General features: G+C 60.6%; 6 protein-coding genes across 12 annotated transcripts in view; 4 read left to right on the top strand and 2 right to left on the bottom strand.

Moving 5' to 3' along the window:
* Window positions 1-2,095: 2,095 nt before the first annotated feature.
* Window positions 2,096-94,671, top strand: LOC117645943 (lachesin-like). Its single transcript, XM_034386516.1, has 16 exons — window positions 2,096-2,400; window positions 2,691-2,796; window positions 7,836-8,138; window positions 18,984-19,090; window positions 61,063-61,125; window positions 78,705-78,808; window positions 82,312-82,519; window positions 83,874-84,029; window positions 87,532-87,660; window positions 87,749-87,886; window positions 88,401-88,430; window positions 89,686-89,835; window positions 92,238-92,291; window positions 92,907-92,996; window positions 93,583-93,660; window positions 94,664-94,671. Exons 4-16 carry the CDS (start codon window positions 18,997-18,999, stop codon window positions 94,669-94,671), a joined length of 1,302 nt encoding a protein of 433 aa, XP_034242407.1. The 5' UTR covers window positions 2,096-2,400; window positions 2,691-2,796; window positions 7,836-8,138; window positions 18,984-18,996.
* A 29,364-nt stretch (window positions 94,672-124,035) lies between these two features.
* On the top strand, window positions 124,036-127,812 carry LOC117654127 (serine/arginine repetitive matrix protein 2-like). The gene is made up of 10 exons (XM_034400323.1): window positions 124,036-124,163; window positions 124,641-124,868; window positions 125,106-125,285; window positions 125,363-126,068; window positions 126,147-126,254; window positions 126,334-126,486; window positions 126,566-126,718; window positions 126,798-126,965; window positions 127,038-127,145; window positions 127,218-127,812. The coding sequence occupies exons 2-10, from the start codon at window positions 124,641-124,643 to the stop codon at window positions 127,493-127,495; spliced, it is 2,082 nt and encodes a 693-aa protein (XP_034256214.1). The 5' UTR covers window positions 124,036-124,163; the 3' UTR covers window positions 127,496-127,812.
* A 1,001-nt stretch (window positions 127,813-128,813) lies between these two features.
* Window positions 128,814-131,056, top strand: LOC117654083 (putative nuclease HARBI1). Its single transcript, XM_034400252.1, has 6 exons — window positions 128,814-129,144; window positions 129,217-129,413; window positions 129,506-129,647; window positions 129,725-129,863; window positions 129,950-130,097; window positions 130,223-131,056. The coding sequence occupies exons 1-6, from the start codon at window positions 128,929-128,931 to the stop codon at window positions 130,530-130,532; spliced, it is 1,152 nt and encodes a 383-aa protein (XP_034256143.1). The 5' UTR covers window positions 128,814-128,928; the 3' UTR covers window positions 130,533-131,056.
* Window positions 131,057-131,106: 50 nt separating this feature from the next.
* On the bottom strand, window positions 131,107-134,243 carry LOC117654081 (serine/arginine repetitive matrix protein 2-like). 4 transcript variants are annotated; one of them, XM_034400251.1, is made up of 5 exons: window positions 133,654-133,835; window positions 133,350-133,541; window positions 133,081-133,263; window positions 132,785-133,002; window positions 131,175-132,658 (listed from the first exon to the last, which is right to left on the bottom strand). In XM_034400251.1, exons 1-5 carry the CDS (start codon window positions 133,744-133,746, stop codon window positions 132,283-132,285), a joined length of 1,062 nt encoding a protein of 353 aa, XP_034256142.1. In that variant the 5' UTR covers window positions 133,747-133,835; the 3' UTR covers window positions 131,175-132,282. The 4 variants fall into 4 exon arrangements, with proteins under 4 accessions (XP_034256141.1, XP_034256139.1, XP_034256140.1 ...); XM_034400250.1 differs by lacking the exon at window positions 133,654-133,835 and adding an exon at window positions 134,019-134,243 and having other exon boundaries at window positions 131,107-133,002; XM_034400248.1 differs by having other exon boundaries at window positions 131,107-133,002.
* A 629-nt stretch (window positions 134,244-134,872) lies between these two features.
* On the top strand, window positions 134,873-135,824 carry LOC117654420 (protein-lysine methyltransferase METTL21D-like). Its single transcript, XM_034401040.1, has 3 exons — window positions 134,873-135,229; window positions 135,308-135,497; window positions 135,575-135,824. Exons 1-3 carry the CDS (start codon window positions 134,976-134,978, stop codon window positions 135,800-135,802), a joined length of 672 nt encoding a protein of 223 aa, XP_034256931.1. The 5' UTR covers window positions 134,873-134,975; the 3' UTR covers window positions 135,803-135,824.
* Window positions 135,825-135,938: 114 nt separating this feature from the next.
* Window positions 135,939-136,137, bottom strand: part of LOC117654419 (ADAM 17-like protease) — a 5,888-nt gene continuing 5,689 nt past the window's right edge. For all 4 annotated transcript variants that reach the window (XM_034401039.1, XM_034401037.1, XM_034401035.1 and 1 more), the window contains one exon: window positions 135,939-136,137. This exon is cut by the window's right edge and continues 706 nt beyond it. The gene's annotated coding sequence lies outside the window, so the exon portion shown is untranslated.

Raw genomic sequence — 136,137 nt, forward strand, 5'->3', positions numbered from 1 at the left:
GCCAGCACTCTACAAACTCAAGTGTGTACATAGTACACTCCACCTGGAGTGTACATGCATGTACACTCCACCTGGAGTGTACATGCATGTACACTTCAACCTGGAGTGTACTTGGCATGTACACTTCAGGTTGGCGTGTACCTTCAGGTACACTGTTGATGGCTCCCTGCTGCTGGTATGAGCCACCTGGCACGCCAACCTGGAGTGTACATGCCAAGTACACTCCAGGGTGAAGTGTACATGCATGTACACTCCAGGTTGAAGTGTACATGCGTGTACACTCCAGGTGGAGTGTACAATGTACACACTTGAGTTTGTAGAGCAGGCTCGAAGCCGAAGGCCCGAAGGCCCGAAGGGCCCGAAGGCCCGAAGGGCCCGAAGGCCCGAAGGCCCCGAAGGCCCGAAGGCCCCGAAGGCCCGAAGGCCCCGAAGGCCCGAAGGCCCCGAAGGCCCGAAGGCCCCGAAGGCCCGAAGGCCCCGAAGGCCCGAAGGCCCCGAAGGCCCGAAGGCCCGAAGGCCCCGAAGGCCCGAAGGCCCCGAAGGCCCGAAGGCCCCGAAGGCCCGAAGGCCCCGAAGGCCCCGAAGGCCCGAAGGCCCCGAAGGCCCGAAGGCCCGAAGGCCCCGAAGGCCCGAAGGCCCCGAAGGCCCCGAAGGCCCGAAGGCCCCGAAGGCCCGAAGGCCCCGAAGGCCCGAAGGCCCCGAAGGCCCGAAGGCCCCGAAGGTCCGAAGGCCCGAAGGCCCCGAAGGCCCGAAGGCCCAGAAGGCCCCGAAGGCCCGAAGGCCCCGAAGGCCCGAAGGCCCCGAAGGCCCGAAGGCCCCGAAGGCCCGAAGGCCCCGAAGGCCCGAAGGCCCCGAAGGCCCGAAGGCCCCGAAGGCCCGAAGGCCCCGAAGGCCCGAAGGCCCCGAAGGCCCGAAGGCCCCGAAGGCCCGAAGGCCCCGAAGGCCCGAAGGCCCCGAAGGCCCGAAGGCCCCGAAGGCCCGAAGGCCCGAAGGCCCCAAAGGCCTGCAGCGCAGCGCGGCGGCGCGGCGCGACTCGGCACGGCGACGGAATGTCTCAGATAACGCCGAAGTGGCCACGCCGATTAGCACCGCTTAACAACAACAAACAACAAAACCAAAAACAACATCGCCGTGTTTTTCCAGGTCGTTCCCCCTCGCGACTGTTTCCGCGACAGTGTCTCGGCATGTGGAGCTGGAGGGCGGCCTCGCAGACCCCGCAGCCACGCGTGTCGACGTGCCCTCATTTGTCCGACTCAACAACAACAAGAGCATGCGGGGCAAGTTTGGCGGGGTGTTGTTGTTGACGCGAGACAAACGAGGCGCAGGCGTGGCGTGCAGTGGCGTGGCGTGCAGTGGCGTGGGGGTGAGCAAGGCCGAGGCCGCGAGGCGAGGTCGACGCGGAGCGCAGCAGCGCGGCTCGAGTTAGTTCATACTTCCGCCACTTGGCGCGACCTCCATACTGACAGCGCTAGTCGCGCGAGCAGCAGCAGAGCCTTGGTGTTCTCCGTCCCGAACTCGAAAATGCACGACATAATCCCGTGTCCTCACACGGTAAAACAATGCTTGTTGATTAATAAACGTTTCTTCTTGCTTATTGTAAACCTTAAGATGTGGCAAAATGATTTTCTTTTGCTTTTACAGTGCGCGTCGCGATTCCTATTTTGGTCTCCCAGCTGGCGACGCGCCGGCAGGGCTGGCAGCTGCGTTCGACACTCCGTGGAGCTGTCACGCTGCTTCGCGCTGCTTCGCGCCTCGCGAGCGGCAGCCTTTGCAGCAGCTGTTCTGCAGACTGATTCCGCACGCCGGGTCGTCGGCCCGCCTCTCTCTCGCGCAGTGCGCGGGGCGCCCCGTGAGTGCGAGCGAGACGGAGCGACGAGAGGTCCGTTCGGAATGAGCCTGCTGCTGTCTCGGCGCCGTCGTCCACGTGCCTGCAAAGTGCGCCACCTTCTGCCACACGTATCGACACGGCGACAGGCGGCCAGGCAGCCAGGCAGCCAGCGGCACAGCCTGCGCAGCCTGCGCGCCGATATCAGAGTCCGGCTCTCGCCGCTCGCCTGGCCTCGCCTGCCGTGCCTCCGCGGAGATCGGAATATTGAAATCACGTCCGGGGCATGAAACAAGGCCGCTCCGCATCGTCAACAAGGACAAGGAGGGAGAGTGTTCACTCTATTCGCAGAGGGGAGAGAGAAGACGGCGGCTCCAAGACGATGTCTCGAACATCGCCATCGCCTCAACCTGGCGTCAGCCACTTCAAACTTTTATTCAAGTTTCACCGCCGTCCGCGGGGTGCTTTACATTTCGCGCGGGGATGACAAATTATCGGCCGTTTGCGCACTCAGTCAGCCTGCTTCATAAGTTGGCACGGTCACGATGATATTTTATGTTTTGCAGTTGGCACTTGTGAGTATTGACAAGGTTGGCTTTACTGTAGCGCGATTGTTCTTTGTTTTGTTGGTTAGTTTTGGCGCGCGTTGCCCGTTCGCGCTAGCACTTTTCTTTCAAAGAACTTTTGTACTAGAGTCTTCCTCACTCGCATTTGAATCATGGATCAAACAGGAAAAGGAACAGGCAAGATGCCTCTGGACTGTTAATTTGTGTATACGTCAAGTATTTAGGCTTCTACGTAGCCGCTGGGATCCTCACCGCGGACCGGCGATTGGATGATGATAAGTGATCTTTTGTTTGCCCAGGCCCAACAGCGATGCTGATGTTCTGCTGCTGCTACGGCTGCTGCTGGTGATGATGATGATGATCTTCAGTCTCTGGGTGTTCTCAACTCATCTACTTATGAGACAGGTATGTGACGGTTGTATTGGTCGAAGGCATTCTAACCTAGAATTCCGCGAGCCATTCGGAAGAGGCGTTTCGTCGCTCTATCTCTGTCGCACTCATGGGGCTCTTCGCAAAAGTGCGAGAGAAACAGCAGACTGATTCCGAGAGTCGTTTTCTTTGCTCTGTCCCTCTCGCACTCATGGGGCGTCCTGTGTGGGTGCGAGAGAGACAGCAACCAGAACGACTCTCGGAATCAGTCTGCAGAGCGACACCGGCAGGGATTTCAGTGCCGCTTGCTTTCCACTCTCATGGGCAAATCGTAGGGCCGAACCGAAAATGAAGTCGAAGGCTGAAGCGGCCTAGTGGTGCTTGTTGCGTTGGAGTTCCTTATATTCCCATAAAGAAAGCCATTTTCAAATAACGGGTAACATATTGTTGGATAGTAGGAACGAGTGATGCTAAAAAACGACGACAGTCAAAGGGCGAGAGGCTTGAGGGGTCTCACCAAAGGGCAGAGGGGAAGAAAGGGCTGAGGGTAATCAGCCCTTGGCAGGGCCACGGCCACCACGGCCACCAAGGCACGGCCGAGGCAGAGGACGCGAAGGGCGGCTGAATTTAAGACCTCCGCGGTGCATGGCCCTTGCCGCCCCTCCGGCTTGGCGCCCTTGGCCAGTGGGGGCGCCGCGCCACGCCGCGCCGCGTGTGTCCGGCCAGATTGAGGGTTCAAATGACAGATAACCTCATTCGAGGCCGTGCTAGGCGGCGCTAGGCCCCTCCCCTCTTATATGAAAGGAGGCTCGGGGCAAGTGCCGGGCAAGTGCCTGGCTAGTGCCGGGTGCCGGCGACAGCCTCGTAATCCACCCTGCCGCCAGCACCCACCGTGCCTGGCCACGCCACGCCACGCCGTCATAATCCAGTCGGTCATCCACCTCGCGGCGAGGCGGCAAGCCCAGCAGACTGTGAGTCGTTTCCGCCGCTGTCTCTCTCGCACTCATGGGGCGTCCCGTACAGGTGCGAGAGAGACAGTGACGAAAGTGACTCTCAGAGTCAGCCTGCAGGCATGCTGCAGGGCCTCGAGGAGCTCGCCGAGCAGACCGCCGCCTCATTCAATTGCGCGCCGGGCCGCCACCGCCGGCGGACGTCCCGGGGCCGTCACGGTGACGTCACAAAGACGTCGTGGGGCCCTTTGGCAATTGGGTGGCGTTGTCCATCGGATGTCGCGTAAAAACGTCGATACCGGCCTGTAAGGCCTGGCGGAGGGCGGCGAGGGCTTGCGGACTGTCGCTGTCCCTCTCGCACTCATGGGGCGTCCCGTGTAGGCGCGAGAGAGACGGAGCGACGAACACGACTCTCGGAATGAGCCTGCTGGCAGAGGCCTGGCCGAGGTGGCCACTAGCAGAGGGCATCTCCTTGATTGCCTGTCCTGTCCGGGGACTGCCGGCGCGGCCCGCCTAAGGCCCGCCCGGTGCAGCAGGGCGGCCAGGCCAATACCAGCCAATACTCGGCAGGTCCATGGCGGCCATGGCCTGGGCATGGCCTGGGCTGCTGTCAAGGGAGCCGTCCGGGCCACCTTAAACCTTTCTCGGGATGAGAAAAAGAGATTTCATTTTGCGGACTTCGAAGTGTCTCTCCGATATTTTCCTCTTTTTCGGCCGCTGTTCTTCGACACGCGGCCATCAGAGTGCCTCGCTTAGTTTTCTCTGCGGCGGGATGTGCGAATCAAGGATTTTCGGTCCAAATCGAGTCGAATCGTTAAAATCTTGCACAACTGAATCAAATCAGGCAAAAAATGTTCGCCTTCAAGTAGACTTTCTTATCTTTCAATAAACACGGTATCAAACTTGGCTGTTTCGAAATTCTCGAACATTTCGGTGTCCAAAACGGATGTCCCGATTTGGGACCACTCGCACGTCTCTATCCGGGGCACAAGGCGGAGGCGCGCTTTGACAAATGTGCACGGCAAACCGCCCGCGCAGCGCCGCGCACTCTGGGAGGCTCCGGGCGTGCTCGGGGCGGACTTGGTGTGCGCCTTGGCGTGCGACTTGGTGTGCCATCCGGCGCCCGGCCGGCCGATTCCGAACCGCGGCTGCGTCGCCGTCTCTCTCGCACTCGCGGGGCGTCGCGTGGTGGTGCGACAGGGACGGTGGAGTCGCCGGGCCTGCCCGAGGGCCTGCCGGTGCAGAACGAAGCGAAACGCCAATACGCCGGGACGTGTCCGCACGCGCCGCCTCGGCCGCGCTGCGCAGGTTGCGCTAGTGCGCGGCAGGCAAGGCAGGGCAGGCCGGCCGGTTCATCAGTCAGCAACAGATGCCTCCGACGCCCCGCGGATGGCGCGCCGCGCGCCGCGCTGCATCTCAAGCCGCGACGTGGCCCCCGCCACGCAGCTCGACGCGCACAGCCTGCGCCTCGCTGCCTTGCGGCCTCGCCCGCCTCGCCCGCCTCGCCACCGAGAGCGTCCTCGTCGCCCAGTGGCCGGTGCCAGGATATTAGTGCCCCCCGCCGGGCCTGCCGGGCCCCGCCAAGACGGCGTCCCCGAGACGAGCACCACCAGGACCACGAGGACCTGCTGGGGGCGGCCATAACTCAACGACCTCCTCCAGAGTGGAAGAAAAGTATCTTTATGACGGGCGGGGCGTGGCGTGGCATGGCGTGGCAGGGTGTGGTGGTGTGGTGCGGCGTGGTGTGGCGGGGCGGGGCGGGGCGCACGCTGGCCTGCGGAACCTCTAAAGGCAGCGCCGCGCCTCGCCGCACGGATTCGCTGCCAAGACCCCCCAGCCCCAGCCGAGCCGCCTCGACACCTTGCTCGGGGCCGCCAGCCCCGCCTGCCCAGTGTGCCTGCCCCGCCGCGCCGTCCATCTTGCCGCTGATGGGCCAATAACTGGACCCGACTGCCAGCCCTGCCAGCCCCGACTGGTCGGCCAGACGGCCGTACGGCGCGCACGGGCTGTGGACAGACAGGCAGGGGCGCGTCCAGGCGCGTCCTTGATGACGGTCTCGTTTTAATCCACTGCACGGTAACATCATCACGACGCGGCAAGGTTTCGTGTGGCCCTAGGCCTGAGGCGTGGGGCCCTAGGAGAGGGCAGCCCTGGGGCAGCCTGCGACGTGTCACTCACAGAGCGGCACCCGGCGGCGGCGGCAGCGGAGAAAAATGGCACAATCTTCGTTAAAGTCCAGAGGTCGGGTCGGAACAACTCCTTCACTTCTCAGTCCCCTGCTCTGGCCGATTCCCCGCTTCCCTCCCCGCCATGGTCCCTGGGTCCCTTGTCCCGCGGGAACGCGCGCCGAAGAGGTCAAGCCAGTGCGCCGCGCTCCCCCCGCCCCCACCCCTTCGCCGGCCCGGCAGCGCGCCGCTCCGCCGCTCGGACTGATCTGGAGCGACGTTGTCATCTGAGTCGTCGGATGATGCGCGACATGTGTCACAGTGTCACGCCCCCGGGCCTGGGCCCCGCGGCCCCGCGCCCCCGGCCCCGCGCGTCCACCGGGGGCCACCGGGGACCCCGCGCCGTTCGAGGGGCCCAATAAATCCCAGTTAAACGCGCCCTCGCTGCTCCTTGCCCTGTTTGCCCTGCGTGCCCTGCTTGCCACCCCCGCGGGGCCCGCTGCCCGCACTGACCCTCCCCCTCCCCTCCCCTCCCCTCCGCCGGCCGGCCCCGGGCACTTGTCCTGCGCTTATTTACGGCTTTCCAGCACAAGTCAAACACTTGCAGTCGTCTATTGTAGTAGTTTGTTGGGTGGGACCGTGGGCCGGCCGGGCGCTGCCGCCGCCGCTCCCCCAGGACGTCACGCCACGCCACGTAACGCCGCGCCACGCCGGGCCAGGGAGGCCAGGACGCCGCCAATGGAGAGAGATGCCCGTCTGGCCGTTCGGCGCCGTTCGGCCGGCGGCCCTGCGCCGTCCTCATTGTTAATTTACGCCAAGGTGTCGGGACGAGTGGGGCGGCTCATTGGCCAACCGGCGGGCCGATGCCGAATGACATCGCTCGGTCTCTCTCGCACCCCCGCCACACGCCCCACGAGTGCGAGGGAGACAGCGCCGACGAACGCACTGGAGGAATCAGCCTGCAGCCGGGGACTCGCGGGCGCGCGGCCTCGCGGTCGCGGGATAGAGCGGTACCATTACGGAGGGCGATTGATTTTCCCTGCCGGCCGGAAGGCGCGGGGCGCTGCGTGGCGGGGCGGGGCGGGGCGGGGTGAGGCGGGGCGGGGCGGGGCGGGCACGCATCGCCGAGAGGAATGCAAGGGACGCGGCTGCAATCGCAATAAAAAAGAAAGAAAGGAGAATCGGCGCGCAGACTCGCGGAGGGAGCGGCCAGGCCAGGCGGCGCGGCGTTGAGTCGCACGTGCGTTCAACGTGTGAATCTCACTTAGCGAAATATACGCGTTTGCAGGCCAGGAGGGACCGGCCGGGACCGGCGGGGAGTTGCACTCGAGGAAATATAGATATTGGAGCGCGCGAGTTATGCCCGTTCCACCGCCCGCCCCGCCCCGCCTCATTCCATATGGACGCGATTTGCGCACGTGCCGCAAAGAGCTTTCTGAGACTGTTCCCTTCGGTTTCGGCCCCTCGGCGGGCCTTGGCCGGGCCTCCTCGGCCCTCCACTGTGTAAAGCCCCAGCTGTGGAAAAACTCCGCCGGGATTTGAACCGCCGGGCGCGCGGCCGAGCGGCGACTGCTTGTTAAGGGGGCCACCCTGCCGGGCCCGACCGGCCCTGCCCCTGCAGAGGACCTGCTCCCGGATCAGGTGGGGCTGGCGCCGCCATGGCGGGGCGCGCTGCAAGACAGGCGCAATCCGTGCAGCGAAAAGGATGAAATATATTCGCCGTTAGTCCGCTTCAGAAACTTGAGGTGCTGCTGCGAAGAAACGCGGAATCTGTTTTTCTTTCTCTTCCTGGAGCGGCGCCGCTTCGACACCCGATACAAGGCCAAATGGAATAGCAGCCAATAGTGAGAGGCTGTGGGAGGGGGAGGGGGAGGGGGAGGGGGGCGAGGTCCTCGGCAGGCAGCACGCGCGCTTTATCGCATTTCAAACGCTTGCCAAAAGCACGTGAAATATGTTCCAGGCCGGCCACCCGGCCATCCGGCCGCGGGGAGTGAGGAGGTCCTGCAACTCCGGAAGCGCCTGGAAGCTGCTCCAGGACTCCAGGAGGGCCGCTGCCCGCCGCCCGGGGGTCGAGGGGAGCCGAGCTGCCATCACCTCGAGGCCGGAGGGCGCCTCAAGCCCTGCACCGCGGCCCGGCCCTACGCCCTGCTGCCTCGACTTTGCACAGCTTTAGCGCGGCTCATACGCGGCTTTGCCCGGAAGGCCGCGGCGGCGCGGCAGCGCCAATGGATTTGAATGCGGTTCACCTGTAAGGGGAAGAAAGGTAGGTACTTCAAAGTCGGAAGAGTCCGCCGACGGTTGGCGCGCTCTCCCCGCGCACAGGCAAGCGCGCGGAATAAATAAATAAATCAGCGTGACGAAACTCGTCATCGGAAATGGCCCGGCCGGCCGGTTGGCCGGTTGGCCGGTCGCTGGGAATTGATTGGTGGCCGACAGACTGGGGCCCGAGGCGTGCTCGAGGCAGCCCGAGGCTACCCGCCGGGACAGACCGACAGGACACATGACTATTCATCTGATCGATTCCTCGGAATCACGGCGGGGCACGCGACGCGACGACTAAGTAAGTGGCGGGGCAGCCGGCGGCGCCGCGGGGCGGAGGAACGCGGATCCAGTTGGGAGTTGGGGTTGAAAGCGCGTGTTGGGGTTCGTGGTTCGCAAGTTGGCGGCAGTGGCCTGGCAGCCGTGTCCCTTCGGGCCCCAAGGGCGACATGCCCGGTCCAATATGCGAGGAATCGGCGGGCGACGCGCCGCTGCAGGTGCCTGGCGGTGCCTGGACCGAGGGCGGCGAGGGCAGGTCAGTGACGGCGAGGGCCGCGGCCGGCCGCCCTGCCAAGTGTGGCGACTGACAGTGGCGGTACCCTACCCGGTCCGCGCCGGCCCCGCCATCCCGCGCCCGCACGGACCCCCCACGGTGGGGGCGGGGTTGAAGACTCCGCCGCCGTTTGGGGAGCCGAGTGGGGCAGCTTGTAAGATGTTGTGGGGGGCCGGGGCCTGGCCGGGCCTGGCCGACGCTTGGCCGGGGCCGCAAGGGGGCAGGCAAGGCGGGGGCCCGGGGGCAGGGGCCGCGGTGCGGGTGGGGGGCGCTGGGCGCCTGCGCAGGGGCACCGGGGGGCGTGGTGATCCCCGTCCGCCCGCCAACCCACGGGCCTCACGGCTGGCAGGGCCAGGGCAGGGCCTGCCACGGAGCGGGGCGGGCCACCCGCAGCGCAGCACAGCGCCCAGGGTACCGCGGCACTGTGCACGGCGCGCCCAAGCGACAGTGTGGCCAACAGTGTGCGGAACCGTTTCAAATTCCGCATTTGCCGGCATGGGCCGATTCGTAGTCGGCCGTCGTGCCGCGCCTGGCCGCGCCTGGCCGTGCCAGTGCACCTGCGGGCCTCAAGATGCAAGGCAACGCCCTGGCGGCGGCGGGGCTGCCGCATGCTGCCGCGCTGCGGGGCTCGGCGATGTGGGTCACTGGCATCGAATGCGGACGGCGGAGGCATCGCACAGCAACAGGACGACTGTCCACTTCCACCACACTAGAGGCGCATTCCAAAGCCGCGAACGGCGGGCCGGCCGTGGAGCCGCGACAACACGCCAGTCATCCTCACCGGAAAGACAGCGACGTCGGAGTGCATTTGCTTCAACTGCATTAGCTCCGAACACGCAATTCCCCACTACTAATGCATCGTTACAACATGCGGCCATCACTAATGAATGCGTCACGTCAAGCGCACGCCATTTTGAGTTTCTGCACATTTCATCTCGTCCTCTCGTTCTCCTCTCTCTGCAGACTGATTCCGAGAGTCGTGTCCGTCGCTCTGTTTCTCTCGCACCCATACGGGACGCCCTACCAGTGCGAGAGAGACGGAGCCGCGAAAACGACTCTCGGAATCAGTCTGCTGTTCCCGCTCCGAATCTCCGGCGTCCCTCGCGGCCGCCCCGTCCGGCGTTCCGTCCCGCCCCGCTCCGTTCCGGGAAGCACGACTGGAGACGTGGCCATGCCGCCGGCATGCCGTCGTGTGGCGTAGTGGTGCGGCTCCCTTGTTGACGGAGCGCCTCGACGGACACCCACCAAATTAATTGCCTGCGAGACACATGACGTTTGCAGCGCGTCCCCTCCTTCCCCCTCCCTTCCCCTCTCTCACCCTCCCTCTCCTCCTCCTTCCCCGCCTCTTTCCCCTCCCTGCCCCTCCGTTCCACGCCGCGGCCTTCGCGTCCTGGCCGCCTCCTGGAGTCCTGGAGCGGCCGCTCGGCCCGTCCCCCTCCAGCCTCCAGCGGCGCGGGACAGGTTTGTGAGTCGGCCGAACATCTGTCTCGATTTAATTGCCATTAGTCTGGGATATAAAAGAGCGCGGTGCGGCGCGGCGTGCCAGACTTGTGGGGCGTGCCGTGGCGTTCCGTGGCGTTCCGTGGCGTTCCGGCGAGTTCCGCGGGGCGTGCTTGGCACGGGCGTGCTTGGCACGGGCGTGCCGTGGGTTCAGGATGACGCGTCCTGGTCCTCTGCCAGGCGCGTCCACCGCGTCCACGCCCCCGCGGCCCCGCGGCCCCACTGGGTGGCGCTGGCTGCGCCCCGCGGCCGCCGCTGGGTTCTGCAGCCCCACGGCCCACGGTGCTGGTGGCCCTGCTGGCTCGCCGCGCCGCCGCGCCAGCGCCCTCCCGCAGTCGCTCGCGAGCGCTGGTCCGGTGCACACCCCCCGAGTGCCCCTCGCCGCGCCAGCGCGCCCGCGTGCTGCACATCGCGCAGGCCGAGCCGAGCCGAGCCGAGTCGAGCCGAGGCGTGCGGCGAGCCGAGCCGAGGCGGACGAGTGCGAGCGTGTCCTCGACGCAGAAGGGAGGACGTCGCGGACCCAGCCGTTGCCATCCCCGCCGCCCAGCCAGGTGCTCGTCGTGCTCGTCGTGCACGTGCTCTGCACGTGGCGCCACTGGTGCCGCCTGCCGCCGCGGGCCGAGCTCCCCGACGACGTCCACCGCCGCCGGACGCTGGTTGTCATCCAGGTACATGGCCGTCGCCGACGCGGACACGACGTCAACACGACGACAACACCGTCGCAGCGCCGCGCAGTGGGCCAGAAGACGGGTGGAGGCGGCCAAAACGCTAGTCCCGTTTTGAGTTCCAGAATCGCTAAATGGGACTCGAACCGAACGCGTGACCCCACCAATGGATTGCTCTCGGAATGATGAATCCATTGACGGGGTCACAGTTCGATGCGAGTCCTGTTTAGTGACTGTGGAGCTCAAAACGCGTCTAGCGTTTTGGCCGCCTCCACCCGTCTTCTAGGCCACCGGTCGAGGGCTCCGCCATACTTGCTGCCAAGCTGCGCAGCGACTAAATCAGTGCAGTGTGCACCCGGAAAAAAATAAGTTCTTATTCCGGGATTTTGCAATTGATGGAATGCTGTCAACTCTTCCGAGAGCCCCGATCCTCACTGCTCTCGGATAGAGATCTCCATTCTTTTCAGTGCAGTGCAGGCCTCTGCGTGAACACGCCCAGTGTTCGTTCCCGATGCGGGAACACGTTTCTAGGCTTCGGCGGTCCTATTCAGTCGGAATCTGGGCGGGAAAAGGCGAGTTAAAAGCTTTAAGGGTGCAAGCGCCGTGCAGCGATGCTGTCCCGCAGACACGCGTGCATCCGGGATGCCTACCCGCCAGGCGCCCGCTGGCTTGACTCAAGAGACTGCGGCGGCGGCATGGCGGCTGCAGTCCAACCTTCTCGGCCTGGCCGCGGCCCCGGCTGCGCGCTGCACTCGGCAGTGCATCCGGACGCCAGGCGCCGCGAGGCCAATGCCCGCCTTCCGGCCGTCCGGGACGGTCCGGGAGGGGAAGTGTCAGGCGAGTCCCGAGTGGCGCGGCACGCCCCGCCAGGGCATCGCCGTGGCGGTGGCAGGGTTTGCAGTGGCGGAGCATGGTCTGCATCGGCCAAGGCTTCGGCCTTCCCGATTACCGCTGATGCTCTGTCGGGCTCACCGCACGCCGCGCGGGAGCCCCGGGTCCGGTCCCGGGTCCGGGCTGCGGGTCGCCGTCGTGACAAGCCGAGTAACTCGGGCGATAAATCGTGCGGGCCTCGGTGTGCCTTGGCTGCCTTGCCGTGCCGCCCTCCTCGGCGCGACCCCGACGGCACGGGGCGGCGGCAGCATCATGCCGGCCACGTCGCCCACGTCGCCGCGCCAAATCGCACCGCGGATCGCCGCCACGAGAAGTTCCTCGTCAACACGGCCGACGTGGCGGGGCGGGGCGGGGCCCTGCAGGCGGAGGTAGGGGGCGCCAACTTTCCGTCAGGACCGCGCGTGAATACGTAAAGCATCCCTGGGAAAAAGATGGAAAGAACGAGGGGGAGGGGGAGGGAAGATTCGAGGGGAAAATGAAGCGCTTTGGTTGTGCGCGTTTGCATGGCGAGAATTATGAGTCGGTAACCGAGGAAGCGAGGGGAGTGTGCGGGTTGGCGGTGCGGCCCTTGGTGCGGCCCGCCTCCCGCCCGGAGACTTTAACGCTTTGGCCCTGCCCCGCGTTCGGGGCCTGGACGCTGACTGTCGCGGCCGAGGCCGTACCCACGGCCGACGGACGGCCGACGGACGCTCGAGACACGTCCACCTGTCGGCCACTCCGGCCTCGCCGGCCACGCCGCTAAATAAATGACGGAGGTTTTGGCGCGTTTCGGTGCCGAATAATAACAGGTCCCTGCGGGCGAAAAAAAAAAGAAAAGAGGAAAGCGAGCGGACCCGCCCTAGAGAAAGACATTTGCATGTGAAGTGGCGCGAAGTGGCCATGAATCGGGAAAGATTTCGCAGCGCGCTCTCTCGCTCTCGCGGCCAGACTCCGCATGAATGATAGCAGAGCAGACGCCCGGTGGGGCTGTGCCGGGGCTGTGCCGAGGCAGTGCGCGCCAGAGCCGTACAGCCGCCAAGCGCGAAGTGGAGGGGGCGCCGGACGCGCCGCCAGCAGGCAGCCACTCCCTTGCCGCCAAACGCTTCAAAGTACAAGTGGGGCGAGTGGGAAAAATAATGCCCGAGTCAGCGGCAGGCGCTACGCAGCCCGGCAGGCCGGGCAGGCCACGCACAGCGCGCAGCCGTCATGGCTCAGCGCGCGACAGGGGCCCGGATTGCCCCTTGCCCCACCGGGGCGTGGGGGCGGGGCGGGCCGCTGGGGTGGCGCCTGCTCTCTTGCAGCTGGAGCGTCGCGTCGGCCGGCCGGCTCCGACACCAAGTCGAGTGGCTCGCCGCGGCTCTTCGAATTTTCCGCTCCATTTTCCATTTTCCCGCTGTTTACGCGACGCGCGATGCGATGCGTGTCCGCGCGGCGCATCCGCGTCCCTGCGGTGGCTGCGTCGCGCCGCCGCGCCGCCCTGCCAACTGGGTGGGGCAATTAGAGCGGAACGAAAAAACGTGCGGCTTTGGGGCGGGACGCGCTGGACGGCTGCACGATGCAGACACTGCTGCAGACACGGAGTCCAACAGTGTCGTAGTTTGAGCGTACCAACCTTCTGTGCTGAAATCTGCTCAAGCTATTGGCGGTGCACGACAACCGCGCCACTGTGGCGAACGGCCGATGGGGCCGAAGGAAGCAAATGTTTGAAAAGGCGGCCGTGCCCCCGTGCCGCGCAGTGCCATGGCAGTCAGTGCCTCAGCACGCCTTCCCGCCCGCCTGCCTGCCTGCCTGCCTGCCTGCCTGCCTGCCTGCCTGCCTGCCTGCCTGCCCGCCTGACTGCCTGCCTGCCTGCCTGCCTGCCTGCCTGCCTGCCTGGCTGCCTGCCTGGCTGCCTGCCTGCCTGCCTGCCTGCCTGCCTGCCTGCCTGCCTGCCTGCCTGCCTGCCTGCCTGCCTGCCCGCCCGCCTGCCCGCCTGACTGCCTGCCTGCCTGCCTGCCTGCCTGCCTGCCTGCCTGCCTGGCTGCCTGCCTGCCTGCCTGCCTGCCTGCCTGCCTGCCTGCCTGCCTGCCTGCCTGCCTGCCTGCCTGCCTGCCTGCCATCCAACCGCGCATTTATTAGCCTGTCGGCTCATGCAAATGCCGCACGGCGGGGCGGGGCGGCGTGGGGAGGGGAGGGGCGGTGGTGATGGCAAATCTGAAAACCCATCCAAATCGGTTTCCAATGCACACGGTGGGGCGCGCCGCCGGCCGGGGCGCGTAAATCGTTGCTGAAAAATAGGCGCCGTCAGCCTCGTCACACCCAGCCTCCTCAAGAGCAGGAAGAAAGCGCCAATTTCGTGTTTCCCAATTGTCTGTATTCTGAGGACTGCGAATATCGCGACGGCTCACCGACTGTAGCAGAATTTAAAATTCCATAGTCCTCACGAAAAGTCATAAAACGTCATCTCTATAGTCCAATTGATGGGAAAGCCTGTGATACTGTGGAGCTCAGGAATACAGAAGGAACAGCAATGCTCTGTTTGGAATTCTTTCTCCCTGTTCTGGCGCTTTTTCTGCGAGCCCCGGGCTTAATCCCAGCGGGCTGCCAGAGCCAAGGCGGTGCCGGCCAAGGCGCTGGCCCACCTCACGCCGCTGGACCCCCCCAAGCCCCAAGGCCCCAGCGCCAAGGCCCCAGCCCCAAGGCCCCAGCGCCAAGGCCGCGGCCCGCTCGGAAGCATCGATTCCACGGCCAAAATATGTGCAGAGATCGCCGCCCCGCCGCCCCGCCCGGCCAAGGGCTGCTGGTCCAGCGGGTTGGCCCGGGGCCGAGGCTAGCCGAGGCCGGGTCAGGGCGCCCCTCCGGCCATGCCGGCCCCGGCTGGCCTCGCTCCTGAGCCCTGCCTTGGCCCTGCCTTGGTCCTGCCTGCACAATGGCTGGCCGGGTCACTAGGGGCCCCTCCCCCCTCCCCTTGGCCCAGCCAAATGCTTGGTCCGATCAGCCAACCAAGTCCGGTCCGGCCTTGGTCCCGTTTCTGTCGAAACCGCGACTTCCCAGTCACGCGTTCGACGACTGATAGCCATATTTTTTTGGGGTCGTTCCGCGAACGTGAATCCTCTCTCCTTGCAATGCGCTGCGTCGCGCGTCGTTGGAATTTTCTCCAAGAAAAACCTGCACGGCGCCGTGTTGGCCGTGCTATGGCTTTGTGGTGCGCGCTCCACCTCGCCCCACCCGGCCCTGCTTGGCCCTGCTTGCTGCTGCAGCGCGGCGACACGGGACCCGGCCAAGATTCCGGGCCCGGCTCCGGGCCGCGCATTCCGGGTGCGGGTTCCGGGTCGCATTCCCCAGCGCCCTCGCAGTGCTCCACGCAGCCTCAGCGCGGCGGCTCGCGGTGCGTAACCTGTACCGCGTGGGGTGGCGGGGGCGAGGCCCGGCGAGGCCCGGCGAGGAGAGGCCCAGGTGTGCCCCGCCGCGGTAAAGCCGCCTCATGCGCCCCTCGAATCCGCCGTGACCTTGGCAACGCGCTGCGCCAGCGCGCGCACACCGGAAAAGCGCGCCAGCGACAACGATGCGGTGAAGCGGCGCCGCCGGCTGGCTGCTGGTGCGGGCGGTGGGCCGACGGACAAATGTGCCGGGGATCAAGACCGACAGCGGCGGGAATCGAACCCGCGCCGCCACGCCGCGCCACGCACCCTCGGCTCGGCCAGCTCGGCCTGCTCGGCCTGCTCGCGGTGTGTGCGGGTCCTGCGGCCGATACGTCACGCCCTCCCTGCGGAGCACCCCACGACGCGCACCCCTCACTGTGTGTGTGTAGGTGTGTGAGTGTGACTGTGTTTGTGTACGCAGGATGCCGCAAAGAATTATTGGTGCGGGGCGGGCGCGGGGAGGCGGCGTGTGGACATAAAACAGGCAGAGAAACCCCCAGCCAGCCAGCCTGCCTGCCTGGCTCGGCAGCGCACCGGCCTAGCCAGCCTGGCCACTTCTAATTCGGGCCCTGCAGTGCCAAGCGCCAAACGAACCGAAGCGAGGCGACGCGCCCCAATCGGAATAAAGATAGATCAATTAATTACCTCCCGCAAGGAATTTGTTAATTAGGTCGTCCTTTTTTGGCCCGTCCCGTTTATTTTTTTGTAAAAAAATGACGGAGGGACGGGCATTAGTATGATCCCTGCTGTGCTGTTCACCGTTTTCCGTTTCTTGTTTGCCGAGGACTTCCCGTGGTCCGATCTTGAACAAATTTGGTATGCAGCCTCCTTCGGTGACCCTAAGAACCGCCTGGTGCAGCATCCGATCCGAGCCCGGGCGCTGCGCAGGTGCATCATGGTTGCATGGTCGAGGAGGATTTCGGCACGGATTCAGCTAGCAGGGCATGTAGGGGTATTTTTGGAATCGGGGCGACGAGACAACCAACGGTGCCAGTTTTAAGCGAATCGGAGAAGTTTGGACCGGTTCAAATCAGTGGGGTATTTGAACATTCTTTTTTTCGAGTTTTTGCATGTTTCTTAGGTTTTGAGGGCGCTGATGACGAAATAACATCTCTTTTGATCCAGACTAGGTTAACCGTCAGGGTTAACAGGCGAAATTCACACATTTGTTAATGTACGGGACGGGCCAAATTGCCGAGTATATCGCTACTTTTCTGTTATTTGGCGATGGTTTGTTTGCTTCTTTCAAACCTTTTTCGTTTTTAGAAAATATTGCCGAAATTTTTGGAGTAACGAACGGAATGAAACAAGCATTTTGTTATTGCACGTGCCTGCGTGAGTAAGGCTATTTTTTCCGCCTTGATGTCGTCCCGACGCGTCCGAGGGCCACTTTGACATCATTCGCCGGCTTTCGGTGGCTTTACCGGTTCTCTGTCTGCGGCCGAGCGGCGGGGCGGGGCGGGGCGGGCAGTGATCGGGCCTCGACGGCAAACACGCAAACTGGCCGGCAAACAGTGCCAACAGCACAAACAGACGCACGGCCGCACGGCACGGTGGATCGGCAAACACGTGGCCGTGGCGCCGTGGCCGTCCCGCCGCCGTCCCGCCGCCTGTCGCGTCTCTCTCGCACCCCCGCGGGGCGCCCCGCGAGTGCGGCAGCGACAGAGCGACGCATCCGTGCTCGGACGCGGCCTTCCGGCCGGCCCCGCGGGGGAGGGGAGGCGCCTTCGCCTGCCTTCGCCTCGGTGACGACGGTGACGACGGCGGCGATGTGGCGGCCTCGCCGGCCTGCAGGGTGGCCGAGGGTGCCTCCACGCCGCGCCGGATGCACAACCTCCTGGCGACAGCAATAACGTGCAACAGGTTCCATTTCCGGTGCGGTTCACCTCTTGTTTATCCTCATTTCCGGTTCCGGCTCGCCGCCACCACCGGGGTCAACCCACCAAATGGCGTGATTGAGTCGGGCCCGGGGACCACCTCGCAGAGTGCAGAGCGGATTGTTGGCCCTTTTAGGATGAGCGTTTAACTCGCCGATAAAAACTGTCAATTGTAAAAATAATTTTAATTTTTTTAAAAATGTTGTTTGTCGTGCTAGAGCTACAGTCAGCCTGAAAACCTTGCAATCCGTCGGCACTATAGTTTCTTCTTACTGCAGAGAAACAGTGTGGCGTGAATTGAGTGCCGCGAATGGCCAATGCTCCATAATGACTCCCGGAAGCGACGCTAACGACCCAGCCTCCGAGTACTAACTCAATTAGCACTCTTGTAATGATTCCGCCGACTATCCGGCCGACCGCAGACTTGGCCAGGCCCGGCCTTTCCCATTAAAGACTGCGGCCTGAGTGTGTATGCGTGTGTGTGTGTGGGGGGGGGGGGTTGCAGCCGCGCAGTTCTGGGCCAGCAGGCCAGTCCGAGGGGCGAGGCGGGGCGAGGCGGGGCGAGGCGGGGCGAGCCGGGGCGTAACTCTCTAGAACGCCCCGAGCCCCACAGTCCGTGTGCATGCACTGGCGTCAAGGGCGGCGCGGCCCTCTCGTTCGGAGGGAAATCCATTGGTACAGTGCCGTGCTCGGTTCGTGGTCTATTTTGGGAGCTGTATACAGGAGAGTGTATTGCAACTGCAATGACCTCCGCCGTATGCACAGGCCACCCAAGCAACATCCCCGCGCCGCAGCCGTGCCACGCAGCAAGGCAGACACCGTTCGTTCGCCGGCGGCGTGCTGCGGAATGAGCGCCGATACCCGAGGGGGTATTCACTTCGAATACTGGCGCACAGAGTAGTCGCTATTACGCTTATTACAATTATTACGCGTTATTACACATTATTTTACATTATTACACATTATTTTGCATTATTTTACATTATTACACATCATTACAGGATTATTACAGGATTATTACAGTTATTATTACGGTCGTTTTTGACCGAAAGGGAAGCCCAGCACCACCTTGCCCCCCTGCCGTGTTAGCCATTCAACTGTAGTTTTTCATAATACAGAATGCTGTTACTTACATGCTACTAAAATTTTAAGTTTGTTTGAATGGGCAGAGAGATTCCAATGGATTTTTTTTCCAATACCCCACCTTACCGATAGGATTTCTAAAGATTTTCAGGAGAGCATGATTTTACTATTTTGTCCAATAATCAGCAGAGGAATTTTAACCAAAATTAATTTTATTCTAAATTTTGTTTCATATTTGTTGTAAGGGTGTAACCAAGAACAGTGAGTTTCAATGAAAAAGCTGCGTACGGATAGTAAACCCCTCACTCAGCTTTTCTATGAGCTTTCTCTTTGTTTCCTTGAGAAGGTTTTTTTTTTTTTTTGAGCTTTCCCGCAGCGGCAAATATTCTTGGCAACCTTTCTTGCTCTGATCCAAGTGTGCGCAGCCTCATGAAATCAGCCACTCCACCGTGCCTTTTCCCGCCAACATGAACATCGGGGAGTGGGGGGAAGGGGTAGGGAAGGGTAGGGGAAGACGGGGGAAGACAGAAAAGATGGCGGGACCACCGGAAGGGTAGAAAATATTGCTGCACAGAGTAGCAAATTAAGACCACTTTCATTGTGTAGCCAATATGTGCCAAAATTTCAGTACAAAATGCGTACATTACGCATTATTACGTGTTATTACACGTTATTGCACATTATTACACATTATTTTACATTATTTTACATTATTTTACATTATTACACATTATTACGCGTTATTACCCATTATTACAGGCATTATTACGGCCAATGTGAACAGACTATTACAGCAGTGAATACCCCCTCGCCGATACCCTATCCCCCCGGTCACACAGTCACACACACACACGCTGCACTGTGATTGAGTCTGTGTTCTAAGAGTCGGTGCCTTTTCAGGAGCCATGCTGTGATGCGGCGTCCAGGCCTCGCCCCCGCCACGGGCCCCGGCGCCATGCGCCGCCCCCTTCTGCTGCTGCTTGTCACCCTCGCCGCCGCGGTCTCAGGTAAGGCCAGTTTGCTTGTTTTTGTTTATGTTTGGTTGGCGGTGACGAGGCCCTTTGGCCCGAATCATTCCGCGCAGAGTTTTGACCAAAGGGAGCCGCCCACGCCGGCAGTGGGGCGGGCCGGCAGGGCAGGGCAGGGCGCCGCCATAAAGCCATCAATGCCATCACCAGTTCGCGGGCTGGTGAACGGCCGAATTAATTGACACAAAATTAATTACAAACAGGAGAGAGTGGGGACTGAATGAGCGAGAGCGGGGCCCGCGATGTGCCGGTGGGGCGGGGCGGGGCGGGGCGGCCCATTCTGCCGCACCCCTTGAAGCAAGGACTGCCAGCCCCCGCCGCCCCGGCCGCCCCCTCCACTTCCCTCGTCACGTACCCCGCCGCGGCGTAGCACAGCGAGTCGGTTCCGCTGCATACATTGTCGAAATTTCCCCGAACAAGCAACTTTTGCTCCGGCGTCGTCTGGTTGCTGAAAGTGAGCGCGGCGTGCCGTGCCACTGTTTGTCCCTGCACGGACCTGCGGGACAGCCCCCGCCCCCCAAACAGGCCCGCCCCGTTTTTTCGGCCCGACGCTGCCCCCTCTCCCCCTCCCACCGCGCATGCTGTGCTCCCAGATATCACAACATCCCCCGCCCGAGGCCCGAGGCTCGGCCGGCACCACAGTCACGGATGCCGAATCGATACATTTTTTTACGATATGCAAATGAGTGGTCCGTCCGGTCCGGGCCGAGTCCGGGCCGAGTCCGGCTTGTCCATCGGCCGCCCTCGCGCGGCCCGCCCAGCCTTGCCGTCTCGTCGTCCCTTCCCCGTTTACATCTTTATTCCGATTGCCCTTTTCCGGCCGTTGGCAGCGTTGGCAGTGGAGGGGTGCATGCGCCTTGCAGCAACTGGGGCGCCCTTTGCAGCCCCGGCACCCCTTTGAAGAGGCTGCATCTTGATATTGATCATTTGTGAAAACGCTGCCACTGCACTGCGAGCCGCGCTGCGAACCGCGCGCGCCGAGTAGAGGCGAGTACCGCGCGCTTTTGCGCTTTGAGACTCCCCCGCAATTACTAGCAAGTGCATCACTGGTCGTTAGCGCACTGCGAGAGACGCTCTTCATCGGCTTGTCGAGGATAACCTGCGCGACAAGCCACCGCAAGCGCAATTTTTCATTTTTTCGCTCTGAAGCTCTGAGCGCGCTCGCACTGTACGACGAGGGGCGAGGGGGAAATCACTCTTAAAAATTGTGACCCGACTACTCCCTATTACGTTCTATTACGCTATTACAGAAGGCTTATTACGCTCGAAAATATCCAGATTTAGGCTAAAATCAGACTCTAAATAGGGAAATTTTTTAAAAACTTGGCTATTACGCTATTACTATTACGCGTAATAGTAGGAATGGGTGACCCGACTATTACGCGAGTGATTTCCCCCTCGACGAGGGGGAGATTCCGGGCCGACTTCACTCATCATTCTGAAGACTGTAGACTGATTCCGAGAGTCGTTTTCGTCGCTCTGTCTCTCTCGCACTCACAGGGCGTCCCATATATGTGTGAGGGAGACAGCGATGTGAGTCTGCTGGACACGGTTCGCAGTGGGGCAGCCAGCCGAGGCGGCCCGGACGGTCCGGACAGACGTCACCCGGAATATGATTAGCCCGGCCTGGACGGCAGGCGGCAAGCCTCGCCAGGGCGGCCAGCGCGGCCAGCGCGGCCACGGCCCTGCAGGGTCGCGCCGAGCACAGTCCGTGATTCGTTTACGGTGTGGTCACTGCGGGCTGCGGGCTGTACCGCAAAGGGCAAGGCAAAGGGCAGAGGGCAGCGAGGACTGCGAGGGCGGCGAGGGGGACGCGGAACCAAGGACTGAAGGCCGCCGCCCGAGGCTGCAAGACAAGGCATTGAGCTGAAAAAGGAGGCGAGTGGTATTGAAAGCCGCGGAAAAAGTTCGGGGGACGTCGGGGCTCGAACCCGGAACTTTCGACCGGGAAACCGAACGCTCTACGGCGGCGGGTGATCGCGCATTGCCGCCGCAAGCAAGGTGCGAGGCTGAGCGCGGCGGGCCTCCTGTTTGGAATTAAATCCCCAAGGCCGTGCCAATGCTGGCCCCGGGCTGCCCCGGGCGGCATGGTGGTGGTGATGGTGGCGGTGGGAGCTCCCAACTTGTTTTTCGCCGACTGCCCTTCGCACCTGCGCAGCGCTGCGCAGCGCGGGGCGTCCGCACCGCCCAACTCGCGCGCGTCCCTCGGCAAGTCCCTGGGGCTTTCCCTGCCTGCTCGGCCTGCTCGCGATCCCAGTCCTGGAATCCCGGCGCCGAGTGCTGCCCGGCCGTGCCGCGGCCGTGTCGCCGTGCCGCCATCGAGGCCCTCAAAGAGTCGGCCGGCGGTCTTTGTAGGCTGCTGGCCCATTAGCAGCCGCAGCAAACAAGGTTTGTTTACTCTGGCTCTGGTGGACGCGCTGGGACGGGCGGTGGGACGCCGGGGACGCTGTCCGGGACCGCGCCGCCCACAGTGTGGCAGTGAGGCCCGCACTGCCAGCACCTGCCCCACCTGAGTGGCCGCGTGAATGGAGCGGAACAGGACGGCCGGACGGGTTTGCGACCTGTCCGGTGCGGCTCGGAAGTGGCGGAGAGAGGGAGAGGGGGGGGGTCCTAAATGAGAGGCCGGGAAATGTGCGTCGTGCTGGTGGCGACTACACGGCTAACAGGCCGCCCAAACGACTGCATCTGGATCGGCAATGGACCAATCTCCGTGCCCTGTCCTGCGGCCGTGGCGTGGCGCGGCGTGGCGTGGCGTGGCGCGGCGTGGCGTGGCGGTGTTACGAGCTGCGAAGAGCACCTGCAACGAGTCCAAATCGATTGGACGCCCCACGGAGCCCCTCGGCCGACCTGCGCGAGGCCTATCATTAAGGCCCGACACCTCATTCAGCCCCAGCGGGCCGTGCCGGGGCCGTGCCGGGGCCGTGCCGGGGCCGCGGCCAGGCCCTGCAGGTCTAGTCAAGCACCAGCATTAGCGCACTCTTTCGCGCAACTATCTCCAGATAGGGCGATGTCGAGCCAAACTTTCGACATAAAGTCCCCCGCGCGCCTCGCCTGGCCCAAGGCCTGGCCTCGCCGCGCCAGCGTCTTCCCGCAACCTGTTCGCGCGCACGCCACGCTAATATTTTTCTCTCCTCCTGCTTCCCTCCCTTCTTCGCGTCGTCGTCGTCCGAGATTCCGCCCCTTCGCCTGGTCGGCCGCGCGGTGGACAAGTTCGGATGGGCGGCATGTGCCTTTCCGATGGTCCCCGCGGGAGTCGACCTCGGCGACGGGGACGCGTGTAACGCGACAGTGGCGGAGGGCTAATAACGAGAAGTTCCGCCAAATCGACTGCTGCAGTGCCGCCCCCTCCACGGCCACGCCACGGCGCCATCGGGTCCGCGCTCGTCTCCAAGTCCTCTCTCTTCCACCTGACCCGCCCCGGCCCGCCCCGGCCCGCCCCCTCCGCGACCTGCGTGCCGACCGACTCATGAATCCATTACGGCCTCGCGGACATGCATTATTCATGGCCATTTTTGAGGTGGCGGCGGGGCGGCCCTCGGCCTGTCGTCCGTCTCCCCACTGGACCGCCTGGCGCCGCCCGGCCACAGTTTGACTGCCATTACGGCGCGGCGCGAGGCAGCCAGCCAGGCCGGGGGGCAGTGACTCGCCGGCACGAGAACAAGACTGTGGAAGTGTGACCGCTTTGCCCGGCTGTGCCGCTCGTGACGGTGGCGGTACTGTGGGATATCAAAACTACTTTGTGGGACATGTAAAGCACCGTGTCGGCCGGTGCGGACGTCGCGCTGGTCGCGCTGATGGCGATGCGATTGCCCCTGATCGGCCTCTAGGCGCCTCTAGGCTCGCACGGCCTCTAGGCCCGCAGCGCAGCGCGGCCGGGCGATTAGCGACGCCCGCCAGACGTCACCGCGACCAGCGCACCGCGGCCGGGGCGGTCTCGGTGTCGGGCAGCACATGCCGCCGCAGCCTGGTGCAGCCTGGTGTGCAGCCAGCTGCAGCACGCGCGCACCTCGGCAAACTAATTGCCTGGACGCGATACGCTGCGCAGGCCAGGCGAGCCAGGCCTTGCCAGCCAGCCCCGCCGCCAGGCCTGTGCACTTGCAGTGCTGCGGCCGCTCGCCGAGATAAGGGGCGGACGGACACAGGCAATGCAGGCTGCTTTAAGCGAGGCCGCGCGCCCAGGCGAAGGTGCCGCGCCGAGTACTGGTTCTTGGCCGGGTGGTACTTATTGTAGGCGGAGTGGGGTGGTACTTGTTGGCGGGGTGATCTTTGTTGACGCCGTACTTGTTTGTAGTGGGGTGCATGTTGTTGTTGGTGTGCTCGTCGTTGGCGGTGTGCTCGTTGTCGGTGGGGTGCTCGCTGTTAGCGGGGTGCTTGTTGTTGACGGGGTGCTCGTTATTACCGGCGTGCTTGTTGTTGGCAGGGTGTTTGTTGTTGACGGGGTGCTCGTTGGTGGCGGGGTGCTCGTTGTTAGCGGCGTGCTGGGCGTGCTCGTCGGCGGGGTGCTCGTTGAAGGCGGGGTGCATGTTGGCGGGCGAGGCGCGACATGATTTGTCGGCACAGCTGCAGTCGCGCTGTGCGCGTGCGATAGGCCAGACAACCAGGCAGCCTGCGGTCCTGCGGTGCAGCGCGCACACTGCTAAAGCCGCTAAAGCACTGCGCGGCGTCAAGGAGGCCGGCCCGGCCGCCTTCCCAGCTGGAGCCGCGACTGCCCTTGCTCTGGAGGCGGCGCGGCACTCCAGCGGCCCATCACCTGGCGGCCCTTGCCGAGGCCCTCGCCGCCCCCGCCACGCCCCCGCCACGCCCCCGCCACGCCCTGACCCGGCTGCAGATGGGCCGTTTGAGTGACATTCCCAGAGAGGGTGGGTCGGGTCGCCCTTCCACTGCCCACCTTCGGCCGAACACGCGCGCGTGTGTATGTGTCTGTGTGTGTGTGTGCGTGCGTGTGTGTCTGTGTGTGTAGGGGTGTCTGTGTGTGTGTGTGTCTGTGTGTGTGTGTCTGTGTGTCTGTGTGTGTGTGTGTGTGTGTGTGTGTGCGCGTGCGTGTGTGTCTGTGTGTGTAGGGGTGTCTGTGTGTGTGTCTGTGTGTCTGTGTGTGTTTGTGTGTGTGCGTGTGTGTGCGCGCCCCACATGGAGAATAGCGCATCTCGAGCAAATAAGATGCGGGGCGGCAGGGCCTTGGCAGGGCCTGCCTAGAGGCCTGCCGGCAGGGTGGGGTGTTGGCGGCCACCCGTGGCCCTGACCCTCGACGGCGAGGGCACTGCGACGGACGCGGCGCTGGCTGCGCTGGCCGCCGGGGCAATAAGCTTCCCTCCCTTATATACACACGGCCCGTTTTAATTTCTTGTCCATGTCGCCATTTCTGTACTCCCTCTGCGGGCTCCCCTCCCCTCCACTCCCCTCCGCCGGCCCACCTTCCAATTCCAGCGTGATGTCATCTCGCCGTGGCGCGGCGCGCTGCCTGGCCTGCCCATTTACCTCCCCTCCCTCCCCTCGCCGCCGCCGTGCCCCCTTGACATGTACCGTATCTCAAACTTTTCCCGGTGCCTATCTGACTCCCTCCTTTTTTTTTGTTCCGTTTGTTTCTCGTTCTGAAAACGGTCGCGGCGGAGTGGCGCGGCGCGGCGCGGCGAGGTTGGGGGTGGCGTCTGGTCAATGCCTGCCGTGCGCGGCGCGTCCCCGCCAGGCCCCGCCAGTCGCTGCCCCGTCTGGCTGGCGGACACGGCGACACGGCGGCAAAGAGCGCAAAGGGCAGGGCAGGCACAACATGGAGCAGTCGGGGAGGGGAGGGGAGGGGAGGGGCCTTTCAACCGGAAACGGCTCTGATGATATTCGAACCAGATGGGCGCGGAGGCAGGCCGGGCCTATAGGCGGGCCGGGGCATCATTGCAGTCAGTTTCTGCATCGCGACGACTGCGCCGCCACGGCCCACCCCGCCGGCAGGAAGTCCGCGAGGCAGCGAGCCCCCCCCCCCCCCCCCCCCCTCCCGAGACACCCCTCCGGCCGGGTCGAACCACTTCCAGCCCGACCGGCTGGACCGGCTCCACTTGCTGCGACTGGTTTATCGGTATGACCTGTCAGCGGCGGGGCGGGGCGGACGGGAGGTTTGCAAGCGGCACGCCAGCCAAGCACAGAGGACTTAAATAAACAAAACAAAAACAGTGTTAGTTTTTCAAGGCTTTGGCAACGTTCAGATCAACTTGGCGCCGTGGGAGTCACGGTACCCTTTAGTTTTGTCTGAGCCTCGCCGTTCCTCTCTACCGCCGTGTCTTGTCCAGCCGCCCTCCAGCGAGCGGCTCTCTTCTCCAGCCCCTCCAGATCGCTGCCCGAGGTCCAGCGCCGCGTCCGCCTCTCCGTTTGCCGACCGTTGCCGCCGTGTTTATCGAGTACGTTAGCCGGCGGTCCGCAACCCTAAATAAATCCCCGGACCGCCCCGCCCCGCCCCGCCCCGCCCCGCCCCGCCCCGCCCCGCGCGCGTGCCCGGCCGACGCTGGCCGACGCCAATCACAGTGCAGTGCACGCGGTCCGGCCGCTGCTTCGCCTGCTTCGCGGATTGATTGAGACCGCGGATGCAAAGGTCTCTGTCCGCTCCAGGCCTGCCGGCCCCGCCAGCCCCGCCAGCCCCGCCAGCCCCGCCAGCCCCGCCAGCCCCGCCAGCCCCGCCAGCCCCGCCAGCCCCGCCAGCCCCGCCAGCCCCGCCAGCCCCGCCAGCCCCGCCAGCCCCGCCAGCCCCGCCAGCCCCGCCAGCCCCGCCAGCCCCGCCAGCCCCGCCAGCCCCGCCAGCCCCGCCAGCCCCGCCAGCCCCGCCAGCCCCGCCAGCCTCGCCAGTGCCCCGCGCCCCGCCGCAGCCCCATTTACTTCTCTTGACCAAAGAGAAACACACCAATCCAAGTTCAGTGCCCGTCCGGCCGTCCGGCCAGCCAGCCAAACCTCGGCGTCCCTTTCGACTTTTTCGGCCGCCTTTTCCCCCGCCACTTGCCTTTCCCTCCCCGTCGCTCTGTTTGTTTGCTCGTTGTTTTCCTTGTTTTGGGTTTGGCCCTAGTGCCCGGGTGCGCAGGCTTGGCCCAGGCCTCCGTAAGGCATCGCGTCGAGGCGGGCCTGGGCGGGCCGCTCGTCCGACGCATCGCCTGGCCGCGTGGCTGCCGGCAAAGGGGCTGCCGGCAAAGGGGCTGCCGGCAAAGGGGCTGCCGGCAAAGGGGCTGCCGGCAAAGGGGCTGCCGGCAAAGGGGCTGCCGGCAAAGGGGCTGCCGGCAAAGGGGCTGCCGGCAAAGGGGCTGCCGGCAAAGGGGCTGCCGGCAAAGGGGCTGCCGGCAAAGGGGCTGCGGCAAATCCCGGGAAAGGGGCTGCCGGCAAAGGGGCTGCCGGCAAAGGGGCTGCCGGCAAAGGGGCTGCCGGCAAAGGGGCTGCCGGCAAAGGGGCTGCCGGCAAAGGGGCTGCCGGCAAAGGGGCTGCCGGCAAAGGGGCTGCCGGCAAAGGGGCTGCCGGCAAAGGGGCTGCCGGCAAAGGGGCTGCCGGCAAAGGGGCTGCCGGCAAAGGGGCTGCCGGCAAAGGGGCTGCCGGCAAAGGGGCTGCCGGCAAAGGGGCTGCCGGCAAAGGGGCTGCCGGCAAAGGGGCTGCCGGCAAAGGGGCTGCCGGCAAAGGGGCTGCCGGCAAAGGGGCTGCCGGCAAAGGGGCTGCCGGCAAAGGGGCTGCCGGCAAAGGGGCTGCCGGCAAAGGGGCTGCCGGCAAAGGGGCTGCCGGCAAAGGGGCTGCCGGCAAAGGGGCTGCCGGCAAAGGGGCTGCCGGCAAAGGGGCTGCCGGCAAAGGGGCTGCCGGCAAAGGGGCTGCCGGCAAAGGGGCTGCCGGCAAAGGGGCTGCCGGCAAAGGGGCTGCCGGCAAAGGGGCTGCCGGCAAAGGGGCTGCCGGCAAAGGGGCTGCCGGCAAAGGGGCTGCCGGCAAAGGGGCTGCCGGCAAAGGGGCTGCCGGCAAAGGGGCTGCCGGCAAAGGGGCTGCCGCTGCTGCCGCGCGGGGCAGGGAACGGAAAGGGGTCGAAGCATTTGCGAAGCATCGAGGCACGGCCCGCGGCCCGAGTGGATTAAAAGCCAAAACAAGCTGGACTTTGCGGCGCACGGCGGCTGGATTGGAATGGGGGCGTCCTCTTGGGCGTCCTTCGATGGAGACTTCTCGGGCCGTGCTGCGAAAACCGGAACCGGTTTTCGAAACGAAACGAAACGAAGTGCTCTTGGGTGGAAGAAATGCTCTTCGGTGGAAAGAGCTCTTGGGTGGAGGAAACGTTTTTGGGTGGAAGAAATGCTCGGCTGAAAAATCCAATTTCCCTGTTCCAAAGTACCCCTGGCATTGCAGCCTTCGAGGCTACCAAGGACATGCAGAAGCAGGACCTGTCGACCGCCACTGCGTGAACGTGGTTCTTTCGAGTCACTGGAGGCACTGCAGCAGGGGGCGCAGGGGCTGTCTTCCGGTGTACAGTGCCGTGCCGTCCCGCGTGTCCTAATTACAGGTTTTCGATGCTGAGACGGCGGGGCGCAGGGCGGGGCCGGTCCGTGCCGGGCCCTGGCGGGGCGGGGGATGCTGCGCTGGCTGGATGGCGGCATGTCATCCACTGCGTCCAACTTCCTCAGACATGCTCGCCTCTAATTTGAAGGTAGGAGGAAAGTACCCCCGCCCCGCCCCGCCCCGCCCCGCCCCGCCCGGGTCCTCGGCCACGCCCATTGCGCCCTTTGCCCTCTCCCTTGGAGTCCTCGCAGAGGACACCGTCGCAAAACAGTTTGTCTTCAACTTTTCCCTGTTGTCTGGAAGCCTTTGCGCCGAGCTTTGCGCTCCGCGGCGCGTTCTCGTTCTGACGCCTGTCATTACCCCGCCCCTCGCCGCCCCCTCGCCGCCCCCGCGGCAACCGAATGGACACACGAGTCGCACCAGCTGGGGGCCCGCCCCCTCCCCCTCCCCCCGCCGCGCCGCGCGATGAAACGAAGCTCTGTGGTTTTCACGCGACGCGCTGTGACAGCGATAGACTAGCAGACCAGTAATTAACACTCTACACTCTGCCGGCGGGCTCAATCCCCGCTGTGTGCGTGTGTGTGCCTTGTGTGTCGGAGTGCCGGGGGTGGGGCGTGTCTGCGGGCCGTCTGCAAGGAGTTGGCGGAGCAGGTGGGCCGGTCGAGGTGGGGTCGCACTGCTTTCGCTTTTACAGTGCTGGCGACGCGAAGACACGAAGGCGGCCCCCTGCCGCCCATCGCCCCCGGCTGCCCCGGCTGCCCCCGGCATGCGCGCCGCGCACCGCTTCCGCGCACCGCATCAAAGGCGACGCACGGCCGGACTTGGACGCCGCCCCGGCCGCCCTCGCGCTGGATTTCTAATTAATCGTGATTTCAAACTCGCCTCGGCAATGTGCAGCGACCATGAATGGGATGCCGCGTGGCACGCCACCCCGCGCCACGCCACGCCGCGCCACGCCGCGCCACGGCGTATGGAGAGAGGAGAGCCTGTTCTCCGCTCCCCTCTATTCATGCAACGCCGGGCCGCTGGAGCCGCTGGAGCCGGACGTATCGGACTGTGGCTCCAGTTCCAGTCCGGCGGGGCGGGGCGGGGCGTGGCGCGGCGGGGCGCGGCCCCCTCAGTAAGCTGCTTCGGGTATGCCGCCTGGCCCGGGGCCGCTACGGGGCCAGGCCGGCCCGCGGCCCCAGAGTTTGTGTCCGAGGCTCGGTCCGAGGGGTCTGTGGGCATTGCCCGCCATTGGCCCGAAGTTAGTTTTCGTTTGCTGCGGCCTGGGGCCCTACAAGGCCCCGGCGTGCCCCACGGGGCCGGAGCCGAGGCCGGGCTCATCCAAATCATGTTCCGATTCGGCTTGCACGGCCTCGGCCCGCCTCGGCCCGCCTCGGCCCGCTGCCCGGCGGTCGCGGCTTTAACGAGGTTTTAATGTGCGCGCCGAGGCCGAGGCGGGGCCGCCGCCAAGTGCCCGCTCGGCCCTGGATACCTGGAGGGCGGCGCCTTTGACCGCCGCCGTCGGCTCGCCCCCCGGGGCCCAGGCCACGGCAGCGTCTGCGAGGTGGCGGGCTGCGGCGGGGACGTGTCTGGGGCCACCGCAGCGGCGCAGCCCCGGGCGGGCCGGCCGGGCCGTCGGGGCTCAGCAACTATTCCCTAAGTAGCACGCGCGAGCATCCCTGCCGGCCGTGCCCGGCGGTGCCCGGCCCTGCCGCAGAAGCCCCCGCCAAGTCCCCCGGCCTTCGCGTCGTCGATGAGTTTGGCGCCAAACTGGCCGCGTTTTCGTCCCTCCGCGCCAAGAGGCCGCGCCGCGCCGAGAAAAGCCCGGACCGGAAAGAGGCCGGACAGCCTGGCAGGCAGGCAGCACGCCACAGCCGGGCTCGAACTGCTGAAGTGGTTATCCGTCTGCCGGGGCTGCAAGAGCGCACCTCTGTGACGGGGCGGGGCGGGGCGGGGCGGGGCGGGGCGGGGCGGGGCGGGGCGGGGCGGGGCGGGGCGGCCAAATGATTAATGGCCAATTTTCGCGTTATTGATTGGCTGCCCTGCCCGGTCCACTATGTCCCCGGTCACGTGTCCGACAAGCTTACGGCAAGTAATCCTGCGGTTTGTCCCCCTCCCCCTCCCTACACACACTGCCGAAAGAAAAGAACAAATAACACTTTTTCCTCGGCCGCGGGAAATTAAAAATTTTTATTTTTGTTTTTGATGATTGTTTTTTCTGCGGACAAACATTTGACACTTGTGTGACAGTACACGAGACACGCTGAGGCGCCAAGTCGAACGTCGCGAGGAGATAAACTGGATAAAAGTCGGTGCAGCTGACGCGGGCACTTGTAGCTTTTGTGGCGGTGACGGCTGCGAGGGCCCGACGGCGCCCGACGGGGACCCACGCCACTGGCAGCGCGGCTTCCATAAATTCTCCCTGTTGACACCCAATACGGAGTCAGCGCCCCCCACCTGCACGCCGACAACACACCCTGTCTCCTCTCGTCCCGCGCCGTGCCGCCGCGCCGCCGTACCGCCGTCCCGGACGTGGCGCCAAGAGTGGCCGCCGCCGTGCCGTGCCGCCTGCCCGAGTTAATCACGCCCTTTTTTCGGTCTCCAGAGTCAGTGGCCGGCGGGATTCGAACCGGCGCTGCCGATCCGTCACAGGGCGAGGCCCCCTTCCCTCCCCCTCCCCTCCGGAAAGCGGCGCCGTAATGAAGCTTCCGCCGCTTCCGGTACACCGGAAAAGGGAAAAGGGCTCCGGGCGGCGCGGCGGCGTGAAAGCTGCCGTATCCGTTTCCTTTTGTGCGCCGTGCTTCGCGCTTTGCGGTGGCGTGCCGCCTTCAGACCGATTCCGAGAGTCGTTTTCGTCGCTCTGTCTCTCTCGCACTCACGGGACGTCCCGTACAGGTGCGAGAGAGACAGCGACGAAAACGACTCTCGGAATCCGTCCACTGCGTGTGTCCTTCCGTTTTTCCGCCTTTCCGTCCCGTCGTCGTGCCCCCCTCCCCCCGGTGGCGTGCCGCGTGCCGCGTGCCGCCGCGTGCGGCTTGGGGCCGGCAGGTGGTCGCCTAGTTCGCAAAGCCCCCCAAAGGAGGGACGGCCTCAAGACGCGCGTTAAACTGCCAGGCAAAGACCCTTCCGTGCCGGGCCGGGCCGGGCCTATTTTCAAGGTAATTTGCTGTGTCGCCGCACCCCGCCGCACCCCGCCGCACCCCGCCCCACCCCGCCGCACCCCGCCCCACCACGCCCCGCCCCGCCTCGCCGGGCTAGTAAGCAGCGCGTCATTTAAGCCAGGCTTTGGCACGGACGCGCCTCGCTGCCTCGCTTCAGTGGCCCGGTCAAGCTCCAAGCGTCTCCAGGATCAAAGAACGGCCCGGCACACTGTCACTCGACACGCGAGTTCCGGCCGCGTGTTTTTGGAGGCGCCTGAATCCGCGCTCCGGGTTCCGCCGCAAGGCCGCTAGGGCAAGTGTCGAGCAGAAGGCAGACGACGTCGACGGAGTGTCAAAAGCCTCGCGGCCCCTCGCGGCCTTCCCCCACCCCTGCCCCCACACTGGCGGAATGGACTGCCGGCCGTTGAAGGCTGCCCGCCGGCAGCCGAGCCAGCCGAGCCAGCCACAAAGAAAATGGAAGTGGAGGTCTTGGAGGAGGCCAACGCCACGAGCAGACAGCAGTGGCGGTGCCAGCAGTAGCAGTGCCAGCACTGCCAGCTCGCCCTCTGGATAAAGTTTGCTCTCCGTCTGTCTCTTTGAAGCCTTCGACGCGTCAGGCTCAGCGCGCTGGCGGCCCGGCCCCGTTTTCTCTCTCTTTCTTGCTCTTTTTCCCCTGAACCCTTTGAGTGGTTCCGAATTATGGTGCGAGGTAAGTGATTATCGAGTCGACTTGTTGTGCCCCCTCTAGGGGCCCTCTCACCCTCCCTGGCGTCCCTGGCGCTCTGGCGTGCCGAGGCCCACTCGAGACTGTAGCGGTGCTCGGTGCTCGCCAGTCCATTTGACGGGGATCGACGGCAGTGTGGGCGTCACGCGAGCGGGCTGGATCCACTCTCTGTCTCGCTCCCACCGGATCCACCCCCGCTGTCTGCCTCGCTCTCTCGCTCTGCCCGCGGCGCACCGCCGGTGTTCCTTTCTCCCTCTTATTGGCCCACTGTCAGAGTGGATCCCCGGAATCGCGGCGACCTCGCGCCTAGCCTCGCGCCGAGGATCTGCTTGCCTGCGGCACCTCACCCGCAGATCGTTCAAAGCGACCGTGGCGGGGCGGGGCGGGGCGGGGCGGGGCGGGGCGCGGCGGGGTGAGGCGGGGCGGGGTGATCGGCCCTTTGTCCACGGGGCCGCGCCCCGCCAGCCCCGCCGGCCCTGCAAACACCAGGAGAGCGTCGAGGGCTCGTCAATTTTACATGTTAAATAACGTTCCACCGAGCGCTCCCCTCTCGCAGTCGCCGCCGTCGCCGCCGCCACTCCGTCACCGCCCGCCGAGCAGAAGATGCCAGCCCGGCGCGCCGCCCTGCCCGGCGGGCCGGCCTACCCTCTCGATGACAGGCGCCGAGGGCCTCGCCCTGACTTCCCGCCGCCTTGACTCGACTCGCCGGCGGCCGCGCACGAGCCGGACGCAGCAAATGTATTTGTACGTGGCACCACAATTTCGTGCATGTGAATTCTGCGGACAAGGTTGTTCACTAAATGGCACAAATTCGTGAGAAGTTTCGTAAAAGTTTGTGCAATATGCTCGCATACGCATTGCCTTGTCCTGGTCTCCGTCATCATTTCCTTCGTCGTGCTGGCCTCGCCGTCGTCCTCGCCTCATCGTCGTCCTGGCCTTGCCGTCATCCTGGTCTCCGTCATCCTGATCTCCGCCATCCTGGCCTCCGCCGTCCTTGGCCTCGTCTTGACCTCCGTCATCTTTGGCCTCCGTCGTCTTGGCCTCTGCCATCCTGGCCTCCGTCGTCCCGGCCTCCGTCGTCCTGGCCCCCATCGTCCTTGGCCTCCGTCGTCCTGGCCTCCGTCGTCCCGGCCTCGTCCTCCGGTCCGTCGGGCGGTCCTTCTCACCGCGTCGCCTAATTGGAGCAATAAATCGTGCCGGCGACTGATAATTATGATGTCCTGACTCCGTCCTGATCCCCGGGACGGCCCGGCCTCGACCGGCATGCCGCTGTGGGGCGGCGGGGGCACATTTAGAGGACGTCGTCGGCGAAGAGAGGCGCGGCGGGGCGCGACGAGCGGCTCCTGAGAATAATGGCGCTTTGATGAGTCCACGTGGCCGCTCCGCGCTGCCCCGGTCGGCCCCGCTCCACCAAGATCAACACCCTCCACCACCACCACCACAAACACCCCCTCCCCCTCGTCAGCCTTTCCACGCTTCCTTCCCGAAATTTTTTCGCTTCCCCTTCTCCCTCTTCAATTAATCGTTATCGAATGTCGCTTGTGACGCGCACGCTGCGCACACTCAGTCACTCGGCCTCCCTCTCACACACTACTCACACGCTCTCTCTCGCTCTCGCTCTGGCTCTCTCTCTCTCTCTCTCTTTCTCTCTCTCTCTCTCTCTCTCTCTCTCTCTCTCTCTCTCTCTCTCTCTCTCTCTCTCTCTCTCTCTCTCTCTCTCTCTCCCTCTCTCTCTCTCTCTCCCTCGCTCTCTCTCACACCCACGCACACACACACGCGCTGACTTCCCCCTGCTGCTCTTTTTTCGCCCCTTTCGGTTGTAACGGAACACGCAAAGTGTGGCGTGTTTATCCACAAATTATCGGCGTTGTTGTGGACGTGAAATCGGAGCGGGCTGCGCGGCCTTCGACGCGCTGGGGCCTGGGGATGGGGATGGGGAGGGGGAGGGGGCGGCCAGTGCAAATCGCTGTGCACTGCAACCCCACGGTCCCGCGAACCGCCAAAAATCGTACAAAACGGAACGAAACAAACGGACGGGTTTGCTTTTGTGCGTGAAGGCGGCCTTGTCCCTCTCGGCGTGCGCCGAGGGCAGGGCGGCGACGAGGGCGGTGCGCCGTGGCGGCCGTGGCGTGCTGGCGGCCGGGCAGTGTAATGGCCGCATCTGCCGACTTCGAACAACAGTGCGTCCGAAAGTTGCCCTCTCTCTCTGCCGCACTCGTGGCCCGTCGGGCCGCATGCGCGAGCGAGACGGACGCGCTGCCGAGAGTGCCGCTATTTGGGCAGCCTTGGGGCAGCCGCAAGCACGGTGTGCCGCCGTGCCTCTGCCCTCGGCCCTGCCCGCAGGTCTGCCGCGACACGCATAATGAAGGCGCATCGAGCCGGCACGCGAGCCACGCGAGCGGCCTGCCTGGGCCTGGGCCTGGGCCTGCCACGAACCAACGGGGTGCGGCAGGCACTGCAAAACGCCGCACAGTGGGCCAGAAGACCGGTGGATACGCGTTTTGAGCTCCAGAGTCGCTGATTGGAACTCGAACCAAACGTGTGACGCCCCACCAATGATTGCTCTCCGAACGAGGAATCCGTTGGAGTGGTCACACGTTCGGTTCGAGTCCTGATTAGGGACTCTGAGGCTCAAAACGCGTCTGGAGCTTTGGCCATTTCCACAGTGCCCACAGTGCGCCAGCCCAGCCAGTCCGACCGCCTGCCAGTTTCGTCATCGTGCTCCGCCTCGTTTGAATCCCGGCCAAGACAACCTGCGTGGACATGAGTAGACCCACTGGGAATGGTTTTGTTTCGTCATCGTGCTCCGCCTCGTTTGAATCCCGGCCCATCAGGCCGCGAATCCAGTTTGACGCGTGCTTTGTGGCGCAACAAGTGGAAAATGACGGTCCGTCGTCCTCGTCGTCGAGGCTCATTTTTGCCTCAACCCGTTTTTCGGCCTTTCCGTCCTCGAGGGCGGGCCGTGCTTTACGGCGTCCTTTGACCGCGCCCCGCCCCACCCCGCCCCGCCCCGCCCCGCCCCGCCCCGCCCCGCCCCGCCTTGCCAGCTCTCATCACACACCGTATGTCTTGGCCGATCTCGTTTGGCGGCAGTGCGTCTTCGCTTCCTCTCTGTTTATTCAATAAAATTGATTCCCTCTGTGTCGTCTTCCTTTCTCGGCGCCGCGCCTTGCTTGGCTGGCTGCTCGGGCTGGCGGGCGGGGCGGGCGGGGCGGGCAGCGCGTGCCATGGGTCTCTTTGTTTCGGCCCGCTGGCTTTGCGTTGCGCCCCTGCTGTGTTTAACGTGTCAGATTCGTGCAACGGACGCCGCGCTAGGTGTGCTCATCGATAGCCTAATTTGTTTGGCCCATCACTCACGGGGCGTGTTGCCGGGGGGGGGGGGGGGGGCTTTCCCGCGACGACTCCCTTTGAGCATCGCGTCGCATCGATTCCCTTTCAGAGTGGATCACGCCGCGGTGTGTCTCTCTGTCTCACCGTCTCTCGGTGTTGCCCAACATTTTTTTAAGTCCTCGCCTTCGCCGTGTGCCGTTCACTCCCACAGCAGGCAGCACTCCGCCGCCCGACTCCAAGTAAAGACGTTCCCTCCGCCCGTCGCCGCCGTGTCGGCCCGCCGTGTCGGCAGCAGCAGGCTTGCGATCCGCTTTGCAGCAAAACGCCTCATTTCATTCAAGGCAGTGTGCCGCTCCGCCTTGGCTCCGCCTCGGCAGTGCCACGGCGGCGAGCAGCGAGAAAAATGAATAAATAATACCCGGAAGCAGCGGCAGTCGAACCCGGGGCTCGGGGCGGGGCCGCGGACGGTGCAACGGCCGGCCCTACACGCGTACACGTGTCGGCGGAAGCCGCGTCGAATTTGACGCATGGAGCGCATTCTGATATGCAGGCTATACGTTACGTGCACGCCGGGCCGCGCCGGGCGGGGCGGGGCGTGAGGCGCATCCGCGAGCGCCGCGGCAAGTCCTGCCAAGTCCTGCCAAGTCCTGCAGGCACGGGGCCGAGAGGCGGCACCTCGCCGACGACGCCATCTAAAGCGTTCAGTTTTCAATCCGTCGAGCGGGATGGAACGACGGGCAGCCTTCTTCCTCTTTCTATCGGCGCGCTTCGGTTGCCAGTGGCGGCGGAGTTTGCCTTCGGATTGCCGTATGTGTTCATATTTGACCTGGCCCCTCCGAGGACGGCGCCCCGCCCCACCTCGCCTCGCCCCTCCCCGCCCTCCCCGAGCTCCTCGCCACTCTGTTTGTCGTGGAAATACGCGGCGAACCGAGCCGGCGGGAAAGGTGCGATGGAGGAGCGACTGCCGGGGCCTCCAGTGCCTCCAGCGCCTCCAGCCGAGCGATGCCGAGGGGCCTTGTGGTCGCTCTGTCTCCCTCGCACCGCCAGGGGACGCGCCGCGAGTGCGACAGAGACAGAGCGATGACGCTCCCCGGAAGCAGCCCGCGGCGCCTCCAGCCAAGCCTCCAGCCAAGCCTCCAGCCGAGCCTCCAGCAGTCCCTCTCCGGTGCGTCGCTCAACCACTCGGCACGCCAATGCGGCACGCGGCGCCCCTCTGCCGCGGCATGCCGCCCGCCGATCCGCCACTACATTGTTCTGATTGCGGAGGAGAGGGAAAAGAAAGGTCCTGGAAAAGAGGGAAGTAAAAGTCAAAACACTGCGGCCGTTGCTTCGTTCCCTGCGTGCCCTCGTCGTGCGGCCGTCGGGCCGCCGTCGGGGCCCTTGCAATGCGCTGCCCGCCCTGCCCGGCCGCGGCGCGCCACTTGTCGGCCCAGAGTGACTGGCCGCACCTGATATCATCATTTGTTCCGCTCCAGTTCCAGGGGCTGCATCGATCCCATTACTACACTGTGAGCAGCGCGAGCAGCCGGCCGCCCTAAGGCCGCCCGGCCCGCGAGGCGTTGAGTCTGCGGGGAAACAACAACAACAACAACAAGCACTTGGCCGCGGTGTATTCTCTGCGCACCTGCAAGAGCCCGTGCCAAATGAACCGCAGTCGAAGAAAATTTACGGGACAGGGCGGCGAACCCATAACCCACCCGACAAACCGGGAAAACCTTTCCCCTCAATAAATCGGCACAATTTTCCGGGGCTGCTCCGCCGCGCCCTGCCGCCCTGCCAGGCTGCCTCTAGCCGCGCCAAAATAACCGACCGTAAAATTAACACAACCGGTGGCGCGGCGTGGAGGGGCAGCCTGCGCGTCCTCACCTAAGGTCGGCCTTGCGGACGGCCTTGCGGACGGCCTTGCGGACGGCCTTGCGGACGGCCTTGCGGGACGGCCTTGCGGACGGCCTTGCGGACGGCCTTGCGGACGGCCTTGCGGACGGCCTTGCGGACGGCCTTGCGGACGGCCTTGCGGACGGCCTTGCGGACGGCCTTGCGGACGGCCTTGCGGACGGCCTTGCGGACGGCCTTGCGGACGGCCTTGCGGACGGCCTTGCGGACGGCCTTGCGGACTGCCTTGCGGACTGCCTTGCGGACGGCCTTGCGGACTGCCTTGCGGACGGCCTTGCGGACGGCCTTGCGGACTGCCTTGCGGACGGCCTTGCGGACGGCCTTGCGGACGGCCTTGCGGACGGCCTTGCGGACTGCCTTGCGGACGGCCTTGCGGACGGCCTTGCGGACGGCCTTGTGCGGACGGCCTTGCGGACGGCCTTGCGGACGGCCTTGCGGACGGCCTTGCGGACTGCCTTGCGGACGGCCTTGCGGACGGCCTTGCGGACGGCCTTGTGGACGGCCTTGTGGACGGCCTTGCGGACGGCCTTGTGGACGGCCTTGCGGACGGCCTTGTGGACGGCCTTGCGGACGGCCTTGTGGACGGCCTTGCGGACGGCCTACGGGACGGCCTTGCGGACGGCCTACGGGACGGCCTTGCGGACGGCCTTGCGGACGCTGCGGGCGCTGTGGAGGTCAACAAGTCGTGATCGTCGCGGTGTTCCCCACGACCCGGGAGGCACGACCCCGCAGGCGAGGCGGGGGCGGGCAAAGGACCCACCCCGGCGCGGGTCCTGGAGGGCCTGGAGCAGCAGCTTCCAGCTCCAGCGCCGCGGAACGCGGACTAGTCCGGGGACGCCGAGGGAGGCGGTCGGAATCGCGGCGCGGCGGAGCGGCAGAGCGGCTAGGTGGCTCCCCCTCCCCCTACTTTGGCGGCTGCAGTCGCACTGCGGGGAAAGGGCGGAATTTATGGGGCGGTAAATTACCCTGAGCTGGAGCATATGCTGCGGCGATGTCACGCCGATGTCGGAGTGTCGGCCAAAGGCGTTCGCGGGAAGAAGGCTCGCCAAGGCGCCAACGCCATTGCGCGATCTGGCGGCGGCGGGGCGCGAACCCGCGCCGGTCACGCGAACAGGTGCCCGGCGGGGCGGGGCGGGGAGGAGACGCGGCGGGCAGATAGCGGCGCCGCAGAGCACGCACTCGAGGTGTACACGAATCAGGCCATCCAGCCGGGAGGCGCGAGCGGCGCGAGCGGCGCGCGGCCAAATAAGCTCATTTGTATTTATTGGATGTGCGCGGGGCGGCGGGGCGGCGCGGGGGGAGGGGGCAGGGCGTCGTGCCTTGGCCGCCTTGGCGCGGTGCTCGCCCGGCCGAGGCGCTGCAGGTGGCGGAGGAGGGCGACGCCGAGCCAGGCGCCGCGGTGGGGAACGTCAATGGACCGGTTCAAAGGGCATTCCCGCGGTTCGCGCGTCATGAGCGCAACAACAACAACAAGGACCTGAGAGAAAGACCGCCGAGAGGGGGGACATTGCCGAAAACCCTGAAGGGGATAGTGTGAGCGTGCAGCGAACGCTCCCGCAGGACCCCCTTACCTCCCCCGCCCCCTCGCTTTCCCATGCAGCAGGAAAAACGAAAATCTCTGTCGTTGGGGGCTGTGTGCGGGGCGGGGCTGGAGGGGGGGCGTTACTGGTCGGATTTTATTGCCCCAGAGCTCTGCTGGCTGCTGGCTGCGCTGGCACTGGGACTCTGGGACCGACCGGGCCACAGTGTAGGGCCTCCAGGCTGGAGGCTCCAGGCCGCCGGGGGAAAGTGACTGGTGCCATAAAGGCCGCTTAAAATGCGACGCGCTCGGATCAGCCGATAGAAAGAGGGAGCGGGCCGGCCTGGCCCCGGCCTGGCCATGGCCTCGCCTTGCGGTGTCGTGTCTAGGCTCCAAGGCGGAGGGGCGTACTTAATTCCGGCCGCCCCGTCTCTCTCGCACCCCTGCAGGACCCTGAGCCTGAGCGGGACGGGAGAGAGAGAGAGAGAGACAGAGCGAGGCGCGCGAGGCGGCCCCGCGGGCTTGGTTTCAATCGGCTGTTCCGGCTGGCAATAATAATAGGCCCGCCGGATAATGCGAAACCACATCAATGAGGCGGAGCGGAGCGGCCATTTATTTATTTATCTGCATTTTCAGGTAAGCCTCGCGGAAAAGCGGCCGCTGAAAACGGAGAGGGAGAGAGAAAGCAGCTGCGGTGAGTCCAGTCGTCCTTGTTTTCAGCGTCCCGCGAACGCGCCAACGCGAAATGCAGATTCACCGCAGACTCAAACGGCGTCTGGCCCGCAGTGGATTTCCCAACAAGCCGATGAAGAGCGCCGCGCCGCTCTCGCGCTCTCTCTATCTGTCGCTCCCACTGTATCTGTCTCCTCTCCTTCGCCCAGATTTCAGATTTACAGAGCGTCGCGCTTATCACCGCTGTCGGCACTTAACGGACTCGAGATACAGTATTTCGCGACAAAATGGCGTATTGACGCCTCGCAGGGCTCGTGGGGCGTGGCGGGGCGTGGCGGGGCGCGCCGGGCGTGGCGGGGCGTGGCGGGGCGTGGCGGGGCGTGGCGGGGCGTGGCGGGGCGTGGCGGCCGAATCGCGTCGCGAGCGGCCCGATGTCTGGGAAAGATCTCGGATCTCTACGAGGAGGGGCTCGTGAAAAAAACGAGGGGAGGGGGCACCGACGGTGCCGAGCAGAGGCTCTGCCTGGCTCTGGCCGGCTCTGCCTCCATCGTGCATTTGCATATCTCTCGGTGTCTTGTTTGGCGCCACAGCGCGGCTGAATAGGTCGATGGCTGATAATGGCCCATTTTATCAGGCTGCTTTGGTATTCATGGACGGAAATGACGCACGGAAAGGGGAAAACAAGTCCGCGGCGGTGCGCGTGTGTGAGTGAGAGTGCGCCTCGGCGCCGCACTGCTTGACGTAATCTGCGCTGGTTCTCCCGTTTCCTCCCGAGGTGCCCGTACGCGCATGGGTAATCGGCCAGGTCGGCTGCTCTGGGCGGCGATGGCAGTTACAGCAGTGTCGCGGCGAGGGGTACACAGTGGACCAGAGGACCGGCGCCGGCGGCCGAAACTCTAGACGCGTTTTGAGCTCCGGCCGGAGTCGCTGATCAGGATTCGAACCGAACGTGTGGCCCCCACCAATGGATTTTTCTCCGAACGAGATGTGGTCACACGTTCGGTTCGAGTCCCATTTAGCGACTCTGGAGCTCAAAACGCGTCCGGGATTTCGATCACATTTAGCGACTCTGGAGCTCAAAACGCGTCCGGGATTTCGATCACCTCCGACGGTCTCCTGGCCCACCGTGGAGCGGTTCGCGGCGACACTGTCGGGGCGGGGGTCGTCCTGGCGGCGCGTGGCGGCGCCGACGGGGAAGCGCAGCGCATCAAGCGCGCCGAGCATTAAATAGAGTGAGGGCGAATAATTCGGTAATTAAAAAAGGGCGCTTGATAGCCGGGCGGCGTGAGCAGGGCGCGCCGCCTCCCCTCGGAGTGGCCGCGCCGCCCTGGGCCGCCCTGGGCGCCTCGCAAATCTCACGGGCCGCCCGCACGGCCTGCACCCCGCGGACCGCCCCGCCCCGCCCCGCCCCGCCCCGCCCCGCCCCGCCCCGCACCCCCCGCCTCAACGTCCCGTTCAAGACGGATGAGATGGGGGAAGTTTGGGGGAAGTGTACTTGAGGCCAGCAGCCCCCGACCTCACCCCGGCGCCCTGCTCCTTGACGGCCGCGCCGCGCCGCGCCGCGCCACGCCGCGCCACGCCGCGCCACGCCGCGCCACGCCGCGCCACGCCTCGCCACGCCGCGGTGCCCTGTGTGGGGACCTGTGAACAAGGCCGCGGGCCGCCACACCGGTGCTGCTACAATAAAAGTCAAGTGTTGAAATTTTTAGGATTTGAACGCTTGTCTCTTGGGTTGTGAAACGAACACTCTACGCCGTTCGCGCGGCGTTTTTAGGAAAATGCGTTGCTTCTCTCCTGTGCAACGAAACGAGTCTCCACTCCTGGAGTTGGCTCGGCACAGTGCAGGCGACAAGCCAGTCATGTCCTCCTCCGGAGCAAGGAGGGGCTCCGCAGCCCCGAGCACGGCGCGGACTCCTTGCCGTGATGCCCCACTCCCCTTGTACCTGCCGCCTGCACTGTAGGCACGCCGGGCACGCCGGGCACTACACTCACAAGGCAGTGTCTTGGCCGACGACGGCTCGGCGGAAATAATGCATCGCCCGGAGGCAGCGGCACCTCCGGACAAAAGCCACCCCCGTCCGCCCCCGTCGCCGCCCCCGGCCGCTCGGCCCTCGGCAGCCCCCGGCAGCCCTCGGCCCACGCCCGCCCCCAGAGCTGAATCATTGACGAGCCGTTCCCTAGGCCTCAAAGAGAGCCCCGGGTTGGGGCGTGGGGGCCCACCACACGATGGCCCCCGCCCGGGCCGAATGGGGCCCCATGACGGGCAGTATTAGAGCCCCACGCAGGTGTAAACACATCCCCCTCCCCCGCCGCGCCGGACCGCCCGTACATAAGCCGCTGCGGTTTTAGACAGTTCACGCCTCCTCCGCGCGCCCCGGCCCGCCCCGGCCCGGACAGGCGCCGCAGGGGATCCGCTGCCGTGGCGCGGCGTGGCGCGGCGTGGCGCGGCGTGGCAGGCCGCCAGCAGGGACTCCAGCGGGGCTTAAGTAGCCCGGGCAGAGCTCCTGAATGCCGCCGCACGGCTGTGCAAAGTTCACAAGGCGCTGTATGGTTCGAATCCTCCTCCCCTGCAAGGGCGTTCGTTTTTGTTTTCTTTACCTTCTTTTGCCGCCCCTGCTGCAGTGCGGTGCAGCCCTCCCCACGCAGCGCGGCAGCGGCCAGACAGGCGGTGGCGCGGCGTAGCGTCCCCTTCGGTCCCCTTCCAATTCCGCGCTCCAGATAGGTCCTATCGCGTAACCTTCCCGTCTTCGTGTAGTCATATGTTTCGGATGACATTTGGGGCGGCCAGGCGCGCGGCGCAGCAGGGCGGTACACGCGGCGCGGCCACCTCCTCGATGCATAAGAATGCCGCACCTTTATGAAGACGCCTTATCGCCGCGGTGGCGGTGGTGGCCTTGGTGGTGGCGGTGCGGTGCTGCGCGGTGTTTGCCGACCGAGTACTTAATCAAGATTACCGCGCCGCGGAGGGGAATGATGAAAAACGGCGAGGGGCGACGAAGCGACGAGCCGCTGGCTGACGGGGCCCTGCTGGTGTGCACGTCAGCAGACTGAGTCGTTTTCGGCGCCGTGTCTCTGCTGCACTCGTGGGGCGTCCCGTGTCGGTGCGAGAGGGACAGAAGGACGAAAACGACTCTTGGAATCAGTCTGCTGGCGCGTGGTGACGAATTATGTGACGGCCTTGAATGTCCTCCAGCTGGATTACACACCGGCGCACCTTCACCGGGAGCGTGTCTCGAAAACCCAGCGCCGGGATGTGGGTCGTGCCGCCGTGCTGCCGGGCCCCCGCCTCGCCCGCCACCCTTCCAGCCCCTAGGCCCGCCAGGCCGCCACGCATACCGAACCATTGTTTAGTTTGGCTGGCGTCCACACCACCGCGCTGGCTTCGCTGGTCTGGCTGGCTGGCACCGCGCCATGTGTGGCGTCGCCCCGCCGCCGAGTCGGACTGGAGTCCTGGAGTCGCTGGCTGCTGGAGTCCTGGAGTCGCTGGCTGCTGGATTCCTGGAGTCGCTGGCTGCTGAAGTCCTGGAGTCGCTGGCTGCTGGAGTCCTGGAGTCGCCGGCTGCTGGAGTCCTGGAGTCGCTGGCTGCTGGAGTCCTGGAGTCGCTGGCTGCTGGAGTCCTGGAGTCGCCGGCTGCTGGAGTCCTGGAGTCGCCGGCTGCTGGAGTCCTGGAGTCGCTGGCTGCTGGAGTCCTGGAGTCGCTGGCTGCTGGAGTCCTGGAGTCGCCGGCTGCTGGAGTCGCTGGCTGCTGGAGTCCTGGAGTCGCCGGCTGCTGGAGTCGCTGGCTGCTGGAGTCCTGGAGTCGCTGGCTGCTGGAGTCGCTGGCTGCTGGAGTCCTGGAGTCACTGGCTGCTGGAGTCCTGGAGTCGCTGGCTGCTGGAGTCGCTGGCTGCTGGAGTCCTGGAGTCACTGGCTGCTGGAGTCCTGGAGTCGCTGGCTGCTGGAGTTCTGCAGTCCTAGAGTCCTTGAGTCACTGGCTGCTGGTGTCCTGCAGTGCAGTCCCTGGCTGCTGGAGTTCTGGAGTCCTGGAGTCGCTGGCTGCTGGAAGCCTCCAACAACCCCGCCTTATTCCTTGTCGAGACTATGCATGGTGGGGTTCCAATCCCTCGATCCCCTCGCTCGGCCGCCACTACAGGAAAAATAAAAACAGTCCCTCTCGTCCGCTTGCTCCGCCTGCTCGTCGCCGCTGCGACTCGCTGCGACTCGCAGGGCAATGGCTGGCGATGGCCCGGCCGCTACACTGTGAGACTGCCAGCGCTGGGGTCATTACCAAACTTTTCCATTGTCGCTGCGGCGCTCCGTGGCGCCACGCCATCGCCACGCCATGCAGATTTGGGCATTCCGGTCAAGCGCGTCTAGCGCGTCAAGCGGGGGGGCGCCCGGCGCGGCGGTCTTGGAGGCTGCCGAGGCCCTTCAAGTTCGTCGTGTTGACCTGCCGGCCTTGTCGGCCTCACTCCCAAAACGCGGCTTTCGTCGCCGTCTCTCTCGCACTGCTTCGGGACGCCCCATGAGTGCGAGCGAGACAGAGCGGCGAAAGCAGTGTTCAGCCTGGAGGCGCGGGGCTCCCCGATAACCGAGTTCCCACCATCGAAAGCTAAACACGAATCGTAATTTGTGGGTCGCGTCGTCTTCTACACTGGCAATCGCAATGACGGTTCAGCAGTCGCGATGCTGTTGAAAATGTTCCAAAATTTGGCAAACCACATTTTAACAGTGAAGGTCCTTGCAGTGCGGCGGCGAGCTTGTTAGGCCCCCTAGTTCGCCGTTGTCCCGTCGGAGGGCTCGGCGGAGGGCGGCCCAACTCGGGCGGGGCGGGGCGGGGCGTCCAGGTGGCTGAAGACGCGGCGACCGTGTCTCCCCAACTTGACAACGGCCGTGCGCCAGTCGACAAAAGCGAGGTTTTGCAGTGCCGCAGTAAGGCGGGAGGGGCCGCCCCCGCGCCTCCGTGGCGGTGTGGGCTGGATCGACTGCCGGTGCGGGCGGGGCGGGGCGGGGCAGGGGTGGGAGGGGGCGCGACGGGCTAGGTGTTGCCGTAGGGTTCTGAGTTAACGATGTTGTAGTACACTAAGTTCGCCAGTCCTTCTCGCCCTTCGGCCTCTGCCCCCGGCAGCGCGCCCGCCCCTCACCGCAGTTCCGCCCCTGCCCCCTCTCTCTCTCTCCCCCCCCACCCCCTCTCGCCCCGTCCTGGCTGGCTGCCAGCGCTTCCAGCAGTCGTCGCGACTCGGGCGAGAGCAGCCGCGCGCCGTGACTGCGGGCACTTGCAGCTGGCTGAATGGTGTCTCTGTCTCTCTCGCACCCACGCGGCACGCCGGCACGCCCCTGGGACGCCCCGTGAGTGCGACAGAGACAGAGCGATGAGGCAGCCGATGAGTGGCGCCGTGTCGGGATGATGTCGCCGGGATTAGACGTCCTGCATGGGCTGATTCCGCAAAGCGACTCCTCGTTCTCTGTCTCTCTCCCTCCGACACGCGTCTGCGGAGCGCCCCGCGAGTGCGAGGGAGACAGCGTTTGGAATGACCGCCCTGGACTTCCCTCTGAAGCAGCGGGAGGGAGAGGGGGAAGGCAGCCTCTCGGCAGGAAGAAAAGTTGTCTGTTTGTGTTGGAGGGGCGGCGGAGGGGAGGCACCCCGCTGGCCCGCCTGGCCCGCCTGGCACTTGGTCGAGTGACTGCGCGATTATTACGTTATTGCCAACCCCAAGCTAACGAACCGCCACCGCCTCTGCAATTAATGACGGATTTCCCTTTATATTCTCGCTGCACCTTCCGATATTTTTTGTCTGTTTGTTTTTGTTGGCTGCTGAATGGGAAGATCGCGCGTTTCGAAACGACGCCTTGGCGCCAAACGAATCCCTCTCGCTCGCAGAGATGATATAATTTTGTGTTTTGATGAAGGCTGCGATGAAGCATCCGGCTGCTTTTAATGCCGTTATTATTATTATGAAAGTCAGTGTACAATCTTTTACATCTTTTCATCACCCTAATTTTTTGTTTCCCCGCTGCGCAATTATTCTTGGAAAATGTTCCGCTCGCCCAAAATTGCCGTCACATGAAGCTCGAAGGGACAACGGCGGGAGTAAATTTTGGCTTAAAGGTCGTGCTGCGCGTGGGGCGCGGGGGTTGCGCCCCGCTGCTGTCCTGCGGGCCGGGGGCCTGGCCAGGCCGTGTTGATAGCGATGTCACTGCTCGTCGGTCATTGTCACGGGGCCAGTCCGTGTCACAGCCTCGGCCGAGGGGTGGCGGTGGAGCGGTCCCAGCGGCCGAGTTGATCCGATGGCCGACCAGTGCAGCGCCACCGCCGATCCTCATTGGATTCCCCGCCTCATCCTGCAGACTGATTCCGAGAGTCGTTTTCGTCGCTGTCCCTGTCGCACCTGCACGTGACGCCCAATGAGTGCGAGAGGGACAGAGCGACGAAAACGACTCTCGTCTGCTGGCGTCATTTCCTCCGCCTGCAGACCGATTCCGAGAGCCATGTCGTCGCTCTGTCCCTCTCGCACTCACGGGGCGTTGTACAAGTGTGAGAGGGACAAGGCGACGGAAACGACTCCTAGGGGTGAATCACTCAGCGTTCTGGTGCACATGAGTAAGAGTACGGCTAAGTACACCTAACACTTATAAATTTCACATCTATAAACGTTTCTGTGGCTTGTTTTAGCGGTAAGACGACACACAACGTGAAAAACTGAGCGAATTTTGCTCTTTTTAAACTCGTGAGTACGGGCTAATTTGTAAACATGAGTACACTAGTTATTCACCCCTCAAGCGACTCTCAGTGTACTGATTCCCAAGCACGGCCTCGGCCTTGCATTCCCCTCGCCAGCCGCGCCTCGCCGCGCGCTCCAAGCGCTCCAAGCATGCAACAAAGATGGCAGCCACTGAGTGCCCGTCTGTGCTAACTGACACCTCAATGCCTGCACGCTGAGCGAGGCGCGCTCTGCGGGGCGGGGCACTTAGGCCGAGACAGTCCACGTCATGAGACCGCTTCTCCTCCTCCGACGGTGAACGCACCTGGCGGCTAATTTTGGCGCGAGTGGTACCAGTGTGCTGTGCTGCCTGCCGGGGGCCGAGGCAAGGCCGTGTGAATGGAGCGCGGCCCCGACGGCCCCGGACGGCCCACCATTAATTAGCCCAATCACAATGAGCCGCTCGTCTGCTTGCGCTGCGATCGCCAACAACAACAACAAGACCCGCTTTCCCCGAGGTGCAGCGTGCAGTGCGGCGCCCAGCAGCCACGTATTAATGAGTCGAAGTTTCGGCGCGCGAGTTTCGCCAACAAATCAGAACGGGAATGAATTATTTTTTTTATTCCTCCCCCGTCCGTTTCCCTTTTTCCTGGGCCCACAATGGGTCCGGAGTCACCCCGACCGAGGAGGGGAAGGGCGGCAGTGCAGCGCCTTGATTGAAGTGTTCCGGAGGATTAAACTTTTTGATGATTAGCCATTAATATGTGCCCGAGAACACTACACCCTCAAAGTATGGAGGCGCCGGAGCGAGAGGGAGAGAGGAAGAGAGAGGGAGGAGGGAAAAAAGGGAGAGGTGCAGGCCAGAAGTGATTTTGGGGGCGGGGTGGCGGGGCAACGGAAACAAAGTGCGACTGAGCACCTTTCTCAGGCGCGGCCGAGGCGGCCGAGGCGCGGCGCCGCGGGGCTAAAGTTTGGCCCCTTAAGCCCTCAATTTCAAGTTTGTCGGATTTTTCTTGTTCTCGCCTTTTGCAGCGGGGCGGGGCGGGGCACGCCGGTACGCGTCCGGCTGCTGCCCGCGGACGGCCGTGCCCGGCGGTGCCTGTCCACTTGCAGTGCCGCGACACGAGACTACGTGACAATCGGAACCCTGGCGGGGCAGGTCGGGCCTCTGAGTGTCCATCCGGCTCCGCCTCGTTCGTCCCTCCATTTATCTGCCAGCCAGATGTATGTTTTATTCGCTTTCATTGCGAGTCCAGAACCGAGTTATAAATATTCCGGCGCTGATCGGGCCGCCGTCGTGCCGCGTCGTGCAGTATGGGTGCGCTGCCAGCGCGGCGGGCTGCTCGAGCGCAAGGCGCAAGGTGCCAATTTTTCTTGAGACATTTGCATGTTTCTTCCTCTTTCCCGGATTTTCGCCGCCCTGGCCGTCCCGCCGCGTGACTTGGCTCGGCCCGCGCCTTGCCGCCCATTTTTCGCCCGTTACAGTGCAGCCCCCGGCCCGCTCCAAAGTTGGGTCGTTGCTCGAGTGTATTCACCCGCCGTCAGGGACCCGACGCACTCGTCTCTCTCTCTCTCTCTCTCTCTCTCTCTCTCTCTCTCTCACTGAAAAGCTGAAAATTTCCGCTTATTGGAGGCCTCTCCGTGACACTCCCCGGGATATTCCTCGCTCCATCCGGGCTGGCCGACAATGACCTCTCCGCCTGTCTTTCTGTCTGTCCGCCTGTCTGTCTGTGTCGCTCTCAACCTAGCGGCTGTTGCGGTGACACGGGTCTCGCACACGGCAACGCTTCGCAACGCTTAGAAACAAAAGACCAACCAGCCAACGCTATTCATTATTCATGGAGGTATAAAAATATGCGCGCGTTATTCCGCCGTTTGCATTGGCGGCCTGGCAAGCCTGGCAAGCCATGGCTCGAATGGAACGGAATGGACGGCAAAGGCTGAAGGCTGCAGCAGCAATCGCGCCATGCCACGCCACGCCACTGCACGGTGATGCCTGTGACGGCGATCCGAGTCTGTTCGGCGCGGCGCAGCGTGCAGTACACTTTCAAAGTCGCGTAGTGAAGATTCTCCATTTTATGGCGAAAATTTATCCAAATCGTGGTGAAAGTTTGCCATGTCATGGTGAAAATTTGCCATATTATGGTGAAAACTCATCATATTTTGATGGCGCAGCTGACTGTAAGTTACCTTCAAAAGTTCGTTGTACCTTACAGATATTTTGCCGAAGTATTGGTGCAGCCTTTCTCCGTGCGTGCCCTCCTCTGCTCTCTGGTGCACATTGAATGGCTTGGTCTTGCAGTCGGGTGGGCCTGCGAAAACTCACCCCGTGGTGCATCGCCCCCAGCCCCTGGATCCGCCGCCGGCCCCCCCCCCCCCCCCCGGGCGAAGTGGCGCTCGCTCTGGCTCGCCCCTTGCCTTAGATGGGTAGTTATACCCCTCATCAATCAAACTCGCAGGTAATTACTGGGCAAAAGTAAGCGGAGTACTGAGCCCCTCCGACCCCAGGCAGGCGCAGGCAGGCAGGCCCCCCGTGGGGTCGCTCTCGGGGGCTTGGCTTTGACCCCCGCCACGCACTCTACCGAGCCCCTTCCGTCTGTCTGCCTGTCTGCCTGCCTGCCTGCCATTCGGCCCGTCTGTCGACCTGCCTGTCCGTCTGTCTGTCTGGCTGCACCTGCACTGCCCCGTCCGCCCGAATCAGAACCTTGTTTGCCGTTTTGCTCCATTGGTGCGGCGCGCGACCCAGATCGCCGGATTGTACAAAACGGAACTGGCTCGGGTCGCCGCCGCACGGCACGGCGCGCTGCATTATACATGCCGCCAAATTGTCAAACATTTTTAGGGATCATCGGGTGGCGCGGCCCGGTTAGCCCCGGTTAGCCCAGGGCACAAAACAATACGCCGCGCGGTCGAGTGGGTGCAAGGCACGGCGAGGCAACACGGCGGCAGGGCAAAAAGGAGAGCAGAAAGGAAAAACGGATTTGACCAGCGCCGGATTAATCCTCTGCGGAAAAGTTTCATTTTCTTTTGCTTTTTTTTCGGTGCATTTCTTCCTTTTGTCCTCCGAGTGCTAAAGGGCGCAGATTGGACCAGACGACGCAGCGGCCGGCCGGACAGACAGACAGATCGGTTTGGTGACGAGGGGCCATCAATGAATCGACCGGGCGGCTGCTTATGGCCTGGCCCGGCCTCGCCCGCATTGTCTGCAGATAAGTTGGCAGCAGCGTCCCTTCCCCATTCTTTGTTCTTCCGGCCGCTAATTCGCAAGTAAATCGGCGCGCTGGCGGCGCTGGCCCAGACGGGCCCAGGCCAGCTCGGAGTCAACAGCGTCGCCCGGGCAGGGCCGGGCAGGGAGACGCCCAAACGTGTGCATGGACGGGCCTGGACACAGCTTCGCGGTTAGGTCGGACCGAATGTCAAGCTATTATGGCTGTATCTCGCTCTCACACACACGTACACACACACACTCACACACACATTCCACCTCTCCGCCCGCCGCCCCTCCTCCTACTTCCGGTCGATCCACACGATCTGCCGCATATTTGCGGAAACCACGGCGCGCGCTTCCGCCTCAGATTTCCTCTCGAATTTCCGGTCTCTTTTTTGTGCCGGCGCGCTCAGACTCACTCCACCACCAACACGCCGACTCACACTCCACGTCACAACGCCATCGCAGTGAGGGGCATCCTTTGCCCGGCCGGTGTTCCGTTCACTTACACTGTGCTCATGGTTGTAAAATGTTTTGTTGAAAAACTTTTCTTTTTTTGTGGAGAACACATACGTTTGCAGGGCGGAGTCGAACACCACACCTGTTGTCGACGAACCGGTGCACCAGTGCGCTCGGCCACGACGTCATCCAGAGTTCGCGGCGTCCACAGCCACAGTGCCCCGCCTACGCGGTCAACGCTCCGTAGCCCTGGAGGGGAAGGGGAAGGGGGAGCAAGGGGAAGGCGTAATCCCGAGTATCGCGACACGATGACAAAGGCAGCCAGCCAGTTCACAGCCTTATAACATAGTCAGCGCCGCGTCGTCACCGCCCCCCTTTTCCAAGCAACACAAACCACCGCCGCCTTTCGCTGCTTTCGCTGCTTCCCAAAGAACCGGGGCGCGAAGGGGGCGACAAAAAAAAGAAAGAGAGAGGCGGCGAATATCCCTGCCGCCGCAAGACGTGGAGGCCCCTTCCCCCTCTTCCCTCCGCGGCCCTCCGCCGCGCTCGAGAGAGACAGCGCGCTTGACATGTGGGTAATATTTTATTATATTCTCGCTCGCGCCGACGTCGCCGACGAAATTGGAGTCATGTATTTTCGTTACACAATGTAATTCAAAACCCTGGTCCTCCTCCGGGAGCACTGCAGGATTTGAATCTTGAAGGAGTGTTATACATTCCGCCGGACGCTGCGAGGAGCGCCGCCGCCAACAAACAACCAGCCTCACGCATGGAGGCGCGGCGCCACGCGGCGCCACGCGGCGCGAAGCTCGCAACGGACTTCCCCTTCAATTTCGTTAATACTTTATGCGCGTTTTGAATCATTAGCGGCGAAGCCCCTAAAAAAATGATTAGCATTTTCGGCGGACGCTATCGCTAATGATTGAATTACCCGCCATTACCGGCCATCGCGGCTCGGCAGGGAAAAGCCTCGAGGGAAAAGTGAGACGGCGAGGCCGAAAGCGGAGCCGGCCAGTCAGGCCGCCAGTCAGAGCAGCCAGGCAGGCCGCCAGCCAGGCCGCCAGTCAGAGCAGCCAGCCAGGCCGCCAGTCAGAGCAGCCAGCCAGGCCGCCAGCCAGGCCGCCAGCCAGGCCGCCAGTCAGAGCAGCCAGCCAGGCCGCCAGTCAGAGCAGCCAGCCAGGCCGCCAGTCAGAGCAGCCAGCCAGGCCGCCAGTCAGAGCAGCCAGCCAGGCCGCCAGCCAGGCCGCCAGTCAGAGCAGCCAGCCAGGCCGCCAGTCAGAGCAGCCAGCCAGGCCGCCAGTCAGAGCAGCCAGCCAGGCCGCCAGTCAGAGCAGCCAGCCAGGCCGCCAGTCAGAGCAGCCAGCCAGGCCGCCAGTCAGAGCAGCCAGCCAGGCCGCCAGTCAGAGCAGCCAGCCAGGCCGCCAGTCAGAGCAGCCAGCCAGGCCGCCAGTCAGAGCAGCCAGCCAGGCCGCCAGTCAGAGCAGCCAGCCAGGCCGCCAGTCAGAGCAGCCAGCCAGGCCGCCAGTCAGAGCAGCCAGCCAGGCCGCCAGTCAGAGCAGCCAGCCGACGACGCGGCAGCAGCGCCAAAAGGGGAAACAAATTTCGCCGTCCATTTACTGAATGGGATGTTTGCTACTTTGTTTTGTTTGTCGCCAGTTTGTAGGTTTTAATTCACGCCTACAAATGCGCATCTCTCTCCCTGCCTCCCCCTTTCCTCCAGCTTCCCCGGGGCAATGCAGGGAGTTTCCCCTCCGTGCCCCGGACTGGAGCAGTCGGTCGACTCCAGTGCCCCGGCCTCCAGCGCCACGGCCTCCAGCGCCACGGCCTCCAGCGCCACGACCTCCAGCGCCACGGCCCCTCCAGCCCGGCACCCCAATCGGCCGGCCCTGTCCACCCGCCTGTTAATCCCGAACACCTGAACGAACTGCACCGGATAAACTTTGCGATGGACGAACTCCACTGCTTTTCCAGTGTCCGTTTTGCAGCGCTGTGTCGGCAGGGTGGCCTGCCGGAGTTGGCACGGTCTGACGGGTAACCCTCCGTGGATCACTGGCGTTCAATGCCCAGCGGGTTTACAAATTTCAAAAACTTGTTTATTTTTTGGGGGGTGTTTTTTGTGCGTTTGTAGTTTTTTGTGTTTTTTGCTGGTACTGTTTTGCTGTTTATTAGGGGTTCCGACGAAGGAGGACCCCTATTGCCCGGGGCCGCTCAGAATTCTTCTTCTACGGACCCCCCAGGATGGACATTTCGCTCCCGCCATATTAATCCTTTTCATAATACAATAAAAAGTCCAGAAAATCTTAAAAATTTATCGTGGAAATTTTCCGTAAACGACTAAAACATAAATTTGCAACAATCAAGCACCCTTATCCGTTCACATTTTCCAGAAACGTTTCGAAGAAAAAATGTGCCACTCCTCAAAACTAAACTTCCTGCCTCATCAAAGTGACAAAAACTAATCACTGTTCTAAGAAAATAATAAAAACATGAAGAAAAATTCTCGATGAAAACGTCCCACTGCCATTATACCAACTGTCAAAATTTAAAGTCCATGATAAAAAGAAATTAAAACGCCGTAAAATTCACAAATGCCAATGTTCACTCATTGTACACTGATAAAACATTTACACATAATTCAAATCTGTCATTAGTAAAAACTTCACAGCAGAAAAGACAGAATAAATAGATTTTCCGCAGTTGGCAACAATTTTCTCGGCGTCTGCGCCCTTTCGAAAATCGCGAGGCTGAAAAAACGAGTAGTCGCGCATTGAAACTGCCCCTCCATTGTTGCTGAGGTTGGATTGTTTGGCTTGCTTTTAAAGGCTGCGGTTCTCGTCTCATGTTTTCCTCAATTCTATAACCAGCACGACGGTTGGTTTGACAAACTTTTTAAACTCGGGAGGGGTGCTTTCGGAACGCGGATGACTTTCGGTTGACGAACATGAGCGAGCACTGTAAATCGCGAGATCGCGAGATGGACTGAGATGGTCATTGTGTTAACTGAATCACTTTTGGGAATGTAAAAATATCGGTAGGATTCAAAGTTACGTAAATAACGGTAAAATTAACGTAATTAACGTTTAAATGACAGATTTCAAAATGATTTCCACAACCGGAACACCGTGCAATGCGTAAGCATTGGAATTTTTTTTTGTTTCAAGGGATGCGTCGTCTGGGCTCCGAAACGGGGTCCAGTGCTGGCGCGGCTGGCGCGCCGCTGTGGCACTGCAAGGGCCGTATAAGGGCTGCAAGGGCCCGCGGCCGCGCGCGGGTCGCGTGTGGCAGGCAGCCAAGCTGGCAGCCAAGGGCGTCCCAGGCGCACTCTCCCCGGCCAACAGCAGCGTCACAACACGCCTTCAAAGTTCAACGCCCAACTCAAAATGCATGAGCAGAGAAAAAAGCCCGGCCTGCTTTACAATTATTACGTGTATTATTTTGGGTCTCTCCCTCCGTCGAGGGATTCGCGCGCTCGCTCAAAAAGGAAGAAAACGAAATAGGCAGTGTAGCGGTGCCGCGGTGCCCGTCGTGCCTTGTCCAGCAGTCCATTCCGGGGGCATCGTGGCACTGCCCAAGATGATGTAGGGGATTGGAGTCGCCGAAGCCTGAGTGGACGACGACGCGTCTTTTGTATACGCACCACGGCCTGGACGTGTGTGTGTGTGTCGTCATTCTCGTGGTGGTGACCGTGAGGGAGAAAGTGCCCCTCCCCTCCCCCCGGCCCATCCCCCGTGAAGGGGAGGTTGTTGGTCATAAAGCCCTCTGAGGGCCTCGCGGCCTGGCGGCCCCGCAGACTGGAGGGCTGAGGGTTGCCCTTTGCACAGCACACTGCTACGCCTGCTACGTCGCGGTCACACCCACACACCGTCAGACACATACACACGATCTGAGGCGGGCATGCTAAGCGCCACTTGTGCGATTGTTCACCCCGGTGCCCCGCCACGCCCCGCCACGGCGCCCCGCCACGCTGTCATCAAACCTGGTGAAAGGATCATCAGCGCAGCGGGGCCAGCCGGGGCGATAAGGGGATGATGTGGGCGTTGATGAGGGGGGGGGGGACAAGACGTTGTAATTGGGGGAAGGACTGCCTGGCGCTGCTTGGCGCTGCGACGCGCAGCGGGAAGGGAGAAATCATGGCGCAACTTCGGGAGTGGGTATTGTTTGCCGGCGTGACCCATCGCGGAAGCGATAAGGTGCCCCGCGGAACGGAAAGAATGAAATTTGGATGAAATTAAAAAGTTGTCGAGAAGGGGGGATGAGATTACGATGCTCTGCTGCGGCGGAGGGCTGCAGGGCCGCAAGGGCTGCTGCGAGGGGCTATGTGTCGGTGCGGCCAGCCCCGCCAGCCCCGCCAGCCCCGCCGCCCTCAAAGGTGTTGTTGACAAGGCCTTCCCCTTCAACTCTTCAGTCTTTGTCCCGACGAGATACAGCCTGTGGAGGCTGTTTGAGTTTACCGGGTTTGCTCCGCCATTAGCGCCTCGCCCGCCGCCCCCACACTGCAAGTGGCTGCCCACCGGACCGGACTGGTCGTCCAACCTTTTGAAAGGGGGCTGACCCTTGTCGACTAAAATTTCCGAGTCTCTCCATGGTGTGGTGTGGGGGCTGCCTGCATCATGGAAATGCAGCGCTGCGTTTACAGCGGCTCGCTGCACTCTCGGCAGGGCGTGCGTCGCGTGGCGTTTGGCACGCCGTCAAAGTTTTACGGCCCGCCGTCCCGGCCGCGCTGCCAGCGCCACGCGCCTGCCGCAGCCCTGGCGCAGCGGCCGCTTGCAGGGCACCGGGCGCAGCCAGGGCCTACTCCTGGACGAGGAGGGCCTTGACTTGCAGCGCGTTGGCCCCGCCGCGCGTGTCCCCGCGACTTGCACGTCGCCAAGTTTTTCACACGCCCGCCAAGAAGAAGACGACAAAAATGAGATAAATTTCAATAAGTTTAAGACGCGGCGCGGGGAGGCTCCGCCCGGGCTGGCCGCGGAGGACGCCGCCGCCGAGGCCATGAGTCCCGGCCCTGTTAGCATTCATGGAGGCCCGCGGAAGCCGGCGATTCTCTGAATACTAATTATCCTATAAGTGCGGTTAGGGTCGCCGGGCCGGCGCCACAGCTGTGTGCCCGAACGGCCGCACGGCCCGGCCGGGGCGTCGCCGGCGAGGTCGCCAGACTGGCGCGGCGCGGCGCGGCGGGCAGGTTAAGCCGAGGACCCGGAAGGGAGTCTGTTAGAGCGCGGTAAGGACCCACATTACTGCCACACTCGCTGCGAGTAGCGACTCGCTGCAGTGTGTTCCCCGTCCACAATTTGCCTCCCCTCCTCTTAAGCGAACCATCTTAATAAAATTACGTTTGCGCTTTGGAGAAGTAAAAAGCGTGACCATCAGTGCGTGGCATTATTTTTTCCGCCTCCCCCGAGACGCGGAAATGCCCGAGCAGACGTCGAAGCGAATCTGAGAAATCTCTTTGGGCGCGCCGCACCGCGCCGCACGTCCGCGGCGTGGCTGGGCCCGGCTGGGCCTGCCTCGCAGGGCTGCTGCAGCCTCGGCGGGAAGACGCGGCATATTCAAACCGACGCGGGACAGGTGTGCTAAGGCCTTGTTGTTCTTCACTCATTCTTTGTGGGGGAAAACTTGTTGGAAATGTCAGAAGTGAGTTACGCTCCGTTCCTTTTGTGCGGCGGCGTAATGGCTTCAATCGGATTGGCAGGACTGGGGGCGCCCCGCCCCGCCTCACCCCGCCTTGGCCCTCCACTTCCAGTTTTCGCGAGGCAGCCTTGCAGGCATTGCTTGGGATCGACCGCGCGGCCAGGCATTCAGTACACGTTCGATGGCCCATCCCCCTTCCCCCTCCCCTCCTCTCCTCAGGCACTCCCTTCACCCTTCATCCAGGACCTCGCCGGCCCCCTTTTGTTCTTACCCCTTCTGTAAGTCTTACTTCTCTTCGGAAAAATTAGCCCGCGCCGTGGACACAGGGTGGCGAGGTAGCCATCCAATGCAGCAGGGGCGCCTGCCCTACAACACCGTTCCCGCCCAGTGACCTTGCTCAAATTCTTCACGTCTCTTTGAAAGCTTTTATGCTTTAGCGGAAGGAGGCAAAGGTAAAAGGAAGTAAAACTGCGGGGAAACCATAAAAGAACAGTAATCAATGAGAGAAAATGCTCTCTGCTCACAGCATTCGGCGGCGACGGGAATCGAACCCGGGTCCTTCCGCGCGGGAGGCAACCACTTTACCACTGAGCCACCGGGTTGGGCCGGCCGGACGCAAAGTCACGCCGCCAGCACAACGCCCCGCTGTCAATAATTCCAGGTGCGGCGTTGGTCCTTGACTTAATGAAGGGCCCTCGGCCTCGGCCCTCGGCAAGCAGTGCGAAGCGGCGAGGCCCTGCTGCGCGATGGAGTGCAGGATGCCCTGGGAGGGCCCGGGAGGGCCTGGGAGGGCTGGCTGCCGCCGGCAAGGGCCGATAGGAGTGCCCTTTGTGCGAGGCGGGCCGCGCAGGGCGTAGCGGCGCGCAGCGCGCGGGGCGCGGGCCCAGCCGCCACGGGGCAAAGGGACAAAAATGCCCCCGCGAAAAAAGTAAAAGCGGTGGACGTGCTGCGTGCTTTATTACCGTAGTTGCATCCGAGTGGGGCCGCACGCCGCGAGCGCAGCCGAGCCCGACGGGGGCGGGGCGGGGGCCGCGGGGGCCGCGGGGGCCACTCGGAGCGGGGAGGCGCGTCGCGGCGTTTCGTTTCCCTGCGAGTTTAACGAGCGAGAACATTGAATGAATCTCCCGGGGACGGAAAGTAAAATGCAAAAAGGAAAACAAACCCGGCTGTGTTTCGCGAGGGAGGGGTAGGGGGAGCGAGTTTGATACTTTGACCCTCTCTATTTAGTCGCGCTCTTTACGCTCCGAATTAATTGCAACTTTTCGGCTTGAGGGCTTTACTGCAGCGTGCATCGCGGCGAGGCGCAGTCCGCAAACGACGAACGGCCGCCTCTTTTATGGACATGACGTCAATTTTATGACGCAAATAACGAACTTTCGGGGCGGGCGGCCAATGGGCGGGCCCGACTCGCCCCGACTGTCTCGGCGAGCCGGCCGGCCTGCCCGTGTAATGGCTCAGATCAGCGGCCGGGCCGGGGCCGGGCCGGCCGGAAAGCCCTGATCCGCTCCGTCTTCCTGAAGTGCCTGCCGAGCCAGGCGCCGCGCCCAGACGCATAAATATGCATCAGTGTTTTATATCAGGGCCGCGAATCAGGTTGATACCGGCCGTAACGAACGCGGATTGTGCAAAAAACGATCAGCAGCTTGGCAGCAATTACAGTGCCCCTTAATTTGGGGCTTATGCGCACTCGAGAAGTTGTTTAAAATTCTATAAATGCTAAACGGTATTTGCATAAGATTTGTGGCGCCTTGTCGGCGATGAGGTGATACTCCCTGCCGAGGCTTCACCTTACATAATTCATAGCGGAAAAAAAAGTTTTCCCTCTCCGCCGCCCCTCTGCATTCATCTGCCAGCCTGGCGGGGCCTGGCGGGGCGGCCTCGGGGCTCAAGGCGCGTGTAATCGGATTCGGGAAAGATATTTTTACTGATTGCGGACGTTATCCTCCCCCTCGCCGTCAAGTAGTGCGCCAAGTGAGAGGGGCGCCGCCTGGCGCTGGGGCCGTCGCGGACGTCTCGGGGGAGACGACGCCACGCTGCAGACCTTTCCGCTCTGCATCCGCGCCCCTGTGTGTGTGTGTGTGTGTGTGTGTGTGTGTGTTGAGACACCTGGCGCAGCACTCTGCATGGAATTCGAAATGGGAACGGTTCTATTGAAAGGTCGCCCCCACGGCCGTGCCGTGCCCTGGCCGTGCCCTGGCCGTGCCCTGGCCGTGGTCCTGACCGCTCCCATTCCAGCAGACGAGCTGCGAGTCGGCGGGGAAGTTGCCCCCCGCCCCATTTTCCCTCATCTCTTTGACGTTACAAACGGAAACGAACGAACGGGCTGGGTCCACTTTTCTCATTTACTTGTACAGACAGAGCGGCCGGCCGGGATATAAAAACGGCCCGGCCTAATGGGAGGGACGTCTCTGTCGCTCGGCGACATGGAGACATGGAGGCGACATGGTGATTCATGATTTGTGTCGCTCATCTTGGCCGTGCCGACCACGCCCACTCTTCCTCTGGCCGCCAAACAGCCCTTACTCTTCCTCTGGCCGCCAAACAGCCTCACTCTTCCTCTGGCCGCCAAACAGCCTCACTCTTCCTCTGGCCGCCCAACAGCCCTCACTCTTCCTCTGGCCGCCCAACAGCCCTCACTCTTCCTCTGGCCGCCCAACAGCCCTCACTCTTCCTCTGGCCGCCAAACAGCCCTTACTCTTCCTCTGGCGCCGCCAAACAGCCCTCACTCTTCCTCTGGCCGCCAAACAGCCCTCACTCTTCCTCTGGCCGCCAAACAGCCCTCACTCTTCCTCTGGCCGCCAAACAGCCCTCACTATTCCTCTGGCCGCCAAACAGCCTCACTCTTCCTCTGGCCGCCCAACAGCCCTTACTCTTCCTCTGGCCGCCAAACAGCCCTCACTCTTCCTCTGGCCGCCAAACAGCCCTCACTCTTCCTCTGGCCGCCAAACAGCCCTCACTCTTCCTCTGGCCGCCAAACAGCCCTCACTATTCCTCTGGCCGCCAAACAGCCCTCACTATTCCTCTGGCCGCCAAACAGCCTTACTCTTCCTCTGGCCGCCAAACAGCCCTCACTCTTCCTCTGGCCGCCAAACAGCCCTTACTCTTCCTCTGGCGCCGCCAAACAGCCCTCACTCTTCCTCTGGCCGCCAAACAGCCCTCACTCCTGCGCGCTCTTGCGGTCCATCCATCCCGCTGCCCCTCCGGCCTCCACAACGCGTAGCTCGGCGGGCGTGGCTTGGCCTAGCCGCAGCCCCGCGCAGCCCGGCCTAGTTTTACTGTTGCTGTGCGATATGAGTTTCATCCCCACGTCCGTCGGTCCGCCCGTCCACCCTTGTCATCAAGGCCCTCGCGCTGCTCATCTCAATATCCCGCTGGGCGCGCTGTGCTGCCCACCCGGAGTTGGGGCCCGCCACTAATTTGACCCGCACTGGCCGCGCACCTCGCGGGGCCTCGCGGGGCCCATCGATGCGACATGGCCGCCCACGCCAGGCCGGCGCCCCGCGCCACCGTTAAGCACTTGATGACTCATTACTTTCACTTGATCCCCGAATCGCTGCGCTCACACGTGTTCGGCCCCTCCTCCGCGGTCGCCTTCCCGGAGGGGCGGGGCCCCCGGCGGGCCCTTGGCGTGGCGGGCCCTTCATGGCAGGCACTTGACAGCTCACTCGGCCTTCATCGCGACCCTCAGGGCTCGCCGCCACACCCCAAGGCAAGCCCCAAGGCCGCGGGGCCGGCCAGGCCAGAGGCTCCCCGGGGCCGCACCCTTAAAGGAGCCATCAAAACGCCGACATATACCCGAAGAAAGTGGACGAATATCGTAAAGCAGTGCGGCCCAGGGATTACTGGTAATGACGCCCACCCTCTTTGCAGGCTGCCTGCCTGGCTGCCTGCCTGGCTGCCTGCCTGCCTGGCTGCCTGCCTGCCTGGCGGCCCCACCGAAACACGCCACATAAAAATGTTTACGCCCGAGCATGTGACACGGCCGCGGCGTATCTCTGTTTGATTTGCCAGTCGTTTTATTCTGCCGCGCGGCTTGCCGCTTTTTGCTGCTTTTTGCGGCGATCAGCAGCCGGCATCCCGCAGCGCTTCCTGTCCCCCCGCGCCGCGCGCGCCGCCCGCAGTGCCCGGTCCGAACGCCAGTTTGGCTGCGCTACACCCGGAAACGGGGTCGGTTCATCTCCCTCTCTCGAATCTGGATAATTTACTAGCAACAAGGGAGTTAACTACCGCAAGTCAATTTACTTGTAATCAAGTTAATCATCACCTTTTTGGGGTGTTTTGGCTCGGCTGTTTCGCACTGTGTGTCTCTTTATCGCGGTTTTGTAGTGTAGCTGCGCTTCACCCGGAAAGGGGGTTGATCTCTCTCTCGAATCTTTAGATAATTTACTAGCAACAAGATAATTTACTCGTTCAAGTCAGTTTACTTATCCCAAGTCATTTGTAACATTATTTTTGGGGTGTGTTGGCTCGCCTGTTTTTCACTGTGTCTCTCAAACGCGGCTGCCGTTGGCACTGCTCCGTGGGCGTGCGCCTTGGCGCGTCACCCTGCGACGGTAAGATCCGCGGTTCGACCCCCACTGCCGTCGTCACTTTCCCCCGACTTTCCGGCCGCGATCCTTCATTTTTAATTGACCCGGCCGAGGAGCACCGCGTGATTCCCGGCGCGGGTTTTGTTTCCCACGTCACCCCGCCAGGCGGCGCTAGCCTCGCGAAGGGCGAGCCCTCCAGCCTTGGCCCGGCCTTCGGCGCGACGCCCAACTTGGCATTGACTGAGATTGATCATCGCTCTAAGTGTTTTATTTTTCTTTCCCTGTTTGGCGAGCCAACTTTTATTCCCGGCTGCCTGGCGGCCCGGCGGGGCTGCACAGTGTGCTGGCGGTATGAGCGCCGCTGGGCCGCTGGGAAGTCGGGCCTGCCAGGATGAAGCTCAGGTGGCACCAGCTATGAGGGGGGGGGGGGGGGGGCTGGCTGGCCGGGTGGACGCGCGGGCCGCACGATGGCCGGATTATTTAAATTGTCTGTCGGCTAATCCGATGCCGGCGAGGCGATGCCCGGCAGGCTGATTCCGAAGAGGCCCTCGCTCTCGCTCTCTCTCTCTCTCTCTCTCTCTCTCTCTCTCTCTCTCTCTCTCTCTCTCTCTCTCTCTCTCTCTCTCGCGCGCTCTCGGGCCGCGACGCAGGGGTGCGATAGAGACGGCGCGACGAAACGACGCCCTCCGAAGGGCGGGGTCACTGCGCGGCTAGCACTGGTGGCGAAACGCTCGGTGTCACACACACACACTCTCACACGCAAGCGGACGGGGCTGGAGCCTGTTGACGGACACGAAGCGGACACGAAGATCACCACACACGATCAGCGCGCTGAACGGTGTTTGAGCAGCTCAGGGCGACGTGCTCCTGTTTTAAGGGCGACGGCTTTGCTCGTCCGCGACACGCAGTGCGCAGGCAAGGCAGCCGCAGTGCGCGCCTAGCCGCGGCGAGAAGGGGGCGAGCCAGCAGAGCCAGCAGAGCCAGCCGGGTGTGCCGACGTGATAACACCACTCATCCGCTTGACGGGCCCGGCGCGGAGAGTCGCTCTGTCTCTCTCGCTCCCCTGCGGCGCGGCCGGGCCCCCGAGTGCGACGGAGTGACGAGGTTGGCGACGGCCTGACGGATCACACGCTCACTCATTCATGACAAACAAGCGCACGCCGCGTCAACGTCGAACAACTGCCGCTCCGGATAAACGGATTCAGCCAACTCCGGACCGGAAGGGCCGAGGAAACGGGACACCGTCGTCGCGAGCAAAGCGATGCTTTGCCGGCCTAATTGCCGTATCGCGCGGCGTGTGTCGCGCTGATACGCTGATAAGGGCCGCACACGCCGAAAAAAGGGGGAGAGCGCTGTGAACTATGCCTGGGTTTTGGCGGTGTAGGCGCGGACTGGCGGACTGTCACGCACTTTCGATCAGGCGTTAAGAGAGAACTTTGTGACAATAAAGTAGTTTGAGCACACATATGCTTACAGTAACAAACTTCGTAATGTTACTAACTATTTAATCTCAATACTGTGTAGTACTGCCACCATGCCACGGTCAAAAGAATCCCACCCCTGTTTGGCCGTACGGGGGTCGGATCCCGTCCGTGGTAGTACACATTAAGTGCTCTCAAAATACTCCTCTGCTGCGTACCTGAAGATCGTTGACCGTTGCGATGTGCTACAACCCCGTCTCTCTCTTTTCCAGGACGCCGACTGCGAAACACTGAGAGCAACGGCATCCCCAAAGCCGTGGAGGAGTTCAACAACGGTGAGTGTGTTGTCGTTTGTCCCTGGGCCCGGGTCGGCCCCCGGCGTGGTCGTGCGTGTCGCCTCCTCCAGTGTCGGCGCTCCCTGGCGCTTGCAGTGCCGGCAGTGCCCGCCCGGGACGGCCGACAGCGTGTCGGCGTGCGGTCACGGCCTGCCCGTATCAGCGGCCAAACGGATTGCGACAGTCCGCTCAATAATTCATCGCAAGTGAGAGAAAGCCTCCCTAAACCCTCCCGCGGGCGGGATGCCCTGTACCCAGGGCCTTGCCCAGGGCCTTGCCCAAGCCCGAGGGGGCAAAGGGTGGCGGGGTTGCGGGGGCCGGGCAGGGCGCCGGCCCAACGGGGCCCGCCTTGCCCCAGCGCCTGGTGGTTTATAGATAAACTCACCGTGTCGGCGCAGGACTGCTGAATGAATGAAATGTTTGAGCGACACCGGCCTCCTCACACGGGTGCCGACGGCAACAGGTTGCCCCCTTCCCGCCCCCTCCCCTCGGCCACCCCTGGCCCCGTGTGGTGCAAACAACACGGCAGGCCATTATGTCAAAACGGCCTGTGAAATGAGCGCCGCTTTGGCAAAGAAAGAACTGCTTATTTAAACTTCACGTTCCCTGGGCGCTGGCTTATTCATTCGCAGGGCAATCACAAACAAAGCAAGCGAGACGGACAAACGCTTCGCCCTGAAGGCCTTAAAGCGCAGTCGCTGCACGCCTGGCGGAACAGCGTTTTGCTGTCCAAGTCCGAAGGCCCGGGGTTCAAATCTTGTTTTGTTTCCTTCTTTTTTCTAAAGTAAGCCGCAGAGAAAATGCTACTTGAAATGGTGAGCCACGACGAGTGCTGCTCGGGGCGCTGCCGCCCATCCACGCACGCCCCCTTGGGGGTCATGGTGGCGGCGGGGAGCGCGTCGGTGCGAGCGCGCGCCGCGTCTGGCGACACGTTTACGTCATTGCTAATGTATGCCTTCTGATTGAAGCTCGCTGTTCGCAACCTCCGCCCTGGCGCGGCGGGGCGCGGCGGCGCGACCACACCCTCGCCGCTCGCCCTGCAGGCCATGCTCCGCCATGCTCCCCGTCCTGGGGGAGCGCTCCTGGGCGTGGGCCCCCGGGCCAGGCGAGACCGGCCCCCGCGGGGGCGCGCTGGCATGCCGTGGCAGGACGAAGGGCGAGCAGTGTAGGGCCGAGGGCAGGGCCCTTGGCAGGGCCCGAGCCAAGGGCAGGGGTGCCAACGGCCAGTGCCAGAAGTAGTTTGCCCGGAAGCCCCCCTCCCCCTCCCCTTCCACCCCCGCTTGGCGTTTGCGATGCAGCTAACGACGCCGGCCCGCTAATCCTGCCCGGCGTCTTGTGGGCGCCGTAATCCCAACAGGATTAACACCGGGGTGGTCAAGCCGGCGCCGTGCCCTGGCCGTGCCGTGGCCGTGCCCCCGAGCCCCGTCAAGGCGGCCGCCGGCCCCTTACACTGCCACTTTCGCCCTCGTTCATCATGCCTGCCACCTTCGCCACCACTAGGACCGTTCTTTCCCCGCGGAGAAGCAGCTCTCCTTTTCCTTCTTCTCGTTCTTGGCGTCGTGATGCGACGCGCACGTGTCATGTCGTGTTTGCTCGGCCTAATCCGGTTACGCCCTCGTCGGCGACACTGGGCACGGCGCCCGCGGGCACGCAGTGGCCTGATGCGGTTAGGCCGCCGGCTGGCCAGGTCGCCGACGACAGTCAGGGCGTCCTCGACGACCGCCAGGACATCCTGTCTCGACGGCAGCCAGGACGTCCTTCTCAACGACGACCAAGACGTCCTCCTCGACAGCGGCCAGGATGTCCTCCTCGGCGATGACCAAGACGTTGTCCTCGTCGACAGCCAGGACATCCTCCTCGACGACGGCCAGGACGTCCTCCTCGACGACGGCCAGGACGTCCTCCTCGACAGCGGCCAGGACGTCCTCCTCGGCGGCGGCGCCGAGGCGTGCGCGCGCGCGCACTCAAGGCGCCGCTCTCGATTGGGCGGCGTGGCGCCGAGGAGCGTCCCACCGGGGAAGCGATGTCTTACGGATATGGTAATTAACACAAGGCACCCGGGAGCGGCGCGCTGCTCTGTGTTCCGCAAATGTATTCAGTCTGGCGTGGCGCGGTGGGGCGGGGCGGGGCGACTTGGTGTTTGTCTAGCATGCTGTGCCGCACTCATTTGAATCAACACGCCAACTCCTTGGCACCCCTTTCCTCGCGCCGCCCCCGGCCGCTGCATCCCGCTCCGTGCCGCTCCGTGCCGCTTCGAGCCGCGCACTACACCCGAAACTCGCCAAAGATAACACGCCTCTTGTTTTCGCGTCGCCCCAACAACCCGGCGTCCTTCATCCTTCTCCATATCCGCGATCCGTAACGCACACGCCCAGCCTGCCACGCGCTAGTTTGATGCTGCAGTCGCCCCGTCCGCTCACCCTGCGCGACGCACCGCGCGTGCGAGGGAGACGGAGCGACGGCTCGGCGCGGGGCACGCCGCGCCCACTCGCTTTCCGGTGGCGTGGCTGGCTGGGCGAGCGCCGCGTGGCGGTTCGTTTTGATTCCCGCCTCGTCCAAGCCCGGCCCGCCCTGCAGACTGATTCCAGAGTCGTTTTCGTCGCTCTGTCTCTCTCGCACTCACGGGGCGTCCCGTATAGGTGCGAGAGAGACAGCGACGAAAACGACTCTCGGAATCAGTCTGCTGTCTGCCCCGGACCGGCCGGCAAGTCGACACCCTCCCCTCGCCTAGCCTCGCCTAGCCTCGCCTCGGGGGGCATCCCCTAATGGCTCCCTGCGAAACAAGACACCTAGAGGTTCTGGAGTTGGCAAAAAGGAAGAGAAACGCACGAAAAGAGAGAGAGAGAAAAAGAAAAAGCGACCGGTGCGCCTTAATTATAATCTGCAGGCAGGCCGGGCCGGAGTTCGGGGCACGCCCCGGCAGCCCGGCAGGGACAGGGCGGTGACGCGGCGAGGCGGTGGCGCGGCGGCGCGGTGGCCGAGGGGAAGGAGAGGCAGATTGCCCGTTTATATTGGCTTTTTCTGCCCCCACTTTTCGTCATGCTCCCCTCAGAGTGGAGTTGATGTCCGCGACACAAGACCGCCGTCCCTCCCTCCCTCTCGTTCCCCAGCAATGACGCCGCTGTGGTGGCGGTTTTTTGTTCCGACGGTAAATGCCTGCCTCACCTTGGACGGCGATGCGCTGCGTGCATGCCGCACACGTAGCCCGGCTTTGCTGAGCCGCCCCGCCACGCCCCGCCCCGCCCCGTCGTTGGCCTGTGCCCTCTCCAGTTGTTGGACGTCTCTGTGGTAGACCAGACCGCAGTTTGCAGAGCGAGCCCCACGGCAAACAGCTTGGCGATGGCCCTGCGGCCCCGTGGCCCTGCCCGCCCGGCCCTCCTGGAGCTCCTGCATGGACGAGAGCCCACGCCTGCAAAACTTTTAAACAATGGAAGCTGGGGAACTGCAACGTACCAGCCGGCGAAAATCGCAGCCAAAGGCGGCTATGAAGTTTGAAAATGTTGACGTCATCATCAAAGTCCAAAAAACGCTCCCGGAATTGTCAGGCATCGAACCAAGCACTCTTCGGTTGAGAGACGGCTGCTCTGCCCGCTCGGCCATGCCGACAACCGCGGATCTCCTCCAACTTGCCCTTGTTTTAGCCCCCACGCACTCCGGGTAGAGAAATGTTTATTCCGGACGAACTGGCCGGCCAGGGCGTGGCGGCCCTGCCCCGGCCTAACCAAAGTTAGTTGTCCTGGGGGAAGCGGCAGGGCCGCGTGGCCACCCTACACTCCGCGTGGCCAGGCAGGGCCAAGGGGGCCACCCTATACTCTGCCGGGCGTCGCTGAAAGGAAAACGTGGTCACCGCATCGCTTTATCGGAGGAGGCGTCTCGCAGTCTCGCGGCGAAAATGGGCCATCCGGGCCATCCGGGCCAACCAAGCGTCCGCGGACCCGCGAACCCGGACACGCCTGTCGCCTGAGACTGTTTGTAAGGGCAGAAAAAGGGCAAACGCCCAAAAGGTGTCCAAGTCGACGCGGGTGGCGCCGTTGCCGGCGTGCGTCCGCGGCACTTTGATGCTTTGCGCTAATTATAGGGGGCTGCCCCGCGCGACGAGAGTCGAGCCGCGAGCGCCGCGAGAGCCTCTCTGGGTATTCAGGGCCCGTCTGAAAAAGGAGCCCACGCCATGGCACGCAGCGCCGCGCCGCCACACCGTTACCTTATTAGGAGTCCTTCACGGAGCACAAACTTTGCGCGGCCGTGCCGCGGAGCGTGAGCGGAGGGCCGGAATGAATGCTCGCGGAGAAGGAGAAGAAGGAGGAGGAGGAGAGGCGATGGTGATCCAGCACAATGGTCGGCGTAGAGTTTCATCTCGATGACTGGACGGACGGGCTTGGCTTGCTTGGCGCGAAGGCGTGCCGCCACCGCGCACGCCACCTGACGGCGCGCTCTCGCTCTCCCTCGCACCTCCATGGCACGCCTCACGAGTGCGAGAGAGACGGACGGAGGCGGCGGAGCGACGAGTCAAGTCGCGGCCCTCCACCTCACGTGACAGCGTAGTGCTGTAGTAGTGCACTAGTGCCTCTGCTTCCACGCCTGCGCTTCCTATGCCGCCCTCGCCGTCCACTCTGTGACCCAGTTTTTGGCCATCACCACTGCATTATTTCGCAAAGCGGAAGGGTGGGCATCACACACACACACACACACACTCCTACGCCCACACCTACACAGTCCTACGCATACACATAGATACCCTCAGCTCTAGACAGGCAGTCCAACGTTGTTTTGAATTTTAAAATACTATAATGCTTTTGGGAAGGCGGAAATTTGACTGCTGTGTCCTGCCACCACGTTGCGTGCGGGAATGGATACCCATATGGCTGTGCTTTTTCAATGTGTGCATTGTGTGTGTGTGTGTGTGTGTGTGTGCGCGCGCCTTTGTTTGTGTGTGCACGTCCACCGACAGACAGCCCCGCGGGTGCGGCGCGTGATCTATGCGTGCGCTGATTAAATCGGCACACACTGCTAATTATGTTTATTTGAGTGGCTTGTTAATTAATTATTATATTTCAGGTTGGGTCTCTCCCTCTGCGGGCAGCGCGTCGCCGCGTCCCAGCAGCGCGCTGCCAATATAAATAAAGTGTTTTGAATACCGGGCGGCGCGAGGCGCGCTGTCGTTTTGATGCGGCGTGGAAAATGCTGGCGGCCCTGCAGCTGTGGGATGGGCCGACGGGCCGACGGCGGCCGAGGGGGAGACGACTCACCTCGGCAAGACCGTTTGAGCGGCGCGCGCGGAGCATCCATCTTCACGAATCGATTATCCAGACAAAGGAGGCAACGCAGCGGGGCGATAGCGAGGCGTGGCGGGGCGTGGCGGGGTGCACCACCGCCGACACGGGGGGCTTTGAGGCGACGGCGTCAAGCAAGCAGCAGGCAAAACCACCCTCGGGCTGCCACTGCTCTGTTTTCCTTTCTCTCCGCCGAACGGGCCGACACCGCCACTGCGAGCCAGCAGACTGATTTTGAGAGTCGTTTTCGCCACGAGAACAAGAGAGACAGTGCGACGAAAATGACTCTCGGAACGAGTCTACAGTGTTAGAAGGCGGTGTATTTCATCCTTGCGGGGGCAAGCTCCGGGTCTTTCAGTTACACTCCTCTGCTGGCCTGGGCATCGGCGGCGTGCGCAGACTGGGCCTACACTGAGACAAGGTGGTGCCCAGAAACTGACCGACTAAGTCGCCCGCCCCAGTTTTTAGGGCGACTTGAGTCGCCTAGTATCTGGGCGACACAGTCGCCTAGTTTTAGGGCATCTTGGTCGTAAATACAGAGCTTACTTATGAATGCTGGCCCAAGGCGCCCACAACCTGAGCACCTTTGGGGTTGGTCCGACCTAATGTAAACCACTGCTGCCCAGATTCGGGGCACCCATTGCGCCTAGATTCGGGGCATCTCCGACGCCACCCAAATATGAAATCCATTGAGTTTATCCATGATCAGGCAAACTTGTGTGCACTGCCTCGGGCCAGCATAGATAAGTACGCTCAGTATTAGTATTTACATGACTAAGATGCCCTAAAACTAGGCGACTGTGTCGCCCAGAAAGTAGGCGACTCAAGTCGCCCTAAAAACTGGGGCGGGCGACTTAGTCGGTCAGTTTCAGGGCACCACCTTGTCTCAGTGTAGGCGTGGGCGGCGTGCGCGGACTGGGCCTAGGCGTGGGCGGCGTGCGCGGACTGGGCCTAGGCGTGGGCGGCGTGCGCGGACTGGGCCTAGGCGTGGGCGGCGTGCGCGGACTGGGCCTAGGCGTGGGCGGCGTGCGCGGCTGGGCCTAGGCGTGGGCGGCGTGCGCGGACTGGGCCTAGGCGTGGGCGGCGTGCGCGGACTGGGCCTAGGCGTGGGCGGCGTGCGCGGACTGGGCCTAGGCGTGGGCGGCGTGCGCGGACTGGGCCTAGGCGTGGGCGGCGTGCGCGGCTGGGCTAGGCTGGGCGGCGTGCGCGGACTGGGCTAGGCTGGGCGGCGTGCGCGGACTGGGCCTAGGCGTGGGCGGCGTGCGCGGCTGGGCCTAGGCGTGGGCGGCGTGCGCGGCTGGGCCTAGGCGTGGGCGGCGTGCGCGGACTGGGCCTAGGCGTGGGCGGCGTGCGCGGACTGGGCCTAGGCGTGGGCGGCGTGCGCGGACTGGGCCTAGGCGTGGGCGGCGTGCGCGGACTGGGCCTAGGCGTGGGCGGCGTGCGCGGCTGGGCCTAGGCGTGGGCGGCGTGCGCGGACTGGGCCTAGGCGTGGGCGGCGTGCGCGGACTGGGCCTAGGCGTGGGCGGCGTGCGCGGACTGGGCCTAGGCGTGGGCGGCGTGCGCGGACTGGGCCTAGGCGTGGGCGGCGTGCGCGGACTGGGCCTAGGCGTGGGCGGCGTGCGCGGACTGGGCCTAGGCGTGGGCGGCGTGCGCGGACTGGCCGCCGGAGGGCGAGTCGTTGTCGGTCCCCCGCCGCGGTCGATACGCTCTCTGTCAATCTGGCGGTGGATTAGCGGAACGAAACGTTATTGTCCTGTTGATTGAAATAGCGGCATAGGCTGCCGCGACCAAGCCGGCGATGCCGCTAGTCCGCGCGGCGCTGCGGCGCTGCGGTGGGACGGCCCCCGACGGCCCGATGGAATTATGTCGTGTTCCGATCGTCGCTGACACGGTGGTGTGGCCGCGCCCCTCCACCTGGACCGAGCCGCCCGCGCCTCGGCCCGCCGCGCTGCCCGGCGCCCTGTTCACAGCATCCCCCTCTGTCTCAACATGATTTATGGCTCCGGGGGGCCCTTGCATATCGCCACACAAAGGAGGGCCGCGGGCTGGGTGAAGGCTGAAGGTCAGGCGGGGCGGGGCTGGGCAGGGAGAGGCGTTGAGAGAAACGCAGCTGCCGCCTCGTTTTTCCGTCTTCGCTTTCTTGCTACACTATTTTCATTGCACCAGCAGACTGATTCCGACAAGCGTATTCGTCGCTCTGTCTCACTCGCACTCAAACGGGACGCGCTATGAGTGCGAGAGAGACAGAGCGACGAAAACGACTCTGGGAATCAGTCTCCAGACAGAGAGGGAGGCGAGGCGCTAGGCCGCTGACCGAGTGATAACGCATGGCACAGTGGCGCTGGACCCCCTCCCCACCCCCAGCCTGACGGCGCGGCCGGGGCGTGCCTGCCGCACCCCTGCTCCCATCCCCTCCCCCAACTCGACGCCAGCTCCGCCGGCAGCCCCCGTCAGTCTCGTGTAATCTGTGTGAAATTTACTCACCGCCTAATTCAGTGCCTCCCCGGGGCTCCAGGCTGCACGATGGAGGCTCCAGCTGCCGCCCCGGCCGCCCCAGCCAGTCAGTCAGCACCCTTTTCCCGTCGGCACGCGCGGCCTCCCGGAGGCAGGCTGGAGCATGCTGGAAGCGGCTCGCCCCGTCTCTCTCGCACTTACAGGGCGTGCCGCGTTCCTGTGGGTGTGCGACAGAGACAGGGCTTCAGGGCAGGGCTTCTCGTAGGCGTGCTTGCTCAGGGCGCGGTGCATTATTGGCAGGCCGGTCACCGAGAGGCCGCGGCGCCGCGATGCGCGACGGCAGGCGACGGCCAACGTGACGGCCGGCATGACGGCGCACGGAGGAAGTGAGGGGCTGCAGTGGAGGCCGGCACGCCGTCGGACGAGTCGGACGTCACGGCAGCCAGCGAGTAGGCGTTGGTATCGGCTCGCTCCAGCTCGCATGTTTACAGACCTAGTTCCAAGGTTTTGAGACCTAGTTCCAAGGTTTTGAGACCTAGTTCCAAGGTTTTGAGACCTAGTTCCAAGGTTATGAGACCAGCTCGCAACTTTTGAGACCAGCGCGCAGGATTTGAGAACTGTGACGCATCCTGCTGTTGTCTCGTCGTCTCTGGTCCAGTCGTCCTGCCTGCGTGCGGCCTGCTCGCCCGGTGCTGGTACTGCACTCCGAGCAGTGCAACCCGCGCCCCGCCAAGAGGGCCCCGCCAAGAGGGCCCCGCCAAGAGGGCCCCGCCAAGAGAGCCCCGCCAAGAGGGCCCCGCCAAGAGGGCCCCGCCAAGAGGGCCCCGCCAAGAGGGCCCCGCCAAGAGGGCCCCACCGAGAGGGCCCCGCCAAGAGGCCCCGCCAAGAGGGCCCCGCCAAGAGGGCCCCACCGAGAGGGCCCCGCCAAGAGGGCCCCGCCAAGAGGGCCCCGCCAAGAGGGCCCCGCCAAGAGGGCCCCACCGAGAGGGCCCCGCCAAGAGGGCCCCGCCAAGAGGGCCCCACCGAGAGGGCCCCGCCAAGAGGGCCCCACCGAGAGGGCCCCGCCAAGAGGGCCCCGCCAAGAGGGCCCCGCCAAGAGGGCCCCACCGAGAGGGCCCCGCCAAGAGGGCCCCGCCAAGAGGGCCCCGCCAAGAGGGCCCCACCGAGAGGGCCCCGCCAAGAGGGCCCCGCCAAGAGGGCCCCGCCAAGAGGGCCCCGCCAAGAGGGCCCCACCGAGAGGGCCCCGCCAAGAGGGCCCCGCCAAGAGGGCCCCGCCAAGAGGGCCCCACCGAGAGGGCCCCGCCAAGAGGGCCCCGCCAAGAGGACCCCGCCAAGAGGGCCCCACCGAGAGGGCCCCGCCAAGAGGGCCCCGCCAAGAGGACCCCGCCAAGAGGGCCCCACCGAGAGGGCCCCGCCAAGAGGGCCCCGCCAAGAGGACCCCGCCAAGAGGGCCCCGCCAAGAGGGCCCCGCCAAGAGGGCCCCGCCAAGAGGGCCCCGCCAAGAGGGCCCCGCCAAGAGGGCCCCGCCAAGAGGGCCCCGCCAAGAGGCCCCGCCGCGGCCCAGCGCCCGGCCGACGGCTCGCGGCCGTTGGATGAAATACGCCCCAAGTTGTGCGATGGTTATTGCCGCAAGGCCGTGAAGCCGCGCAAGGCAAGAGCCGCGGATATTAGTGCCATGAATTGTTTCCAGCGCCCAACTTGGGACTGGCCGGGGAATGCACGGAGCGCACGGAGACGCGCAAAGCGGGGCAGTCCGGTCAGCGCGGCCGAGATCGCCGCGACCGAGGAAGCGGAAGTGGGGCAGAACGCTGTCTGTCGGTCTGTAGGCTGATTCCGAGAGTCGCGCTCGTCGCACCATGCCCCATGAGTGCGAGAGAGACAGAGCGACGAAAACGACTCTCGGAATCAGTCTGCCGCCTCCACACCGACGTCTCCGACGCCCCCGCGCCGCGCCTGACACTCTTCCTCCTTCTCGTCGCCAAGTGCGTGAGCCAGGCCTACTTTCTCGCGGCGAGAATCACACCGCAGGGCAAGCACCCCGCCACCGCGTCCCGCGCCGCCAAGCTGGCGGTGTGTTTGCTCCCCAGGGGTAAACTTGTTTGCCCACGGCACACCCCCTCCCCCGCCCCACATGGCGGCCCACTCCACTGCGAGTGCAGTGCGTGCTGGAGTGCTGGAGTGGCGGCGTGCAAATTGCTGCCCGGCGCGCGGGGCCCGGCGGGCCACCATTACGCCCCTTCATTTGTGTAAATATCAATGCGAATATCAATGCGCATCCGTTGTTGTTTCTTTTCGCCATTTGCACCTCGACCCGCGCGCCACGGCGCCGCGGCACACCAACCATCGTGTTCCGGCCGTAAACAGTGTGCGCGTTACACTGAAAAATACGAGGGGCGACCCACTGTAAAATTTGGTTTACAGTGATTGTGGGAATGTATCGTAATTTGCAAGATGTCGGGCGTATTTTCCAAATTGTTGCCTACTTACAAGCGTTTTTGTCACCTGAATGTGGACTGTGTTCAAATTTTATGCAAGAAACGTGAAAAGTTTCAAAATGCTCTCGGATTCAGAAGTGTTTTTTTTTTCAGTGTAGGCAGCGTGAGCGCGGCCTGTCGATGGCGGTTCAGTCGGTCGCGAAAGGCCCGGCGCGCAACCGCGCGGCAATGTCGAGTGAAAGATCTCCTCGGTGTGCACAGGCAGTGAGGCGGTCCACAGGGAGCGGAAAGAAAAGTTGAAATGCTTGGCGTCGCCGCGTTCCCTCCAGGAAGCACGCCCGAGTCCCCGCGCCTCGGCGCGTCACTTACCGTTGTTTCTGCCAGTGCCTCGCCCAAGGCCTGGCAAGGCTGGCCCACCCGCCTCCGTGACACCTTCCTCGCACCAATATCGCTCTGTTTGTTATTGTTAATCTCGGCGGGGCGGGGCGATGAGATAGCAGCGCTGCTTTCAATGAGTCGCTCGCTCCTTTTATTGACGCCTGCCCAATCAACAGTCTGTTCCCGCGGTGCTTTTCCAGTTTTGATTTTAATGAAAATGGAACGGAAAACACAGGAGAAAAATACAAAAGAGATATATAAAAAAAGATATGAATTTCAATGGGTTGTTTATGTGGCGTCGAGCCGCGCTTACTCTTTTCTTTTCTTTTTTTTTCAAGCGCGCGTTTAAAGTTTGCCAGCCGCGCTAAATTTGCGACCGGTCGGCGAGGTGCCCCGCCTCGCCCCGCCCCGCCCCGCCCCGCCCCGCCTCGCCCCGCCTCGCCCCGCCTCGCCCCGCCCCGCCCCGCCCCGCCTCGCCCCGCCTCGCCCCGCCCCGCCCCGCCTCGCCCCGCCCCGCCCCGCCTCGCCCCGCCTCGCCCCGCCTCGCCTCGCCCCGCCTCGCCCCGCCTCGCCCCGCCTCGCCCCGCCCCGCCCCGCCTCGCCCGCCCCGCCCCGCCTCGCCCCGCCTCGCCCCGCCTCGCCTCGCCCCGCCTCGCCCCGCCCGCCCCGCCCCGCCTCGCCCGCCTCGCCCCGCCCGCCCGCCTCGCCCCGCCTCGCCCCGCCCCGCCCCGCCTCGCCCCGCCTCGCCCCGCCTCGCCCGCCCGCCCCGCCTCGCCCCGCCTCGCCCCGCCCCGCCCCGCCTCGCCCCGCCTCGCCCCGCCTCGCCCCGCCCGCCCGCCCGCCCCGCCTCGCCCCGCCTCGCCTCGCCTCGCCCCGCCCCGCCCCGCCTCGCCCCGCCTCGCCCCGCCTCGCCCCGCCTCGCCCCGCCTCGCCCTCGCCTCGCCCCGCCCCGCCCCGCCTCGCCCCGCCCCGCCTCACCGCGCCCCGCTCGAGAGTCTCCGCGGCGCGAACAGTGGAATGACATTAGGGCCGTCAGCGAGGCGATGCGGGGCGGCGCGGGGCGGCGCGGGCACCAGGGAAAATATCGGCTGTAATGTGACGCGGGACAACCCCCCCTCCCGGAGCCAAAGCGTCAAAGCCAAGGAAACGCCGCCATCATCATGCAGATCGTGTTAATGCGTGAGCCGCCCCGCTCCCCCACCCCCTCCCCTTCCTCGAGGCCCCGCTGCTGGTGCACACATGCTTCTTCCGCCGTCACCGCCAGCAGCAGCGGTTCCGAACAGAACTTGGTCGCTCTGTCTCTCTCGCACTCACGGCGGCGTCAAGGGTGCGAGGGAGACAGAGCGACCAAGTTCTGTTCGGACCCAGCTGGCCAGCAGCCTTTCAGCCAATTAGTCGGCGGCCTCAGATTTGTCCCCGTCGCGACGCGTCGCCTCGGCGTCGCCGGGAGGCTGGGGGCGGCACTGCAAGTCCGCGCCGCGTCGCCGTGTCGGCGGCAGCCTTGGGCCCGCCACGTCGTCTGCCGGTCCGGAGCCCCACTACACTGCTACATTGCTACGCTTCTACACTACCACTCTGCTACACTGCTATAGTACCCCGTTGCCACACTGCCACACTGCTGCTACACTGTCAACACTGCCATGCTACGCCGCAAAGCTACGCTGCCACACTGCTAAAGTGCTACGCCGCCGGAAGACCACCGGCCACTGGCCCCGCCACGCCGATCTCCCACTTTAGATTATAATAACGCATTGTGGCTCCGACCTGTTGCTTGTCGTTTCTTGCACCGAGTCCCTGGCGGGGCGGGGCGGGGCGCGGCGGGGCGGGGCGGGGGGGCGCGGCGGGGCGCGGCGGGGGGGCGGGGCGGGGCGGCCCTCGACGCTCCTTTGTGGCGCGACTGGAGGGTCTCGCGTCGGCGGCTTCTCAGCCACTTCTTGTGGTCATTGTTATCGGGGCCCTCCCGCCCGCCACGGCCCCCGGGGGCTCAGCCTGCTCAGCCCGTCGCGGATCGGCACGCGCCTCGGCCCGCCTCGGCCCGGGGCTCAACAACAACAACAAGCACTTGGCAAACAAAGAGGCGTCGACAAACTGGCAGGGACACCGCGGAAGCCGAGGCGGAAGCCACTCCTCTGGCTGCCGTCAAATTGAATTCCCGCGGGCAGAGTAGTGCGGTGCAGTGGCGTCTGCGCCCCGCGGCCCCGCCCCGGCCGTAATATTAGTTTACGGTTTTAATGCGCGCTAACGGTGCAGGCCGCGCGTGCAGTTCGGCGACAGCGGCGGCCCTGCGCTGCACCGCCCTGCACTGCATTACCGCAAAGTGCGCCGGGCCGGGCCGCCCGCCCGTCCGCGGCCAGCGCCTGCGAAGTCCGGAGTAGGCCGGCCCGCCGCGCCGCGGAGCACGCCGACGACGAGTTGCCTACCGCGCAGGCGCTCGGCACCACGCGCAGCAAGCAGCACCTCGCTTTGAAGTGACGCACGCACACACACGCGCGCACAGATAACCATCTGAGGGTAATTACGCATCACGCAGGTCGCTGTGTGGAAGGTCCACCCCGCCTGTTTCCGTCTATCCATCTGTCTAGCGCTGTGCCAGTGTGCGAGACAAGGACGGAGACTGAATCTCCTGCGGGGCTTGGTGCGCCGCAGATCAAACGCACGCGAGAATCAATACGACCCTGCTATCTCGCGCAGCACGGCGCAGCAGTCCTCCGAGGAACTGCGTGGAACAGACGTACTGGGCGGGAAACAACTGCCAACTTGACAACAAAGCACTTAACAACTCAAACCATCAAAAATTGAAACCAATTTTACAAATTTGTTTCTATAATTTTTAAAAAATTACACTTTTGAAATTTTTTTTAAAGTTTCAATTTACAATTCCCAGAACCACAGTAGTGCTTGCGTGAAATTCGACCGGTACAAAGCTTGCTTCGTTTGGTGCAGTGGAAAGTTGCTTTCCGTCCGAACGCTTGGCTGTAGCGGCACGGCGGCAGGGCGGCGCAGGTTCGGCGCCACGGGCGCCACGTGCGGGGGTGGCAGTGTGTTAACCCATAGTGTAGTGGCGCATGCCGACTTGATGACCTCACGTCCGATCCTGTCTGGCCCAGCAGCGCTAGCGCCGCAGCCAGGCACGTCGCAGTGTGGCGGCCCGGGCCTCACAACACCTCACACGCTCGCTGTGTTACAAACTGCACCGCCAAAAACAAACTTGCTAAAAATGGGAGCGGTTTTCGCCAAGTCGGGCGGCTTGGCTCTGTCTGGCCCCCGGCAGACGGTCCTCGTGGCCACGCGGGCTGATAAGGAGCGGCGGAGGCCTCCACGACCACAGTGGTTTAAAATCCTGTTTTAGGGGGAATAAAGCGATTTTTCAAAAGTGTCGCGGGGGGCATTCTGGGGGGTGGAAACGAACTATAATACTCCAATACAATATAAAATGACGTTTATAGATTTTTATATGACTCTGGGAGCCACTGGGAAGGGTTTGACTTACGTCTTTTGTATTTTGATCAAATTCACCTAATTTTCTTAGATGTTTCCTACCCTTATTTTTCCAATGAGGGCGATGGTACTGGTAAGTTGGCGTGTTTTTCTTTTCGTTTCATCATTAATCAAAGGAAAGCAGCCCACAGCGCAACATTTCGTTCGCGGTTTGGCTCACGGTGGCGGGTTTTTCCTACAAATGCGTTCAACACATTAAAAAACACACTTTTGGAGTTTCGGACATCGATGGGGCCCGATGGGGCGGAGTTATTGGTGCGAGACGATTCCCTTACATGTATATTAAGATGCCCCGATGATAACTTTTCCGCACTCGTCCGCAACACGAAACGCAAGGGGACCAACACCACAAAAACGTGCCAAATTGATTAGTTTTGGGGATAATCGCTTCTGGTGTGCACCATTCAAAACAAAAAAAACATCAGTGCAATTGTTTTTCTTTTCAAATTATTTGTTTTTCTTAGTAACAAAATGGTTTAATGCGGCTTAGAAGTTAAAACTAAGCATTTTGAGCCTTTTTTAGTTTTGCACTTTTTGTCAATTCTTTCATTTTTCTTCTAATTTTGCTATTTTTCTCACACTGTTCGGGATTATTTTGTGAAATTACGACTAGTTGTCTGTTAAATCTGTACCACGAACTGCTCGTAAATTTCAAAAACGATCTGATCATCCATCTTTTTTTCGTCAATTTACAAAAATATTCTTAAACTTACAAACTTAATCCTAAAATTTTGGTCGTTTCAGGCATTTTTTCTTCCTATATTAGTAAGGAAACAACGGACGAAAACGCATTTTTCAGACTTGCTTTTACAATCATACTTATAAATTTACAATTTCACCTGTAAAATTAAGAAGCAGTTTGTAAAATGATGAACAGTTTGTCAATTTACAATTTACTTTGTAAAAAAACAGTGCAGTTCGTGGTACAGATTTAACAGGCAACTATTCATAAAAGTGAGCTTGATTTGTAAGAAAACAAGTATACGCGTGAATAGTCGTAAGAAAACGATTTTAGCAGTAAAACTACGATCTTTCGTCAGTAACATTAAGATTTCATCGTAAAATTACGAATTTATTCCTAAATTTTTGAGTAAAGTTTGTCGAAAATATGACAATTGTTTATTTCATGAATCTTGTAGTTATTTGACGAATTATTTCTTGTTAAATTACAACACTAATTGTTGGGATTACTGTTGTAAAATAACGACTTTTCTTAACAGTGCATGATTTTAGCATTAAAAATCAAATTTTTATCGGACCACTTTTTACTTTGAACTGGTCTTTGCCTATTGCCCACGGATGATTCAGTTCAATTCTAGTAGCATTTGGTCGTACGGGACGCTTGCTAGGACTTATTCCCCCGAAAATCGCATTTTAAACCACTGTGACGACGAAGGCAGGCGATTAATCCTGGTACCCTGACCGCCACTCTTTCGTCCGAGACCCGGGCAGGCCGGCGAGGAGGCCGTGCCGGAGGACACGCTGAGGAATACGAGGCTTATTCGGGTCGAAGGCGGGCGAGGGGGGAGAGAGGGAGACGGGGATGTCCGTCATGGGCCAGGTGCGTAGTGGGGCGCCTCCCCGTGGAGGGGGTTAGAGTGTCTGGGCTGAATGGGGCACCCGGGCGTGACACTTAAAGTCTCCGACGTGTGCCGTGGACCAAGTGGCCCCGAGCCCAGCGCACTTCCACGGCCTCCAGGACTTCCAGGGCGTCCAGAACGTTCAGGACCTCCAGGACTTCCAGGGCATCCAGAACGCTCAGGACCTCCAGGACTTTCAGGACCTCTAGGATGTTCAGGGCCTCCAGGACTTTCAGGACCTCCAGGACTTCCAGGGCGTCCAGAACGTTCAGGACCTCCAGGAGGTTCAGGGCCTCAAGGACTTCCAGGGCATCCAGAACGTTCAGGACGTTCAGGATCTCCAGGACGTTTAGGGCCTCCAGGACGTTTAGGGCCTCCACTCCGGGACGTTCAGGGCCTTCAGAACGCTCAGCACCTTCGTCCGCGTGCGAAGAGGAGCGCCGCGAGTGCCACATTGCCGCCCCGGATTTAGTCCCTGATTAATTTGACAACAGCCGAAATCCGAAGCCAAAGGCACAGCAGGGCAAAAGAAAGTGGTTCCTAGTTGGCAAGTCGCTCCTCTCCTCGCGGGGCGCGCCTCGCGCAGTAACGCGTTTCGGAAGACTTTTTAAGCGAGTCGAGTCGGGGAGCCCTGCCGTGCCGGCCGGGGGGGGGGGGGGGGGGGGCTGCCTAAATGGAGCGCCTCACCGAGGACCTCGCCGAGGATCGCGGCGGGCAAAGGCCCAAAGGCGCCCAAAGGCCTCCCCAGTGCGTCGTCTCTCCGAGTCGTCGGGCCAACACCCCGCCAACGCCGAGGCCGACGCCGAGGCCAACGCGCCTACAGCCTGCAGCGGCCAGAAGCGAGATATCGAAGCGATCCCAGTGTAATGGCTGCACAACAAGGTTATTGCGAGTGTTTTGCAAATAAGTTGCTGTTTCTTTTTTCAAGCTGCTCTCCTCGCCTCTGCCGAGTCCGTCCGTTCGCCCGGCCGCGTGTCCGTCTGTCTGTCTGCCTGTCTGTGCCATTACCCCTGCCATCAGTGCTGAGCCAATTGTGTCTGGCAGCGCGCGGTTATCGCGGCCTGTTTAACAGGCACCTTTCGCACATTACAGCTCTAATGACTGTAAGCCCCCTCCCCCGCCGCCACATCCACGGTCTTCACTCATCCCCTCCCCTTCGCCTCCCCACGCCGCGGCTTCCTTGAATGCCAAGTGCGGCGGCGCGCAAAGTCAGCCATTTTCGGTGAAAGCTGCTTTCTGTCATTTAAACTGCGGTCGGGGGAGGGGGGAGGGGGGGGGTGCTCCACCGGCTTTGCTGGGGCAGCGTGAAGGAGTGCTGAGAGTGTCGGGGACCTCGCGTCGCGTCGCCGCCGACCCAGGCTAGGTTACTGCCCTGTCCTCATTGACTTGTACAACATTCTTAAGGGAAAAAATGGATGAAAATGAAAAAATTTCAGATTTGAACCAGGGTTTAAAAGCGTTCGAACGTGACCGAGCGCGCGTGGCTTCCGAGTAACATTATCGGCGATGACTTGCACTTTAGAAGGGAGAGGCTCTTTTCCTCTAACGAAAACTCCCTTCCACCAATCAATATGCCTCTACAAACTTTGTCAAACATTCATTTGGAAAAAAGGGAACTCTACCAATCTGACGAAAAATATTGAATAAAAATTGCAGGCCAGGTGACACGCGGCCTGCAGCCGTCGGCCTGAAGGTGGATCACTGGCTGGCTCGGTGATCCGAACGAACCGGAAGCCGAGCGGGACGGAGAGAAGCGATCAAAATAAATCTCATCTCATCTCATCTCGGCTCGGTGGGGAGGGACACGCAGCGGATTGATTCTCCCGGTGGCCTTTATCGGGAGTGTGTGCATGGGCGACGGGGAGAGAGGGGGCTGCACGTAGACCCACCTTCGCTTTGTTTCAGGAGGCGGCCCAGTGCGTGAGTGGCTCGGTGAGGTTTAACGGCGTTCCTTTCTGTTGCAGAGTCCATGTTCCCGAAGTTCGCCGAACCCATCCCGAACGTGACCGTGACGGTGGGCCGGGACGCGCTGCTCGCCTGCGTGGTCGACAACCTCCAGAACTACAAGGTGAGCACCACGGCGAAGACTTGGTGGAGCAGGCAGTTTCGGGTTTATTTAACGCATTCAGAAAAAGAAACGCGAAGGAAAACATGCTTTGGGCCCGGGACGTGTGGTGCAAAGGAAAAAGTGGCTTTGGTTCCGGGCGGTGTCCCGGCCGGGCCTGGCGTAATCCCCCTGCGGTGGTAGCCGCGCCCCCTGCGGCCGTGCCCGCCGTGCCCGCCGAGCCCCTGCCCCGGTGGGGCTCCGCGGCGCAGCGAATGGGCCCCGCAATGGGCCGCACCGTTTAGAAAGCCATTCGCCGCCAAAGGAGTGTCCGGCCCCAGCCTCCCGCGCGGCTCGAAACACACAAACCTCGAGGCTGTTGATTCTATCAACCTCGCCTCGCCTCGCCTTGGGCTGCCCGGCCGATGTCATCCGAGATTCACGAGATTGGCCGCGATTTTTCGCCTCATCGCTGCGGCGCTGCGGTAACGCGAGGCGACGCGCCCAGGAGGAAGATCAGGGGGATCGGAGGGCCCTCGCTGTTTTTCTTGGCGGCAAGAATAAACACGATTTGCGTCGGGCGGAGGGCAGAAGGGCGTCCCCGTCTCCGGGCGCAGCGCGCAGGGTGCAGGGCGAGGGACGCGCGGGGCCGCAGCCGCTCACGCGTGCCCTCAGAATCGCCTCCACGCTCTCATCATATTACCCCTCTATTTTTTCCATGACCATGTCGCGGCCCGCATGCGCCGTATAATCGAGGTTCGGAAACTAAATTACCATGACACACACACGCGAACTAATAACAAGCCCACAAAGCTAATCACGGGTTGCCCCCACCCCCTCCAGCCGCCACACACAAACACACACGCAGTGAGAGAGAGAGGGGCGCTCCTATTTGGATTCGCGTCCAGGCCGGCCGAAATAAAAGTGTGGTGCCGTGACAAACGGGTCGGCGTATCAGATTCCAAATTCCTCAGTGTCAAACCTCGAACCGCCATGGCCGCGGCGCGATGCCCATTGTGCGGCCTATCTGCGTGCCGGGCAGGGCAGGCAGGGCAGGGCAGGGCGCGGCACGGCATGCCAGAGTCGTGGATTGGCCGTGTTTCGCTTCGTTTCGCCCCGCTCCGGCCGCGCTTAGCTTTTTTGCGGTGGCGCGTCCCGAATCAACTGCGGCCGTTGAATGAACGGGCCGGCCGATGTGAGCTTCTTTCTCTCGGCGACTCGAATTTCGGCCTTGCCTCGCGCCACTGCCATGTGATGATGCGCAGGCCGCAGATAAAAGCATATACACTGTCAGTGGCGACGCAGTGATAGCAGGACTAAGTCCAAAGTAAGTCTGTTACCAACGGGAACCGTTACAAAAATGTGGTAGAGTGTACAGAACCGTTCCGACACACACAACTTGAGTGTGTTCTCAATACACTCCTAGAAGCGCATGCTTGTAATGGCGCGCTTCCAGGACTGTAAGTTTTGTGTGCAGCTTGTATCAAAAATAGTACATTGCCAATAGTCCTCGGAGTCTCAGGCCTAGTCTTAAATTTTTAGATCTTAACTTATTCAAAAAGTTAATGCACAGCGCGCATCTCTTTGTGGTTTGGTTTTCTGGCCTCGTTCGTCCTTTGCTCTCGTCCTTGCGAGCGCGTATTTGGGAATTTGAAGCAGGCAGGCGAAGGCAGGCAGGTTGTGACGGGCCGTCGAACGCCACGCCACGCCTAGATTACCCCGTGCGTCGCCCCGCCTGCCCCGCCTGCCCCGCCCCTCCCCCGGGGCTTGATAATCGCAGTGGTCGTCTGGCGGGGCGGGGCGGGCCGAGGGGAGCCGAGAGTGACAGCCCCCCGCCTCGATTCCAACGCCTCGCCGCCAACCGCCACGCCGCCGCTGGCTGGGGTTCCCGCCCGCGCGTTCCTTGACTTTGGTCTTATCTCGTGCCGTAAGTTTTACGGAAGCCTTTCTTCGCGACTGCTCCTTCTTTTTTTTGCTCCCCTTAAGAAGCCGTGTGCGACATTCTGCACGCTGCCACCCTCCAGGCCGCTTGCCTGCCTGGCTGGGGCGTCCCGGCCCGGGGACCGCCAGGGCACCGCCAGGGCCAGGACCCGGTTGAGGCGAAGGCGGGGCGGAGCCGGGGCGGAGGTGCAAGCGCAGACAAAATCCCGCAAAATCGCGCAGAGTCGCGCGAAATCGCTCTCGCGACTTTTGGAGGGACCAAGTTAACAGCCGTGGGGGAGTGGCGTGGCGTGGCGTGGCGGCACCTTGGCGACGCGACGCGCTGGGCGGCGTGCTCCCCGCGACTCGGCCGACGCCGTGCTCCGACGCCGTGCTCCGCGTGCGCAAGGAGGGCGAGGAGGCGGTGCGTTCTCATAAGCGGCGCGCCGAATAAAAGAAAGGGAAGCAGTTCGGCCCCCTTCTACTCTCTCTCTCTCTCTCTCTCTCTCTCTCTCTCTCTCTCTCTCTCTCTCTCTCTCTCTCTCTCTCTCTCTCTCCGGGCCGCGTGATCGCGTCGACCATTTCGCAGCGATCCTTTCAGGGATTTTACTGCTCCTCCTGGCTGGCGCGGCTTGCCCGGCAGCAGCCGCCGCCACGGCTAACTCAATCCAGACGATCAGATCCCCGCCACCCTTTCGGCCTCTCGGCCCTCCCCTTCGCTGGTAAAGTCGTCACTTGAGTGTGTGCGTGCGGGGCGGGACCTTCGCCGGGCGGGGCGGCGCGGCGTGTGATAAGATTATCAGCCCTGGCACAACATGACACCGCCAAACATTAGCCCTTGATTTATTTTCAAACTTTTGCCTCATTCTCGTGACGTTTTCTTCTCTGGGCGGTACCCGCGCACCTGGCAGAGGGCGAAGATCCTCATGGACTCTGTGGCAGAGGCACTCTTTCAGTATGACCACGCGAAGTAGCTCCAAAATATTACACCTCTCCGCAAAAGAACAAAACAGAACAATAAAAACATGTGGTTATTTTTTGTGGGCGCCCCCTGCAGCGCCGCGGCGCCACGGCGGTGCGAGTGACGCGTGCCTCGGCGTGGCGTGCGCGTGGCGTGCGTTTGGCGTGCGGATTGAGTGGCGGGGCGCGTGTCTCGGCGTGACGCGGCGCCGCGACAGCAGCGACAGCAGCGACAGCCCGGCACGCCTCGCGCCCCGCCCCGCCCCGCCCCGCCCCGCCCCGCGCCTCGTCACACGGCGCCGCCGAGGGTGACCGGACGGGGCTGCGACCCCCTCGCCGCCCCGCCGCCCCCGTGGGAAAACAGAGGAGGGCCCCTTGGGTAATCGGGGAGGGTCGCTGGCTGGCGCTTGTTGTTGTTGGCGTGGTGTCGCTGCTCGAGGAGGCGATGCTCGCCGTCGTCGTGGTGGTGCTCGCGTGGAGGGCGGTCAAGGGAGCTAATGTTGGCGCCACCGGTTGCGATAGGAATAGCATGTGAACGGCGGCTGTGTTGGTAGACTCTTAGCTTCGTAATGGGCCGGTCGCGAGTTCGATTCCGAACACTTCTTGTTTTTTCCTGTTCCAAACGCCTTGACTCCGTGTGCCCCCAGGTGGCGTGGGTGCGCGTGGACACGCAGACCATCCTGTCCATCCACCACAGCATCATCACGCAGAATCCGCGCATCTCGCTGACGCACAACGACGCCCGCTCCTGGTACCTGCACATCAAGGACGTGCACGAGACGGACCGCGGCTGGTACATGTGCCAGGTCAACACGGACCCCATGCGCAGCCGCCAGGGCTACCTGCAGGTCGTGGGTGAGTAGCAGCAGCAGTGTATCAGAATATCTTAAATCTTTCAAAGATTTGTCAACATGTTGAACAGCTTTGCGAGGTTGATAGTTTTAAGTGCGTCCATCATGTCGTTCCTAAGGTGAGACATAAAGGTGTATCAGCGGGTAGTTTTTGTGTTTTTTGTTTCTTCTGTTGTCTCTTTGTCCTAAGATTAGGTTATTTTAGGAACACCTGTCCAAAGTTGCCGATAAGCGTTTTTGCCCGCTGTTTTCCTTTTCGCTGTGGCGTTGGTGTGGCAGTCGCACCGCACGGCTGTCACGGCCTCGGCCAGGGCAGGCCAAGGCAGAGGGAGGCGCCTGACCGCACGGCCGGCCAGCCTGCCCCGCGGACAGCGCCGCCAGCAGCGCCAGCAGCTTGCAGTGCAGGCGACGGCCGGAGTGGCCGCGGGACTCGACCTCATTGGGGCTGCGGCGACACGCCGCGCAGCGCCAGCAGCTTGCAGTGCAGGCGACGGCCGGAGTGGCCGCGGGACTCGACCTCATTGGGGCTGCGGCGACACGCCGCGCAGCGCCAGCAGCTTGCAGTGCAGGCGACGGCCGGAGTGGCCGCGGGACTCGACCTCATTGGGGCTGCGGTGACACGCCGCGCAGCGCCAGCAGCTTGCAGTGCAGGCGACGGCCGGAGTGGCCGCGGGACTCGACCTCATTGGGGCTGCGGCGACACGCCGCGCAGCGCCAGCAGCTTGCAGTGCAGGCGACGGCCGGAGTGGCCGCGGGACTCGACCTCATTGGGGCTGCGGTGACACGCCGCGCAGCGCCAGCAGCTTGCAGTGCAGGCGACGGCCGGAGTGGCCGCGGGACTCGACCTCATTGGGGCTGCGGCGACACGCCGCGCAGCGCCAGCAGCTTGCAGTGCAGGCGACGGCCGGAGTGGCCGCGGGACTCGACCTCATTGGGGCTGCGGCCGACCACGCCGGCGCACGCCCAGCCGGGCTTGCAGTGCAGGCGACGGCCGGAGTGGCCGCGGGACTCGACCTCATTGGGGCTGCGGCGACACGCCGCGCAGCGCCAGCAGCTTGCAGTGCAGGCGACGGCCGGAGTGGCCGCGGGACTCGACCTCATTGGGGCTGCGGTGACACGCCGCGCCGCGCCACTGCCAGCAACACCTGAGACATTCATTACGCCATGATTCAGTTACAAACTGGACAGCCTCGCTGCCTGTCTGCCTGCCCCGTCGGCGCGGCTCGAGTTGTTTATGGCCGCGAGGCAGGCCGCGCACAGGTGGCACCGCACGTGCGTCGGCCTCGTCGTTGCGGAGCCGGAGCAACACCACGCACCGCCTGCCGCAGCGTGCTAACACGGTCTTCTTTCTGTCGCAGTGCCGCCGACCATCGTGGACAAGGACACGTCCACGGACATGGTGGTGCGGGAGTCCTCCAACGTGACGCTGACCTGCAAGGCGCACGGCTACCCGGAGCCCTACGTCATGTGGCGCCGCGAGGACGGCGAGGACATCAGCTACAACGGGGAGCCCGGTCAGTGGGGGGAGGGGGAGGGGGCTAACGACGCCGACCACGCCGACGAGAACGGAGAGTCGCTACGTGGCCGGCGCGGCTTATGAGTCTATCGGCGGCCACTTGCCGCGGAGGCTGAGGCCGGAAGCACCCCGTGCTCGCCGTGCCCGTGCCGCCCTCTGCACCGCAAGGCCCAGAGGCCCAGGCCCACCCCGCGCCGCCTTGCCGACACTTTTACGACCAGTGTGTGTGGTGGAGGCTTACCGCCCTGTGGCCGGCCCGCTGCCCGCGCCGCCGAGATGTCCGCCGGTCTATGATGACACATGGCCCACCACGCCCTGCCCTGGCCTGCCCTGGCCGCACGGGCGGCGTGCCGGTCCGCGGAAGCAGCGGAGCAGCGCGCCTGCGGCGGACTGGGTAGGCAGTCCCGCGGCGCAGCCGTGCTTCCAGGTTGCCGACCTCCACGGCGTCCGACTGGGCCGCGCGCCTGCGGACGGCGGGGTAGGCAGTCCCGCGGCTCAGCCGTGCCTCCACTTTGCCTACCCGCACGGCGCTTGCCGTCGCAGTGTGCTCGTCATTGGTGTGCTCGTTTTTCGTGAGAAGCGAGTAATTTTCTTTCCACTGAGAAAACCTTACAAACTATTTTGGGCCTTACAAAGAAAAGTAGTTTGTATAACAAAGTATTTTGAGCATACGTAAGCTTACAAAGAAAATACTTCGTAATTTACGAACTATTTCTTCGTATAACAAAGTATTTTAGTTTGTTATATGTATGCTCAAAATACTTCGTAAGATTTTGAGAGTGTCGGAAAGTTGGTTTTGCTGTGTGCCGCCGCGACCACTGCAACGCGCGTGCAGACGTGGACCTCCCAAGCGGCCCGCCCGCGTCGCTCCCCGCACTGGAAAGGGCCGCGAAAGAGCGCCGCCCCGGCCAGCAAGGCTTCCAGCGAGGCTTCCAGGCCCTGGGCGAGGCGAGACTCGTCTGACCTTTTATTTTGCTTCCGTATTTCAGTTTCTTCAGATCTTCTTTTCGTTCCAAATGGCCTGGAGCGATTCCACCTCTCGCTCGGGCCCCTCCCCGCCCCGCCCCCTCCTCTCCCCGGGCAGGGGTGGGGGAGGGGGCGGGTCGCGGGAAGAGGGAGAGGGGCGAGGTGGGCTGGGCAGAGGGGCGGGGGAAATCGCTCGGAGGTAATTTTCCACTTTAACACATTAAAGCGGCGACGCCAAGCAATATTTTGGTTCGAGTTTGCAGCCTCGCCGGGCTTGCCGGGGCTTGCCGGGGCTTGCCAGATGTGGCCGAGTTTGTCGCCGAGGGCCACGCCGCGACCCCGAGGCTTGGCGGGACGGGGCGGGGCCGACAGAGGAAGTAAAGAACTGGGACGCGGGCTGGGGGAAATAAAATGCACGTCCAGGGCCTCGATGCGGGCCGCGCGGGGCTGCGACTGGGGAATGTCGCTGTCGAACACGGCGTGGTGGGGGCGAGGCGAGGGGTGGTGATCGGGCGATACCGGCCTGATGGTTCAAAGCTCAAGGCTGAGGCATTTCTCTCCGCATTGTGAGGCGACAATGACTGCCAAGACTGCCAGCGCCTTTGTTTTCCTCTCATTGTTTCGATATACTTAATCGACCGGACAGCCGCCAGATCGCCTTGGGCTGCCTTGGCCGCGGTCGCCGCACCGCGCGGTCAGCCCATAAAACTTCTTTCGGCTGTCGGCAGCCCCACCTCGGCAGGCCAATCTAGCCCGCCTCGCCCCGCCCCGCCCCGCCCGCGGCCCCTTTTGGCAGCAGGGGCGGGTATCCATCATGATATCCAGCGCGCTCTGGTGTCAGGACGCGACATGAGGCGGGGCGGGGTGTGGCGGGGCGGGGCGGGCAGTCCCTCTCGCGGCACAAAGCAGCCTTTGTGGTGCCTGCCCGGCCTGCCACTCCAGCCGCCCCGCCACCGCAGCTATTTTAGGCAAGATACTCTGCAAAATATGAACCGCGTGCCGCGGGCCACTCTGGGGCACTTGTGGGCCGGGCAAAGCCACCCGATTCGAGATGACAGGGGGCGGCCGGGCCGTGCCGCGTGGCCGTGGCTGCCGTGGCGGCCGTGGCGCGCTGATCCGATGTGAGCTCGGCTGATCCGCCTCAGCGACAAGTGGGGCCGGGGATCCTCCCCCTCCCCGCCCTTTTTACGGCCGCAGAGGCAAAGCAACCGTTTTTGTCTGGGCCGGTGGCGGCCGGCGGTAAACGCGGGGATCAAGTGATGCACTCTGAGGTGCGCGCGCCTGCGGCCCTTCGGGCCGTACGTTTGACTCCGGGTTGCAAAAGGTTCTTTTTCCCTTGATTTTTTTTTTTCGCCCTGCCACACCTCTCCCTTTCCTTGGCCTGGATGCGGCCCGGCCGCGCCGCCCCGCCGCCCACCCGTCACAACTCGAACGTCAACTGCGGAGCAGCAGAGTCGCCTTTTTTTCCTCGCCCTCTGTCGCTCTTTCAGGAGAAGTCACTTCCAGCGAAAGGAGGTGAGGCAAAGTCATGGCAGCGGGCGGGGCGGGGCGGGGCGGGGGCATCGGCGTGACTTTAGACAGCAGCGGGGTGGATGGGGGTGACAGGAAACTTGAACGGGGGTGGGCGAGGGGCGGTGCTAGGTGTTCGCGGCAAGACTCTTATCGCCAACGTGCTAATGATCGGTGGAAAAATAAAGAGGCCGGCCGCCGAGAGCGCCTCCGTCCGCGACTCGCCGACTCGCGGTCGGAACGTCCTTATCGGCGCGACGAGCGGCCGGAGTGAAGAACGAGGACCACGATCGCCGCGGTTATCAACTTCCGGAAAGTGGCGTACTTGGTGTGCGTCGCGCTTCGTCCTGCGGGCCACGGCGTCGTCTCGCTGCGTCTCGCCTCCGAGGCACTGTAGGCTCATTCCGAGAGTCCTTTTCGTCGCTCTGTCTCTGTCGCACCCATGCGGTGCGCCCGATGAGTGAGAGGGAGACAGAGCGGTGAATCGGAATCAGTCTGCTGGGGCGGCACGGCGGCACGGCGGGGCGCGCCGACCGGCCTTCCGCGCGCCAAGGTTGTCTGCCTGCCCGTTGGATCTCCAAATCACTTCTCCGGCTTGTCGCTAGCGGCCCGTGAGAGGGAGTGAGAGGGAAGGGGAGGCAGAGGAGGGATAAACTGAGTCCCCTCCTGCCACGCTGTGCCACGCTGCCACTCCACACCGCACTCTGGATGCGTCCCGCGCCCCTCCCGGTACAGTGTCCTGGGACGGGCTGCGTGCCTCGAATAGCAGTGGCGGCATTGGGCGACACCCCCACCCCGCCCCGCCCCGCCCCGCCCCGCCCCGCCCTGGCACGCCTCGCCACGCCGCGCGCGTGGAGCTCATGAGTTGGCCAGGGATTGTTGATGTTGTCGAGAAATCGTTTGATAATACAGGGGGCGGGCCTTCTCGGGCGTGAGCGGGGCGCCGCGCTGAATGCCAAGTCCCGGGGGCCGCGCAGCACGCCGCCAGGACGGCCAGGTGGACTGAGTGGCCGTGGTTGTTGCAGTGACGGTGGTGGACGGCGAGACGCTGCACATCACCAAGGTGTCCAGGCTGCACATGGGCGCGTACCTCTGCATCGCGTCCAACTCGGTGCCGCCCTCCATCAGCAAGAGGGTCTTCCTGCGGGTGCAGTGTGAGTGCCACGCTTCGAGAAATGACCGCCTAATTATCTTGGCACAGTGCAACTGCTAAAATATCGAACTTTCGGCCCGCTCCGCCAGTCCCGCCCATGCTGTCCATCCCCAACCAGCTGGAGGGCGCGTACATCGGGCAGGACGTGAAGCTGGCGTGCCACACCGAGGCCTACCCGCACTCCATCAACTACTGGACCACGGAGAGGGGGGACATGATCGTATCAGGTGAGTGGGGAGGGGAGCGCGGAGCCGCGCGAGCCGCGGGGTAGCGGCCGTTTTACCATCGAAAACGCCAGAGTGGACTAGCGTTGTTGTCATACCTTTGCTGCTTCATTCTGAGACTGAGGGATGGACCACTTCGCCCTATTTTTTATTCTTTTTTAGCATTTTCTAGATAGTAACATCGTCGTTCTAAAAAACCTTACAAATTGCTTTAGGCCTTACAAACAAAAGTAGCTTGTTGCAACAAAGAATTTTGCGCACACATAAGCTTTGAGAAAATACTCCGTAGCTTACAAACTATTTTTCCGTATTACAAACTTAAAAGTTTGAACCCTAATACTTCGTAAGGTTTCAAGCGAGATATCACTACTCCGGAGTGGTCCTGCCTTCGGGTATTTCTTAATCGCTAGTACACCCGTAACTGGCAGTGCATTGTTATCGGGCGCTTTGAACCTCTAGCCTAGTCGGATCGGTTGATGACTTCGGACAGTAAACGGTGTTATTGTTCCTTGTCCAGGAGGGCCGCCGCCCGTGGGAAGCAAAGCAGGTGGGCTATACGGCGAGGTGCGGCACGGCATGGCACAGCACGGCGTGGCACGGCCGCTAGCACTGGCAAAGCTGCCCTGCCCGGCCTGCCTGCCCAGCCAGCATCCTGGACCGTAACTTTATCGTAGTGGCAGTAGGAACGGGGGCAAGCACGCGCTCAGCACGACCCGGATTCAAATACCACTGCCTTCTTTTTTTCATTTTTTTTTTGTCTTGAGCATGTCTTTTTTTTTCTCTTCAGCAATATATTCGGGCGAAAACCATTCGAGCCTCCCGTAAAAGCCGATGCTGCCTGGCTGCATTCATTCATCGGTTGGTTGGTTCGTTCGTTCGTTCGATGAATGACTGGGCGGCGATTCGGCCACCCGGCAGACTGATTCCGAGAGTCGTTTTCCTCGCCCTGTCTCTCTCGCTCCCTCATGGGACGCCCCATGAGCGTGAGAGACAGGGACGGAAAGGACTCTCGGAATCGGTCTGCGGGCCGCTGCCCTGCTGCACTGCTGCACCGCCTCACTCTCCGCACCGCACTGCCGGACCACTCCAGTTTGCAGCCCTTGCACGCGCAGAGGGGAGGGGGGGGGGGAGTCAGTTCTGGAAGGCAAGGCGTGCCGTGGCGTGCCGTGGCGTGCGATAGCCCGGACCGCCAAGTGCCGCATGTTTACGAGATGTTTATCGTCCCGTTTTGCCTGGCCGCCGTGCGCCCCGCCGCGCGCCCCCTCGCTTGCAAGCCTCACAGGTCTCCCTCCCGGGCAGGCCTGCCCCCTGGCCTGCCCCGCGCTCCCCGTCCGACTAGCCGCGGAACGCACTGTGCGCACTTTTTGAGTAGTTGTTTTCGATTCGCTCGCACACGCCACGGTGCATGACTGGCGTGCGTCTTTTTTTCCCTCCAAGCGTCGCTGTCCTTGAGTCGGGGTGCGTTTCGAGAGGCATTCCATCGAGCGGCCGAAAAATAATTGGTCGCGGACAAGCGAGTTTCCGGTGCCAGTGGGCGAGGCCAATTAAAGGTGGGCGGCCCACGGCAAAGGGCCCAGCTGCTCGCCTGGCGGTGCCTGGCGGTGCCGCGACTCGCATCCGCCATCGCCACGCCGCCATTCCACGCCAATTTGCAATGCAAATGGCGAGTGTCGAGGCCAGTCGATCCGCGTATTCGCATCCCCCTGCAGACGGACGCGACACGGAGCGCGGCCGGCGACTTTGTTTCGCGAATGCTCTGCGAGGGCACAGTGCTGACTGACGCACAGACATGCATGTTTCAGGCAACAAGTACGAGGCCGTGTCGACGGACAACGGCTACAACAAGTACATGCTGCTCAAGATCCGCAACGTGGGCCCGGACGACTTCGGCTCCTACAAGTGCGTCGCCAAGAACTCGCTCGGCGAGACGGACGGCGTCATCAAGCTGGACGGTGAGCATCCGCGGGTTGCAGTCCGAAGGCCGTCTCGGCCGCGAGGAATCAATTTGTATGCGGCCGCGGCGTAGGTGTGCGGGGCGGGCCGGGCCGCCGTGTTGTGTTTAGTGACCCTGGGGAGGGATAAAGCCTCCCATGCCAGCGCCGCCCCCCCCCCTTTTCCCGCCCGCCTCGCGAAACCGGTTGCCTACACTGATAGAAAAGATGCTGTTAATTAACAGCATATATCCTGTTAAGTTTTTTAGCAACACTTGTTGTAGAAGAACGGCATATTGTTGGAGACTGAGTCGTTATTCAACAGCAGTGTTGTAAAAAGGGATGATGGCTCTCTGTATCTGATCTCTGACAATAAGTTGTTGTGTAACAGAATTACCATTTCCAAATGGCACCAACCTGTTCATAAACAACACTTTTCTGTTTTCAAACAAGAAAGTTGTTATACATTTACAAAAAGAATGTCGAGGGTCCTAGTCTTATCCAATACTAGTCTTATCCAATGACTGCTCAGTCATTCAGAAACGCTCTTTTCTGTTTACAAACAGCACTGTTCTTCAACGCGGTCTCTCTGTTATTCACAAAAAGGAAATAGGAGTTTCCTGACGGCTCAAACAAGACATTTGTTTTGTAACAGTTCGTGCAGTTCTTGGACAGTTCACCGCTGTTTAAAAATTGGAAGTGTTGCTAAAAAACTTTACAACACAAATGCTGTTCAGAAACAACAGAATTTATTTTGACATAGTTGGAGTTTGATTTGAGCCGTGAGCTGCAAAATGCTCCGGCAAATCTTCAATTGAATGGTGTTGTTTTTAAATGACAGGATACCGTTCCAAAACAGCATATATCATTAATTTTACAAACAAGATGTTCTGTTTTCCAGCATTGGAAATCGACTATATTTGTTGTTTTCTCCAATGATGAAACTTGCTGTTTCCTAACAGCATTTGTGCTGTTTTAAGTTCCGATGACACGTGCTGCTTAAAAGCAAATCACTCGTTGGTAAATGTGCTGTTTTCCTACAGTTTCTTTTAACAGTGTATCGAGCGGACGAGGCAGGCAAAGGCGAATCCAAGTTAGGCGGGTTTGCGTTATTTTTTTCGTTCGCCGAACAGCACCGGCGACTTCGCGCACTCGTCCCGGCGGCCGACCGCAGCCGAACTCTCTCGTGCGTGCGATCGCTGGTTCGGTCCCACCTACTTAAAGATCCAAGTCGTAGAATTTTTTGCCCATTACTTCCTTGAAAATTGTCCATTTCAGTCGGTAACTACCGCGTCGCGGCGCCGCCTCGCCTGCTAGCCCTGCTCGGCCCTGCTGGCCCCCAAGCGTCGCGGCCCGTCGACATCGCCGTCGGCAGTCCCGGCGGGGGGTGGGCAGCTGCAGCCGCGTGCCGCTTCATCCGTCTTGTGCCCATGTGCGGTGGCTGGCTGGCGGGGGCTGGCGGGGCTGCCGGGGGCTGGAAATGGAAACAATGCTAACAGAACCGCGGCGTGAGGCGAGGGCTAGGCGGCGTCAACCTCGGTGGCGACAAGGCGCATCGATTTCGTCCGTGGTGTCGCCCACCTTGTCCACAGTGTCGTCCATCATGCGGGAGATGCAAACAGCCCGTCCGGCTCTTCTTGCCACCCACGCGGCCTGCAGTGGGCCAGAAGACCGGTGGACGTGGTCCAAGCCCCGGGCGCGTTTTGAGCTCCAGAGTCGCTAAATAGGACACGAATTGAACGTGTGACCCCATCAATGGATTGCTCTCCTAACGAGGAATCCATTGGTGGTCACGCGCTCGGTTCGAGTCCTGTTTAGCGACTCTGGAGCTCAAAACGTGTCTAGAGTTTTGGCTGCCGGCGCCGGTTTTCTGGCCCACTGAGCGGCCTACGCACTCCAAAGCGCTGCAGGTATCTGCGCGCGGGGAGGCCGGGCCACCCTGGGACCCCGAGCGGGGCCTTGCGGGGCCTTGCGGGGCCGTGCGAGCCCCAATCCCCTATCCGCTGGGGAACCGAGGCGGGCCAAGGCTGGCCAGGCCGCAGGTGTGCGAACCAACCATTTTTTCTACCCCTCCGCTGCGCGCTCCAACTCCAACTCCTTGCCCTTCTCCGCGTCGTGCTCCGCGCCGCGCTCTCCGGACGCAACGCAGCGGCCCGGACGAGCACGGCGATCTGTCAGTGTCACTCGAGATAATCTCGGCCAGGAAACAATCAACAGAAAAAGTGTTTGGCCAGCGAGCTGGCGGCCTGGCGCGGCGCTGGCGCATGTTGACAAGTTATTAAACACAATCGCGCACGTGCCGCGGCGATCGGAGTCCATCCATCTCCGGCAGTGTACGGGAGTGGGGCTGTGGGCTTTTGCGTGTCCGCGCCGCGTCCGCGCAGCGTCAACCCACTCACTCATGTTGCCGTTTTCCGTTGCAGAGATTCCCGCGCCGCCGACGACGCCGTCCTCGACGATCCTGCCCAAGAAAAAACGTGAGTTTTGCATGGCACTTGCTGGGCATCAAGAGCTACCACAGAGTCCCTCCCCCTTCCCTCCCGCGGCGGTCCAGCGCCGAGCCGAGCAGCGCAACCCACGCAACCCCAGCCGAGCGAGCCGAGCCGGCCGAGCGATGGGGCGGCCCAGCCCTCTCTGTATGAATTAGGTCCTCGCAGACGCCAAATTGATATTGATGATGTTCCCGCTTATGCATTAAATCGGCCGGTCGGTCTAACTCCACGAGGCGGAGTGGAGGAGGGTGTGTCTGGAGCAAACTACAATCACCAGCCCCCCCCCCCTGCCCCTCCCCGACCCACTTCACCGTCCTTCCCTTGTCCAATCATCATCCACTTCCTCCTCGCCAGTTTCAGCTGCGAACGACCATCAACTCGATAAACTGAATTAAGGGCCCAAAAGACTCCAACGAGGCCGTAAGCAGGCGAAGCAGGCCCGCTTCCTTATTCACAGGAGGAACGGGGAAAAAGAGAAAGAGAGGCGGGAGAATTTTTGAAACACTGCTCTTCCCCGTCGGTCCGCCAGTCGGCCCGCGAGTCCCTGCCTCCCCTTCGCTGTCTGTCCTCATGTTGAGCTTGCCGCTTTGCTGCTTGCAGACCGAGGCCGGGTCAAGCCTTTGAAGATGGAGCGCGGCGAGAACTCGGTGCTGGCCGCGGACTCGTACATCGACGACACCACCCTGGACGGTGAGTCGGGGTCGGGATAGCCTGCCTGGCTAGCAGGCTGCCTGCCTGGCTCCACTCCGGTCGAAGGCGGCGGGGCGCTTGCGATCGGCAGCGGCTACAAAGTTTTTGGAAAACACGGCGTGAGGCCGCGCCCGCTACCACTCAGTACCCTCCCTCCAGGCCGTGCCCGCTAAGGCCCCCGCTTTCTTGGAGGAGAGAAAGAAAGAAAAGCGCACGCGCCGTCTGTCTGTCCGTCTGTCTGTCTGCCTCTGTGTCTGACTGCCCTTCCTGCCTGTCGCACCCGCTCTCTCGCCCGTCTGTCTGTCTGTCTGTCTGCCTCTGTGTCTGACTGCCCTTCCTGCCTGTCGCACCCGCTCTCTCGCCCGTCCGTCTGACTTGATTTAAAGCTTTCCTGCTGCTGTCGGCTCATAGTGGGCTTGCTCCGAGGCTTGCGCACCTGTGGAGCGAACTAGCTGCCTGGGAGTGCTGGGCTAGTGGGCCCTGCCGGCCCTGCGCTGTACAGCGCACAGTGTGCACGCCCGACTGGCGTTCCCTCCGTTTCCACAGGAAAGGCCTTTTCTTCAAGCGTCGTGTTTCGTGTCCACAGAGTCGGCGGACGACGACTACACCCTGGCGCCGCACGTGGAGGTGCGCGACCCCGTGGCGCAGGGCAGCGGCGCGCCGGGCAGCCGCGGCGCCTCCAACGTGGCCGTGCTGGCGGCGGCGTGCGCCGCGCTGCTCTCGGCGCGGTGACTCCAGGCCGGCGCGGTCGTCGGCGCGGTGTGACTCGTCGGCGGCCTCCGCGGCCTCCCCGCCGCCGGCAGTGGCAGTGCTCACTGGCGGAGTCACGCGGACGGAGCCGGGACCGGGATCTCCTTCCCAGCAACCTGGGTAGGGTTGCACCTGCAGTGACGTGGACACAATAATCGCGCTAGTCTTCTGCTTGGGGTCGCCTCGGCTTCATGTATCAGCCACGTCCGTTGAACGAAAGCTTTGTTCCGTCGTGCCGAGAGAAGGCGGACAAAATAACACAGTCAAGTCGCACAAGAAGAGTCAGTCGGCTTCCAGAACGAATACAAAGAACAAAGAAGGTGTGAACTCATTTCCTGATTTGGCTCGGATTCGGTCTTCTCGGGCTCATGTCGTGAATGGGGGCGGTCGTCCGGCAGGCCAGTCGTTTTGCCTTCTTGCGTGCCCAATCAGTGATTCCAAGGCACCGAGCCGTGCCTCGCCGGGACGGCGCACCGCCTTTCGTCCCGTCGTGTGACACCTCCATGACGACGCTCCCGTGACAACGTCACACCCGTCACGAGTCCGGCAGGGGAAAGCGTTCATGGCACGTGAGGAAATGGACGGCTGGGTTTGATTTATTTTCTTTCTCTTTCGGCGGTTGTTCTAATTTGATTTTTCTCAAGTTTTTAAAAAATGTATTTATTCGAGCTATTTATGTTACTGAGATGATTGCCATTGTTATAATTTTAGCTACGAGTTTGATGAAAATGTCGTTTATCATGTGTAAAGATTTTTGTAACAAACGTCGGTGTGGAAAGCGCTCATATCTTTGATTGTTTATTTTTTGGTTGTTTTGTTACTGTTTTTCTTGAGAGCGTCGCGAGAAGCGTCTCGCCCTCGTGTGTGTGACTAGGATGTAAGTGCGTGTTCATTATTTTACTCTTTCCGTGTTTTAGACAAGTGAGGCTTCTGCCTCCCCAAGTGCGTTGTGAAAGTGTGTTGTTTGAGAGGAACGTGATGTCAAAAGTAATCTAAGTAGTGAAATCGTTATTTTTCCATGTGAGGTCTTTTTTTGTATTTCGCTGCTAGACCCAATGAGTCTGCTTCTTCTAGTCGAGGTGCTCTGCCTGCGTTGAATCTGTTCGGGCAACTCGGGTGCTGGTACGAAACCCTGGTGCGGCTCTACCTCACCAAGCCTCCCCTTCTCCAAAACTATTAGCCGCTAGAAACATGTCCGAAAAGGCGCTGGGGCCTTGAAACTTGAAATGCTCGTCTAACTGACCGCTGTAGTCTCATTGCCGCGTTCTGTTAAATATTTGGCAGTCGCTCTTCGAAGTTTTGTTGTTGTTGTTAATTAAGTACGACGTGCCAGGTGACGACTTCAGCCGATGTTTATCTAATCTAGCTGATAATATTTGTCGATCCGAACCTAGGGTGTGGAGTAGCGCATCTCTTTATACGTATCCATTGAGAAGACTGAACTCACTGTACATAATAAATGTATCATCCCTAAATGTAAGTCTATTGTAGACTAAACTACTTTGTAGAGGCTGTAAAAAAGAAAAATACGAACTATACGGTGGCTTAATTGAAGAGAATCAAATAAACGTTTGAAAAAATACAATATAAAAATGCTGCAGTGTTTCATTTTAGCTTTTTCGCTGCCCCCCTGATCTGTTACACTGCACCAATCAGGTAAAACTTCGCGTTGGATGAACTATCGACTCGATAAAGACAGACAGAGAAACTTAGCCTGCTGGGAAACTGATGACCACTTTCCATCGGTGTTCATCTTGAAACTTCGTGCATTTCGATAGTTCATCCAACGCGAAATAACTACGCCCTGGCTGTCGCTATAAAATCATAAGACTCGACTCGATAAAGACTGGCGAACAAGGAAATCTGGAATGCAAGGAAACAAAGCACTTTTCCTCCGGGTCCGCCATCAAGACCGACCCGGGCTGGCTTGACTCGTTGTTTTTGGACGGGTTGGCCCGGCCTGCCGGAGTCGAGCCCCGTAAGAAGCAGCTTGCGGCGCATTATGTGACGTAGCAGTTTCGTCAACTCGACGGGACTGGCGCGCCATGGCGGGGCCGCGCGCGGGACGAGCCGAGCCAAGGCGGCAAGGGCTGCACACACAAAAGGCAGAGGGGGCGCAGAAACTGCTCACTGGAGGCGCTTTCAGAGCGACCTTCTCTCCTTAACTCCGTCATAAACATGCAAATACAGGCCGTAAGCACAGCTTGCTTCGCGCCCGCCCAGTCGAGCCCCAGAGGGCCGCGCTGTGTGTGTGTGAGTGTGTGTAACTGCGTCTCGCAGTGTCGAACGCAGGCCGCGCTGCTGTCTGGGGCAGCCTGCCTCGCGGACCAGGTGTCATCGGCATGCCTCCGCGCACACGTGTTTACCAACTTTCCGGCGCGCGCGTGCGTGCGTGCGCCACTTAATTTTGCATTTGTAGCCAAGGATACACGCGTTGTTGTTGTTCTGGACACACTTGACGTGCGAGTCTTTTGCTGGATGAAAAATTCATGCCACGCTGCCGCCCGCTGTGTCCTTTTTGTTTGGTCCCCTTTTTTTGCTGTCAGTTGCGGCGGGTTGCTTTCTGTGACCGTCGAGTCCTCTCTTTCTCTTTCTCTGTCTTTTTTCCGGTCGTGCGAATGGTGGGCCTGACACAACCTTCCTTCCAGTCAACTAAACCGCCCGCCACCCCGCCCCGCCCCGCCCCGCCCCGGCCGCATCCACTCGGGCGGCTGGAGTGCGCGGCGCGCGGCAGGACTCATTTCATTTGAGTACAGGTGAGGGAGGGCGCGTTAGATCGTTTCGATAGCCCGATAGCGTGTGGATGGCGTGGATGGCGCAAAGGAGTGGGAGGGGAGGGGAGGGAAAAGGGGGGGGGCACGACCCGCCCGCCGCCCTCCCCTCGTTCCCTTGTCATTCTGCGGGTTAAAAGCGTAAGGCCGTGTCTGATGGTCTTCTTTCCGCCGCAACAACGCGCCCTGCGCCCGACTGGCCCGACTGGTTGGCTCGCCCGACGACACAAGTGGCTTCATTAAGATGTCTGCGGACTATTAATCAAAGGACTCAGCTCTCCGCCCACTTCCCGCTCGCCGTGGTGCTGCCTCCCCCGTCGCCGTGGTCGTGGTGGCGTCTCTACCCTGATTCCGAGAGTCGTTTTCGTCGCCGTGTCTCTCTCGCCCCGTATGGGTACGAGAGAGACAGAGCGACGAAAACCACTACTGCTCGGCGTCCAGGCGGCCGGCTGAGATGGTCTCCGCTCGAGATTCGAACCCAGGACTCCTTCCCTCACGGCCAGGTTGGGCATCCTCGCGCCAGAATCTCGGCGCCCCCTCCCCTCCGCGCCGATGCCGTCCGATCAGATCTCCGCGGCGCGCTTGGCCTTTCCACCCCTCGGCAGGGCAAATATGGTGACGGCCCGGAAATATATGGCTCTTTTTGTGAGCAGTAGGCCTTCCCGCCCCGCCCCGACCCGCCCCGCTCGGCGCCTCCACGCCCCGCCACTTTCATGAGCCGCTTACACCGCCCGCCGCGAAATGAGCCGGGGACACTCCAAACATGGCAAAGAAGAAGAAGGACCCTCTGCGCACTCCGGCTGTGGTTCTCGACTAGCAGGTCCGTGGTCCCGTTTAAAAACGAAAACATCCAGAATCTGGCCGAAACCGTTCCGAATCGCTTCCGAACGCTCGGGGTTCATCCAGAATGCTTCCGAACTGAGGCATGCGGACGTCGGGGAACTCCCGAAATCACCCCTGTTTCGGGGGCTGTGTTGTCGGGGCAGTCCGACATCCTTCCGAATGTTCCCGGGCACCCCGAAGTTCTTCCGAGACCCCGAATCCCGTCAGTTCGGAAGGATTTCGGGCTACCCCGATGGTCCGTGCATAGTACTCTTCGGAAAATCCATTCTTTCAAATTAAGTAAATCGCAGTTTTAAATTTCATTTTTGGAATTTTGAGCTCAAATTTGGTATGGGGTATCAACGCCAAAATTAACAAATGCCATTTTTTTTATTTTCAAATTGGACACTTTTTTTCTGCTATCTTGAAAACTACAAGTGCTATCTAAAAATGGATTGCAGATTTGGATCGGACTCGATTTCGACACCCCGAAAGCACTTTTCGGAAGTCTCTTCTCTCCAATTAAACCAATATAATCTCAATCAAAGTTTGTACTGAGCATTGGTTAGCTGCCTCCTTAGCCCCCCCTCCTACAGTAGTCCTGGCTTCCACCCCACCACGAACCATTCTTTTCGGAACGATTCCAGTAGGGCCCCGACGCCGCCGGAACTCCGGCGGAATCCTTCCGAAACGAGACTGACGTCGGGGTACATCCAGAAACTTGCGGATCTTGGTCATTTTTGGGTAAAATTCGGAAGACCCCGTCGGAAGCGATTCGGGGTCGCCCGATCGGGGACACCCGAAGTCATTCCGACGTTCGGAACGATTTCGGGTGTTTTCATTTTTAAACGGGGTTCAACAGCACCACCCTCCCTCTGCATCCACATCGGGGGTGACAAACTGTAAAAATTGGAGAGATTGTGCAAGATTTCTGCTGTATTTGTGACACATTTTTCCTACTTACTAGCGTACTAGCATATTTTATAATCATAAAATGTAGAGGAAAAAACGGTAGTAAGTAGGAAAAATGTGTCACAAATACAGCAGAAATCTTGCACAATCTCTCAAATTTTTACAGTTTGTCACACACACACACACACCGATTTATACTCGAGTATAAACTAAATTTGGAGATAAGTCAGGTATTCCCTTCTTCTGCTTCGTGGATCATTTTGTGCAATTAATGTGGGAGATTGCCCCCCCCCCCCCCAAAAAAAAAAATGCACATGCTAGTTTGCAGTTTGCTTAGCCTTGCTCTGCCTTCCAAAAATCTTTCCGTATTTTTACGTTTTTACATGGAATCCCTAAACGGATCGGGTAAACGACAATGACCCGGAAGTCTTCCGACTCAACTCGATACTCGATTTGGCCTGCCGCCACTCGAACGCCGCTCGGCTGTGGGTCTGTGAGCCCATCGGGCCATCACAATCCAATTTGCATTTATCAGTGGGTGTAAGACGTCGCGAGGAACAGCATCGCCATTACGGCCTTGCCGCCTTGCCGGCGACGCCTGGCCCGGATGGCCGAATGTGCCAACATGGAAATAAACGACTCTTGGCCGCTTTTTGTTGGTGCCGAACGGATGTTCTGTTCAATCTCACGGCCACCGCCCCGCCCCGCCCGGAGTCGGGAGTCACGCGTCAGGCCTGGTGTAGGTGCAGCCCAGCCGTTGCAGCGATAAGTCACCACGCCTCGTCGCGGCCCGCACCTTCCCCCACCCCTCCCCTCACCCCTCTCAGGCCCCCGAGTTTCAAAAGAGGGAGCGAAATATTTCTCATGTCCATGATTCCGCACTTATCCCCACTGTCACGCACTCCGCGCCGTGCCGTGCCGTGCCGCGCCGTGCCGTGCCGCGCCGCGCCCTGCCGTGCCGAGCCGAACCGTGCCGTGGCCACGCGCGCCCCATAAGCACCATGTGTTTGGAATTGTCTCGCCGATCGCCAGATTTGTTTGGCAGCTCCTTTTTTTCCGGCCCTCGAGGGCGGGGCCTTCCGGGCCTCCCGGGGCCTTATTGGCACGAATGCACAGCGGCGACGGCGTCTGCCTCATTCATGGCAGAGAAATGGACAGCCGCCCGACTCGAGGCGAAATGCCGGGAGCGGCGTCCAAAGAACACCGTATTTGCTTTTTGTTTGTTAATATTTTAAAAAATAGGACCGAAACTTACCCTCCGAATCGTTCGGACTTGGCATTAGTGTCGAGTTTAGCTGCTCTCTGTGCCCGTGTTATAGATCGGGGGCTGGAACTTCTTTCTCATTTAAAATGGGGTTTTTGACTTAAGAGAGTGCCATACTTAAAGGCCCAGACGTTACTTGTCCAGTTCAAGACGTTGCCCAATCAGACTTAAAAGCAACGCCTCAAGAAAATTATTTCAGAATACGTTTTTTTCGAAAACTGCCGGCAAAGAAGCAGAAAAAAGCAGACTAAAAAATTGTCGGTGGCATAGTTCAGACTGCTTTTTGCTGCCCTCCGGTACTTTATATTTTTTCACCCTCCCTGACCTTAAACGGCGCGCGCTTCACCCCTGCTATTTTTCAAGCGGCGCCCCGGCAGGCGCGGCGAGGCGCGCGGCGAGGCGCCCAGCCTGATCCCCGCCTCGTGCTGGCGGCCTGCTGCTGCTGCTCCGGGGCCGCGGCTAAGGCTGCACCGGGGAGGGGGGGGGAGGCGAATTGCAGGGTCATGACGGGGCACTCTCGCCGCCCCGTCGCGGCGCGTCGCGGTCTGGCCGCTCTCCTTGTCGTCGGCCGGGTTGTCGCCGGGCCCAGCTGGCTGGCTGCCTGGCTCGGCCGATGGGGTGCCGCGGCTGCATTGCGGTTTCGGGCGCGTCAACCACAGCGACCGTCCTGCTTCCTCGGCGGGGGTCTTCGCCAGCGCGGTGTTCCCGGTGTTCCGGGCTTCGGCGACGGCCTGTCCCACCTGCCTCTTAATGGAGTCCTCGATGAGCTAATTACAGGCCGGGATTCCCTCATCAGAGGGCTGGAGTGTCTGACGCCGCCCACCCCACCCCACCCCGTCCCACCCTATCCCACCCCGCCCTGCCCCGCCCCGGCGCGGCCAGCTGGCGGCGGCAATTTTTTGGGCCATTTCTGCGGCACGCGATCACGGTGTCGCCCTGGCCGCCCTTTGCTGCCCGACAAGCACGCCCTCACTCCCCGAACACTTTTTTAACGGAGAAGAATGTTTGCCGGCGGGGAGAGGGTCACGCGGCAACACGGCGAGGAGGAGGGCGCCTCTCTTCGGCGGGGAGGGGAGGCAGGGGGAGGCGGGGAGGGGAGGCAGGGGGAGGCGGGGAGGGGAGGCGGGGGGAGGCGGGGAGGGGAGGCAGGGGGAGGCGGGGAGGGGAGGCAGGGGGAGGCGGGGAGGGGAGGCGGGGGGAGGCGGGGAGGGGAGGCAGGGGGAGGCGGGGAGGGGAGGCAGGGGGAGGCGGGGAGGGGAGGCGGGGGGAGGCGGGGAGGGGAGGCAGGGGGAGGCGGGGAGGGGAGGCAGGGGGAGGCGGGGAGGGGAGGCGGGGGGAGGCGGGGAGGGGAGGCAGGGGGAGGCGGGGAGGCCCGCGGCAGGACGCCGCTCTCCTCCACGCGTGAACGGAAGGCCAGGTGAGCGCGGCCGCGTCACCGCCGCCTCGCCTCGCCTCGTCTTTCCGGCGCGTCGCCGTGCGTTTTACACTCGATTCCACAGCGGCGTGTGTGCCAGTGCCGCCAGGGCCGCCAGGCAGGGCCAGTGCTGCCGGGGCCGCCGCGAACCGGGCACGGGTCCAGCGGAGCAGCGGAGCAGTCCAGGTGCAAGTCACTGTTCCAAAACACAATCTCCCGAGAAGTTGGCGCGGAGGGCGCGCTGCGGCGTGCGGCGTGCCAAGTCAAACTTGGTCCGGTCCGTCTGCCAGTCAGAGTTAGCGTCCGTCAAGACGCGGCCCGGCGTGGCGCGGCGTGGCGCGGCTGGCCTCGCGCGCCGCGCAGTCCATGTGCTCTTCGCGGCCAGCCCTGCGACCCTGCGACCACCGCGAGCGTGGCTCCGCCGGGCTCCGCCACGTATTCGGGACAGAATCAATGTCCGCTCCACCTGGGGCGTCCTCGTGCTGAAGAACGCCCCCCTCCTTCCCCTCCCCCTCCGCCAGCCCTGCGGTCCTGTCAACTCAGCATTCCAACCCCTTTACACGGCCCCGTTCTTTTTCCCCGTGAGATTTCCGCAGTCAGATCACGAGCTTGGCGCGTCACCAGTTCCACGCCCTCCATCCTCCCTCAGACCGTCTTCCCGCCGCTCCGAGCGCCGCTCCGTCCGTCTGCCTGTCTGACTGTCTGTCTGTCTTTCTGTCTGTCTGTCTGTCTATCTGTCTGTCTGTCTGTCTGTCTGCCTGTATGTGTGTCTGTCTGTCTGTCTGTCTGTCTGTCTGTCTGTCCGTCTGTCTGTCTGTCTGTCCGTCAGTCCGTCAGTCCGTCAGTCCGTCAGTCCGTCTGTCTGTCTGTCTGTCTATCTGTCTGTCTGTCTGTCTGTCTGTCTGTCTGTCTGTCCGTCTGCTCCCGTCTGTCTACCCTTCAGTCCGTCTGCCTGTCCAGCTGCCTTCCGTCTGTCTGCCCGACCCCCTGACCGTGCTGTGAGCACGCGGCGCCATGCACGGAGACCGAGAAGTGGCCCTCTACTGTGCCGCCTAAATAACGCTTTCAACAATATCATCAACAACAACAGTCAAAACAACAACAAGGACATCGACACTCGTTGACAGGGAGGCAGTAGAGGCTCCGCTGGAGCACAAAGTCTGGAGGCGGCCCGGCCGCAAAGGGGTGACTATGGCTGCAGACTGATTTCCGAGAGTCGCTTTCGTCGCTCTGTCTCTCTCGCACCTGTATGGGACGCTCCATGAGTGCGAGACGGACAGAGCGACGAAAACGACTCTCGGAAGCAGTCTGCTGTGCCTGGCTGTGCCTGGCGGCGCCTTAAACGAATCCCGAAGAAGGCGATAAGGGGAATTAAGGCGGCCGGAGATTGGCGGCACAACCTCGCCTCGCTTTGCCGGCTTTGCCGCGCCGCCGCAGACGCGCTCGCCTTTTTGTCCTTTGCTCCTTCCTGCGTCGGGAACGGCCTCGCGACGCCTCGCGATGCACCGAGCACTACTCGCCCGTTATTGCCGATGCGATCTCGTTCCAGATAGAAAGGTGGCGCCGGCAAACAGAATCCAAACAAGAAGAGACCCACACCAGCACGCTCATTCCGAGAGTCGTTTTCGTCGCTCTGTCTCTCTCGCACTCCTGGGGCGTCCCCTATAGGTGCGAGAGAGACAGCAGCAGAGTCCTGTCGCTAACGAGAAGTGAAGCGGCGCGTTTGTCTCAGTGCGGCGGCAACAAGGCTGGCCGACTGGCTGGCCGACTGGCTGGCCGGCCGAATCCCCTGCAGCCTTCTTTACATTGCAGATGCCGGCGTGGCGGCCTGGCGGTGTGGCGCGGCGCCGCGATGCAACCCGTGTTTCGTTTTGTTTCGTTTCGTTTTGTTAGGCGCGGAAGCAGCGAGCCGCGTCTTAATTCGCAGGGCTTACTCGTTTCGTTACTCGTTCGCTTGCCGGGGCGGGGCGGGGCGGGGCGGGGCGCCATTAAAAAGAGCTTGCCAACTCATTTCACGCGCCGCACTCCGAGGCCTTGCCCTGCGACCTGTGCCGTGCCTGGGGCTGTGCCTTGGCCGCGCCCCGCGCTGCCCACTCTGCGCTGTTGTGCGACCCGCTGGCCTAAAGGATGCTGCCGCCCAAGCTGCCGCCTCGCTGGGGGCAAGAAGGGGGGAAAGGGGGGGGCGAAAGAAAGCAGCCAGCAATGCTGCAGGGACTGCAGGTGGAAGGGAAAGGACAATGGGGAAACGTACAGTCGTGCCAATAAGCAAATGCGTCGATGCAGGACAAACTAGGGGGGAGGGACAGGGAGAAGGAGGAGGAGAAGGAGAAGGAGAAGGAGAAGGAGAAGGAGGAGGAGAGGAGGAGGAGGAGGAGGAGGAGGAGGAGGAGGAGGAGGAGGAGGAGGAGGAGGAGGAGGAGGAGGAGAAGAAGGAGAAGAAGTAGAAGGAGAAGGAGGAGGAGAAGGAGGAGGAGGAGAAGGAGGAGGAGGAGGAGGAGGAGGAGGAGGAGGGGGGGAGGAGGAGGAGGAGGGGGAGGAGGGGGAGGAGGAGGAGGAGGAGGAGGAGAAGGAGAAGGAGAAGGAGAAGGAGAGGGAGGAGGAGTAGGAGGAGGAGAAGGAGAAGGAGAAGAAGGAGAGGGAGGAGAAGGAGAAGGAGAGGGAGGAGAAGGAGAAGGAGAAACGCAGGGCGTCCACTCACCAAGTTTGGCTGGCATCATCGGCTGTACAAACCTGGAGGGGCGGGGTGCCACCTTATGCCTTAAGAATGCTGGAGGAGTTTTAGCCCTAAGGGGATTAGGGGTCCCGGAGGGGACGGCGGCGGGGCCGCGGCGGGGACGCCTCACCTTCTTGGCACGGACACGCGACGTGTAGACCCCCTGCCGCCCTCCGCCGCCCCCCTCCCTCCTCCAGCGGCCTTTCACCGCCCGAACCGCATTCCTCACAGGGCTAACCTCCTAAGCCCCGCGGATGTCCAAGTCTTCATAATCTTTGAGACCGCCCGGCCCCACCCCAGGCCACCGCAGCCCGCAGCCCGCCCCGCCCCGCCGCGAGGTGTGACTCCGGCTCTTCTCCTCACCTCGATGATTAACGAGCGTCTCGTCTCCGGACAGCCCCTCTCTCGCAGTTTGTGGCGTCGCACCGCCCGCACCGCCAAGCCGTCGGCGAAGGCAGAGGCAGCGGACACGTAGTCAAGCCGCCCCGCCCCGCCGGAAGCCCTGCCCGCCTGCAGGCCGGGGGCAAGGCCGGGGGCTGGGACTTGACTTTGACGGCCGCTGTTGTACGGCGTGGAGGGCACTGGCACCGGGCCGGTGTCGTCGACGCTGCAGCGTCGATCCCCCGCCGGCAGAGCACAATAGGCCAAGACCGGCGCCGGCGGCAGAAACTCTAGACGCGTTTTGAGCTCCAGAGTAGTTGAACAGGTCTCGAACCAAACGTGTGGCTTGACCCCACCAATGGATTCCTCGTTCGGAGAGCAAATCCATTGGTGGGGTCACACGTTCGGTTCGAGTCCCATTTAGCGACTCTGAGGCTCAAGACGCGTCCGGGATTTTCACCGCCTCCACCGATCTCCGCCCGTGACACATTTGGGGCTCGAGCAAATTTGAGCGAAGGTCGATGGACATCCTAGCAAACCCGAGCAAGCACCGAGCAACTCCGAGCAAGTACCGAGCAAGTACCGAGCAAGTACGGAGCAAGTACGGAGCAATGTATATATATTTGGAACTGTTTTCTGAGCCAGAGAAGGCCTTGGTGTAAGGGTTGGGGCCGTTTCTCGCCTATGTTGCTCGGTGGGACATTTTCGCGGACTTGCTGGCGACTTGCTCGGGACTTGCTCGGAGTTGCTCGGTGCTTTCTCGGGTTTTCTAGGATGTCCATCGACCTTCTCTCAGATTTGCTCGAGCCCCAAACGTGTCACGGGCGGGCCCCGAGGGGGTAACCACTCGCGTAATACCCTGTACACAAAAACCGTGTATTACGCGTAATGCACGGGGTCGTAATGCCTTTTTCGGGACAAATGTGCCAAATTTTTTGCATTTTAAGGCCGTAATACACGTGTAATACCTCAGTAATAAAGCGTAATACCGAGTAGTCTGTACATGATTTCTTGAAGTGTTTACCCCCTCGGCGGGCCCACTGTGCAGCGGGCCGCGTCTTCCTGCCGCTGAACGCACTGCACCACGGCCATAATGGTTGCTTTGCTGGAGGTCGTCGACGGGCTCCCCGGCGTGCCCATTGGGCGTGCCGCAGCGGGGCGGGGGCTTTGTACTTTGTAGTGTGGTTTTACCTGCGCGCCGACACCGAGGCCACCACCGAGGCCGCCGCGCACAAGAAGAATACGCCATCCCACTTAATCCGAATTAATGAACACGGGGTCGCGGCACAGACACACACAGAGACAAACGCACACAGACACTCATTCCTAACAAGGAGGTGGTGGCCCGGCACCGAGGGGTCGACAACTACCTCGAGCCGTGTACGAGGTAGTATATATTACCGGTAATATAAGTAATATAGGGTAATATAAGGTAATATACGGCAATAAAACAACGGTAATATATGATAAAAGAAGATGAGAACGAGACACAGTATCCTTGACTAAGGCTAAAATCAGGAGTTCTGGCTAGAATTTTGGTATTATGCAGACCTTACCCTCGTTTCATGACAGCGCCCCCTGTCAGATAAAAGGTATGCAACCCGATGCAACCTATCTGACAAAAGTATGGCGCGTAGCTTCATGTCAGATTGAACACGGACATCAAATCCGAATTTCTTCCTGTCGCAAGGAGAAGCCTAATAGCTTTAACACCTTGATACCAAGGTTCAGTACGACAAGTTAAACGTTAGTTTAGGTTAGAAACAAGCAAATCACAGAAATATGTGGTAATATAGTGGTAATACAGAGGTAATATAGAGGTAATATAGGGTAATATAGGGTAATATACGGTAATATACGGTAATATACGGTAATATAAGGTAATATAGAGGTAATATAAGCTCTGCGTACGAGGTAATATGGGAGTTGTCGACCCCTCGCCCGGCACCTGTACTGCAAGCAAACACCTTTAAATCGGAGCTCACGCGAAACTTCGGCATTTTGTCCCTAAAATATACACCCCGGAATAATATATTTTCGAGTGTTTTGGTGGTAAATAAGAATTCCCGCAGAGGTGTACTCACGTCTGCTCGAGTGTGAGTGTAGAGCGTTGTTTTCGGCTGAGCGGTGCCGGGCCGGGCCGGCCACATCGCGCTGGCCGCGGTGCGGGCCGCTCTTTGTAGTGCAGCTCGTTGCCCTGTGTGTCCGCCTCTTTTGTTTCAATCTCGTCCGTGCTAGTGCCCCGGCGGCCCCCCGCGACCCCCCGCGGCCCCCTGCGGCCCGCTGTGTGTGGCTCCGCCCCGCAAAGCCCCGCACCGCCCTTAGTCAATTTGCTGCATTCAATCGGCGGCACGGCACGGCCTCGGGCACGGCCGGCACGGTGTGTAATCGGAGTGCTGTTTCCGCCTCGGAGCCCCTCCCCCTCCCCTCCCCCTCCCCTCGCCCGGCCCGCCCAGATGAGCCCGAACGGCTCGCAACCCGAACCGAACCGCCGGCAATGATGGACTTGAAAAGAATGAGTTGCGATGCGACGTCCTCGCTGCCGCGCTGCCTCTGCGTTCCGCTTGCGGTCCACAGTGGGCCAGAAGACCGGTGGAGGCGGCCAAACTCCAGACGCTCTCCGTCAGGGCTGGGAAATACCTAGGTAAAAAGTACCTAGGTACTGTACCTAGGTACTTTTTTGGTACCTATAACTGTACCTAGGTACTCAAGTCACAATTGTAACTGTACCTGTACCTAGGTACATTTTGGACAGTAACTTTACCTAGAACTGCAGGTACTTTTACAGGTACTTTTGGGCGCGAATGTAGGGAAAGACGGGTAATGAGATGCGCTCACAACAGTGCGGGGATAAAGAGAGACACTCAGAGGACTGCCTGTTTTCGGGGAAGAAACAGATATTCGGCTCCCTCCCCTTTTTATGTGCCTCCTCCGGGCTCCATGTGGCAGGTCTGGTCACCGCACGCACTGCCAAGGTGAACGCAGAGGACTTGCACCATGAAACAATGGACACATCTCAGCAGGGATCATAGGGTTTGTCCCTAAAATGCGTTACCGGAACCATCCCATTATAGGAGCGAGGTCAAGGATGGTCCCTGGAGCCGCCGACGATGCGGCGTGACGAATCGGGGTTGTAAACAGCACACACGTTGGCATGAAAAGGGTCATTGACGCAAGAAAGTTTAAAGGGACGAAAAAGTCGCGCGAGGTTTGTTTTGGTTGCGTTACTGGGCGGATGTGTTGAAATATCAAAATATCTGAAAGTACCTGAAAAGTACCTAGGTATTTTGCCAAAGTACCTGTAACTGTACCTAGGTACTGAGCTCGATCAAGTACCTGTAACTGTACCTAGGTACTTTTTTGATCCAGTATCTGTATCTGTACCTAGGTAAAAATATAAAGTATCTGTCCCAGCCCTGCTCTCCGTACGAGGAACCCATTGGTGGGGTCACACGTTCAGTTCGAGTCCTGTTTAGCGACGCTGGAGCTCAAAACGCGTCTAGAGTTTTGTCCACCTCCGCCGGTCTTCTGGCCCACTGTGTGGCGGTGTGTGGCGGTTTGATCCTTGATCCCAAGTGCAGTCCACGTGCGCCTGGGGCGGGACACGGCCACAGGGCCGCAGGGGGCGGGCCGGGCACCGGCCAGGAAATGGGGCCATGAGGATTCGGCCGGCGGCGAGGGGGAGCGGAGGGGAGGGGGCAGCTCGCCAATAATGATGATGACAATGGCGGCAACTGAATCATTACGCGGCCGGCAATGCTTTGGCTCGCGGCGGACGGCGGCGCGCTATTTCACGCCTGCTGCAGGGCACTGCAGGGTGCGCGCCACGTCCTGGGGGAGCCGTGCTGCGCCGCTGCGCGTCTCCGTTCCGCTGCACTGCGCTGCACTTCCCGCACTGCCACATGCGCCACGCGTCTTGTTACCGCCAGCGCCACCAGCCGCCGGGGGGCGGCGGAGCACCGGGGGCGGCGGAGCAGCGGGGGCGGCGGCCTGAAGAATCCATTCCAGTGACCAGACGCGAAACGCAGGGCATCGATAGCGCAAAGGGCCGATGCCGTGAGTCGGGGAAGGGGCCCGCAAACTACAGCAAACAGTCGAGGCCCAGCCGGGAGGCCAGGGCCTCGGCCAGGGCCAGGGCCGCCCCCGGGGCCGAGACCGAGGCCGCGCCAGACCAGAGCCAGCGGTGCGCAGTGCGATCAAAGTTGAATACGGAATTGAATTTTGATGTGATCGGCTTACTTTCGTTTTGCCGGAAGACCTGGCGAGCCGGGACGGAGCGAGGCGGGTCGGGCGGGTCGGCACGGCAGCCAACCACCAGGGAACTGCATCCCCCCGCCCCGCCCCGCCCCGCCCCGCCCCCCGTCTGAATGCGCATAGCAAACTAGGCGGCGCCGAGCGCGCCAGGCCGCCAGGCGTGCCAACATAAACAGAGATGCGGCGTTCTTAGATCTGCTGCCGAACCACCGGCCGCTCGGCCTGCAACCCGGTGACGCCGCGGCGTGCGGCGACGCGCGGATACCCGCCGCGTCCCGGCTCGGCACGGCTCGGCACGGCGGGGCACGGTGCGTCCACGGCGCGGCCCGCGAGGACTGTCATTTGGACGAGCCCCGCGAGTGGGGGCGGAGGCGGGGCGCGGCCCGGCGGGGTGGGGTGGGGTGGGTAGGCGGGGAGCCTGGCCCAACTGCCCCCAAGGGGACTCTTTCCGTGTTCACTTAATGTATGATTTCCATGAGCCCCGCAGCCCATCCGCCGCTCCACTGCCTCCTCGTAGCCCCTGCGAATGCGGCGTTAGGCAACCAGGCGACGCGGCCGTGCTCGCGTTGCCTACCTCGCAGGCGCTCCGGCTGCTTCTCGCCTTCGTGCTGCACAGTGGGCCAGAGGGCCGGCGAAGGCGTCCAAAACTCTCGACGCGTTCAGAGCTCCAGAGTCGCTGACCGGGACTCGAACTGAACATGTGACCCCACCAATGAATTCCTCGTTCCGAGAGCAATCCATTGGTGGTGTCACACGTCCGGTTCGAGTCCCATTTAGCGACTCTAGAGCTCAAAACCCGTCCAGCATTTTGTCCGCCTCCACCGGTCTTCTGGCCCACTGTGCGCTGCGGCCGAGTTCTCCGTGTTTCCTTTTCCTTTATCAGAGACCATAATGTTTCCGCGCGGTGTGGAAAAAATAAAAGCGCAGCGCGTGACGTAACGCGGCTACTTTGTTTTGTTTCCGCTTAAAAAGGCCTTTTCGGTTTCGCTCCCCGGGGCTACTACTCGGCCTCGTGGCGCCCGTGGCGGGCAGGGGCGGGGCTCCCCCTCCCCACAAGTTAGCCCCGCGCGTCCCAGAGGCGCCCCTTGGCCGCGCGGCCCCGCACGCCGCCGCACGCACTCCCCAGACAGCCGACGCAGAAACACATCTTGCGCGCAAAAGGAAGGTGAGAAATGAAAAGACGTGATTGGATTACATTTTCAGAAACGGATTCCGGCGGCTTCAGTGTTTGGAAACTTTTCCTCTGCCGGGCTTGTGGGGACGGGGCGGCCCGGCCGGGCACGTCTCTGGTCCAGCGGGTCTGGCGGGGCTGGCGGGGCTGGCGGGGCTGGCGGGGCTGGGGGGCTGGCGGGGCTGGCGGGGCTGGCGGGGCTGGCGGGGCTGGCGGGGCTGGCGGGGCTGGCGGGGCTGGCGGGGCTGGCGGGGCTGGCGGGGCTGGCGGGGCTGGCGGGGCTGGCGGGGCTGGCGGGGCTGGCGGGGCTGGCGGGGCTGGCGGGGCTGGCGGGGCTGGCGGGGCTGGCAGGGCTGGCGGGGCTGGCGGGGCTGGTGGGGCTGGCGGGGCTGGCGGGGCTGGCGGGGCTGGTGGGGCTGGTGGGGCTGGTGGGGCTGGTGGGGCTCCTGAGGCGAGCCAGGAGAAACCGGGAAGGGGGGCCTCCTTCAACGAGACTGACAACTGCTGTCCGGGGAGAGGTCGGGAGAGGTACTGTTTCCCCCTTGCGACTTTTGAGGTTCGCTTACAGAGTACGGCGCGCACCATCCAGCAGAGCGACTCCGAACAGTGCTTTCGTCCCTCTGTCTCTCTCACACTCGTCGGGCGGCCCGTGCGGGTGCGAGAGAGACAGAGCGAGAAAGCGCGCCGCGTGCGGAATCAATCTGCTGCATTCCGCGCACGCGTCGTCGCCGCAAATTAACGTGCCGTGTTATTTCCATCCCCCTTCAAGCGGCCGTCGAGTCGGCCGTAAAGTGTGTTTGCCTTCTAGCCGACAAGGAAGCGGAAGCCGACGAAGCGCACAGTGAATAATTTTTCATTGCTTCCCATAAAAAGTTTCTCCTTCCCGCCGCAACAGCTAGGCCCTGCCGCCCGCCGCGCCCACTCAACGAGGACGCGAAAAGAAAGAAAGATAAGGGGACAGAAAAAACACGAGTGCGTGGTGGATCTGATTGGTTTGGCGGCGTGGCGATGTCCCCGCCGGTGTGTTCTCGCATATTTCAGCATCGGCTGCTCTCCTCCTTGCCCCGGAGTCCTTGGACTTGGCCTCCACCACCGCCGCCACCGCCGCGGGCCTGGCCTCCCCCACCCCAACTCCCATCCCACATCCATTTCCCATGCCTTCCTTCCTCTCCGCGAACAAAAAGCTGCTGCTCTCCAATTTCCCTTTTCGCACACGTGCAAGCAGCGCCCTCTCACCGCGCCGCGCCGTGCCGTGCCGTGCCGAGCCGGGCCGAGCCGTGCCGGAGATATTGACGACAACGATTTATGTCCTTCATGCATAAAGCTATTGTAGAGAGGGGGCCTGGCCCGGCCGGCAAAAAGAAAAGAACGGCACCGCCTCACCGCGCCTTGCAGAGGTGTGCCCGCCCCGCCCCGCCGCGCCGTGCCGAAGCCCACTGCGAAGTCGCGGCGACTAATTCTGAAACGCTTTACAAAAGCGGAAAAGGGGCGCAGAAATGGCGAAGGCAGCGAAACTGGGTGCTGGCGGTGCTGGCGGTGCTGGCGGTGCTGGCGGTGCTGGTGGCCCTGATGGTCCTGATGGCGGCGCCGCGGCCCGCGCGTTTGGACTTCTCGCGAAATATTGGCGGCCGTCCAGACGGGCTGCCAATCGGAAATAAATAGGCGGGAAAAGACGGAGAGGGGAAGGCGCGCAGCGCGATCGGCTCGGCCGGTGAAAACGGGGAAACGGGGTGAAAATGAGAATGAATAAGAAGTAGCCCCGGGGAGTGGGGGGGGGACGTTTTGAGAGGCTTGCGGGGACTCCGGGACCGCGTGGCGCTGTCTCAATGTCGGCATGAGGAGAGAAATACTTGGAAAAACCAGGACGGCGGTGGCGGCCACTTTGGTGGCGGGGTGGCCCGAGCGGCGGCCCAGATAACCTCCCCGTTGTCGCCGCGGTGCCTCGGCCCGCAGCTCTCGCCACGGCTTCCCCAAGAAATGCGAGCTGCTCGGCCGCGCTGCACTCAGAGCGTCTCTGGCTCGCCTCCAGCAGCCCCCTCGGCCCGCCAGCCCGCCAGCCGCCCGCCAGCCGCCCGCCACGAAACGATGTACTGGCACTGGCGGGGCGGGGCGGGGCGGGGCGGTCGTGTCTCGGAATGCGCTGCTCTGGGGTCATCGCAGTCCCGGCGGCGCGGGGCGCGGGGCCAAGGAGCCAGAGATCGCCGTCAAGCCGACGGGCGACATGGCGGCGCGGCGGCGCCACGCGGAGGCCTGAGCGGCCTGAGTCCTCGAGCTGGCCGTCGAGCACCTCCTCGAACATCGACAGCGTGTCAGGCGTGGCAGTCTACAACGCCAATATTGCAGAGTGCAGTCCACTGGCCGCCCGCGCTGCCGCCACCATCGGGCCCGGAGGTCAGGCCGTCGGGCCGTCAGGCCGGCGGGCAGCGCCGTGGTCGCCAGCACTGCGGTCCGCACGAACCGAGTCCCAAGGTGACCCGGCGCGCTTTTCTTGTGCGAGGGAAGGGGCTTATGACGGCCTGGGGTCTCATGCTGGCCCCGCCTCGCCCCGCCTCGCCCCGCCGCCCGCGCTGTCCAGACTGTCATGTCCCTGTGGTGGTCATTTTTACGCCCCGCGCGTGCTGCTGGCTACTGGTAGCGTTTTTCGCTGCCTCGCCGCCACTTCGGGCTGCAACCAGAAAAAGAGAGACCGCCGCGACAATTGCGATGCAAATGGAATTAGAATACACTAACGCCTGAGCCGCGCCGAGCCCCGGCCGCTGAGCCCCGGGCTCACACGTGTCCTGTGTCTGCCTGGTCTGGCCGTGTCCTGCCGGCCAGGGAAGGGGCGGGCGGCGCGGTGCGCAGGACTCCGGCCGGGCCCGGTGCCCCATTATTCATTAGCGACTCCTAATTCAACTTTCATTGACCGTGCCGTGCCGTGCCGTGCCGCGCCGAGCTACGCCGAGCCGTGCCGTTCCGTGTCCGCCCGCCGTTGTGTCTCTGATCTCTGCCACCTCCTGTCCACCGTAGGCTTCTTCCTGTTACACGGTGGTGCACCCGGAGGGAATGCGACTCGTCGATGCCCCAGCAGACTGATGATTCCCCCGGCGAGTGCTTCCGTCGCCTATCTCACCACGTCCAATGGGCGCCCTGCAGCAGGGCTGGGACAGATACTTTATATTTTTACCTAGGTACAGATACAGGTACTGGATCAAAAAAGTACCTAGGTACAGTTACAGGTACTTGATCGAGCACAGTACCTAGGTACAGTTACAGGTACTTTGGCAAAATACCTAAGTACTTTTCAGGTACTTTCAGTTATTTTGATATTTCAACACATCCGCCCAGTAACGCAACCAAAACAAACCTCGCGCGACTTTTTCGTCCCTTTAATTGCGAATACATTTTAACGTGCTGACCCCCGAGCCCCGGGCCCGGGCGGCCCAGGGCCACCGTGTCCTGTGCTCCTGGTCATGGGGGGTTCCGGCCAGGGAAGGGGCAGACCCTATGACCCCGGGCCCTGGGCCCGGTGCCCATTTTCATTGCGACTCCTAGCTTCAACTTGGCAGTGCCGTGCGGTGCCGTGCCTGCCTGGAGCCCGCCGAGCCTAAAGCGGGAGCCGTGCCGTTCCCTGTGTCCCCCGAACGGCAGTCTCTGATTCTCTGTATCCCCCCCCTGTCCACCGTAGGCTCTTTCCTGACACGGTGGTGTACCTGCAGGGAATGTACTGTCGATGTACCCGGGCAGACTTGGATTGAGTCCCTAGGCGAAGGTCCCAAAAATCCGGTCGCCTATCTTTTACCAGGTCCAAGCCGCCCTGCAGGGTGCGAGAGAGACAGAGCGACGAGCGGAGGCAAGCCACTCTGTTCGGAATCATGCTAATTTGCCTCGGCCAAATGCACTTATATCTGCAGTGCGTGGCTGCGCGGCCGAAGTGGGCCGAGGGCGAGTGCGGTCAGGGGGACATAGTGTTTGTTGTGCTCTGCAGTGCCGGACCGTAGAGTGCAGCCTTCAACTCTGGATGTCGTGCTGGGATGCTCGGATGTTCCTTTGACCGCGGTGAGTAGCCCGATGGCCCGAGGGGCGTGGCTTTCCTTGGTGTGGCGCCGTCATGGTCGCTGTCGTGTCCGGACTCGATGGTGGAGTGGGAAGAGACAAGGGGTATTGACCGAACGGCGGTGTAATTCGGACTGGCGACAGTGATGGGCAAATCCTACGCGGAACCGTCGCTGTCGAGGGCGACACAGGCACACCACACTCGCGAACCACGGCGGCGGAAGCCACAGGGCGTGGAGTATCGACGGCCAGGTTAACCAGTGCGTGGGGTATATCTCAGCTGCGCTAACGGTGGCTCGCGGTGCCGGTGGCCGTCGGCGCCTTGGAAGTCCCCTTCAGCCGAGGCCATGATGGAGCCCGATGACACCGACCGCTTCAGCGGACTGCTCGGCCACTAATTTTCTGGAAACTTATCCATTCACTAGTGGTCGAAAATCAGTAAGGATGGGCCATTTGGTCTCTGACGCCATCACAAAATACAAATCTTGCTACAAACTCAGCTTGCCCGGGGGGCCTGCGTTGGGGGACAAAGCCGTCCGCCCCCTTCCCCCACGGGGTGCACGGCCGCGGAGAGAGTCCCCGAACGCGGGGTAGCGACGGCAGCGACACGGCCGTCCCTTCGCCCGTCGCGTCAGCGCTTCGCTCGCCGCCTCGGCGCCATCCCAGGGTCCCAGGGTCCCAGGGTCCCAGGATTTCAGGATTGCAGGGTCCCAGGATTCCCGCTCGGCTGGCCGCGCCGCAAACTTTGCAATGCCACCGTCCGACGGCGAGCGGCGAGCGATGAGGCAGCTGCCGGCCCTTTCAAAGTATATTCGTCCGGTGGATTAGCAACCGCAGCAGGGCGACAGGGCCAGGGCGGCCAGGGGAGCTCGGCGGCCACTATCCCGCCGTGTCCTGTGTGCCCGGCCGCCGCCAGCACCGCCAGCACCGCCAAGCTCGCGGACTAGATCGCCTCTTTTATAACTTTTCGGCGCTCTAAGTCAGCACGTTTCCGCGGCCCTTTGCTTTGACCCAAACCACGCCACGCCACGGCCATCCGCAGAGTTACTAATCCGCATCCATGAGAGTTTTCCTTTGGCGAGGCCCGCCCCGTCCCTCCGCCCGCAGGCACGCGCGCGCCCCCGCCCCCTCGTATAGGCTCTCCTGGGGGTGCCCGTCCCCGCGGCCCCGCGCGGCACCGCCAGGGCCTAGCGACCTGTCCCGAGGAAAGGAGCCTAACCGCCAAGGACACCCTCTGCAGTGGGGATCCTCTCGTAGCGACTGACGACTACTGCAGGACTCACTTTGCTCCTTTGAAAATCAGGCGGCATTCACGGCGCTTAATGAGTACCCACCTCACACAAATGGGCGGCCCCGGCCCACACGTGTGCCGCGACAATGTAGGCATTCCTGGAGGGCGTAAGTAAGGAGCTGCAGGGCGGGGCGGGGCGCGGTCGTGATGAGACCATTAGCGACACAAAGCTGAGCCCCAGACGCGCAGAACGAGGCCGAGTTCCTTTCCCCCGAGGACGCCGCCGCCGCGAGCACCGACTCGAACGCGAGGACTGAAAGCGAACGTGAATATGACGGTGGCGCGCCAAGCCAGGGGGGGGGGGGGGGCGAGCTGGGGGAAGGCCAGAGAGGATCACGCCCCTCAACACTGAGCGTTTCTCTTCAGGCCAAGAACGTTCCTCAGGCCAAGAGTGTTACCTCGGGCCCAGAGCGTCCCACCAGGCCAGGAGCGTTTCGAGAGTCGGGAAAGGGTGGGGAACCGCTCAACTGGCGTCGTATCAAAGTAATCGTTTCCTTAGCAGCCATGCGACCTGTGCTCATAGAACTCGTTTATCTGTAGGGACGGTTAGCTCTCCTTGTGTCCGTCGTGTTTCACGGCATGGTGGCCCGGCAAAGTGTCTGCAGCCCAGCCCGTCTGAACTGAAAACTGTCCCTGTGACCGACTGCGCGCTGTGCTGTGCTGTGCGTGGCCGCGTGGCCGCGTGGCCGCGTGGCCGCATCGCAGCGTCTTCTTCGCGCCTGCTTCATTAAATGGCGGCAGGCGAGCGTGCCAGGCAGTCAGGCCAAAACACGTAAAGGGGAAAGTGAAGCCAAGACGTATTGATCACGCAGGCGGGCTGCACGCGAGCCGCCACTGTGTTCTGTGAAAACACGAAAACACGAAAACACGACCGAGGTGGCAAGCTACACTACACTGCCACGGGCAGCAGCGGTGGCGTGCCTCCGGTGGCCCCCGGCCTGCCGGCCTGCTGGGCGCGGCGGAGGGATGCGCCGATCCAGGTCGCGTGCTGCGCGCCGCGTGGCGCCGCGCGGGGCAGAGTGCTGTCGTGTTGCTGCAGTACGGGCCAGGGGCAGCCAGGGGCAGCCAGGGGCAGCCAGAGCCACGGGCCAAACCGCGATCAGAGGCTCCTCTTCTTGTTCGCGCCCTCGCCGGCGTCGTCGACGGCGTCATCGTCGTCGGCGTCATCATCGTCGTTGGCGGCGGCACCGTCGGTGTTGGCGGCATCGTCGTCGGCGGCGGCATCGTCGGCTTCGTCGCCGTCGTGCCTCGGCAGCACGTCCCCCTGTCCGTCCGCCCGTCTTGCAAATAACAATCCCGACTGTAGGCCCGCGCCATTTTGCCGTTTCGCCATTTTGCCATTTTTCACGGCTGCGACGTTATGAGCGGGCCGCTGCCACTAGTAATACGGGCTGAGCCGCGGCCGGCGGGGCGGCCTTGATGGCCTTGATGGCTCTGTCCGGCCGAGAGGCTGAGAGGCGAGGCCGACCTTCCCCGGAGTGGCCCTGGGCCCCCTGGACCCCCTGGACCCCCTGGACCCTGGAGGACGACGAGTCATCCAAGGCCTGCGCGCCCCACGGCCCCACGGCCCCACGGCCTAGCAGCGAGGTTGTGTGCCAAGTTGTGCGCTCAACAAATTGGTTCGCATATCTGCGCCGTTGTTCTGCACTCTGCGAGTGGGCCAGTGGGCCGGAAGACCGGTGGAGGCGGCCTAAACTCTAGGCGCGTTTTGAGCTGTGGTGTAGCCGAACAAGACTCAAAGCGAGCGTGTGACGGCGTGACCCCACCAATGGATTCCTCGTTCGGAGAGCAATCAATTGATGGGGTCACACGTCCCACTGCCGGCGACTTTTCTCTCCGAAGTCTACGGTGTGAAATTCGGCGCCGTGTTTTGGAATCCCAACGCCGGGCACGCGCGTGTGCCGCAAAAGAAGAAGACGCGCCACAGACGCGTTAAGTGGAGGCGCCACCGGAAGGCCTTCAAATCCGCTCCGCTCTTCCCGCGGTTTCCGCTTCCGGTTTCCGCTTCCGGTTGGCGGTGACGCCGGGTCACGCGTGGTTCCCATTGGTGGCCCCGTCGCGGCTCGCGGCGCCCAAATTATCACGACACAGCTTGCTTCGTGCCTTGGCGGTCGGCAGCCTTTTGCCTTATCGCCCTGGAGCGGTCAGGGAAGCGCTGCGATGTGTTAATCGAGGCGCACGCCAGCCGCGCGCTGTCTCTCTCGCACCCCTAGGGGACGCCCCGAGAGCGACAAAACCGCTGTTCGCAATGAGACTGCAAGTCGAAGGTCGAGCGGCGTCCTTGGCGGCCTTGGCCGCCTCCTCGCGGGGCGTTCGTGCTCGCCCGCCACATGCCAGCACCAGAGAGGCGCCGAGGCCACCGCAGCCTCTGCAGCTCACGTTGGCAGCTCGGCAGCGCGCCCGGCAAGCCTTCTCACATGTCTCCGCGAAAGACAATCCGAGACGAGCGTCTCGGCTGTCACGGCCACGACGCGGCCTCCACGCGGCCGAGGCATTCCCGGCACGCGCGGTCAGCCGTGATGTGGCACGGTGTGGCACGGTGTGGGCAACACCGCCTCAGTGACAAGACGGAGGCGGACAGCACGGCCATGAGCAGCACGCTGGGAGGAGCAAGGCCGGCATGGCGACGACGAGCACCCTGCAGCACACCGCGAAGCTGCGCGAAGCTGGCGCCACGCTCGCCACACTTGCGCCGTACTTGCGCACTGCCAGAAGCAAGTCGAGAGAAATCACTTCGCCTGGAGAGGGGAGCGAGACAGAGCCAGCGGCATGCGATATGCATGGAGCCCCCCTCCCCGAAACAACGGCGAATCAATATTTTGCTGACAAATCGGATTACGGCTGCGGGGCTGGCTGCGCTGCCACGGCTCCGCGCGGGGCGGCCTGGAGGCCTGGCGGCCTGGCTGCGGCTGGAGGCTCATCGCACCATTGCACGCGCTTCGCGGCGCATCGCGCATCGCCCGGCACCGCCACGCCATGGCCACGCCATGGCCACGCCATCACAATCCGATCGGTCGCAATACGCTCGGCGGCGCCGCGGAGCCACGCCGGGGCGCGCAGCCCGCGCAGCCCGCGTAGCCCGCGTAGCCCGGCGCCAACCTGGTGGGCTGGGAACCTGGGACCCCGCGTTAGCCCTGCATTGCATCGCAAGCAGATCACTGCCCAAAAGGTGGAGGTGGCGCCGCGGTCTACAGACGTGGCCGTCGTCGAGTGGGTGCGCGGCCTGCTCCTCGTCCTGCTCGTCCTGTTCGTCCTGTTCGTCCTCCTCGTCCTCCTCGCCATCTTCACCCTCATCGTCCTGCTCGTCCTGCTCGGCCTACTCGACGGCCTGCTCGGCCTGCTTCGGGACGACGCGCGGCAGCTCGTCCATTTTTCACTCGACTGCCGTGTAAATCGCACGCGGAGAAATCTCCGCGACATAAAGGCCGTGTCGCAGGTGATAAAGACTTAAGCCCGAGCCCCGTTATGGGTCGGTCGCGCCGCCCCCGCGCCGCCCCCGCCACCCCTCCGGGACGTTACTGGGATTTCAAGTTGGTTGATGGCGCGTTCCGTCCGGGGCGGCGGCGGCGGCGCGGGCGGCGGGGCGGCGGGGCGGCGGGGCGGCGGGGCGGCGGGGCGGCGGGGCGGCGGGGCGGGGGGGCGGCGGGGCGGCGGGTGTCGGCGGGGCGGCGGGGCGGCGGGGCGGCGGGGCGGCGGGGCGGCGGGGCGGCGGGGCGGCGGCGTCAGACAGCGTCTCCACGTGGACACGTATAACGCCCCCAGGTAATGAAAGAACACTGGCCAGCCTTTCCTCCAGGGAGCGCACACTCACACACACCGACACACCCTCGCCGCCCTCGCCCACTGATGGAAGCGTTTATCCCGGCAGCACCGTTCGCACGCCACAGTAACTCTGTTGGTGCGACGCCGGCGCCGCGGCCGCCGCCTTGTCTTGCCGAGCGGCACAGCTCTACTGCTGCTGCATCTGCGGCCGATGAAATGGCGAAATATATCACGGGCTTAGAGAGCCATCGCTTTCGATTCATGCAAATAAAACCTGCTTCCCCCTACCGCCCTCGTCGGGGCCCTCGTTGCACCCCTCCCCCCTTTCCTCCTCCTTAACGTATTCCGTGCAGTTGTCATCCCCTCCGCCGCCCCGGCGCGGCCCGGCCCCCAGTAGACTGATTCCCAGAGTCGTTTTCGTCGCTCTGTCTCTCCCGGACCTACACGGGACACGCCATGTGTGCGAGAGAGACAGAGCAAGGGAAAGGACTCTCGGAATGAGTCTGCAGCAGCCTCCAGGATGGCGACGGTGCAAGGCGGCCTGCAGCAATGGCAATGTCTCCGCCGCAGCACGGCGGGTTGTCTGCCTGCCTCGGACGACGTCGAGGGACGCGGCGACGCGGCACGGCCGGACGTCGCGCACACTGGCCGCAAGGAGGCGCTGGTGTACTCGACGTCGGGGCGCCACTGCTTTATTGCCTTGCTAGCCCTGCTTGCCCTGCTTGCGTTTCAAGGACGGACAAATTACAGCACTTTGTTTCAATCCCCGCCGCGCAGTCTGGCTCCATGTCTTCTGCCACACGTGCCCCCCCCCCCTCCACGTGCCCCGCGGACGGGGCGGATGCGTCCGCAGGGGGCGGAGGGGCGCCGAGCCGCCGTGCCGCCGTGCCGCCACGCTTATTGGCTAATTGAGACTTCCATCTTGTGCCGCTAATTACTCAGACAGATTCCTTGGTGTGGGCGGGGCGGGGCGGGGCGAGGTGGCAGGGGGTGCAAGGGGGCGCTGCCCAGGGGCCACCGTGCGTTGAGACGCCTGCGGAGTACAAAGTAACGCAAACGTGCGTTTTCATGATGGTGGGGGCGTGGGGCTGCGTGGGGCTGCGTGGGGCGGACGGGCAGGGCGGCGGAAGAACAGCCCGCAGTCTGCCAGCGTCCGCCCTGCCGCCCTGCCGCCCTGCCCATTGCCCCTCGGCCTCTACTTTGGGCCCGGGTGGACACTCTGCTAAATATTTCGAAAGCTGCGCCACTCTTTTGCTGCGAGCACCGTGGCGCTCCACAGTGGATTTGCCAGAAGACCGGTAGAGGCGGCGAAAACTCTAGACGCGTTTTGAGCTCCAGAGTCGCTAAATAAGACTCGAACCAAACGTGTGGGATGGATTCCTCGTTCGGAGAGCAATCCATTGGTGGGGTCACGCGAGGTCACGTTACACATTCAGTTCGAGTACCAGCTACTCTGGAGCTCAAAACGCGTCTAGAGTTTTGGCCGCCTCTGTTCGAGCCCTCCAGAGCGCACAGTGGGTCAGACGACCGGTGAAGGCGCGCCTTCACCGCGTCTGACCCACTGTGCGCTCTGGAGGGCTCGAACAGAGCCCTCTATGGCGCTCGCTCCAGCCGTGGCCCTCTGGCCGTGGCGGCCTACGGCTTGGCCCACGGCTTGGCCCACGGGCGAGGAAAAACACGGGGCACACGGCGCGAGGGAAGGGAGCAGCTCGTTAACAAATGTGGCCCGTGGGCGAATGGATGCGAACGCTTAGCCAAGCGAGCGCGAACACTTGTCACTGGTGGGAGGGGGCCTGGCGCGAGCCTGGCGCGAGCCTGCAGGCTGACTCCGAACAGTGCTCTCGTCGCTCTCTCTCTCTGTCTCTCTCGCACCCGAGGGGCGCTGTGCGCAGGGATCCGAGGGAGACGGAGCGACGGAACATTGTTCGGGAGCCTCCAGGCCGCTGGCGCCGCTGCTGGTGGGAGTTTCGGAAACCAGTCGGCAAATCCAAATGAGATCATTACTCGGCCAGACAAATACTGCACCCGATTCGGCTATGGAGGGACGAGAGAGAGATAGAGAGAAGGGGAGACGAGACGGTCGAGGCGGGCCGCACCACGGCATGTGCGCCGAGCGGGCGGCCTACCCTGGCTCTCGCAGGCGGGCCGGGGGGCTGCCTGCAGCAGGCTTGCCAAAGGCTTGCAGTGCCGTGGTGCCGATGCGATGCGCGAGGCGTGATTCAAAGCGCGGGTTTAAATTTCCCGGCGACCCGGGGGAAGGGCACGTTTGCGAGCTCGCCCAGCTCGCCCAGCTCGCCAGGAAGTGCATCAAGTTGATTGTCGCGGCGACAAAGCCACCTCTGACGACCGGCTGGCTTTATTCGGCATGCAGTGAAGGATGGCGGCGCGGGGCGCGGAGCTAATGGGAAGCGGCAGGGGAGGGCGCGGCAGGGCGGATCTCTTATTCAGCACAGGTTCATTTCTTGGAGAAAATAAAAACCGGTTACGGCCGCGGGTCGCGGGATTAGAGTGAGCTGGGTGGGGCGGCCTGGTGGCCCCGGGGCCGTCGCCGTGTTCCGTTCCAGTCACCCCGCCGAGACCGAGAGCCAGGGCAGGGCAGCCAGGGCCGAGGGCGCCGCGAGGGCCCAGGGACGAGTGGCGGCGGCGTAGCACGGCGCAGCACGGCGCAGCCGCCTCTCCGCCTCGGAGCACCGTCACTGCTTGGGCGCCCCGCCAGCCCCGCCAGCCCCGCCAGCCCCGCCAGCCCCGCCAGCCCCGCCAGGGCGGGGTGACTCGGCGCAATCCATACTAACGGCGGTCAATGCGGGCGGGGCGGGGCGAGGCGGCACAGCGCCGGGGAGACAGGGAGACAGGGTGGCCGCGGGGAATCGGGAGATGAAGAGGACCCGCACGCGCCCCGCCGCGCCCCGCCCCGCCACGCCTCGCTGCGGTGTGCGGGCAGCCGAGTGATTCCCCATCTGGCACCAGGGCGGCGCCGGCACAGCCGACACCAACAACGCCTCGAATGGCCTGGCCGGCGCTGGCCGGTTGGGTGGCTGGGTCCCTCCGCGAGTCCGAGCGGGTGGAGGGCGGAAGGCAGAAATCACTGCCGGTAAATGGAGCCATGGAGCTCAACCCGCCCCGCCTCGCCCCGCCTCGCCCGCAGCCCATGGCCTTCCCTCCCTGTCTTCGCGCCCATCAATTATTCATCCGCCATCTTAACCTCGGTCCGGTGGTCCGGTGCGAGTAGTGGCCGTGCCGCCGTGCTGCCGTGGCGTGCAGGGCGTAGAGCAGGGCGTAGAGCAGGGCGGGCTCTGGGCGCGGGGAGGGCGGAGTGGCGCCGGCCGCGCCATTCGTTGCGGTGCGTGCTGCGGCCATGGTTGCGGCGCTGCGGCGCGGAGCGCGATCTCCTTAAACGAAGACAAGATGCCGGACACCATTGCTCGCCAGTGCCACGCCAGTGCACCAAGGTCTGATTTGATGGTGGTTTTTTCATGAGCGCGGCCGGGCCGGGCCGGGCCAGGCTGTGTCCCCTGTGTGTTCACTCCGCTTGCTGTTCCGGAGCCGTCCGGAGCCCAGCCCCTCGAACGGACCGGCCCTCTCGTTCCCTCTGGACTCCAAATCGGCGCCGCGCCCAAGTCTACTGAGGTTTTTCCTTCTATTTAATGAATTTTCCTCAGCAGCATCACTAACCCATTTCCAGGAAAAAGTATAACAATTGTTGTGCCACGAGAAACCAAAAACCGATTTGAATCGAACGGACAGGCAGTAAGTTACCAGACAGCGGTGACTCCTGAACCAATTTAACAAACAAGCCATGGTTAGGACTTCAGCCGGGAAGAGTGGAGACAGTCTAAATCGAAATGAGCTCCCCTCCCCTCCCACGCTGCCCCCATGCCGCGGATGAAGCCGCTGGTTTATACAGAAGATAGATCGGACCCGTTTTCCTGACGAATGGAAAAGTCCTCGTTTTCGTCTTTTTCCCCCTTTCGTTTTGTTCCGGGAATAAAAGCCGATCCTGCTGTGTCGCCATGTATATATGTCTTACGTGCCATTCCCCGCATGACCAGAACGGGGCGGGGCGGGGCCGTGCCTCGATACCGTGCCGCGCCCCATCCCCCTCCTGCAAGGCTTTCACAATTCCCATATTCATGACTGCACGGAAGGCTCGGAGCGAAGATGGCAATGACAGAAAACTCCCGATGTACCGATTTTTGCGAGAACAGGCGAGGATGGGGAGACGTAGCCGACCACAGAGCCTGTACGCAGGACCGCACTTTCAGCTCATTTGCGAACTTGTGTGACGCTCAAACATATTTATCAATAGCTTGAGTCAAAGCCAGATGTCTGAACTATTAAATTTCGGAGTTACGTCGAATAATCTAGGCGGGAAATATTTATATTCCCCAAGTAAATAGGGTCCTCCACTCGGACCGCCTTTCGGACAACGCTCGGGCTCGTAAGACGAAGACAGACCGATCAATCTGCCCTTGTTGCACTCGCACGAGGGTGGGAGCTGTTGGGGGCGGTGTGAATCCAAGTGAAAAGGCGCGAGACGCGTTCACAAAATCGAATTTAACGTTTGATTGCCTCTGAATTCAGCTCTGAAACCTGGATTGTTATTAAAATACTTTAAAGGAAGACATTCAATGATAAGTTTAGGCCTGATTATTAGTGTTTCGTAACAAATGCGCCGACAAGGTGGATGTTGTGCCTGTTGTCCTGTTTTGAAGTCTCGTTAAAAAAAATTTTCGCCATGATACTTAAAAAAATGTTCAATGACGACATAAAAAGTACGCATAGCGTAACTTAACGCTTGACATTTGATCAGTCAGTAACAAATGCGTTGACAAGTTTGAACCTTAACCTATCGATGTTTGTTGTTTTGTTCTGTAAAGAAGCAGAAAAGTCATTTTTACTGTAATTTTTACTTTTATTGCAATGAAAACCCTTTTCAGCTCTATAATTTCATGATATTTGAAGACGTAATTCGTACTTTACGATATCAGCTTCGGTGGCGCGCATTCAAAAACGAGAGGTTCGGTTTCGCAGGCGGTGAAAAACCTAGCCCGAGCGTTGTCCGAAGGCCTGCAGCGAGAACCGAGAGCTCGACTCACTCGCTCGCGCGGGGAGTGACTCGCCTCGGACTCACTTGAGTTGGCTAGTGCTGCGCAACTCGATGGAGACCATTCCAAGCGAAATTTTAGGCATACGATAAGATCTAATCATGAAATAGCTGATAAAATAGCCAAAATATCCTATAAACGCGATATTTCGGACCTTTGTGCTTTTAGGGCTTTTAGAGCGGGAAAAGTCCGTTCGTTTGTCTCAAAGGCGGTGAGATTTCAAATTTTCAACCGCATAACAGCTTCTATGGGGCTTTTTAAAGGGCCCAAAAACAGCTCAAAACCCCTATCGGAATAGCCCCCAAATTTAAACAAGTGTTTAATTAAATTCATTTTCATGGGGAAAATTGGTTGAAATGCGCAAATATTCGTTACAAAGTAGCCCCGGGGGAGTTGGCCAATGAGAGCCCTCGTTTCAAAGAGTTGCCTTGTCGGCCGTTGTCGGCGTCCTCCGTCAAACTCAACCGTCACCTTCGACAAGCCTTCGAGCGCCAAATTTCCGAATTGCCGGTGTACCTCAAAGTAAATTTATTTGTTAGTGATGTTGTTTTGGACAGTACAATACTCGCTGTTCTAAATAACTCGGGGTTTCGTAAGTGTGCACCCGCCGAATCTCTTTAAAGATGGTCGCGGGATGGCTGTCGGTGGCGTTCTTTTTATTTGTCTTTTTCTCGTGTCTCCTTTCTTTCTTCTTCCCTCCTATCACTCCATACACACAAGCTGTCTCTCTCTCTCTCTCCCCCTCTCTCTCTTTTCTCCATTTGCAAGCAACACAACTCGAACATTATGATGGGATGGGATGTGTCCTAACCTTCATTGCCAGTATGCGATGTTTCATATCACGACATATCGCCCTTCCTGCTTATAGTTTTGCATCTATTGCATGTGTGAGACCACTACCTCAACCATGTTTACATTGTGTCATCTTTCAAGCAGATGTGTGCTGTGCTGTTTCTCTCTATTAGTAATTCCATAAATTTTCTCTTTGATTATCTGCAGATGCGTAATCCGCCACCCAATGTTGACTTTTTGCCAAATGTGCCAAGGGCAAATGAAGACCAAAAGATGTTCCTCTTAGCGTACATGGAGAAACATGTCCCGTTTAGCCAAGGTGAACATCGTAGCAGAATGCACAAGGATGACTACAAGGCTGCATGGGAAGCCTTAACTGCGGCTCTTAATAACTTTCCTGGTGCTGCAGAGAAATCCAGCTCCAAGTGGCAAAAGGTACGTGTTCAGAGTGAAGAGTGCATTCTTTTAATTAGACTTAAGCGTGGTATGACCACTGGTACAAGTTATCATTTGTAACTTTTTGTTAACTGTTCATTACGATATCTAAGATAATCCGAATTTCTTTTTGGAAATCTATCCCTCATGACATTAAGAGATATTTGGCATTATCAGTTTAGGAAACTGAATGTTGTCTCAGTTGTAAATTGATTTTGTGATCTTATGTGCCTGCAGTACTGGACTGACCAAAAGACGGGAGTTACTGGAAGAGCACGAGCGCTCAACAACTCAAAACGAGGCTCTTCAAGGCATCCCCCATTGGAATTTCTCACGCCTTACGACCAAAGGGTCATCACCTGTATGGGTGGGTGGACTGCGGTTGTGGGGATCTCACCAACTAGGGATCCCTTGGAGGTAATTTCTAACAATTAAAATATTACATTCTTAATATATTCAAGTCTTATGTCTAGGTGGCATTTTGTGGTTTGTAGATCAATCCCTTTGGGAAACACTCCCGTTCGAGGTCCAACTCAACCCACTCTAGGAGCCGTTCCAGATCTCACTCTCGCCAATCTAGAAGACACAGCAGATCCCGCTCTCCCAATTCAAGACACAGCAGATCTCACACAACCCACTCAAGGAGACGTTCCAGATCTCACTCTCGCCAATCTAGAAGTCGCAGCAGATCCCACTCTGCCCGCTCTAGAAGGCATAGCAGATCTCAATCTCGCTATTCAAGAAGACGCAGCAGATCCAACTCTCCCCGCTCTCGAAGACGTACCAGATCCCACTCTCGCCGCTCAAGAAGACGTTCCAGATCTCACTCTCGCCAATCTAGAAGACGCAGCAGATCCTACTCTCCCCGCTCTAGAAGACGAACCAGATCTCACTCTCGCCAATCTAGAAGACGCAGCAGATCCTACTCTCCCCACTCTAGAAAGCGCAGTACGTCTCACTCTCCATACTCTAGTAGGCGCAGCAGATCTGCTTCTCGCAAAAGCCACAGCAGATCTCAGTCTAAGGAAAGAAGTAATAGGTCCCAATCTAGTAGGCACAGCAGATTGGAGTTACAGAAATCATCAAGCACAGGCAAATCTAAGGCCAGTTCTGTCTGGGAACATGAACTTGCATCAAAAGGTCCTGTTGATAGTGCAGGGTGGCAGGTTATGCCTCCCTTACCTGAAGACGAGCGGACAGGTATTAACCTAAGATGTTCTTATTTTAAGTGCGCCTCGTAATCTTTCTGGTTGGCTGACCGTCTTGTGTATTTTTCAGTTTCTTCTGATAAAGTTGTTCCCATGCCTGGAACCTCAATGTCCCCGAGTTCTGCTGCATCTGGCTCCAAGCCTGTCAATGTTCAAACTGGAGTTGCTGGACAGAAAGGTATGATGCTGATGCTATGTTAATGGAAGTGCATTCAGTAAATGTAAGTGGTTGGCTGACCTCCTTGTGAATTTTTCAGTTTCTCCTGTTAAAGTTGTTCCCAAGCCTGGAAACTTGATGGCCCCGAGTCCTGCTGCATCTGGCTCCAAGCCTGGAAACTTGATGTCCCTGAGTTCTGCTGCATCTGGCTCCAAGCCTGTCAATGTTCAAACAGGAGTTGCTGGACAGAAAGGTATGATGCTGATGCTATGTTAATGGAAGTGCATTCAGTAAATGTAAGTGGTTGGCTGACCTCCTTGTGAATTTTTCAGTTTCTCCTGTTAAAGTTGTTCCCAAGCCTGGAAACTTGATGGCCCCGAGTCCTGCTGCATCTGGCTCCAAGCCTGGAAACTTGATGTCCCTGAGTTCTGCTGCATCTGGCTCCAAGCCTGTCAATGTTCAAACAGGAGTTGCTGGACAGAAAGGTATGATGCTGATGCTATGTTAATGGAAGTGCATTCAGTAAATGTAAGTAATTGGCTGACCTCCTTGTGAATTTTTCAGTATCTTCTGTTAAAGTTGTTCCCAGGCCTGGAAACTTTATGGCTCCAAGTCCTGCTGCATCTGGCTCCAAGCCTGTCAATGTTCAAACTGGAGTTTTCATGTCCCTGAATTCTGCTGCATCTAGCTCTAAGCCTGTTATTGTTCAAACAGGAGTTGCTGGTCAGAAAGGTACGATGCTATGTTAGTGCAAGTGCATTCAGTAATGTAACTGGTTGGCTGACCTCCTTGTGAATTTTTCAGTTTCTTCTGTTAAAGTTGTTCCCAAGCCTGGAAACTTGATGGCCCTGAGTCCTGCTGCATCTGGCTCCAAGCCTGTCAATGTTCAATTTGGAGTTGCTAGTCAGAAAGGTACGATGCTATGTTAATGCAAGTGCATTCAGTCATGTAAGTGGTTGGCTGACCTCCTTGTGTATTTTTCAGTTTCTTCTGATAAAGTTGTTCCTAAGCCTGGAAACTTGATGGCCCCGAGTTGTGCTGCATCTGGCTCCAAGCCTGTCAATGTTCAAACTGAAGTTGCTGGACAGAAAGCTATGAGCAGTATGCTGACTGGCCTTGACGCATTGGCCTTTGCAGCATCAACCAAATCTCCTCTGGTACCAGGAATAAAGGCCAATATTAAAATAATTGATGGGAAGCAAGTGCTGGTTTTAAGGCAACCTTTTAATTTAATTACAAACAATTTGAGCAATTCACGTTAGGTTTTTATTTTGTTGTGATAAATTTTTTTTATTCCAAAACTAGTTTTTCTACATACTGTGAGTATTGGTCTTTGCTGTCTTCTGTTGCGATTGTTCTGAATGAATTAGAATGTGATTATTGTTTGTACTATTCAACTGGTATTTGTAGTTCCTGAATGAATTAGTGTCTGTGGGTGTGATGTATTTAATGCTTTCATTGGTCCACTTTAGTTTGAACTACGTATGTAATTACAACTGATATGTGATTATTGGTTTTATTGTGAAACTACTATTAGTTATTCATGTGATCTAGACCTTGTCCCCACTATATATTTACATTTATTGTCATTTATTGAACTTTCAGTATTGGTTGCATTTGAAGCAATGCTTGTGATCTTACTATAAAACTATTATTTGTAGTTCCTGAATGAATTAGTGTCTGTGGGTGTGATGTGTTTAATGCTTTCATTGGTCCACTTTAGTTTGGACTACGTATGTAATTACAACTGATATGTGATTATTGGTTTTATTGTGAAACTACTATTAGTTCTTCATGTGATCCAGACCTTGTCCCCACTATATATTTACATTTATTGTCATTTATTGAACTTTCAGTATTGGTTGCATTTGAAGCAATGCTTGTGATATTACTATAAAACTGTTATTTGTAGGTCCTGAATGAATTAGTGTCTGTGGGTGTGATGTATTTAATGCTTTCATTGGTCCACTTTAGTTTGGACTACGTATGTAATTACAACTGATATGTGATTATTGGTTTTATTGTGAAACTACTATTAGTTCTTCATGTGATCCAGACCTTGTTCTCACTATATGTTTACATTTATCCTCATTCATATCTTCAATAAACTGGGATGTGGCTTATAGGCTTTTAAAATTTTCTCCCTTTTTATAATTGCCTCCACACGTCTCTGAAGAGCTTCCTCACGTTACTTGAGATTTTGCTCTTGTTAGCACTTCCTGTTAGCACACATGGGAAACTACTGTGTGGGCATGCCAAGGTGAAATATTGGAGCCAACGGTCAAGGTTGGCGTCGGGGGAGCCTGCCCGGTCTCCTGGTAAAGCCTTATTAGTGGGGCCGTGCTGAGGTCCAATGCTGGAGTAGCTTGGGCATGCATAGGGCTCGGGGCAGGAGCTTTGAACCCATTTTCTTGATCAAAGATTTATCTAAAGATTCCGGCTGCCGAGAGCAGCCTGAGACCCTCATTTAAACCGTTCTCCCCCTCCCGCCTCCCGCACAGCACGAGCGCGTCCGTAGTATCTCTGCCAGGGTCGCCTGCGCGCGATTCCCCGCCTACCAGTCCCCGACCCACTCTCAGCCGGCGATCACAACACACGCAACGCCCAACAACAAACAAACAGACGCCGTAACTCACTAGTTCTAGCTGTTCTAGCTCTTTCCCGCCTTGATTTACAGAATATCCATCCTAAAAAGATGGATGCCTATAATGAGGAGCGTGAGAGACAGATTCACCTCTTAAAAATGAGACGCAGGAATCTAAGGGATACTTCTGATCCCTTCAATGTTACTTATGAGACTTTTACAAAATCATATCGACTGTCTCAAGATTTAGTGTTTAGTCTCATTGAATTGATTCAGCCTTTTATAGCACGCCGCAATAGTCCTCTTGCGGTACCTCTTGAGCTCAAGGTATGTAAGAATTGTTGTCAAATGAAACAAATTCAGTAGAGCTGCTATCCCCATTAATTATTTTCTCGACAGGTGCTTGCAGTTTTGAGCTTTTATGCCACTGGCTCTTACCAGAGGCCAACAGGTTGTCACTTTGATTGCACAATTGGACAGACTACTGTCAGTAGATTCATTGATGAAATAACGGATGCTCTTAATGAGGAAGAGGTTCTGGCTCGCCTTGTGCGGTTTCCCGCCAATGATCAGGAAATCAATAATTCCATTGTCAGGTGTGATATCTGATTGAATTCAAGGGACTAAGGGACTAATAAGAAGCCACACCTGAAGTGATCACTTACATGTTTTCTGTTATTGTTGATAGAAATCGGAGCTTGGGTGGCAAAATAGACAACGTACTTGGCTACACTGATGGGTCCCTTTTCAAAATTAGAAAACCTTCAGTTGAAAATAACAGGCAAGCGTTTATCGGGAGAAAAAATTTTGCATGCATAAATGCTCAAATTGTGCGTATCATACCACTTTCCATCATCAAGTTGAAGCCTTCTTTGAGCTGTGGAATTATATTCTTCTACCTTTGCAGACCTGTGATAGACGTCTATATGTAATGAATGTGCTGGCAAGATACCCTGGAGCGACCACTGATTCATTTATTTTTGAAGATAGTGCCCTGCGCCGCAGAATGGTGGAAATATATAATGGGCGCCGCTGTCACCTTCTTGGTACGGCTTCCGTGTAATTAGGTACGAATGGCTGGAATTCTCTATCTCTACTTTTGTTGAAACTATGTTTATGATTGATATTCTAGGAGATGTGGGTTATGTCCTTGAGCCATGGATGATAATACCATTTGCTGGACCAGAAGAAGACACGCCGGAAAGGCGCTTCAACAAATGCCACTGTGGTGACAGAAACGCAGTGGAAAGATGCATCGGTGTCTTAAAGGAAAGATTCAGGTAGGTCATTTCACAATAAAGCCTACAGGGGCTCATGGAGGAAGAGCGCAAAGAGCAATCTTGGCTGTGCTCAGTCAAGCCTTATTGTATCTTATCTTTAATTTATTGTTAACATATTTCCTTAGATTCCTTCATGATGATTGCGTACCACATTACGACTACGTCAAAGTTTGTAAGTTTGTTAATTGTGGAGTCGTACTCCACAACTTGTGTGTGCTGACCAACACTCCCCTCTATCTTGATGATCTTGATGAAGCCCTGCTTGTCAACAACAATGTCAATGAAGAACGTCCAGAGGAATTCGAAGAAGCTGATGACCCTGAAGATCCGGACCCTGATGTTCCCATCGGTCGAAGAAATGCGGCTGCTGTAATTGCTCTAGGGCATCAAGTTCGTCGGGAAATAGTTGAGGAACTGGAGGCGCGCCGCCAATAGTAACACAGACTTAGATAAGGTGTGAGCTGTCCTAACTTGGAAGTGACTTGTGCATTGTTGGCCATTCAAATTCTGTGACAATATTTGTAGGATTGGTGCGTTGGTCTTAATATCAGCCTGGTACATTTGTATGGTGTCCCCTGAGCTACTTTAAATTCATGCTCTTCATCCTCTTTTTGAAGCTTGGATCCCTGTGAATATATTGTAATACTGGCTGAAAGACTTCACTATTATAGAAAGATTGGCAAATTTGCATATATTTGTGTGTCAGAGTTGCACACATGTGCTTGAGTAGTTTTTGTTGTGCTTTAGACTTAGAATTTTCATCTGTTTAGTGTAAGGATCCTTTGGATTGTATGTTTTATAGTCCGAACAGTGAAAGAATACTAAAGCACATAAATGTTTGTGTCTCCCACCTCTATTTCTTAATGTCTAGAAAGTCAACAACATTATCAATGTCAGTTCTTTGACTTTAAAATTCTCATGCATTTTGGTGATAATTAAACTGAAAGCAAATATATTGACATTGTTTGTTTATTTCTAAATTGTCTTTTCATAAAGGGAAATTTATCTCTCATCAGAGGACTGATGCAAACATAAAACAAATCGTCGGGCCAAACCAGAAATTTAAGTGAAAGGGATATATGAAGTGAGAATACATATTTAAGTGGGAAACAGGTGTGTATCCCAAAAAGTACTACTAAAAATATAAAAATAAAAGCAACACTAATTGCAATACACATGAAAACATAAATAAATTTGTAACATGAACTTCACAGAAAGTAACAGAAGCTCAAAATACAACTGAAGGTAATAGAATAATGAAGATACATGTAAATATATAGTGAGACTAGTGACAACATGAAACTGGTAATTGAAAGCGAAGGAATATGGTGAGAATGTATCTCAAAGAGGGAACAACAACAGAGTTCCTGAAACTACAATAAAATTTGAAAAAAACAAAAAAACACTGTATTTACAATACGCGAGCAACTAACATAAATAAATTCACAACATGAACTGCAAATAAAGTTATATGAACCTTTTGAAATGAAAGCAACAACTACAACAAAGCCCACAAACATTACTCAAAATATAATTTTTATGGATGCACAGATTTCGCAGGAAGAAAAAAAAAAGAAACTAAAGTGTCCGAAGACGTATGTTGTTTGGCTAGGGGTATATATGATCTATTGAAATGGTTACCCTTCTCCCTCAACTCTGGGCGGCGTTAATGTGAGGCGCCTGGGGGCCACTGCTAGGGTAACAGATCACCATGAATTTTTTTAGGTCCATGGCTTCCCCCAGGCCCCACCCCGGGAGCAAGGGCCCTTGAACTGCCTGCTACGAGGGAGTTTTTCACTCCCCCTAACCCCCACCCCCTGTGGGTTGGCGAGCAGGTCTTTTAAATGTATTTGCACCCTCGGTCAACAACTAACAACATAACTGCGACAAGAATGAGATAAAAAAAGCAAGGACAACCAGTTCACCTGCAGATTGTGACACGTCGGGGCACTTGCCCACCAGTGGCACACCCTGCAAGTAAACTGGATGCATTGGGGTTCCCTAAAAGTTGGTGCATTTTGAACGAATTTGGAAACAGTTAAATTTGATTAGGACGCCGAAAATGTGAATTTAAGCCAAAAATCCCCACCCCTAGCCACCCTAACATCCTGCAAAATCTGCACATCCACACACTGAAAACTTCACAACATAAAGTTCAGAAAAGAAGCAAGATTATGAGGTGCAGTTACAAACAGCTTATGTTAGTACCTGGCTGCACAACATCGGCGAGGGGAGGCATTACCTCCCACCCATCATCATCAACATCAACTTCGACCAAAAGTTCAGGTGGGATTTGCTCCCAATCAGAACTGACCCCAGAATGGGTTGAGCGGGATCTGCTACGTCTTCTAGAGTGGGTTGAGTGAGACCTGCTGCGTCTTGTTGAGTGGGGAGAGTGAGACCTGCTGCTTCTTCTTGAATGGGGAGAGCGTGATCTGCTACTTCTTCTAGAGTAGGTTGAGTGAGACCTGCTTCTAGAGTGGGTTGAGTGGGACCTGCTACGTCTTCTTGAGTGGGGAGAGTGAGACCTGCTCCTTCTTCTTGAATGGGGAGAGCGTGATCTGCTACTTCTTCTAGAGTAGGTCGAGTGAGACCTGCTTCTAGAGTGGGTTGAGTGGGACCTGCTACGTCTTCTTGAGTGGGGAGAGTGAGACCTGCTCCTTCTTCTTGAATGGGGAGAGCGTGATCTGCTACGTCTTCTAGAGTGGGTTGAGTGAGACATGCTGTGTCTTCTTGAATTGGGAGAGCGGGATCTGCTGCGTCTTCTAGATTGGCGAGAGTGAGATCTGGAACGTCTCCTAGAGTAGGTTGAGTGAGACCTGCTGTGTCTACCAGGGTGGGAAGAGTGAGATATGCTGCCTGTCTGAGATTGAGATCCGGCAGTCTTTGTTTTCGGAAGCTTTATCTGCAATTTATCAAAACAAACATGCTTAGTAAATGCATTTGCAAGTGATACATAGTTCATAAACACAGAAGTCATTACCTCCAGAGGGTCCTTTATAGATGCAACACCGCGCACACGTTTCCACCCTCCAATGCAGGCTAGAAGCCGTTGGTCATAAGGTGTCAGTAATTCAGTAGGTGGGCCACCTCCAGTTCCTCGATTTTGATGCACATATACTTGTCTAGCCCTCTGTTTCACAGCCATACGTTGGTCACTCCAGTACTGCAGGCACAAAAACACAAAAACATGAAACTGGTAAGTGTCTTAGAATGATGGTCCACCATAATGTTTATCTTTACGCAACAAACCTTCAGCCATTCTGCAGTGCTTTTGTTAGCTCCCGGTAAGTCATTTAAAGATTTCTTGAGTTTGAGCCAATCATCCTGGAATGTTGTCTTTCCATCTAAGCTATAGAACTCTCTCTGGCTAAACTTACAATTTTTTTCCATATAAGACAGAAGAAGAAGCTTCTGATCTTCCGATGGTGGTGGTTTACGCATCTGCAGATAATCAAAGAGAAAATTTATGGAATTACTAATAGAGAGAAACAGCACAGCACACATCTGCTTGAAAGATGACACAATGTAAACATGGTTGAGGTAGTGGTCTCACACATGCAATAGATGCAAAACTATAAGCAGGAAGGGCGATATGTCGTGATATGAAACATCGCATACTGGCAATGAAGGTTAGGACACATCCCATCCCATCATAATGTTCGAGTTGTGTTGCTTGCAAATGGAGAAAAGAGAGAGAGGGGGAGAGAGAGAGAGAGACAGCTTGTGTGTATGGAGTGATAGGAGGGAAGAAGAAAGAAAGGAGACACGAGAAAAAGACAAATAAAAAGAACGCCACCGACAGCCATCCCGCGACCATCTTTAAAGAGATTCGGCGGGTGCACACTTACGAAACCCCGAGTTATTTAGAACAGCGAGTATTGTACTGTCCAAAACAACATCACTAACAAATAAACTTACTTTGAGGTACACCGGCAATTCGGCAATTTGGCGCTCGAAGGCTTGTCGAAGGTGACGGTTGAGTTTGACGGAGGACGCCGACAACGGCCGACAAGGCAACTCTTTGAAACGAGGGCTCTCATTGGCCAACTGCCCCGGGGCTACTTTGTAACGAATATTTGCGCATTTCAACCAAGTTTCCCATGAAAATGAATTTAATTAAACACTTGATTAATTTGAGGGCTATTCCGATATGGGTTTGAGCTGCTTTTGGCCTTAAAAGCCCCATAGAAGCTGTTATGCGGTTGAAAATTTGAAATCTCACCGCCTTTGAGACAAACGAACGGACGTTTCCCGCTCTAAAAGCCCTAAAAGCACAAAGGTCCGAATTATATCGCGTTTATAGGATATTTTGGCTATTTTATCAGCTATTTCATGATTAGATCTTATCGTATGCCTATAATTTCGCTTGGAATGGTCTCCATCGAGTTGCGCAGCACTAGCCAACTCGAAGTGAGTCCGAGGCGAGTCACTCGCTCGCGCGAGCGAGTGAGTCGAGCTCTCGGTTCTCGCTGCTGAGCCGTCCTTCGTCTCCCGAGCCGAAGGCTTTCAAAGCTCCCCTGGCGAGAACTTTCGTGTGCCTCTGAACTCAACCATGAAGTAGGGCCTTCTCTCATGACTCAACTTTATACCTAGGGAGTAAGTTGGGTTGCCTCCAGGTGTACAGTTTCCCCAGCTCCGACGTTAATGACAAATTTACTCGTAGGAAGACTCTGGCCCGAGCACGATTTACAATTTTAGAAATAAAGAAAAGAGGGAAGGCCCGCCCCCCGCCCCCTCCACTTCTTTCTGCCAATACTCTGTGGAGACACGCCAACTGCCAATAAAGCCACGAAGCAGAAGACACCGGCGACAGAAGACCTCTTGCTTTTGAAGCACAACAAAATACACTTTAACCCCTTACTTTGCAGAATAGTCATGACAGCAGTGTCAGATTCGGATGACAGCTGTTTGTTTGCTAGGGAATTCGAGGTTGAATCCCTGGACACTACTTTAAAGTTTTATCAGAAAGAAATCGGCGATGTTAGTTGTGTTATCTGGGATGCGTCTTTGGTCTTGGCCCGATATTTGGAAAAAAGAGCTGAAGCCAATCCCACATTCCTTAAAAACCTTAAAATTGTTGAGCTTGGAGCTGGCGTAGGCTGCGTGGGAATTTTAGCCGCATGCTTTGGGTAAGGGTATGCATCAACACGTAGTCAGCTTTCACATAACCTCTACTTATTTGACTTGTCTTATTTTTGTACTTTTAGAGCTGATGTAACTATGACTGATTTGCCGTCTGTTTTACCGTTACTCGAACGTAACATATGTATAAATAAAGATGTTTGGTGCAAATCCGGGGGTAGAGTGGAAGCCTGTGAACTGTCGTGGGGCGATGCAAAGACTGAAATTAAACCCCCATCTCTTTTGCTTTTGGCTGATTGTGTCTACTACTCTGAGGTATGGTGACTCAAAGGAAATTGAAATATGCAATGTTTTATACATATATATGTACTAATTTCATCTTCGTGTTCCAGTCCATTCTACCTTTGGTTCAAACAATGAAAGAAGTGTCGAATACAGACACTGAAATCATCATTTGCCAAGAAGAGAGGGATAGTGATAAACAAAGAAAGATATGGAAAGAATTTACAGCTGAACTGAGCAAGTACTTTAGGTTTATTGCAGTGCCTTTGGAAGAGCAGCATCCCCTTTTTAGAAGTCCAGATATTTTGCTTCTTAGAGGATCACGTTTAATAAATTAATGTACTATTTTTCCCTCATTCATCATTTTTCCTTATTTCTCTACTTGTAAATGAAAACAATAATGAGACCTGTTTTGATTTCTGAAGTGGAGAGGGGGATTTAAATTTTAAGCAAACGTATTAATACACTGTAAGCGATTTTTTAAAAATTTTAATCAGAAGTTGTCACTACTGTTAATGCAGAAAGTTTTGTTTTTAAATTGTTTTTCATTGAAATGAATTAAAATTAATAATCACAGCCCAAATGGTTTACACATCTAAGTCTCGGAAAGAGCATCTTGCATTACAATAATGTTTGTTCTTTGATTAATTGGGTAACATCTTTACGAAAGTGA

This window comes from Thrips palmi, unplaced genomic scaffold, assembly GCF_012932325.1.
Source record: "Thrips palmi isolate BJ-2018 unplaced genomic scaffold, TpBJ-2018v1 HiC_scaffold_10, whole genome shotgun sequence".
Taxonomy (NCBI): Eukaryota; Metazoa; Arthropoda; class Insecta; order Thysanoptera; family Thripidae; genus Thrips; species Thrips palmi.

Bases quoted from the DNA above. Each gene is read 5' to 3' on its own strand.
- LOC117645943 (XM_034386516.1), top strand. From the start codon at position 18,997: ATGCGGCGTCCAGGCCTCGCCCCCGCCACGGGCCCCGGCGCCATGCGC. The intron at 89,836-92,237 runs GTGAGCATCCGC...TTTCCGTTGCAG, and splicing joins CGGCGTCATCAAGCTGGACG to AGATTCCCGCGCCGCCGACG. The intron at 92,292-92,906 runs GTGAGTTTTGCA...TGCTGCTTGCAG, and splicing joins GATCCTGCCCAAGAAAAAAC to ACCGAGGCCGGGTCAAGCCT.
- LOC117654127 (XM_034400323.1), top strand. From the start codon at position 124,641: ATGCGTAATCCGCCACCCAATGTTGACTTTTTGCCAAATGTGCCAAGG. The intron at 126,487-126,565 runs GTATGATGCTGA...TGAATTTTTCAG, and splicing joins AGGAGTTGCTGGACAGAAAG to TTTCTCCTGTTAAAGTTGTT. The intron at 126,966-127,037 runs GTACGATGCTAT...TGAATTTTTCAG, and splicing joins AGGAGTTGCTGGTCAGAAAG to TTTCTTCTGTTAAAGTTGTT.
- LOC117654083 (XM_034400252.1), top strand. From the start codon at position 128,929: ATGGATGCCTATAATGAGGAGCGTGAGAGACAGATTCACCTCTTAAAA. The intron at 129,145-129,216 runs GTATGTAAGAAT...TTTTCTCGACAG, and splicing joins CGGTACCTCTTGAGCTCAAG to GTGCTTGCAGTTTTGAGCTT. The intron at 129,864-129,949 runs GTACGGCTTCCG...TTGATATTCTAG, and splicing joins GCGCCGCTGTCACCTTCTTG to GAGATGTGGGTTATGTCCTT.
- LOC117654081 (XM_034400248.1), bottom strand. From the start codon at position 133,746: ATGGGATGTGTCCTAACCTTCATTGCCAGTATGCGATGTTTCATATCA. The intron at 133,264-133,349 runs GTTTGTTGCGTA...TTGTGCCTGCAG, and splicing joins GCACTGCAGAATGGCTGAAG to TACTGGAGTGACCAACGTAT. The intron at 133,003-133,080 runs GTAATGACTTCT...GATAAATTGCAG, and splicing joins CTATAAAGGACCCTCTGGAG to ATAAAGCTTCCGAAAACAAA.
- LOC117654420 (XM_034401040.1), top strand. From the start codon at position 134,976: ATGACAGCAGTGTCAGATTCGGATGACAGCTGTTTGTTTGCTAGGGAA. The intron at 135,230-135,307 runs GTAAGGGTATGC...TTGTACTTTTAG, and splicing joins ATTTTAGCCGCATGCTTTGG to AGCTGATGTAACTATGACTG. The intron at 135,498-135,574 runs GTATGGTGACTC...TTCGTGTTCCAG, and splicing joins ATTGTGTCTACTACTCTGAG to TCCATTCTACCTTTGGTTCA.